Genomic DNA, 144,179 nt, shown 5'->3' on the forward strand with positions numbered 1-144,179 from the left:
AATATGTAGTCATGGCTGTGGTGATATTTTATTTGTGCTGAAATGTGGTGATATTTTATTTGTGCTTTAATAAGTAAAGTTTGCCTGGAGATCAGAGGAAAAAGGTCAGCCAGAAAGTGACAGAGCTGGGCAGGAAGAGGAAGTGAGGAAGCTGGACAGAGAGCAAATCAGATGGCTGAACAGCAAGGCATATAGACATGGGTAGACAGGAAGCAACTCGAATTTGGAAGCTGTGGAGTTGGTGAGGTAAGGCTGACTGGTGGCTTTCCCTATTTCCCTGATCTCTCTAAGGCTTTCACCCCTATATTTGGCTCCATGTTTTTTATTTAATAAGACCATTTAGAAATTCATCTACACATGGTAATTATTTTTCTGATCATAAGATGTTCACCAGTCTTGAATAGTTATTGTGTTCACAAGGTGATACACTTCCAGTATCTCACTGGAGACTGGATTTGATGGTCCAGTTCAGAGGGGTCCATATTCACATCAGCAATTGGAAGTCAGCTAGGAAGCATAAAACTTGGGGTACACATGGTAGAAAAATGTCAAATTCTCCATATTCCTTTGTTTCTCCTTTTACAAGGACAGGATTACAGGAAGTTAGTTAAGATCTCAGTTGGCTTAATCTTGGGTTCTAAAAATCAGACATAAACTAGAATTGGTCATTTCAAAGTATTTTTTTTTTGTTTGTCTGGGTTTTTTGTTTTGTTTTGTTTTCTGATAATCTGGGCACAAGGGACATGAACAATAGGAAAATACTGACAGTTAGTGTCAAGTCACTTCTCTGTGTGCAGAAGAATTCAAACTAAGAATTTGCACATTGGGTATGGTGGTACACACCTTTAGTCCCAGTACTTGGAAGCAAAGGCAGGCAGACATCTAGGAGTTCCAGGATAGCCTGGTCTACCTGAGTTCCATGCCAGCCAAGGTTACATAGTAAGAACTATGTCAAAAAAACAAACAAAACAAAAGAAATGTTAACTCCACATGGTGGGCTCACACCTTTAATTCTAGCACTTGGGTGGCAGAGGTAAGAGGATCTCTGTGAGTTCAAGGCCAGCCTGGTCTACACAGTAAAACCCTGTCTTACAAAAAAAAAAAAAAAAAAAACCAGCACAAAAGCACAAAAGAAACTACGGGATCATGCCAACTGAAAAATGAGCCTGGGCAGTCAGGAAGCAATGCAGATGAATCTCTGAGTTCGAGGCCAGCCTGGTCTACAGAATAAGCTCCAGAACAGCTAAGGCTACGCTAAGAAACCCTGTGTCAAAAAACCAACCCCCCCACCTCAAAAAAAAAATGGTCTTTTGAGGAAATTGGATAGCTGGCTTCTCTGCTCCTGGTTTCTCTGAAGGACAGATAAACAGCTCAGTTTCAGCTTGGCGGAGCTTTTGAGGCAGTGATTCCATTTGGACTTTTAGCCTCATGGGCTGGGGTCTATTTGGAAGAGCTTAGCACACAACAATGGCCTTCTGTGATTTTTCCTGTGTCAACCAAAGCTAGAAAAGCAAAGATTGGTTCATCATGCCCATGAGTCATTTTCCATATGACCGAAGGTGCCAAAACTGATAAAATTCACATTGAGTAAATACCAAAAGTGATAAACAAAATAATAATAATAATAGTAGTAGTAAAAGCCAAAACAAACAGCGTAAAGTGTGTTATTTGGAGGGGGGGCAGTGTTACCTTCAGAAAATGTGTTTTGCTAGTAATTTATATATTGAATGTGAGTAAGTAGCCTATCTTAATATGGGATTTCACCCATTTTATCTGTAGTTTAAATGGTAAGTTCTAAGAAACTTATAGGAAAGAATACTATCCCATTATCATTGTCCTTGTACCCTTGGGGTAGAAATAAAAATATTTCCTGATCCTTTCAGAGCATGGAGATGGCCTCAGGTTTATAACAATAAGTTCTTCTTGTGACTAAAGAAATGAAGCCATCATTTCGGCTGCAAATGACTTTTATAACAGTTTTAATAAGTTGTCATTTTAATCAAGCCTTTGTTTGTCTTGCTGAAGAAGAAAGCAGAGCTTCCTGACAAGACAAAGAATTGATGGGTCTGAAGGGCCAAGGCTGTTTGAGTAGAAATTGTCCTCATGTATTGGTGACTCTTTTGCCAAGAGCCTGATTGGACTATGAGGGCTCTGGCTTTTCAATGGATCAGTCCTTTGATAGCTTTGTGATATGACAGTATTGTTGACAGTAAAGAACAGATAGTGGGGCCACTCTGAAGGAAGTAGGTCACTAGGGTGTGTGTCCTGGAGGTTGTCACCTCTCTGCTTCCTCCACTGCCACACGTCTCTACAGTCACGATGTTCTGTCCGACGCAGGGGTCTGAGCGACCACAGATCGATCCCTCCACAACCACAAGGAAAGCTTATCTTTACTCTCTTTAAGTTGATGTTTTTCAGGTAGTTGTCACAGCAACACGGAGTGTAATGAATAAAGAGGGAAGGAGGCGCCATTTATTGAAATAAGAAAGATAGGGAAGCAGGTTGGGGTGCTAAAAAAACACCTTTAATCCCAGCACTCGGGAGGCAGAGCCAGCGGATCTCTGTGAGTTCAAGGCTAGCCTGGTCTACAGAGTGAGTTCCAGGAAAGGCACAAAGCTACACAGAGAAACCCTGTCTCGAAAAACCAAAAAAAAAAAAAAAAAAAAAAAAAAAAAAAAGCAAGAGTTCCCTGCGGCTGCCTGGTATTTCTTATAACATAATTCAACATTGGCCTGGGTCCCAGCATCGGTCTGCCTTGGCCCCGGCTCTCATTCTTTCCAGGAGAGAAAGAGAGTTTGCCTGGACTAGGAGCCTGGGTGCTTCGTTCTCTCAAGTCCATGACATCCTTCCAGACCAAGCCTCTATGTGCTCAGATTAGAGATCATCAGTCACCTCTTCCTGACTTCTCATCTTGTAAATATTTGGCTTTGTCCCAGAGAGCCTGAAAGGACCAGTTGTTCAAGTTGAGAGGACAAAGTTTTCACACTATTCATTTAAGGAGAGGAAATGAGGTGCTAGGAAACAAATAATCACGAAACTAAAAGCACTCAGCAGATTCCTTAAGAGCACACCGAGCAAGAGGCGATACGTCAGTTTCAGTGGTTTTTCAAATTCTGAAAACAAAGTTTCCTAAATTTTAAGGAGCATAATCCCAAACTTGACACAGGCTACCTTTTTAATATATGCCTTGAAATTATGAAGTATGGAGTTAGCTGTCACATTTATTTGAATCATACAGTTAACCACTATAGGCAGATTTTTCTGTCCCACCTGCCAGCTTCCAAATAGCCACATGGAGATTTGTTATTGACTATGAAAGCTTGGCCCATAGCTTAGATTTGTTTCTAACTAGCTCTTATAACTTAAATTAACCCATATCTTTCAATCTATGTTCTTTTACTTGGCTTGGTTACCTTTACTTTATAAAGCCCATGCTGCTTGCTCTGCATCCCCTGGTGTCTCTGCCCTTCTACTTCCCAGCCTCCCCTCTGCCTGGAAATCCTGTCTAGCTATTGGCCATTCAGCTTCTTATTAAACCAGTCAGAATGACACATCTTCACAGTGTACAAAAAGATTATTCCACAACAACCACTGTGATCATTCAATCTAATTGACTCCTTAACACTTCAGTTATCTTGGTAGTTAAAAAAAAAAAAAAGAATGCCTTTGTCCTGAATTACACCGGTAATTATGATTGTATTCCCAGGCTCTTGTCTTTTCATCATAAACGATGTTTTAATTTGGATTGTCACTCTCTTTGATAACATCCTAAAGTTCAACTTCTTTCCTGGGAGACAGAGAAAAGTTAAGGAAGATTTCTGGGACTTGGGGGGTATGTGTGGCTCAGTGGGTAAACCTTTTACTGTGCAAGCATGAGGATCTAAGTTTGGAGCCTCAGAACCTAAGTCAAAGCTAAGTATGGTTGTGTATTGATGGCCCTAGAGCTGAGGGAATACAGACAGGAGGATCCCAGAAATGCACTCCCCAACCAGCCTAGCCAAATTAGGTACAATGAAAGAGCTTGCCTCATAAAATACAACAGAGAGTGATAAAGGAAGATGTTTGACATCAGTCTCTGGCTTTTTCATGCACATAGGCAGGTGCATGTTTCATGCACCTGAACACATACATACATAACCCCCCCCCACACACACACATCTTGTATTATAATATCTGAAAATAAATCAGAAACCAATTCCATGTCCATAAACACAGAATTTTAAAGTAATCTCTATTCTCCTGTATGTCAACAGAATTCTAGTTCTCTAAAACGAAATAGCATAATCAAATGAAGATGTGACTGGTTTTAAAATAATCTAATCATGTATTTAGTTGGAAACTGACATCACTTATGATAAATATTTCCCAGGGTTGTCAAACTAGTTCTTTCTCTTGCATTCTGCCAGCTGGTTTGCAAGCTAGCTGGATGCTGACTGTATTTGTATTCAAGTCTACTGAAGGATCAGTAAAAAGTTCTCAGCTCTGGAATTCACTTCCTTGGTGGTCCCACCCACTAATTATGAATTTACTATTCTTCAGGGAATGGCATTAAATGTTGTCTTCTTTGGTCTAATCAGTCTCAGAATTCAAATCGGAATGAGATTTCCACATCAAATAACTAACTAAAGTATGTTTTAAATCAATTTTATGGGTTAAGGAAGTAGCATAATAAAGTACTTGCCTACCCAGCTCTAGTTCAACAAAATGCAACAGAAAAAAAAACCTTGGCATTTTTGTGAGAAACATATAGCATGTAACTTTGGCAATTAGTAAATAATTTTAATGCATTCACACATACTTCTTGCGTATTTGTCTAGCAATTACTACTTCAAAAGGGAAAATTACATTATACTACATTATGTGTTTATATTCCAACACATTCATACATCTCAGACATTTTTTTTTTATCTCAAGTAATTGTTTGCCCAAACAGTAAATCAATCTGGGTATGTTGTCTCATACATCCAATCTCCACACTTGGGAGGAACAAGCAGGAGGATTGCCACAAGTTTAAGGCCTGTATCGGGTACATAATGAGTTCAAGGCTAGGCCTGGTGTACAGAACGAAACCCTGTCTGTCTGGGGAAAAAAATCAACGAAACAAACAACAGAAAACCTCATATTATCAAATTAGGCAAAAGACAGTATAGGCAATTTATATACTTCAAGGAAGTACATCCCTGCTGTAAGCAATACAACCTCATATCCAAACTATGTAAGTTGGTTTGAGACTCTATCACACATACCATAAACTAGGTAGCTCATAAAAAATGTAGAACTATTTCTCAAAGCTCTGGATGTTGGAAGTCCAAGATGAGGTATCAACACAGTGAGGGGCCTCTTCTGAGTTGCAGACAGACACTTTTTAGATCTTCACATGGTGAAAAGAAGACTATCTGGCTTTTTGGCCTCTTCTTGTGAGCTCACTAAACCCTTCATGAAGAATTGACCTCCCAAAGGCTTGATTTTTGAATACCAGTGCTAAAAATTGATGTTTCAACATATGAATTGTGCAAGGACTGAAGCATGCAGTCAATCACACAAATCTTCTGACCCATCTTTACCATATTAAGATTTTGTTTGTTCTGTTCCTCTACAGAAACATGAAGAAGACCCAGCACTATCAAATTGCAAAACTGTGATGTATGTTGACAAGATGCATTTTTCCCACTGACCCCTAGTGCCCCGCTGAATGCCAAGCATTTATAAATGACTGGTACTGAGGGAATTGCAGATGCAGACAGAACTCTCTGTTTCTCCTCTAATGGTTAAGAAGCCAAATGAAGCAAAGACGATGTAGGTAAAAAAACAAATAACCAAGCCTTGAATGACATACCCCAGATTGTTATTCGCGAGAAGACAGATGGAAACTAGGAAAGGTAAAGAATAAATCTTAACAGATGTTAAGATTTGTAATTGTGATTGTCCTCAAATTATCAAGGACAGCTATGATGGATTATAAGTCTGTAATAAATTGGTTGGGATGAGTTAGACTGAGAATATAACTGAGCATGAGTAAACGGTGATGACCCAGCAAGGCATGAAAAGATGTGTATCCAGTACGAGGCAGGCTGGCTGACATCTAGTATGTTGGTCAACGTTAGATCAAAAATTCGCCATAACTTCTCATCTGCGATTGGTGTCAATGAAGAAAGGCCAGTGTCCAAGAATCAAAAATGAAAGCAAGTATTTATGGGGCCTTGAGCTCAGAGCACAGCTAGGTGACCTTAGTTATCTTATATCAGCCTATGCATTTTCTCATGGTACTCCAGATTGACACATAGATTAAACTTCAGACACTTGAGATTCAACAGACGCAGAACAACTTCTTCTGAGGTCCTCCCTTATCTGACTAGAGGCACAAACTTCTGGAAGTAAGGCTGCCATAAATCTTGTTGGTGAAAATGTTACTGACCAGGAAGCAGAAAAGACCATTGACACCTGTAAAAACAAACACCATCCCAAATTTTGCCTCTCCTTTGTTCTCCCTCCCTCTTCTATCAAATTGTGTATAGAAATCTCCATCCTTTGCTAATTGGAGACTCCTAGTTTTCTCTGTGTTCCTACACAGGAAAACAAGCAAACATTTTAATTATTGTCTTATCTTTTTCCCATTTAAAGTATAACCTTGGGGCTAGGGAACTGGCTAATGTCAGTAATGTGTGAATCAAGGCTGCACAGCTGGAGGACCTGAATTCAGAGCGCCAGCTTCCCAGGAAAGTGAGTGGTACCTGCCTGTGATCCCAGTGCTGAAGAAGTGGCTCCTTGACTCCTTGGAGCTCATAGACAAGCCAAAGCTCATCAAATTGATAAACCACAGGCTTAATGAGAGACCCTGTCTCAAAAAATAAGGCGGAGAACAAAAGGAAAAAAATATCTGATGTTGACCTCTCGCCTCTACATCATGTGCTCATGTGTGTACACACACATACAAACCTGTAAATTCCCACCTGGACAATGTTACACAATAAATACTTTAATTAATTAAATCACAACTCCTAAGTAGTGAACCAGAGGGTGGAGGAAAAATATTTTCCTCCCTTACAAACCCTCTGAGGGAAGTAATCTAATCTCCAATACCGACATAAGAAAAGTTAGAGTCAAATTCAGGAAACTTGCCCACTTCACTGAAGCAGTGTGAGGATTCACATGTAAGACTATGCTGCCCTAGAGTCTATGCTACACTACTCCAGTAAATCATTCATACTGGGTCTAGAAGCTGCAGTCGCTCAAGTAAACTGTCAGATAATTCAGGCATGCCAATATTTATTTCTTGTGGTGCTGGGGATGAACCAGGGACCAGTATGATAGGCAGTCACTCTTCCACTGAGTCCCACACCACCTCCAGTCTCAAATTTCAGATCATTTTGCTCTTTGGATTTTTTTTTTTTTTTTTTGAGACAGGGTCTCTCTGTGTAGTCCTGGCTGTCCTGGAACTCACAGAGATTTACCTGCCTCTGCCTCCTGAGTGCTGGAATTAAAATTGTACATCACCCTGCCCAATCCAAACTTCAGATTTTAAAGGTAATCTCTACAGAGCAGGGGTTGTAACTTAGCAATACAGTATATACATGCTTAGCATGCAAGAGTTTCTGGATTTAATCCCGGTGCCATACCCCCCCCACCCCTGGGGAAAACACACACACACACACACACACACACACACACACACACACACACACACACAACCATAACATAACATAAACAAAAACAAGCAATCCTTGCACTTACCATCAGATGTCTCAATTCTGAATGCTTTTGCTCATACTAGGGAGGGCCACTACTTATTTGGGTGACTGCAAAGTTCGCCCGAATTATTTAGCTAAAAAAAGCAAAGATAAATGAAGCATTTAACTTTATTTCACTTCCTGCAAAAACCGGTTTCTAAGGTTGACATGTGTTCTCACTGGGAAAAAATTCTTTACATACAACTGAAAAGCTGACTCAAGATGAAAGAATTCACCATGAGTAAGATTCACAGTTTATCTCAAGCCAGTGATGAGGAAGTTTAAGTGAAGATAGACAAGACTGAGAACAAACTGAGGCCATTGCCTCCTTTGTACCTCCAAGCATCTCTGTGGAGAGAGAAGCAGCCTGGGTGTGCCTATTCTTAGCAGCTCTGAGGAGGGGAACTAGCCAGGGTTGTGCAGAATCAACTGTGGCAAAGAGAAGGATTAACGAGGAAGGTCCTGGGGGTAGAAAGTGTGTGTGTGAGTGGGTGTGTATATGAACACAAGAACTACGTTGTCTTTAAAAGCCCACAAAATAGGACTGAAGGTACAGAATAGTAGTAGAGTACTTGTCTAATATAAGTGAGACCCTGAGTTCCATTCCCAGTACTGAAAAAGAAAGTGAAAAAAAAATCCACAAAATGATATACATACTTCCAAATGGTAACGTATGGATGTCTATTTGAATATGTTTAGGAAAAAAAAAGGGCTGGAGGGATGCAGTTTTTTGTCAACTGGACACAAGCTAAAGGTCATCTGGGAAGAGGAATCTTCACTTGAGAAAACACCTCCATTGGATTGGCCTGTAGACAAACCTGTGGGGTATTTTTTTTATGAATACTTGATGTTCGAGGGCCCAGCCATTGTGGGGAGCACCACTCCCAGGCAGGTGGACCTCGGTTGTATAAGAAAGCAGGCTGAGCAAGCCGTGGGGAGCAAGCCAATAAGCAGCATTCCTCCATGGCCTCTGCTTTGGTTCCTGTCTCCAGGTTTCTGCTTGAGTCCCTGCCCTGACTTCTCTTCATGATGGACTATACGCTGTAAAGATGAATAAAGCCTTTCCTCTCCAAGTTGCTTTTGGTCATGATGCTTCTCACAACAACAGAAAGCAAACCAGAGCAGATATCACGGAAATAAAGACCACCCAAATGAGAATAACCAGAGGCTATTTCTCTCAGGCTTGTCTTACAAGGGAATCAGGAATCATTACTTATGCTTGGCAGAGACTCAAAAGCATGCAAAGGAAGGTTCCATGTCAGGAGGCTTTATAATAAAAGAAGAAAAGTTTGAGTATGCTCCAATTGGAAGTCATTTGCTTGAGAAGCCAGGGGTGGGCTAACTAGAAGTGGGACTTCTCTTGTGATTAAATGGGAGTTCATATTTGACTTTCTTATTTTGGTCCTGAGTTTGAAACTGACAGTCACTGACAGAGCACTGACACTCTTCAGGATCAGTTGCTTCAGGGCCTCTCACTTGGCTTACTGGGTCGGCTCTACAGAGGCTGTGTCAGCATTCTGTTTGTTTGTGAGGTTCGTGTCTTGTCCATTTGTGTTGCGGGATATTGGTTTAAGATGTCTTCATTAGCCGGGCGGTGGTGGCGCACGCCTTTAATCCCAGCACTCGGGAGGCAGAGCCAGGCGGATCTCTGTGAGTTCGAGGCCAGCCTGGGCTACCAAGTGAGTTCCAGGAGAGGCGCAAAGCTACACAGAGAAACCCTGTCTCGAAAAAAAAACCAAAAAAAAAAAAAAAAAAAAAAGATGTCTTCATTCATTTATGCCGTGGAATACTTGTTTAATGATGCAAAGATGTGTTGCATTCTTTTATGTTGCATGTGTTTGACTCTTCAAAGCTGTATTACTTTGCCTACCTAAAACATCTGATTGGTCTAATACAGAGCTGAATGGTCAATAGCTAGGCAGGAGAAAGGATAGGTAGGGCTGTCATGCAGATAGAATAAATAGGAGGAGAAATCTAGAGCAAAAAGAGAGAGGAGCAAGAAAAGGAGAAGGAGAGAAGAATTCTAGGGGCTGGCCACCCAGCCACCCAGACAGCCACAGAGTAAGACACTCATAAAAAAGTATAGACAATCAGAAAAAAGCAAATGGTTTATAAATAATAAAGTCCTTAAAGAGAAAAGTAAAGTAATATAAAAAAAGAATAAGCCTGTAGATGTAACCAACCATCTTATTAAATAAGAAACACAGAACCAATGCAAAGAAGAAAGCCAAGAGGTCAGAGCTAAGAGCTAAAACCTTACCCTTCCTCCTGCAGTGGTCCTACCTCTCTGAAAGAGAGCTACTTCCTATGTTAAAGTCTTTATATAGACTTTCTGTCCTGCCTTCTCATTGGTTGTAAACCCAACCACATGACCGCCTCGTCACTGCCTTTCTGTATAGACTTCCAGGTCTTCTATGGTTGGTATTGAGATTAAAGGCATGTGTATCCAATGCTGGCTGTATCCCTGAACACACAGAGATCTACCTAGCTCTGCCTACCAAATGCTGGGATTACAAGCGTACGCCACCACCGCCCGGCTTTCCTATGTTTTGCTAATAGCTCTGACCCCCGGGCAACTTTATTTATTAACATACAAATAACATTTTAATACAAATAAAATATCACCATATAAGCCAAAAAGAGATGGAAAGTATGCAGGGTGTCTGGGTCCTGTATATTGTTATGCTAATTTTGAAGTTTTTGAATGTTGGTAACAAAACATAGCTGCTGACAGACATGGGATTGTGAACAGGACTGCTAAATCGAACCAACCAAGACATATTAGGGATATCTTAACTTTAAAAAAGAAGTAAAAAAAACACAACTTGTTGGGTTAGGTATGTTTTCAAGGTCAAATAGATGTATTTTAGATAGATAGGCCATCTTCACACACTTCAGAGATCTACAGAGTATGGCATTTAAGATGTTTTAATAACATAGATCCTTTTTTTTTTTTTTGACAATGAGACATGTGTGCTCCTGGCAGCACCAGTCTATTTTAGAGAAGATGATGGGCATCGAAGAAACTCCATATGGAGTTTATTTTCTTTGTGGCAAAAGTTAGCCACTGGGCAAGAAAATGCCTTACTTTGACTGCTAACAGTATACTCTCCAAAATAGACAAGCAGGACACAAAAGAAAGGATTGCCAAACTTTGATAAAACAAAGTAGCACAGCCCTTCAGAATATCTCATTTCACAGATGAGTCTGTCAGATATGCTAGGACTGTAGGCCGAAGATAGATGCTCCAATGTTGCAGAGGAACCTTGGGTGACTGTCCAGGCAGCTAGCTGTTTCTGTCATTTCTCACATATTTTGGAAGTCACTTGTTTGCACTTCCTGCTTACTCAGTTAATATTATTTCCTTGTTGGGTCTCTGAGGGAGTTGAAGCCTAGATAGTTATAGTTTTCCTTTTTAACAAATTCAGAAATTCAGAAAAGAAACTCCCTAAAGAGGTGTAAAGTGTATAAGTTTGAAAGACTTCAAAAGACAGCTTTCAGTTGGTAATACAAGTTAGAATAAAATGTGAATTAGGCACAACACTTTGGATTCACCAAAATAGGATAGATAATGGAGTATTTTCTCTGAATTTGTCAAATGTTTATGGACTGGACATTGTTAATGTAATTCTTGACTATATATATTGTATATACTTATTGTATGTTTTTTATATTAGTTATAACCTTCTTTTATTATTTTAGACAACAAAGGGAAAATGTGGTGATATATTGTTTACCCTAATAAAATTTGCCCAAAGATCAGACAACAGAACAAGTCACTAGATTAAACTTAGAGACCAGGCAGTGGTGGCATACACCTTTAATCCTTGCACTCAGAAAACAGAGATCCATCTGGATCTCTGTGAGTTCAAAACCACCCTGGACTACATGAGATCGACTCAGTCTAGGAGAGAAAGCAGAGCCAGGTAATGGTGGCACACACCTTTAATCCCAGGAAGTGATGGGGGGGGGGGGGGGAAGAAAGGTATATAAGGCATGAGGAGACAGGAACTAAAGGCTTTTCAGCTAGAAGCTCTTTCAGCAGGAGCTCTTTCAGGCTGAGGAGTTGGTGAGGTAAGAGGTGGTGGCTGTGGCTTGTTCTGCTTTTTTGATCTTTCAGCTTTTATCCCAATATCTGGCTCCAGGTTTTTATTATAAGACCATTTAGCAATTCATGTTACCATCTGGCACTCAATGTAACATGAATCTTAAAAGGTCTTTTAATAAAAGAAACCCCTAAACCAGATATTGTGGTAAATGCTGAAAGATCAGAGAAACAAAGGAACAAGCCATAGCCACCACCTCTTACATCACTAACTCCTCAGCTTGAAAAACCCTCTAACCAAAAGGGGTTCCTCACCTGAAAAGACTTTAGTTCCTGTTTTCTCATGCCTTATATACTTTCTCCACCCTGCCATATTACTTCCTGGGATTAAAGTTGTGTGTGCTTCCCAAACAAAGGCATGAGGTCTTAAGTGGTACGATTAAAGATATGTGCCACTACAGCCTGGCTCTGTTTCTCTCCTAGACTCATGTAGTCCAGGGTGGCTTTAAACCTAGACAGATCTCTGCCTCCTGAGTGCTGGGATTAAAGGTATGTGCCACCACTGTATGGCCTCTATGTTTAATTTAGTGGCTTGTTCTGTTCTCTGATCTTCAGGTAAATTTTATTAGAGTACACAATATATCACCACAGTTACATTGGGGAAGAGGTCATGCTTTTGTTTCCACAGGAAACAAAAGGTTGTGAATTTGTTCTAGGTTAACATGGATCAGGTTTGATTGGGGGAGATCTCCTGAATCTTGACAGATGATATATATCAACAAAGGTTACAGCTGGTCTTCCCAAGACTTGGCCATTATCTCAAATTTTCTCTCTGGGACCCTAAAGATACCTTCACCCACAGACAACAGGAAGAAGTCTAGAGAACATGACTCCCACATTCCCAAGAGGTGGCATGGGTAGTCTTTGGTTATTTGGTGGGTTATGGATGTTTGCTATCATTTAGGGGAAATAGAAAAAAAGACAACTATTAATCTCAGATGTTTTGCATTTCATGGATTTTGGTATGATGATACAAATTTAAAGTTATTTTTGTTAGACTGCATACATATTTCTGCTCTTGTTTGGGGTATTGTGTTTATGCAGGTCATTTAAAAATGCAATGTATAATTAAAAATGAGGTTAGTGGTTAATCTATAATAATCAAACTTGTAGTCATGTTTGGTATGTTTTCAAGGTTAAACAGGTACATTTTCGATAGATGATATTCAAGTACTTCAAAGATACATAGAATATGACATTTAAGATGTTTAATAACCTAAGGTTTATCATGACCATGAGACACAGCTGCTCCTGGCAGCACCAATCTACTTCATAAAAAGATGATGGGCATCAAAGAACCTCCATATGGAGTTTACTTTCAATGTGGCAAGGCTAGGCATTTGGGCAAGAAACTATTCTTGCCTTTACTGTTGACAGTATCCTGTACAGACTGGACAAGTGGGACACAGGAAAAAGACTGTTGAACTTTGCCAAAACAAGGTAGGGAAGTCCTTTGAGATTCTTGTTTCACAAAAGAGTCTGCCAGATATTCTCCATGGCACAGAGGAAAGAGACTAACAAACTTTGACAATACAAGGCAAGACAGTCCTTCAAATTTCCTGCTTCACTGAAAAGTCTGCCAGATATTCTAGGCCTGTAGGCCAAAGATCAATGCCCCAATGTTGCAGAAGATGTCTCTGTTGTTAGGAAATATTACATCCTTCTGGGGTCTTTGATGGAGTTAAAGACTAAATAGTTAAAGTTATGGTTTTCCTTAGTTATGATAGACAGGAAATTAGGTATAAAACTTTGGAATCACTAAGATAATGTAGATAATGGAGTATTTTCTCTGAATTTGCTAAATATAAATGGACTGAATACTGTAAATGTAATTCTTACTTGATAACTGTTTTTGTTGTTTATAGTTTTACTATGTTAAAGTTAAAATCTTTCATTTTTATTTAGACAAAAGGGGGGATGTTGTGGAATATTAGTTTAAGATTTGTTACATTTGTATATGCTGTAGAAAATTTGTTTAGATGCAAAGATGTGTTACAGTCTTTTATGTTGCATTTGTTAAACTCTGTAAAGCTACGTTACTTTGCCCGCCTAAAACACCTGATTGTTCTAATAAAGAGCTGAATGGCCAATGGCTAAGCAGGAGAAAGGATAGGCAGGGGCTGGCAGGTAGAGAGAATAAATAGGAGGAGAAATCTAGGGAAGAGGGCAAGGAGTGAAAAAAGAGAAGGATGCCAGGAGCCAGCTACCCAGCCAGCCATGGAGTAAGAAGAAAAGAAAGGTATATAGAAAAGAAAGAAAGGTTAAAAGCACAGAGGCAAAATGTAGTTAAAGATAAACATGATAATTTAAGTTAGAAAAGCTGGCTAGGAACAAGACAAGCTAAGACCAGGCATTCATAAGTAAGAATAAGTCTCCATGTGTTTATTTGGGAGCTGGGTGGTGGGCCCCCAAAGAGTTAATAAAAAAAAAAAAAGAAACTACACATTTGTATATCTCAGTATGCACCAAAATGATCTTAGTGGTTACCAATGACTAGGTAGGAAGGTGTAAGATCCACAAAGGCTAAATTCATGATTTTTCATTCTTAATGTTTTATTTACATAATATTATGAGGTTCTTGAATAGTGTGGCGAAAAAAATGGTAGTTGCCTTTTCTATGGTCAACATGGTTGTGTCCTTATTTTACAGTTAGAGAAACTAAGGCACCAAGAAGGTGACCTGTCCAGACACCACTGATAAACAGTAGGCAGAGCTGCTACTCAACCTGCCATGTTATGGCCTACAGAAATACAGTCATGCCAACCATGAAAAAGAGGATGCCATTTGGACTACACAGAACGTTGAGCAGAAGCCATGCTGGGCTACCACACTATCAACATCTGCCTGTTGGTAAGTTAGAGTGTAGAAATGGTTGCTGCCCTGGGCAAACTGATTTACCCAAAGTTGTATGGAAATCCTGCATGAATGAGAGGGAGTCAGAGTTTTTGAATTCCCCACAGGGGAGCTTTGGCTTTTGAAAGAGAGCCTTTCTTCTTTAACTATGTGTGTGTGTGTGTGTGTGTGTGTGTGTGTGTGTGTGTGTGTGTGTGTGTGTACAGTGCTGGAACCTTGTGCATACTAAGGATGCACTCTATCACTGGGCTCTATCTACCCTGACCACAAGGCATAGCATCACAGATAAAGTTACAGGTAATAACAACGTAAGAGAGTGGGGAACTTCTGGACATCTTTTAGAGAATTCCTTTCAGGGTATCATCCATCACCCATATTGCTGATGACATGCTGTTTTCAGTTTCAAATCTGGGAAATGCAGAAAAAAACCTATACCCTGGGTATTTGAAGAAGTTATAAACAGGCTGACTCTCTTCATGTGTTCACGCAACTAGCCTAAATTATTTACTTTGCAAATTAAGAGCCTCTTAAAGTACTGTGTTTGTCTATGGCTTAAGGAGTAGAAAACAGTAGGGCTATCCTCTTTTATTTTTAAAAATCTTTAATTGGAATATGGCATTGTGATGATGTTTGTTCTTGAGACAGGGTCTTTTCTCTTAGACCAAGCTGATGTGGAACTCAAAATGTTCTTGAACAGGAGGAATGCTGAGGGTTACAAGTGTGTGCACCTGCACAATGCTAAATGCGCAACTTTTATTTGAAACTTCTAAGTTGTTGGTGGTCACACACACACACACACACACACACACACAAGCACACATACATTTTAAAATATGCTTGTTCTTGAACAGAGATGATGTTGCTGCACAAATTTAGTTTTTGTTTCTTTTGATGCTATATGGATATGGTCAGGGTTCAGAATAACCTCCTAAATATGGTTGTTTGGGTCACAATGAGTGATCTGTTGTAGAAACAGCATTGCTCTGTAGTTCTCATATCTGTATTAAGAACAGACTGAGAAAGGAAATGAAATTGCTTCCTTTCCCACCACAAATCCCACTTCCCATCTCCTTCGGAAATCTCGTTGTCTAGCTCCGGATAATCCCTATCTCAAGCTAATGCCTGTGTCCCAGGTTCAGATTCCAATCCTTTTACAAACTTCTAATTCCTCTCAGTGTCTATTTACAGTCCCTCCAAACTCTCTACATTCTCTACAGGCACCTTACCTTCCATACAAAAAGATAAGTGAGTTTTTGAATGATGTTGACTACATGCTAATCACATCCCTGTGATTTTCCTCTTCTTGTAAACCAATAAATATGCTAACCTCCCCCCTCCAATGTGTGGTGGTGAGGGACTAGGAGTTAGATTCCCTGATGGACAGACAGACAGACAGACAGAGAGGGACAATGACTGGGTAATAAAGACGGTGGACTTCCAAGATGGCTTCTTCCTCACCCTCCTGAACTGAGACAAAAGCCTGGAGTTTTAAAACAAAGGCCCTGTGGGCTTTCTCTCCTGCCTGTGGAGCCTCTACTGATGGAATGGGGCAACAAGGTCGAGGCCAGATCATGACATGCGTACACAAGAATTGTGAGTCAACCATCCATTCTGTTTTGCTTCAAACTGACTAACCCTAAACAAGGGGGGAAAGAGGCTTCAGAGAGCCTGGCCTTAGACTCTCTGTATTGGGGAGGGTCTTTTGATCTTGTGTGCTGGCAGACACTGAGATGCTATAAAGCTGATAACAGTGCCTAAGGGGCTTCTCCTTTGCCTCTAAACTGTAACCCTTGGGTCACTGTGTTCAAAGTTAGATGCGTAGTTCATCCTGGCTCTTGACTGATAGGTCCTAGACTCTACCTGTACTTTTAACCATTCTGGCAGGCAGGAAACCCTGGGCCATGCTCTTCCGTTGTGTTCCAAGGGGAAAAGCAGCCCAGCTTCCCAGGTTTTCTGAGTTCACTTTGAGATACTCGCTCACGTTTTTTTTTCCCAACAGGGACTCACTATATAGCTTAAAGCTCACTATAGGCTGGCCTCAAGTTTACAGACATCCATCTCGCCTCTGCCTCCTGAGTGCTAGGGTTAGAAGTGTGAGCAACCACACCCAGTCAACCCTCACACTTTCAAAACACATCTTAAGTGTTTTCAGAAGGAAAGTTGATTAAAAACAGTTTAACCCAACAATACTATTGACCCAATGTTTATTGTCTGAGAAATTCTGTTCACACAAACTATAAGAATCTCACAGATGAAAATGTGACCTTGTTCTGAGAAAACTTTTATATTGAGATAAACTCTCCAATAAAACTCAGTGTCAGTTACTATTGATAGTGTTATGTTACAGAGTGGATATAACAAAGGCTGCCTGTAGCCTGAATCAGAGCTATCTGCTCCACAGGTTAATTGATTTCCAGGACTCATAGCTGGAAGAAAATTTGGGAAGATGTGGTGGTTTCTGTTCATAATCTAGTTCTTAGATTATAGTCACATTCTACTTCCAAGAAGGTGGATAGCTGTGCTGGATTCATTGTATTATATTGAGTCACGGGAAATATGTGTTGAATCATAGGAAAATCGTTTTTGAAGAAGAAAACCAAAAAGGAGAGGATATGGAAGTAGGAAGGAGACATATTAGGGTGTGTCTGAGAGGAGTGGGTATGGGGAGTTGGGGTGGACATGATCAATGCAAACATGTGTGAAATTGTCGAAGAACAAATAAAAGATTTTTTTAAGAGAAAAGAAGCTATTGTGACTGAGAGCTCTGGGAAATACCTGGGACAGCAGAACAGCCCTCTGGCCAGGGGATCTACAGTAGAGGCCAGTAACAGACAGCCCATGCGTCAAATCTGGCCCCCAAACTGCTTTTGTGGGGCCTGCAAGCTCAGAATGGGTCTTACATTTTCAAGGGCTATAACAACAAAAAACAAAGATGCTCACCTAAGAGGCCACCTATTATCTGTCTGTCTCTCTGCAGAAGAATGTCATGCCTGCTCCCTGTCATTTGATCGAAAGTCCTGAGATGTTATCTTACAAGCTAACGAGATACGTCGCTGCAGTTTCATGGGTCTAGCAGGAGAGAGAAGACTCCAGGGTCAGCAACTATGGACTAGTTTCCAGCCAGAGCAGCCATCTGCTGCAGTTACTTACAAGCAGATTCCCAAAGAGGGACATGGAGAGATCCATGGGACAGACACCTGCTTGCACAGAAGGAAAGGAATCCTGAGCTCAGAGACTCTGAAGCAGTCATAAAGGGCAGTCAACACACCTGCTTTGTACCAGCAGGGAGATATTATCTCAGTCTCCTGGGGCTTTGGGCTATACATTTAAGAACAGATAGTTTGGACTACCAGTCAGGTCTCTGTTTGTGAGACATACAAAAGGCCATGAGGAGATGGAGAAATGTAGCGATCTTAGTTTCTTTTCCGGGTGCTGTGATTAAAATATCATGATATAAGCACCTGAAGGGAGAAAGAGTTTATTTCAGTTCACAGTTTAAGAGTTATGCCAGAGAAGTCGAAGTGGCAACAGCTTGAAGCCGCTGGTCACGTGGCATCCACCATCAAGGATGAGATAGTGATGGATGCTGTGCTCAGTTCATAGTCTCCATTTTCAGAAGAAATAATGAAAAATTCCTAGGTTGGAGAAAGAGGGTTAAACACTGTAAGCATAATTCTTAATATACTGTCTTAAGAAGTGTTATTATTATCATCTAATTTCTAGAAGCAGAACGGGATAAGCCGTTTTCTCAAAGCATTATAAATGAAAGAGTATCTGTAAAAATTGAGACAGTTTTTAAAATTCTATAGTTTTTCAACTCTATATATAGCATTTAATTAAATGTTTAATGAGTTTTCTTTTATTGAAAACAATAAGCATTGTAAATGTAGATCATCTTTTGACATAAAATAGGAGGTGGGCACCAGAATTCTCTTATTCTAACATGAAAGGATCCCGTCCAAATGTCCTCATGCTGCTACCCGTACAACGCTGGAGAGGCCAGGTCACTTCGATGGTGACAGCTAACCAAGTCTGCTCCGTACTTTTCCGTTCCCAGCCCGCTGAAGCAGAGCTGCAGAAATGGTTTGATGTTTCATTAGTTAATCTTACTTGGTCATTTGTAAACAGCTTCACAACGTATAGGAAACAAGACCATATTAATAAACTAAGAAGGATTCGCATGGTTGGCTGCTCGCTATGATCCCTTAGTGTTACTATTTTGATTTGTCCAGTGTGTTTTGGTGGGTTAAACTTGAAGTCGTTTTTGCCAAGAACTAAGTAGGAGCCAGGTGCACATGGACTGTGTCAGGCAGATTATTTTTATATATTAAAATACCAACTCATTTAAACACCTTAGTGTTTTGTTTATAGTTCAAGTATTCTATAAAACTAATGATATAGGCTTTTTGTTTGTTTTAAGGCAAAACCTCAATAGCCTGGCCCCAAACTTGCTGCAATCCATCGGCCTCTGCCTCTCAAGAGCTGGGATCACAGGTTTGAGCCACCAAAGCCAAACCATAGACAGGTCCAGATGAATCTGCTTAATTTCATTCCTGCAAGCCAATAGTTAGCCGTGGATAAAGTGAGTACTTCTGGCCCGTGAGACGATGTCTTCAGTAAGGTGAGGGCTGTTGGTTAGAAGGGAAGCTGGAGACAGGGTATTCTTATTTTGACCAGATAATGTTTGATAATATTTTTTTTGTAATAAAATTTTGCTATCTATTGGCTTTTCTGGTGCTTAAAGGAAGGAGGCAGAAGTAGCTTAAATGTTGAATATATTTTTGTTTTGACGACTCGAACTCAACAATACTCATGCATCTGCAGGGTTTCTTTCTAGGAATGTTCTCACATACCTTGAAAAAGTTGGAGGACTAATTTATAATTCAATTCACGTCATTATTACATGACGACTCATAAAATTGGCTTCTAAGCAATTTGAATGTTATATGTAACTTAAATAATAAAAAGAATATTAACAAGTACAAAAAGGTTACAAAATGAAATGTAGAAAAATTAACTTCGCAATTAGAAAAATATTTGCCATAAAAAAGCAAACTTAAAAAGCTAGTTTCTTTAATCTACCAGTTTTACAAATCACTAAGAGAGAAAAATAGAACAATATAATGTTCTGAGGAGAAGCAAGAAGCACACAGTACAAATGCATTCATGGTATCTGAGGATCATGACAGTAAAACTGAGAAAATGATTGTCCTCTGGGAGTAAAGGAAAGGTATGATCTTGAAGGGACACACTTGGGACTTTGGGGCACCTGGAAATATGTCTCAAGACTATATGGTGACTAACATAGGGGTTTGTTTTATAATATTAATCAAAATGCACATTCATGTTGAAACACTTCTCTTTTTATATGTTTTGCATGTCATAAAAAATAGCCCAGTGCAGTGGAACATACCGTAACCTGCACACCAGGGAGAAAAGGTAAGACAATCCAGAGTTCAAGGTTGTCTGGGCTACATAGTGAAACCATATTGCAAGAACATAAACAAAACCAAGATAAAATAGGGGAGAGAATATGGTTCAACAGCGGCGTATGGGTCTAGCATGTTCAATCTCCAACAGCACTAAACAGCTTCCCCAATAATGTCAAAACAAAAACCCAACAAAATACAAAAGTAAAATAAAAAACAAACGACAAACAAAAACCTAAACCAACCACTCAATGAACATACTATAATCAAAGGCTTGTAGACTAGTAGTCTACAATTCCAAGAACTGTCTTATGCTGGTGTACAGAGTCACGCATAAGCTTGCAGGAAGAATCCCAAGGTTTACACATTAATAATCCAAAAATAAAGCATAGAGAGGCTAAATATGGAACCATGTGCAAATCACCACAGCAAAGGCACACTCTAGTCCCAAGAAGAAGTGTTATATTTAGATTAGAAGATAGAATTTCTAATTCCTCTTTCAGGACTAGATTTCTAATATTCATTCCTAAATTAGACACAGAACAATCTTTTTCAAGGACATTACATTTCATGATAAATTTATCTCATAAATTGTCAGGTTCTCTAATTAATCATACTAATATAGTCTATCATGATAATTATGTTGAACAATGAACTGAAAATATATTTATAACTGTAAAGTGAAAATATGCAACTAACATTTTATAATAATTTGTCCTGATGGAATGTGTGTGTGTGTGTGTGTGTGTGTGTGTGTGTGTGTGTGTGTGTGTGTGTGTGTGTGTTGTGTGTATGAGTGAATTGTAAACTTTCCTTCCTTCTCCTTTTCTACCACCAGGACCATGTATCTAGCCTGCACCTGAAGGACCTGGAAGTTGAAAAGTATAAGCACATGGATCTGGTAGTATAAGCCTGTGATCCCAGCTACTTATAAGGCCAAAATAGGAAAATCATAAGTTCAAGGCCATCTGTGCTGTATGAGAAGTTCAAGGGCAACCTAGACAACATGGAGATCCTATCTTAAACTAAAACAAGGCAAGCAAATAAAGGACTAGGGACTTAGCTGAGCGGCAGAAACCTTCCTAGCTAGTGTGCTCATAGGCTCAACCCCCAGAACACAGAGGAAAAGGAAAAGGCACAAATATGTGAAGTAGCCATCAGCATATGAAAAAACGCCTCTAAAATCATGCTCCTTATGCAAAGGTGTAAAGAACTGTATATAGTACTCCTGATAGAAAAGGAGAGGAACAAAATGTTTAGAATTCTTACCCCTCCACCCCCCACCCCACCCCACCCCACCCCCACACACAGGCGCACACATTTTTCAAGTCTTGGGGAGAAGCCTTAGAAAATGTTAGCTACATCTTTTTCACTTTACAGTTGTAAGCACATTTTCAATTCCATATTCATCATAATTATCATTTTGATAATAACATTTAAACATTAACAAATGTGTTCTAACCCCTTAAAACAGGTTTTTACCAGCAGGACTCCTCATTGTAGAAGGATTCCAGAAATCTGTGTGCTTTGCTGGCCATACGATTGCCAGGTAACCTCTAATGCATGTGTGCTCACATAAACACCTCAACAACAACAAAATGAAAATCCCATTTTCTCAATCTGCTGTGTAAAAAGTTGAGACAAGTGGGGGCTGTGCTGGGGGTGGGGACTGGGGTCGGGGTGGGGGCGATTGTTCTCTACTCCGTAGTTCTCCCGGGTTGGAAAATAGCAATAGAGTCTCCTGGTGAAAAGGAGGCCTGGCCTCCTTCAGAGAGCCGGTTCTGGATTGACTGTTGTCTGAGGAGAATGTGAGCACTGAAATCTGAGCTGAGACTACTCTTACAGCAAAACATAAAAGTCTAAAGACTCAAAATATGCCCTGTGGATTGTTACATTATTGCTGTGTATTAAAATAAAAATCACTCCAATAATAGGGGGTAAAGAGCAAAACTTTATATATACACACACACACACACACACATATATATTTACTTATTTATAATTATATGCTCTTGTGACTCATTTTATTCATATGATTTTTGAGAGCAAAGGAGTTTCCAAGCATTCAAAAGCAGCCAAACCCTACGAATCTCACTAATAACTGAAGGTTAACAGCGTGATAAGTAAAAACTACAATGTAAGAAACAAACTAGAGGAAACCAATTTAGTGTAAGGTTTGTAGCCAGAATCCATAAAAATCAAAAGCACTGCATATATGCTGATTCTTGGTTGCAAGCCAACAGTGTTTAATTAAAACGGGTTAAATGGCTAGATGAATATTGCTGCAGGAAAGCTAAAAAGAAAGAGCCAGGTGCGAAAAAGACAAGAGAAGCCGTTCCAGAAGGTCTTGCAGGGACAACCGTGCAGTCCTCTGAGTGCTGTCCCCAGAACCAGATGGGCAGTCCCTGGAAGCAGACTGAGACAGAGAGGGGAGGAGAGAGGGAGGGAGAGAGCTTGTTGTATCTCAAAAGAAAATAGCAAGGCAGGATTTGCAGAGGGTCAGTCTAAAAGCAGGAGGGTGCTGAGGCCTCAGCCACTCCCATCCGGTGCTCTTTGCTGGATCCTTTTACAGTTGTCCCCTGCAGCCGAGGCTTTTGTATCCTCAGCCAGCCTGTCAGTCACTCACAGTGGACTGCCCCAGGCACAGCAGTTCCCTAATGAGGAGGCAGGGAGTTAGGACGAGGTAACAGTTATAGTAAATTGACTTATTTTCTTATTTTGCATCATACCACCTGGACTTCAAAACCTGAAAGAGCCAGGCTGGCACATTTTGGTGATGTGCTCACAATTTGGCTGGAGCAGGCAAGGTCCTAATTTTGTTTTTCCAAAACTGTACACAGAGGTAATCATCCACCCTAATAAATAAGTGTGTGAGTATGTGGAGGAGTGGGGGGGGGGGGGCGCAAATAAACAAGAATAAGAATCAAAAAGCATTTCTATGTCCACATCAAGACAGGATGGAAGCCAGACTTTCAGAACCCAGCAAATGTCTACTCCAGGTGTCAGCAGGCGACTCAAAAGTAAAGACAGACAAATGATTACTAAAGGCTGTTCTTTGGGGAAGGGGTGGCTCCTGAGACCAAGTCTCACTCTGTTGTTCTGAATGGCCATGAACTCTGAAGACCCCACCTCACTTGAGTAGCTGGAACTCAGGTATGCACCACTTCAGGGTGGGAGTGAGGCTAATAAACTTTTAAAAGTATGTCTTTAGACTACCAAGTCTGAAAATTAAATTATCTTTTGGTGATGAGGTTGCCATGGGCTGAGGAGGGGGTCATCCTCAGACATTGTAAAGTATCGGAAAGCAGGAGACAGACACAACACCAACAAAATAACTTTTCTGATGATTCGTTTTTTGTACTGGGTGTCAAGTTTTAGAATATACACATGCTGTAATTTTATTTCTAGAAATTTATCCTTAGGAAAAATCAATCAGGGAGAAAGTGGAATCTGCCTGAGGCAGAAGGATCACTTGAACCCAGGACTTTGAGAGACACCTGGCCAAAAAAGGCAGGCATAAAGAAATGGGGCAGGCAGGGCATGCACACAAAGGCATTAAATGCAACTTTTCTTCATATTATTTACAAAGGAAATAAGTGTTCAAACACGACAGATTTAGTGGATTGTGGTAAATCCAAATGATGCAATATTATGAAGCCGGCAGAAAGCATGCAATTGTAAGCCATTCAGCTTTCCACATGGAAAAGTGACCATTTCATTCGTAAATTTTAAAAACTAGAAAAATGTACAAGAAGTTTTTTTTTTATATACCAAAGCCAAAAGGTGTTACATTTAGGTGACATTATTGCAAGTATTATTTTCATTTTGTTTTCCTATGTCTATTTTGTAACTATATTATGCGCTAAAGAAAGATTTTAGCGGTAGAGTATGTGCCTACCACATATGAAGCCGTGGGTTCAACTCCCAGTACTGCAAAGCACAAAATGTCACTCTATATCATGTTTATAATTGTAAAATGATAAGTTACAAATGCCTAATTACTTGGGATCTTAAATGAAATGCTATATATATACATATACATGTATATTCTATAATTTCATATTTTAGAAACTGATTATAATAAAGGTGAATTTTTTAAATTTTATTTTAGTGCGTTGGTGTTTTGCCTGCATGTATGTCTGTATGAGGGTGTCGGATCCCCTAGAATCGAAGTTACAGACATCTGTGAGCTGCCATGTGGGTGCTGGGTGTTAGCATTTCAGGCAAATGCCTAACCAGCACCCAGGGTTTTATGGCAGTATGTCATGTAATCGATGCGCATGTGCTGCATGTCTGCATAAGCCTCTATACACATGCGCATGCTTTAGGATTTGGCCCCCCTACACACACACACCTTTAAAGGCAAGCTCCACCCATTCCTCGCTCTCTTTCCCACCACTCCTCCCAGAGGCGGGCAGGCAGGCCCTTGCACCTCTCCCTTCTAATCCCTCCCTCTCTTTCTCCCTTCTTCTCTCCTCAACTGTTGTCTTCCCCTTTCATAAACCTTCCGCGTGAGCCCTGTCACATGGTGTGTCTCTCTGCTCTCGCCCGCCCGCTGTTTTTAACAACATTGGGAATTGAACCTGAGAATAATATCCTGCTCCGCAGTCTGAGAGAGAATTGACACAGGGCCTGGATTGGGCTTTTGAGACCTCAGAGCCCACTTCCAGTGAGAACACATTTGCTCCAACAAGGTCACACCCCCTAGTCCTTCTCAGCCTATCAACGAGTTCCACTCCCTGGTGACTAAGCATTCAAATCTATGAGCCTATGGGGAGCATTCTTGTTCCAACTGCTACACTCAGACTCACCTAAAACTTACCATCCTTCAGTGTCAGCCTCCTGAACAACTAGGATTTTACCCATGTGCCAACACTCCACACACACTCCACTTGCGGTGGATGTTTTTGTGGTTTTCTTTGAGACAGGCTCTCATGCCATAGCTAGCTGAGACTGTCCTGGAACTGCTTAGTACAAGCTAGCCTGGTGCTTGTGGCAGTTCACTTCAGCTTCCCAAGTGGTAGAGTTAGATGTGATCCTTCATGGTGAGCTTGCAAGGTTTTTGACCGATTGAAGAGTTGATACTCAGGGACATACTGGAAGTCAGCTGATAGCTCAGTATAATTTAAAGTTCTGGTTGTTTTGTTTCCCGCTTCCCATTTTTCCATGTAGCCGATTGACTCTTTACCACCAAGCTACAACATCAACCTGAGAGCCCACTAATGGAATTTTTTGCGTGTGTGTGTGTGTGTGTGTGTGTGTGTGTGTGTGTCCACATATATGCCACAGTGCACGTATGTAGGCCAGAGAACAAATTGCAGGAGTCAGTGTTCTTTTCCGACTTGATGGGTTTTAGGGCTTGATCAGGTCATTAAGGTTGGTGACAAACTGTCTCTATGCACTGTGCCGTCGTCTCCCTGTCCAAGAGAGTTTAATTTTAAATGAAAATAATTACTTGAACTATAAAAGCTTTATAATCATTAGTGGGTTTTTTGGTGTTTTTTGGCTTGTATTTTAAAAACTGGAATATCAAACCTAATAGTTTTGCCTTATGTTTAATGAAACATTAAATTACTTGGAAAATACAGAAGCAAATGATAAAAAAAAAAAAAAATCACTTGCTTAGAAACTGTGCTCCATAAGGACACACAGGAGATATTCAGAAAATAAAACTGGAAATGAGGGGGTTGTTTACCATAATATTTGAATGAGAAAGAAAAATTATGAACTGTTTGTTCTAATAACTTGGGTTAGCCATGGGGAAGAAGACCCTATTAAAGATATACTGAAGTGACTTACATATTCAATGGTTAAAAAACCCAAGGTGTTTTAGCGTGTTACTACAGAAAAAAGTCATCCCTTTGAAGTATTAAATGTAGAATTTTTGTTTTGTTTCAAGACAGGGTCTTACTATGTAGCTGTCCCGGAACTCACTCCGTAGACAAGGCTGGCTTGGACCTCAAAGGAATCCACCTGTCTCTGCCTCCTGAGTGCTGGGATTAAAAGCATGTGCCACTACGTCAAGCTAAAAATCGTGTTTATTATTTTTGAACATTTTATTCATTTATTATTTTTATATGCATAGGTGTTTTGCCTGTATATATGTCTGTGTACCACATGCATGAAATGCAGAGCGGAGACTAGAAGAGTAAATCTGATCTCCTGGGACTGGAAAAACAGACAGTCGTGAGCTGCCCTGTGGGTGCTGGGAATTGAACCCGGGTCCTCTGGAAGAGCATCCCAGGTGCTCTTAATTGTGGAGCCATCTCTCCAAGTCAAATTCTTCTTTTCTTTTTATTTATTTATTTTTACTTATTCATTCATTTATTTAGACAGGGTCTCTCTCTACATAGCCCTGACTATCTTGGAACTCACTGTGTAGAGAGGATTGACTTCTAACTCAACAGAGGCGTGCCTGCCTCTGCCTCCCAGTGCTGGGATTAAAGGATTGTGCCTTCATGCCCAGCTTTTATATGTGTGTGTGTGTGTGTGTGTGTGTGTGTGTGTGTGTTTACTCATACCCATTTAAGATCCTTTCCAAGGTCTGGAGTTGTAACTCAGTGATAGAACGCTAGTCTAGCATAGGTCAGGACCTGTGCTTGAGCTCCAGCATTTTTTTTTTCCCCTCGAGACAGGGTTTCTCTGTGTCACTTTGTGCCTTTCCTGGAACTCACTCTGTAGCCCAGGCTGGCCTCGAACTCACAGAGATCCGCCTGCCTCTGCCTCCCGAGTGCTGGGATTAAAGGCGTGCACCGCCGCCGCCGCCCAGCTGAGCTCCAGCATGTAAAAGAAAAATACTTTCCACATCTTAAAACATTTATAAAAATATATTTGAATTGTATTTATGGCTTTTTGAAAGTGACAAATGGATTAATCATTAAGGAATGCACTAGAAGATTAAACTATTAAGGATTTTTCTCATTAATGTTGAAAGACATGGAGGTATGCAACTCAGTGAGGGAATGGATTGCATTATTCAGTCCATAAAGCATGGGAAAGGGTAAAGTAGTCATTAAGAGGTGTGTGTTTTGGAGAAGGCTGGCCGAACTAGAGGCTTTACCTCCACTGATTAGCTTTCATTGTACTATAAGGTACTCTGCATACGAGAGGAGAAAGGCAATCACCTACAATTGTGACTTGCTTAAGAGCACAAACATTGTGAAAGTAACCAACCACTCTCTGACTGGATTCAAGGCCCACTCCATGAGACAGAATCCATGCTGGGGTAAACAAGAATCAGAGCCTGGATAGGCCATGGGCCTAGGGGAAAAACTAAAAACTATCGTTCTGCTCAGGGAACATAGTAACATGATGACTCCTAATGACATTCTGCTATACACGTAGATCAGGCCTCACTGAGCCATTACCAGAGAAACTTCTTCAGTAGACAGGAACTCTACAGAGACCTGCCACTGGACAATGTGCAGAGAGTGAGAGACTTTGGAGCACTCAGATCTTATGGGATGTCTCTGTCAAATCCCTCCCCTCAAGGATCATGAAACACTACAAAAGAGGAGGCAGAAAGACTGAAAGACCCAGTGGGTATGGAAGACACTAAGGAAACAGTGCCTTCCAGACATAACAGGACCGAAACACATGAACTCATAGAGACCATGGCAGCATGCACAGGTTCCAGCTAGATGGGGTCCCAGTACTGAGAGGGAGAAGTTGCCATGAGCTCCCATCCCTAGCCCAGAAGCTATCTGCAACTGATACCCACTGACAAATTAGTTTTCTCCAATGGAGTCTCAATGAGTATATTAACCACTCTTGGGAGCAGGCACCATGTATAGGAGTATTCGGCCAACACAAAAAGAAGTCAATGGTATTTTTGTAGACTTTTTTTTTCTTCTCATTTTGCTTTGTTTAGGCTTTTTTTTTTCCAGTCATGTGGTATTTGGTCTTTTGTTTATATATTTTGGTTTCTGGTTTTGTGTGGTTGTGTGTGTGTGCTTCTTTTTTTTTTTTTTTAAAGAGAGAGGAGAGAAAGGGTGTGGAGTTGGGTGGATGGAGATGTGGGGAAGATCTGGGAGGAATTGGGCTGGGGAGAAGCATGATCAGAATATATTGTGTGAGAATTTTTTTAATTATAATACATTAAAGATATACTCATTTTATCATTTTAAAAAAGAGGTTCGTGTTTGCACTGTGAAAGAAGGGAACCAACTCCCACAAGTTGTCCTCTGACCCCATAATGCATGCATGCACACCCCACATATACATACATACATACATACCCACACACCCATGAAAAATAAATGCAATTTAAAATTTATTACAGGTGTTGTGTCAATGTATGTATTATAACTCTGTCTTTGAAACTCTAGTGCAATTCAGGGAATGCGGTTTATTCTGCAGTCCATTAGATTCTATAGTATAGTGCAATTACATATTAGGCCTCTGTAAGTGTACTAGCACCCGTTAAGCTCTGCTTTGTTTTAAGTCAAGGTCTCACTGTGTTTGCCAGGTCGTCCTTGAACTCATAACCCTTTGGCCTCAGAGTAAGCACCTATCAGTCTTAAAGAGAACAGTGAAAAAATTTAAAAATGGTCTGAAAGAAAATGAAGAATCACGTACAATGTGGATGCTGCTTGAACTGCCACATGAAGTAGCTGAATAATGACAGTTAAGAACTGCTTTTAAAAATTCATTACCAAAAAAAAGATTCATTACCGGAAAACACGAACAAAAAATGCATCAAAACAGCATTTATGGTGTAATAAAAAATGCTTAAATACCCCTGAAAAGCAAAAGGAAAAAAATTAAAGAGACCCCCCCCCTCCCTGACCATGTTGTGAGATATTTGAATACACTGGGTAAAGATATGTCACTGTGATTGGTTTAATAAAAAGCTAAACAGCCAATAGCTACGCAGGGAGACTAGGTGGGACTTCCAGACAGAGAAGAAGAAAAGGAATCTACGAGAGAGAGAGAGAGAGAGAGAGAGAGAGAGAGAGAGAGAGAGAGAGAGAGAGAGAGAGAGAGAGAGAGCAGGAGACACAGAAGAAGCAGGATGGGCTGTGTGTGACAGAATGTAGATTAATATAAATGGATTAATTTAAGTTATAAGAGCTAGTGGGACAAGCCTAAGCTAAAGCCAAGTTTTCATAATTAATAATAAGTCTCCATGTCACTCTTTGGGAGCTGGCTGGTGGGACAGAGAAAGCCTCATTATACCCTCACACACAGAGAGATCAAAGACATCACTTAAAAGACTTACTTCATGGCCATTTCTCTGATTAAACTATCAACTAATTTTTGTTGTTGTTTTGTTTTGTTCTGTTTTGTGTGTATCTCTGGCTGTCCTGGAACTCTCTTTGTAGACCAGGCTGGCCTTGAGCTCACAGAGACCTGCCTACCTCTGCCTCCTGGGTACTGGGATTAAAGGTGTGGGCCACTAGGCCTAGCTTTGAATTTACAATTTGGATAAGAGCAACATAAAATTTTTAAATAAATAAAAAAAACCCATGGGGCTGGGAAGATAGATCAGTACAGTATGTACCGCATAAGCGTAAAGGCCTGAGTTTGATCCCTAGTACCCATGTAAAAGGCCAGGCATGATGGAGTGATTTGTTATCCCAGTTGGGTGGGGTGGGGTGGAGACAGGCAAATCCCTGGGGCCTGCTGGCCAGCCAGCATGGTCTAATCAATGAACCCAAGGGCCCAGTTAAGAGACTATCTCAAAAAACAAGTTAGACCGCTCCTGAGAAAGAACAGCTGAGGTTGTACCATTTTACACACACACACACACACACACACACACACACACACACACACACACACACACGAGACAGAGACAGACAGAGAGACAGAGAGAGAGAGAGACACACACACACACACAGAGGCACATAGATAGATAGTTAATACATGATAGATAGACAGACAGACAGACAGACAGACAGATGGATAGGGTTGGGTTATCCATTATATATTTTAAAAGGGATAACTTATAAACATGAATTTAAATATTGCGCTTTGAGAATGGATAATAAGGTTTGGATTAATGTTGAATACTGACTTGAAAATATTTCCAATATTTTTAAAGAAAGAAGCATGTGAATAGGACTTAGGAAAGAAAACAAAATAACAAGTACAGCATGAACAAGCTTCTCTAGGGCAACTGCTTGCTTTTTTCCATGATAGGATAATCACTTTCTTTCTCAAGGGAAATACTGTTGACTTCATCGGCGTGCTTCATGCCAGCTAGTGAAAACAGAGAACCACAACCAGGTAGAATGGCAGTTTGTCTAACTGAACTCACTGGCTTGGGGGGTGTGTGTGCATGTGCATGTGTGTTTGTGTGTGTGGGTGCATCCTTTTGTGTGTGTGTGTGTGTGTGTGTGTGATTTTAAAGGTTCCACATGAAGTCAGGTGGCAGCTCATGCTTGTAACCCTAGCACTTAGGAGGCTGAGGCAGGAGAACTGATGTACCTCTGAGGACAACTTGACCTACGGAGTGAGTTCCAGGCCAGCCTGGGCTCCCGTGAAACCCAGGCTCAAGACCAGACCATTGACAGGTTCCACGTGGTTTTGAATCTCACTTATTCTCACACTGCAGATACAGAGCTAGAGAGTCTAACCAGAATTTATGCCTCCAGTTAGAGTACCTTACTGCTCTAGCTTCCTTTCCTCGGCTGGGATAAAAACAGTCTCACCAAAAGCGACTTAGGGAGCAAAGGTTTCATTTGATTTAGACTTTCCAGTCATAATCCACTGAGAGAAGTCAGGGCAAGGAACTCAAGCCAGGAGCAAGACAGCAAGGCTGCTTGTTATTTCGTGCAGCATTACCTCCCACCAGGGAAGGTAATGCTCAGCTAAGTGTTCTTAGACAGCCAAGCACCATACTGCTCACAGTGGGCTGGACCCTCCTATATCAATTAGGCATCAAGACAATGCCCTGCAGACATGCCTATACCCTAATCTGATCGAGGTAATTCGTCAGGTGTGGTTCTTTCTTTCCAGGCGACTCTAGGTTGTAGCAAGTTGACAATAAAAACTAACCAGGACACTTAACATTTGTAAAGTGAGAAGTTTGATATAACAACCTAAGACCTATCTAGCCTCCAAGTCTATGTGCATTTGGTAGAAACTGCTAAATTTGTTGATACTACATTGGCCTGGGGCTGGGCTATTAGCAAAAGGTGGATAAATGAACAAAATAGTGCAGGGTCCTCCTCTATGTCACTGAAGATGAATCTGTTTTTATGGCCAGTCCCTTAGTTGGCACCTGGCAAATCTGACAGCCACATGACTGACAGTTAACTAAGGAAGACCCCCCCCACACACACACACACACATGTGGAGGCCCAAATTATTCAGGGTCAGAGAATCTGAGCTTGCTTTACCCAGCAGGCCTGCATAAGGGGATGATTTGACCACGGGTGTGGTTGCCAGGTGTTTGGAAGGGTCTGCACTTGGCTGTACAGTGTGCTTTGATCTAGAAAGGGGGAGGTCTTTTGCCCCTCCACTTGGCATTATTATAAAAAGCCCTTTTGAATAAACTTCTGGGCCGGTAGATTTTGATCCAGGTCCTCCCGAAGCTATCCCGTGTTTCTGTCTGTCTCATCTCCACTGTCCTTCTATCTAAAAGGTTCTTATTCCTCTCTCCTCATAGGAACCCTTGAAAAGGTGGGAGCTGCCCCCACACACACACACACAGTGTTTCTACATGTTTCATGTGCATATTTCGATTGTTTCTCCCGGAACTATACCAACTCCCATTCCCCTGGCCAATACTGTTACATAATTCAATATATTCAACTCTTCTCTGTCCTGCTTCCAAATGACTTTAGCTGGTTTTCTTCTCATCTTTTAGGTCCCTTATTCCTCCTGCCTTTCTGTCCTTAGTCACTGAGTTTTGGAATTACTCATTTCCCTACTGAACTAAGCTTTTCACATACAACATGAAGGTAATGGCATTTTATTCCTCACAGTATTGTGCCATTAAGATTATGATGTAAAGAATGTAGTCCGGTATCCCAGACATACATTCTTCTAAAGTTGCAGCTGCTCCTCCTCAAGTAAGTTGATGAAGTCCTGCGTTCTGTTGTTGATTCTTCCTTCTCCACTCTGTTGAGAGTCTTGTCATATGCCCTTGTATATCTCTGGAAACCCAGTCATGGTTTCATGGGGCTTTTAGAAAAAAGACAGTCTCATCCTCTGCCACTCTTGCCTCTCTCTCTGATGCTTTTCATCAAACAGACGTCAAGGTTCTTGGGCCACGTTCACTCCAGGAGGGCTCTGGTCCACACTGTTTCTTTCCCTTGTTTGAAATACTCTGAGTTAGTTGACTTCTGGGCAACTTTCAGATTTCTTCTGAAAAGTCACTTCCTCCCAAGTCTGGCCTCTCTATTTTGCATTCTCTGTTAGCACTTCAGTGCGCAGCACAGGCTTGCACAAGTGATTATTTACAATTCCTATATATTTATTTTTGACATCCCTAAGCTCCTGTTACATGTCTCACTCAAACCTATTCCTTTCCTTCTGTTCTCATCTCAGAAACTCCATTATTGTTTCAGTTGCTCGGGCCGAGAGCCTTGGGTTCTCACTCCACACTCACTGTTTCTAGCTGCAAATGCTACTGCTTCCCCGACCAACCACTTACTGCCCCACCCCACCACTTACCCCACCTTCTACTACTAACCCCCATGGCCAAAGCCACACTGTCCACTTGGGGATTGTTCTAGTCCACTTTCACACATCTTCATCTTTCTCTGCCACTGACTTCCTTGCCTACAGAGCGATTACATTGGTCCTCTGTGTTGGTTACCTAGAGCGACAAATGTGTTGTTTGGTAATTTTGACTGATCATTGTAGAATGTATGTACTCAAACCTACACGGTATATAGTTTACACCATACATGCACAATGCAGCATAGCCAATTTCCCTTAGGCAACAAAACTTGCACAACATTAGCGATCTGAACACTGCATGCTTAATATAATGCTGCGTGTGTATCCAAACAGAAAAAAGTACACTAACGTAGGGATATGGATTTTTCAGCTCCATCATGACATTAAGTGACAGGTTTCCTGAACCATCACTAAGCTGGAAATGATTCTATATGTAAGATGTTCTTCCTTCCTGGATCTCTTCAGTGATTCCACAGCTGCTATGGACTAAACACTGTGCAGCCCAAACATTTGTAGTTGAAGTTAACCCCCCCCCACCCCCCACCCCCGTCCCCCGCCCCACCCCATATGACTGAATTGGAAAGGAGGTTTTTCAACAGTTACCTTAAGGCTAAATGAGCTCATGGGGATGAAGCTGGGGTCAATACCATTGTGCCTTTATGAGAACAGTGAAGTTAAAAATTGTCTTCCACACTCCACTGTGTAAGGCCGCAGTGAGGAGGCAGCTGTCTGTAATCAGAGTCCTCACCTGAACCTAAGCATGCCAGGACCCCGATCTCAGACTCAGAGAGCCCCGGAACTATGAACAAAAGGTATTTTCTGTTGCTTAAGCCATCCAGTCTATGGTATTTTACTACAGAAGTCTGAACTGCCATTCCACTCAGAGTAAAAGCCAAAGTATATCCAACAGCCAAAGGCTTGACACATTTCCCATGTCCTCAAACACTGACCTCCATTGCCTTTGATTCTTCCCGCGGCCTCTTAAGTTCCAGTCAGAGTGCCCTGCATGCAATTCCATGTCAGGCCTATTCCCACTTAGGGGGACTTTGCTTTCTCTCTTTAGAGCGTTCCAAAATATTTGCATAATATACTTTCTCCCTCAAAGGTCACCTCGATGATGTCATCCTAAGGAAGATTTACCATCCCAATCCCACCCCCGGACCCCATTCCCTTAGCATTTGCTTCTGATAGGCAGGCTCTGCATCTTATCTCTTTACCTTAACCATCCTCATAATACCCACGAGATGGATGTAGCTCTTTTTCATGGATTTTCCCGAGAGCACAGGGAAGCTCACAGCAGGTGTTTCAACATTTGTTCAACAAATTAATGTTGCATTCTAACAGCCATAAATTAGCTTTAGGCTGAAAGGCTCAAGACAGAGCTGTTACTAGGACAGCGTTCCCTAGCTGAAAATTATACTGCTTGAAAGAACACGTGATTTCTCTGGTCTCTTCTGGTTTTCCGTTAATACTAGGAAAGTTCAAGGGGGTTTTTAGAAGCCCCGAGTGCAAGACCCAAAATCTGTACTTTTTGATTTCCATCTTCAAAATACAGAGCGAGATCCAGGAAAGGCGCAAAGCTACACAGAGAAACCCTGTCTCGAAAAAACCAAAAAAAAACAAAACAAAACAAAAAACAAAATACAGATAACGGTAATAAGATGATAAATTGTCAAGGGCGATTAAGATCGCAGCTGAAGGTTTTTAAATTTTTGACCGGCTGCTTTTTTCACACCTTTTCATTTTTGCAAACTTAGGCTCTGAGGTCTTTGATACTTTGATCTTGCTTAAAGTATTCGGCAAGAGGCGGTGTTTATTCCTACAATTCTCTAAGTATGGAGCAAACACATACATAGCAGACAATGAGCCCAGGAAACTACTTGCAGTGACTCACTTTCTCTTAGGGCTTTGGAGAGGTGATAAGTTAAAGGCGAATACTGCGACTATGCTGGGAAACAGGTGTTGCTCCTCTCCATTTTCGGAGAAAACAAGCCTGCAGAGCAGGAGTGGCTTTTTGTGTTCAACATGAGGAATTCTTCACTACCGCAGCCAAACCGAAAACCCCTTGAAACTGTAGCATCGGTTGCTGCCGTCACTTTATTCCGAGAGCTGCCAGTTTCCTAACAGTGAAGTTAAAAATTGTCTTCCAACCTCGCAACGAGGTTCCCTGGCCCCCTTCAAACCCCGGCTTTAAAAAAAAAAAAAACAAAAAAACAAAAACCCAAGGTGTCACCCCAGCGCGGACACACCCACCGCATCGCGGCTGGAATTACTCTCTGGGTATGCAAATCGAAAACGCTGGCGCGGGGGTACCCGAGACCAGCTGCGCGCTCGCCCGCTCCGAATGCACGCGCGCGCGCGCACTCGCGCGCAGGCCCTGCCGGGAGCGCGCATGGCCAGCGCCTCCGGAAGCGCGCGCGGGTCCAACAGGAAAGCCCCCCAGCATCACCGGCAGCCAAGAGCGCCGCGGGCCTGGGTACCACGCGCCCTAAGGGAAACCGCCCACAGGCCCGGCGGCAGCCTCTCGCGAGATCTCGCCGGCTCGCCCCAAGTACTGCGAGTTTAGAACTTAAAAAAAAAAAAAAAGCGAAAGGAGTCCGCAGAGCCGGTGCTGCCGGGGGGCGGGGGGCGGGCATCAGAGGCGGCGGCGGCGGCTGGCACCAGGGCCCGGGCGGGCGGGCGAGCGGGCGCCGGCAGCGGCGGCGGCGGCGGAAGGGGCGGCGGTGCGCAGGTCGGCGGCGCGGGGGCGCGTGCGGCCGCGCCTGCTCGCTGCGCGGCTGCGGAGGCCGGCGCTCTCCCAGGCTCGTCGGCGCGCGCGCGGCTGGCCGGCGCAGAGCTCGGGGCGGGCCGAGGGGGCGGGCTGAGCGGCCCCGCCTCCCGCGTGCTGCACCGAGCGCCGCGGCGGCCCCGCCGCGCCTTTAAACCGCGGGCCGGCCGCGCTCGCGGGCACTCGGCGGCTGGCGGCGAGCGTGCCGCGCGCGGGCTAGTGGCAGCAGCGGCGGCAGCGGCAGCGGCAGCGGCAGCGGCGCTGCGACCCTCGCATCCGGCTCCTTAGCGGGATCGCGGGGCCAGAGGACCCGAGCCGCGCTGTTGGCAAGCGTTCACCGGCTCGCTCCGCAGGTTTCCCCGAGCGTCGGGCGGCGATGGAGCCCCGGCCCGCGGCGCCCTCGTCTGGCGCACCGAGGCCCGCCCGGGATGGGGACGCGCCGCTGACTGCCGCCGCCGCCGTCGCCGGGGTGGACCTGCCCGGCACTGCCGTGCCCTCCGGTCGAGAGGATGCTCCGGCTGGGAGTCACGCCGGCGGGGTGCGCGGAGAGGGAGCCGCGGCGGGGGGCGATGGGCTGGGCAGACCTCTGGGGCCCACCCCCAGCCAGAGCCGCTTCCAGGTGGACCTGGTTTCCGAGAACGCCGGGCGGGCCGCGGCGGCGGCGGCGGCGGCAGCGGCAGCGGCAGCGGCTGCGGGTGCAGCCGGGGCGGCGGGCAAGGAGACCCCGGCGGCCGGGAAAGCCGGGGGTGAGAGCGGCACGGCCAAGGGCAGCGAGGAAGCCAAGGGCCGCTTCCGCGTGAACTTCGTGGACCCGGCTGCCTCGTCGTCCGCGGACGACAGCCTGTCGGATGCGGCGGGGGTCGGAGGCGACGGGCCCAACGTGAGCTTCCAGAACGGCGGGGACACGGTGCTGAGCGAAGGCAGCAGCTTGCACTCGGGCGGCGGCAGTGGACACCATCAGCAGTACTACTATGACACCCACACCAACACCTACTACCTGCGCACCTTCGGCCACAACACCATGGACGCGGTGCCCAGGATCGACCACTATCGACACACGGCCGCGCAGCTGGGCGAGAAGCTGCTCCGGCCCAGCCTGGCAGAGCTCCACGATGAGCTGGAAAAGGTGAGCTCGCCCAGACCCTCCTCCCTTTCCATGCCCTGGTGCGTGCTGGCCTCAGGATGCAGCCGCTGACTCTCCCTGGTGAGGTGGCAGCACAGGACCCGAGGAACGACTCGCTGGCATCTCTGGATTCAGCTGTCAAGTGTGGAATTGCAGCGGAATGTAACTTAATCCTTCAAAAGTTTGCAGCGGGTTAGGCTGGTTACGCGATACAGCAGAGGCAGCACTTAGCAGCCTTTTTCATCCAGTTATATATCTTGTGGTGTCCTGTCTTTTTTCACCCTGTCTTGACAGTGTGTCACCTCTCTGAGTTACGCATGTGTTTAGAGCCCAGAGAAAGGAGTGTGGAGGAGGTTTAGAAGAGGTTCTCTCTTGGGACAGGGTGGAGAGAACCTACTACCATCTGGGTCCTTTTTAGATTGTAGTGTATGGCTTATGTATATCCATTAGGGATCCAGAGTGGAAAGGTTGGTGTTTGAAGGAAAATCTTAATAGCATGTGTTTGTAGTCTATTAATTATTAAAGCCCAATTTTTGCAATCATGAGTATGCAGAGGACTATAGAAATCTTTTGTTCTTTTCTTCCTTCTTTCTTTCTTTTCTTTTTTTCTTTTTTTTCAAAGATAGGGTCTCTGTGTATAGCCCTAACTGTCCCAGAGCTTGCTATATAGCTAGGCTGGCCTTGAACTCACAGAGATCCACCTGCTTCTGCTTTCCAGCGCTAGGATTAATTTGCCAACACGCCTGGAGACTATAGAAATCTCAAATCTTGGGAAAAGTTGTGCCTGATAACAGCATGATCTTGTTTGTTTGTAATGTAAACTTTTTGAAAGAGGGCTCCGTCATTGCTGGGCAGTGATAGAGAGATGGCTCAGAAGTTAAGAACACTTGTTGCTCTTGGGGCAAACAGGGAGGGTTCAGTTTCCAGCACCCACATCCTGTAACTCCACTTCCAGGGAAATTCTATGCCTTCTGACCTTGATAGGCACCAAGCATGCATGTGGTGTATGTCCATGCATGCAGGCAAAACATTCATATACATAAAATATTTGCAAGAGGGTTGTATTTCTAAAAAATGGCATGGATGAGTCTTTAGAGAAAAAAGGAAACACAAGAATTTTATTTTATTTTCTCCCCCTGGAGGATGTCCAGAAAAATAGTATGGAGTTTTTTTTTGTGCAAGCCCTTTTACTTTGTAAACAGAAAACGCTTCTCATACATTCTTATTGACTTTTCCTTCTGTTTTTTTTTTTTTTTTTTTTTTTTTTTTTTTTTATGGCCTCATAAGGCTTTTATTTCCTCGGGGTTCAGATAATTATTTGAAGATAACATTGATGCTTTTGAGACCTGATTAATATTTAACTTTTTTATGAGTCGAATTACTTGACATCTGCCTCAGCAAGTCTATAATGGAATTTTATGACTTCAGAGTTGGTACCACACAGGTGGAGATGATCAGTGTGAAGAAGTTTATGTGATTTGTTTTGACTGTGATGGTTTGATCTCCTACATTCGTGTCTTACAAGATTTCTCTTGTCCCAGTGTTTGATAAAGTGACAATCACGGTTTGAAGTAAGTGCGTAGGTCCCAACCCTTACAAGCTATGGACTGTTTAAAAGATTGGCATCATTTAGCCTTATATAATACCACTTCTGTTCTAGTGCTGTATTTTGTCATATCAGAAGCTAAACACTTCCTGAAACATTTATTCACAGTTAGGTTTTTTTTCATATCCATTCTTTTTTTCTTTATAGGCTCAAGTAGAAATGGAGTTGATAAACAATATTTTATTGGAGCATTTTTAGTATTCATAATTTTTATACAAACACATTTCAGATTTATTTCAGTAAAGCCAAATTTAGCAGTATACCTATAAGTTGTAGAATTTAAGTTGAAAAGTGTCATATGTCTGTTGAAAATTTTTGTTTTTCACATTTTGTGAGTAATAGTACACTTCAAGTCCCCTAAGGCTGAGTTTGGTTTGTGTATGGCTTGTGGCTTGGGTTCTGGTGTTTTTGTCCAGTTTAGAGCATCTAAAAAATAGGCAGATTATCAGTTACGTGGTAGTTGAAAAAGTCACCTAATCCCTCAACCTCAGCTTCCTCAGCTTTCAAGATTATTGTAAAAATTAAAGAAGAAACGCAACAGATATAATGGACCATGGCCGTGCTAAGTTCTTAGAATATTGCTATTGTGGTTCTTATTTTGTCTTGCATTGACTCCTCAAGGTACAAGGCTAAACTCCTAAGATTTCAATTTTAGACTCTCTTAATTACATCACTAGATGCATAAGTTTATAAAATGCTCGATTCAGAGTCCCAGTTGTGCAATGAGTAGCATAATGAATTCTTCAGTTTTATCTTCCATAGCACGCGCTAGAGAGATGCTATTCATTGAGGTGGGCCCTCAGCCTCTACTCAAATTCCGTATAGCGACCAGAAGTCCTTGATGGTGTTAACTAACTAATAAGCAAATATTGAAGAGAATTGCAGCAAATGGGTTAAATACCTGCCATGCTGAATAGTACAGAAACGCTGCTCAGTGCTGTGGGAGGTGCAGGCAAAGGTGTAACACATGACAATGGGGTTCTCTGACCGGATCTCCAGAAGTTGTTCCTCATCCATAGAGATTGACAGAAACTGGAGTGCTGTTAGCCCTTAGTTAATAATGATACCTAGAATTTCTGTGATGCTCTCGTATTTGATTGTCATGTACTGTGCTCTGGTGGCTGAGTGCTGTGCTATCCATGAAGTGTCTAAGGCAGGTCTAAGGATGATGGAAGGTGAGAGGAAGATGAGAGGGGAGATGCTCTGCAAACTTACTGGGAAAAGGACGAGGCTGTCTTTTGGTCACTGGCCTTTTCAGACTATTTCCCCAAATATCCACCTGCAGGGGAATAGATAATACCCTTGCTGTGCTAGGGGCCGTTCTAGAAAGAAGGTTGGTGGCTTGGCTTTCCAGTTAGGAACTGTTGGCGGGTCAGGGTGACTGTTGTCCACAGCACTCTGGAACTCTGGGATGATGGATGATAAGTGAGTGTGGCAAGTCGGATGCTGTGTCTGCTTGCACAGACATAAAACAAATGAAAGTTATTACTAACATAACAAATAATAGTTTGTTTGTTTTTTTTTTTCCAGTGCAATGAAAGGAAACATCACCAATCAGGATATAAAAACCCAATTTTAACTGGGCTTTGGGAGGAAATAAATGTGGCATTGAGGCTGAGACCTGAAGGATAAGTCGATGGGTAGAATGACATTCCAGAACAAAGACTGTATTTATAAAGGTAGTGAGGAGAAAAGTGCTATGTTCATGTAGCAAACATAGAAGGCCAGAATATTTTGCCGTAAATGTAGTGGGAAGCTGTTGAGGGAATCTGTGCGATAGAGTACACGGTCTATTTTATTTGAACATCTTTGCTGGCCCTAGAATGTGTTCTAAGGTGTGACTGGAAATGAAATCTTAAACTGTTGGCCTGATCTAGAGATTCTAAGGATTTGTACAGAACAGATTAGATGTGAGAAAGGCCGACTCCCAGGTTTTGGACTTGAGTAATTGAATAGTGGGCTGGGGTTCTGCTCCCTGACTTGGAAAAGACTGGAAGTGGAATGGATTTGGTGGGATGAAGAGATTTCTAATTGTATTCTTTGTGAGACACTTTATTCTAAGAGTCACGGAGTGTGGCAGGAAGTTTGTATGCGTGCGTGCGTGCGTGCGTGCGTACGTGCATGTAAATGGGCGAAGTATCTTAGTTATGAGTGAAAGGTTGAGTTGATAAAGGAACAGAAAGCATGGTCCAGGATTGGGCCTGGAGATCTAAAGTTGTGTTGGGGACTTTTAATAGCTTGAAAAGCAGTTTCCCAGAAGGGCAGAAAAGAGTTTTAAAGAAGGCAGACACTAAACTAAGCCAGGCATAGTGGCGCGTGCCTGCAGCTCTGGGAGACTGAGGCAGGAGCTTTTGCGTAGAGGTCAGCCATGGCTATTTAGATGGTTCCAGGTCAGACTGAGTTAAATAGTGAAACTCTCTCAAAGGGGTAGAAGCTCTAAAAATTGATGGTAGGAGTTGATTTTAAAAAACTTGCCCCCCTCCCCCAATCAAAGTATTGATTTCTCCTATGGGAAGAAATAGAAAGTGGAGTATGAAAAACGAGATGGACACCTTTAACACGTGCAATTGGGAGCACAGTTAGCAAGTGTGGGGTGGTAAACAGTCTGCTGCTGCTGGACTCAGCATCAGCATCAGCATCCTCATCCTCCTCAATCACCATATTTTGTAATTACAGTTAGAACCGTAGGAAAATGTTTGAGTGGAGCTGTGCTACCACTGTGATGGGACACATTGTAGTTTGCAAGTGTGTGTCAACCTCAGGTATTGGTCATCGGAAGCCATTTACCTGGACTGACCTAGGCTCACAGATTAGGCTCTAGGCTTGCTGGCCACTGAGCCCTTGCTCTGGGATTACAAGCATAGGCTTGCACACTTAACTGTTTTACTGACTAAGCCAGACTTCACCCCACCTGTCCTTTTCCTCTTTTAAAAATAACGTCCCCTTTGCAGTTGTTTTTAGACCCAGGTTTAGAATCATTTTGCTAATGTTATCAAGTCATAGGATGCCATTGCCTTTCTCATTAAAAAAGAGGAAGGGAGTAAGGAGGCAACAGGATTTTATCACTGAGCTTTTTTTTTTTTTCATTTAATTCCTAAAAAGTCTTTTACACATTTACTAGTAATAAAATGGCCTCATAGAAACTGAAAATGGTTTACTAGCCATTTAAACTACAGAGCTAGACTTTATACTTGCTTCCCTGTCTGATGCTAGAATATTTTCCAGGGTCTTTCTCTGTATCACATATCTCGGCTATCTCTCAGACCTGCTGTAAGATGCTTGAGCTGCTGGAGAGGGAGACTTTGCCGTCATGACTTGAGCCTGTTGACATCCTGAGAATGAGGAGGGAGGGCGCTTTAGATGATGCAGTTGTTAATTAATCCTTCACCAGAATCAGAGCTTTTTGTCTCATTAATTTTCATACAGTGATTAGGTACTTAGAACAGATCTGTTCACTGGATGTATCAGGGCTGGCAGTTCCTGTCACTTAACAAGGGCTTTAAGTAAAACACTGAACAATTGCCGTATTGCCTCTAACACTGAGCTGCTTCTATGCCCTGGTAATTATTTCAGGATATAGCTTGGTTCCTTGAAAGTCAACCTGAAAGAACAAGAATAGGTCACAGCTTGGGTGGTATCTGTGAATAGTTTCCAAATGTGAGTAAAAGTGTGACCCTAATAAACATTTGCATGTAGCAAAGTCAGATTTCAGTTTTGCTGGGGCCCCAGCTTGCTAAATCCATGTTACTGGCTACTGTAGTCTGGCTTTCGTATTCATTCTCCAAGTAGATGTAGCTAACAACTGACTACCTGGGTAAAAACAAAGATAAATTTGGGAATCTAAAATGAGGCAAAGGAAAAAAATCTGTACATTACTAGTCAAATTTGATGCATTATCTATGTACATTTATGGTCATGCCTATCCTGTGAAACTGGAACCTGAGAGATACAAGTTGAATTTCTTGGTTCTCAGGTTTGGTATTTTTGCTTACAGTGACTTTTCCTTGTAGTTGGCATATGTTTGGGAAGTTCATAATACCAGTTGAGTTAGTTCCTTGCTGAGTGACATGGGTATACATTCAGTTACCCGCCAAATCCTTACTGAACATCAACAGCATCACTGTTGCAAGTGTGGGGGATATAGCAGCCAGTAAGCAAAATAAAGTCACAGGACTTCTAGTTGCAGGAGACAATATGCAAATAGGTCAGATGTACTACTGTGAAGAAACTAAAGCAAGAAGAGAAATTGGTGGCCTAGTTGCCATTTTAGAGTAGTTGGGGGAAGGTCTTAATTAATAAGACACTAGCCAAGAGGAAAGGGATCACCCCATGCAAATACCAGGATGACTACTCTAGACTCAGAAATGGCGGGCGTCTGAGACTGAGGTGGGAATGTGACTGGTGTGATTTAGAGACCAGGGAGGTCAAGATTGACTCAAGAAGACAGTGACAGAAGAAGTTAGAGATTGGTGTTGAACCTTGCAGATCGTGACAAAGACTTGGGGTTTTACTCTGAGTAGCATAGCGGAGACATTGGGAGGGCTTTGAGCTCAGATTTGATGGGATTACACTTATGACTTAATATGACTGGTTACCATGTGGAGAATATACTGTAGGGTTTAAGGGAGGGAGTCAGGACAGCAGAAGCCGAACATGATTTTTACAAAGGTGAGCTGTTTGGTAGAACAGAGGTTCAGATGCAAGTGTTTTTAAAGGGAGGATTGTAGGGCCTTTGCTGGAGTTTGGATGAAATGTATATGGAAAGAGAAACATTACGGTTTTTAAAATGGAATTACTATTTATGGAGGTAGGAAGAACTGGGAAGAGCAGGGTTAGGTGGATTCAGTGGGATATGATTCTGTAAATCTGTTTTGCAGTGGGGCAAATCCTAGAAAATGGCAGCTACTAATTAATTAGAACTTGAGCAGTTTCACATTGTAGCTGTTTGTAAGACTTTCCCCTCTGAAGAAGAGGCACTGAGGTTCTAAGACGTGTACTATGCATGGGGCTAGCAGTACTTGCTCTACTAGGTATATTGAATTTATTCAGCAGAAATAGAGAAATCTAGAGAGAATACTTCTCTAGTGCCTTTGTCATAGTCAGATAAATAGTAAACCCAACAATGCATTGCTGCACTCTTCTTTTTAACATACAGCTTTATAAAAACTAAGACCAGAATAACTCCATTTAGAAATGCGTTCTTCCATCTAATGTTACGTTCCTTCCTTGAGAACTTCGTGTCATAGAAGCAGGCTACCAACACATACTGTTTTCATTTAAGATGGCTTTCATATACCCTTGATAGTTTTGCAGATGTAGCCTTGGTGGAGAGGTTCTCACTTAGCCCTTTGAGGATACTGTTCCAGTGTCTCTGGCCTCCATTGTTGCTGGGAAGAAGTCAGCCAACAATAGAGGATGGGTAACATCTCTAGGACTGAAGGTTTTCTCATTACCTTTAACCTCCCGAAGTTTGTAGCTACGGGTACTTTCCTCTTTTCTAGGTTTTTTAGTTTCTTGCATCTGTAAATTAGTTATTTTATCTATTTCTGTCTTCTGTCATCTCCACTCTGACCTGAAGTCCATTCAGTGAATTTATCATTTCAAATATTGTGCTTTTCTTTAAAATATACCAACATCTAGGATTTCTAAAGTTTCCAATGAAGCTTTCATTTCTCTTTTGGATGCTGTTGGTAATCAGATTTACCTTTGACTTCTTTTATAGTCATTTTGAAGTGTTTGTGTCCTGAAAAGAACATTTGGTCCCTGCCACAAACACTTGAATGGGGAACATTTTCTCATTTGTTTGTACATCTACTAATTTGAGGGGGGGAGAAATTAATGTGTAGATATTACATTGTGGTGACCTTGAATTGTTATTTTTAATATTCTGGGATCGATTTCCCTTTTCTTTGTTGAGACAGTGTCTCACTGTGTATTTTACACTGACCTGGGATGCATTATGCCGCACAGGCTAGGCTTACAGGTGTGTTCCGCCTTGCTGGGCTCAGACAGTGTGCAGTAGCTGCTGTCTCTGTTCTGTACCTGCCTCTGCCAACAGCTGTTTGGCCCCTGGCCAGCTCAGATATGGGGACCTACCCTTACTGTTATTCTTCTTTTTCTAGAAATTCAAGTGAATTTCCCAGTTCCTCTGCTGATTTGGGGCTCTGTTCTGTTATTTCAGACTGGTGTGGCTTCTGTTACCAGTGTAAGCCACAGCCAGTTTGAGAAGATCAGTGGAAAAGAAGCAGACTCCTGCTTTCACCAGTGCGGGTCCATAGGTCTGTTTCCGTCTGGTCTGTACTGTCTTCCTCTTTCCCTGGGTTCCTGTCCGTGAACAAATAGTTGGGCTGTCAGTGGGCAGTTCTTGACCATTGGTTAAGTCTGGAGCATCCCACTTAATACATCTTCAGAAAAAGGATACATCATCTCTGACTCTGAGTTCCTGAACTGAAAATGGGAGAGATGACAGAAGATAGCATCCAATCCTCTGAGAATCCCATGAAACACCCAGTGCAGTCTGCCCACTCCTGGGTTTCCATGCAGATTGCTTTTCAGTGTTGACTTGGTTCTGATGCTGCTTGTTAGGTTTCTTCAGGTTCTTCTTAATTTTGGGCTTTAGAAATAAAAGTTGCACAGGGCTACTGCTTCTTGTTAACAGAAGGTGTGTGTTTCCTGGGAATTTTATCTAAAAATGTTTCAAGCTCTTTGTTGACATTAGCCAGTTGTGTGGGATTTGAAGTAATGCCTGTGTTATTATTTGTGAAACATTCTTTTGTAACCCAGTCTTGAAGTTTTGGTAAAGAACATGCAGAGCTAGTTCTAGTACTGAATTCTTTGACTTGGATCAGCAGTTCTGACTTGGTTCATTGTGAAGTCACATGGTCACACTGACCACTTTTATCTGTGGCACTTGAGTTTTGAGCTTGCATTAATGCCACTGGATATTAATAGAGCATTGTTAACCGAAGCAAATTGGATTTGTGTAAAACAATACTTTGTTTTGAAAGCGTAGTCTGTGTGGGGAGCATTACACTGAATACACCAATCACCGACGGCACGGATAGGAAGTCTTGGTGGCTTTGGGATGATACAATTAGCTAGTACTTGCTAAAAAAATCAGAACAATGATTAGATAAGCCCCTCACTTTGGCATCTAAGTTTGCATATATATAATATATGCTACATATACATGCATATATACAATATTTTATATTTTAAATGCTAAGTAAGCTGTTTTAATGTAACATTTTGGCTTAGACTTAGCAGCTGCTATTAAATGGCATGAGAACTATTGCTGTTTTAAGGATTTTTATCAGTATTTTAACTCAGAATTATTTTTAAGATGTAAATAACTTTTTTATGAACATTCACATTTTTAATATATTAGTTTGGATTTATTTAAAGCAATAATAACCCAGTACTCAGAGGCTGTGAGTTCAAGGCCAGCCCAAGCTTTCATAATGAAATCCTGAGACATGACTTGAAAATAATAACAGCTTTTCCCTTTTGAAGTTATTTTTTTAGCTGGGATGAGAGCTTTTATGTTGCATAAAATCATCACATTTTTTTCATTTTGTCTTTTCAAACAACATGTGATAGGTATCCCATCTCACAGGAGTTGAAACCAAACTTAGGGGTTAATTCTATAGGTCTTGAGTAGCAGGGCTAGGATTTGAATAGAGCTGACTTGAGAGTTAACCCTTTCCCTTCAGTGTATTATTTCAAGGTATTATTTAGAACAGATTTACCATAAAAGCTTAATGTTAGTTTAACTCTATTTTAGTTAAAATGACAGGAAAAGTGTCTGTTTCAGACATTCTGGAAGAGTTGAGGTGAGTGCGTGCATTATAAAATCTGAATACTGTCCATAAAGAGGACTGCCGCATATGATGTATGCCATGAAGAAACTACAAAAGCATCTGTAGGGGGTGTGACTAACCCAGTCAGTGAGGCTGGATTTACTCTAGGGTTTGGGTTGAGAAAGTGCTAGGTCCCTTTAAGATAAATTGTAAGCAGAGGAAGTTCAAGCTGAAAGTCCCTTAGGAGAAATAGTTTAAAACCAACTTTTCAGGTTGGGAGTGGTGGCATGTGCCTTTAATCCCTACACTCCAGACACGGACACATGCAAACCTTGGAGTTCAAGGCCAGCCCACTCTACCTAGTGAGACCACTTCTTGTTAAACAAACAAAAACCTAACTTTTCAGCTAAAGTAAAATTGCATCAGTTAAATATTTGATTTGAACTTGCAATAATTTTCTAATTTGAAACATAAGAATTGGCAGGGGAGGAGTTTTCAAAGAAAATTAGTAGAATTAGAGCTGCCTTGGGTTAGAAAAATATGAGGACTTTCTTTGCTTTGTAAATGTTGTGTGTGTGTGATTTTATGTTCATTTCTGCTTGTCTCACTGGGCAGTAAACTCTGAAGACATTGAAAAAAATTCAAAGTCATGGTTTTGTAGACTTGACTAGAGAAAGTCTCAAAGTTAATATTGCCCTTCATTCCTAAAAAGAAAGTGTGCTCAACAGAAAAAGTGAGAATTTCCCTCCTGTTAGCAGTCTAATGTTTATCTTTAATCATGTCAGATATTATTTATTAAAAACAATTGACAAATTCAAAGAATTCAGTGTGGATACTTTATTTTCCCAGCCTTCTGGAAAAGGCACGGACACTTTGGGCCCAGGGGCCAGGCTTATGATAGGAAAGTGTGCGAGGGAATAAGAAAACAGTGTGACTAGGAACAGTGATTGAAAGGAGGTAGCAAGTTTGAGTGGCTCATTACAACCCAGACACTGAATGATTGGTCAGTTGGACTGACCTCCACCTACCAAAATAGCCTCCAAATAAATTTGGAAAGTTAGCACACACGCCTGTTTCCTGCTCCACATTTGATGTCCCTTCCTGAATGGAGTACATCTGGACAGATAACAGTTCCATTTCTGAAGGTGCTGTGATGCAGCTGTCTGCAGTCATTGTGTCTTGTTGCTTAGTGGTAAAAAAAACAAAAAACAACAACGACAAAAAACTGTGTCTTGCTGTGTTAGGCACAGAAGGATCTAGTGTTTACCACAGGAAACCTGAGGTGCTTAGGGTTGGAGTCTCTGCCAGGGTCTGCTCCCCAGATTTGGAAGAGCCAGATTATTCCTCAGCCTAGAAACCAGCTCTTACCACTGCTGAGCTCTTGTGACACTAATGGAGAAAGCTGCTGATTCCCACTGTCCTTTCCAGGAGCTTGGTGGTTGGAGGCTGTAGTGGAGGACTTGAGAAACTGATGGGGTTGTGTAGAGCTGGGAAGCCAGCATGGTTCACTACTTTGGCTTTTCCATCTTGTTCTTATTTAGTGCACGTGTTTTAACTTGTGATATCATTTAAAGCTTAACTCAAGAAAGGATCATTTTGGTTTTTTTATGTGTATTCCTCTTTACTGTTAGAGTTTTGTTTTTTTGGTTTTTTTTTTTTTTTTGGTGATTTACAGTTGCCTGAAGTGTTTAGCATTCAGATAGTGTGACCGCCAGAATAATCTGCAAAGGGATAACCTGAATAAGGGTATGGTTTTGACTTTGAAATTTCTTTTTTCCTCCATTATAGGTACTATCCTGTATTCATCCATCTCCTGAGTGTTCTGTTCTCCATTTTTGTCTCTGTTCAAGTTTCTTTGCTGTCCCTTTAGGTTACTGTTTATAAGCTTTGATTTACCATATAAAAGGGGCATCAATAAAATTGTGACCATAATCGAGACTTATTTCATGGATAAAGTATGAGAAAGGCGTTTAGTGTAATAATTCCCTTGTCATCTTTAAGGGGGTATTGAATATATCTTGTCATGTCAGGACAATGCACTATATGCTTTCCAGTACATATAATTTTGACTTAGTGAAAAACTAAAAACCTTCTATATCCAACTTCCTTACCAGCATTTTTCGTCTCTAATAAATAGCCATCCTTGTGTATTTGCTAAATGAGTGCCTTTATGACCTCCCTACTCACCATGGAAAGAAATACATTAGTTTACGGTTCATTTTTCATAGAGGATACTGAAAGGAAAATTTATTCCTCTTACGTATCTCTTTGCCTAAAAGCAGGCTTGTTATTGTCCACAAAACCGATCAAGGTTTGATCATTGTGTATTTCAGCTGTGGTCATCTGCGAGCGGAGTGGAGAGTACTGGGTGTCCTGCTTTTGATCCTCCTTATTGAGATGAGCCAGAACTTCTAAGCAGGCATAGCATGAGCAGAATTGACCAGCGCCAGTACCTGGAGTCCAGGGAAGCTGCTTCCCTCGCTCACATAGGGTCAGCTGGGTAAACTTTCTCCTTCTGAAGAGTTGCCAGGGATTGAAAAGGCAGGTCACCTAAGGACAATTCTCCTGTTAATTGCTGACTAAAAAAAATACCTGCAAAGTCTAGCTATAGATTTGACTTAAAACTGTCACACATGAAATGTGACATTGACACTTCAATTATGGTTTTATAATCATGGTGTGTCAGCTCAATAGCCAAAATAGACAACTCACCTGCTTTATATATGTCTGTATATTATCTAGAGAGCCCAAAGCCTTCCAGGATATGGTATTGGTGGACAGGAATTATTATCTCCATTTAGACGAGGAAACCAGTTCTCAGAGAGGGGTTGTAACATGAAAAGTAAAGTGAGGGTATTATTGAAAAAAGGTATGTAGCTTTTTGTTGTTGACAGAGCTAAATATTTACTGGAGGCTACATTGACTATGGAAAGGGTCCTAGTGAGTAGAAGGGTTACCTTTTTCACTAGTCTTTATTGAAAAAAAAAAAATCACACTTTTTTTTTTTTTTTTTTTGGTTTTTCAAGACAGGCTTTCTCTGTGTAGCTTTATACCTTTCCTGGAACTTGCTTTGGAGACCAGGCTGGCCTTGAACTCAGAGATCCGCCTGCCTCTGCCTCCCGAGTGCTGAGATTAAAGGTGTGTGCCACCACCGTCCAGCAAAAATCACACTTTTAAGTGGGCTGGGAAGTACCTAGCATGGTGACTGATAGTGTGTTAATATCTGTGTGCCCAATGAATGAGTGAAAGGATATGGTTGTTATTTATGCCTAGAAACTACTCTTGCAAGTGCAAAATCTGCACAGGGTAGAAGAACCTGAGTTACTTGGGACTCTTGTTGCACATTGGCACCATTAAGGGACTGGCCCATTTCCCTACTTAAAAGGTATTGATATTTGGGTGGCTTTAAATTACTCTAGTGACAATGCTGTGGTAGCTTCCCGAGCCCTAAAGAGACACTTTGATAGAACTTCGCCCCACTGTTCTTTAAGACAACCCAAACAGCCTCTTCCCAAGTTAAAGTATATAGTTTATTATCTTTGCCTGAAGTCACCAAGTAAAGATACTTTGTACAAAAAGCACAATAAACTTGTACTAAAAATGAATCTATGCTAATAAACATTGCCTGAAATCTGATTTGATAGTGTTCCCACTGTACTACAGGGCTGTACTCCTCAGTCTTAATGCCTTCCCTGGTGCAGGGAGTGGGCATGTGACAGAAAGAGTTTTGGTGGATGAACGTGGTTACACATTTCTATAATCCAGCACATGGGAGGCTTCAGTAGAAGGATGGTTGAGTTTGACCATTTGAACTTGAGTACCAGAGTCCCCGTCCAGCCAGGCGTGGTGACGTGTCTGTGATACCCGTGCTCCTTAAATAGGTGAGATGGGAGGCAAAGACAGTCCCTGGAGGCTTGTGAGCCAGCTAGCTGCTTCCTGTGAAGTAGCAAACAAAGAGACCCTGTCTCAAACAAGGCAGAAGCCAGGGACCAGCATCCAGATACCCCAGTTTGTCCTCTGACTTTTGTCCATGGTTGAAGGGGAGCTTTGAATCCTCAAGAAAAACAAAAGACAGCACCCAGTCTATAAAACATTCTTCCTTTTTCTACTTCCTGCAAAGAAATAATAACCATGGGAGCTAGAATTTCTTCCATTCTCGTATTTTTTCTGTCCTTAGAAAAACATTCACCTGCCCATGTTTTCTATGTTTCGCTTTGTTTCCATACAGTTACCCACTGACGTCCCTGGCCCCTCTTCTAAGTGCCATTCATGAATTTGAAGCTGTCTGATGGACTCTCTTGTCTCCTGGTCCCTCCTTCTACACACTACATTTGTATCTTTTCCAATTTCCTTTTAGACAGAATCTTGCTTTGTAGCCCAGGCTGGACTTCAATTAATAATCTTCCTGTAACCCAAATACTAGAATTACAGGCATGCTGACATATTTCTTTTTTAGTTTTTAGTTTAATATGATTCACTAGTAGGTCTGTTTCTTTTATGAGGAATCCTTCCTGTTACAGTAGGTGTAACTTACATATGTCTTCCATTATTTCCTGTCTCTCCCTCTCTTCTGAGTTTATTTCCATTGCAACCCCAAACTCAGAATCACAGTGCTACTTCTTTGAGAGCTTTATTTTCTAGAATAATGCTAAGTTAATTTTATCTGCCTCATTAATATTCCACTAAATAGTTTTTACTTTCCACCTACTATTGTGGAAAAGGTAGTAAGTATTGAAAATTGTTATTTTTTGTACCTTTGTCTTGGCCTAACTTACATAAGTTTGTATTTGAATTTTTATTTGTGAGGTTTTTTTATGTAAATTTTTTGTTTTTTTTTGTTTTGTTTTGTTTTGGTTGGTTGGTTGTTTTTCGAGACAGGGTTTCTCTGTGTAGTTTTGGTGCTTTTCCTGGAACTCACTCTGTAGCCCAGGCTGGCCTCGAACTCACAGAGATCCACCTGGCTCTGCCTCTCGAGTGCTGGGATTAAAGGCGTGCGCCACCACCGCCTGGCTGTAAATTTTTTTTGAGGTGGATAGAGTTTCATTCCTGAGAGTTTCTTTGTTCCTTGGAAGCCCCTACATTAGAAAACTGAAAGCTGAGGATGTTGCTCAGTAGTAGAGCCTTGAGTTGGATACCGAACATCACCAAAATAAAGAAACTCTGATTTCTTTTTATTTCAGGAAATTTAGTTCCAACCCCAGTTTTATTACACTTAAGTCCATTTATTCAGCCACAAATATCACACTTATTTGATTAACTTTTGATGTTTGGTTGGTTGGTCGGTTTGGGGTCTGTCTTCCAGCCTTGGTTGGCCTGGAGCTCACTGTACATGCCTCAGACTCATAGCAACCCTCCCATGTCATCCTCGTGAATGCTGAGGGTATAGGTGTGCACCATTGCACCAACCAAGCTTTAGATATATTTTGGAGATTAATACTAAAACTTTTTAAAGGAGATTTGCTGGAGGATGATTGCAAAGGTGATTTTTTTTTGTTTTCTGTGATCAAATCATTAGTTTTCTAAAGTAATATTTCATATAAGCCAGAAAATACTTGTTTCTTGAACAGTCATTCACACTGTTCACACTATGGTAGAAACAAGCATAATTGCCAGATCTTCAGCTTTGATCTGAAATTCTGATTAGCACCCACGGCAAAAATTTCAGGATGCCTGCATACTTTTGCATTGTTCAAAAGACACCCACATTGCTGTTTAGCCTTGGGAAAAAAGTAGCTGGTTATGGACATACATATTCAGTTTCTTGTAACAGAGATGGAATGTGATGCCTTTTCTGTGTATATTATAGACTTTGTATTGCAGTGTGAAAACTAAGGACTTTTTGCTTAAAGGTTAATAAGTTGACAGGCTCGTTTCTCCTTGTGGGTTTATCTGACTAATTGAGCAGCTGAGGGGATTGGTGAAATCTGGATGAAGAGTCTCTGTTTACTGTTTGGAGTCAGCATTGACCCTCTGCTGTGTGGGAAACATTGAACAATGGGGTGAAGCCTGACTGGGGTTGTGATGCCCTGACATCTGGTCACGTTGAAGAAAAAGCTATTTCTACACATTTCTGTTAAGGTTAATGACTGCTTGTTGCCATGTTTACACCAGATTCTACATAAAGAGAAGAACAATAATAGGCTAGAGACAAGGGAAGATTGGATGAGTGTATCAGTTTGGCTCCGGTTACACATCACTTTCCATAACTCTTTTCTTTTAATTATAATATTCAGAAGTTCAGATGTTGAAGCACTAAAATCAGTTTTAAAAAATTCGACTTTGTACATATAAAGATTCAGTGCTCAAAATATAGCTGTGCTTTATTCTCTGGTGGTGAGAATATGGATTAAGAACCATGGTGATGGTGTGAAGGTCATATCTTTAGACTTAAAGCATCTATCTTCCAAACCATTTCCTTTTATCCTTCATGTTTTCATTAAGTCTTTGTAATACTAGTTTGGAGATGTCATGCCTTGTGTCCCAATAAGGACTGAACAGGTAGTGAGAACCATTGAGAACAGAAAGTAGAGAATAAAAAAATAGAGCTACAGAATTAGACATGAAACTTTACCTAAGAAAGACAGACTAATATGGAGAAAGCACTGTGTGGTCTGTGCAAAAGTCAATAGAACTGAATGACTAAGAGCATGTAGAGTCGGTATAGAGATGGGGTTCTGAATGTATCTTAGGAAACTTGGGAATCTTCTATATTGGTTGATGTGGTGGTATACATCTTTAATCCCAGCACTCAGGAGACAGAAGCAGATGAACCTCTGAGTTCAAGGCCAGCCTGGTCTACAGAGCTAGTTCCAGGAAATCCAGGGCTACACAGAAACCCTGTCTTGACAAAAAAACAAAAAAGGAATTTTAAATTGTTAATGTTGATATTTCAGATGTGGGAAAGAGTATAGTAGCTAGATGATATAAATTTGTGCTAAAGAGCCAAGGCCTGACTGCCTGACTGCCATCTATCTGTCTGTCTGTCTGTCTGTCTGTCTATCTATCTATCTATCTATCTATCTATCTATCTATCTATCTATGTATCTTTGATGTGATCTTACTAAGATTACTTGAAACTGGGACAGGCTGGCCTTGAACTCAGTCCTTCTGCCTTAGTGTCCTGAGAGTGTTGGGATTACAGGCCCATCTTACCATATGCCTAGCAGCAGCTCTGAATTTATTGACCCAACTAGATTAACCCTGGCAGGCAGCAGTCACTACATGCTTCAGATACCACCAAAGTATAAAAACATTATTCTTTTCATTATTAGTTCAGACTGGATTGTGCTGTGTTGCCTTATTGGTGTCCAGATTTTGAACTCAAACAATCAGTCTCTGCCTTCTGAGTCTGAGAATATAAGTTTGTACCACTAGGCCCATTTAAAAAGTTGGGATCATTAAAATGGGTTTATATCAGAGTGACACCTAATTTTAGGTTTCCTTTTACTTTATTGCTTTGATTTTTTTTCCCTAAGGAAAAATATTAAGGGACCTATTTTTATATTGAAATACTTAAGTCAGGCTATTTAGGAAGAAAGGCTTATTTGGCTCACAGTTGTGAGTGCTGAAATCTCAGACGGCATGTTGTAGGCCTTGGTAAGGGCTTCCCCTCGACTGTGTTACCTTGTAGTGTGCAGTCCAGTCGAAGAGCATGTACAGATGAGAGCATTGTATCACCCGCATCCAGGAGACATATGCTTGCAGGGTGGCTTCCCTGGTGATGCAGAGACCTTGAACTAGGCCTCTCTTTTTATGGTTTCACACCTCCAGTACCACTATACTGGGGACCAAACTCCCAATTCATGAAGCTATATAGGAAATAAACTGTGTAAATTATTGCATTTCATTCTTGGAAGTTTTTGTCATCCTAAGTATGGTTAACCATCTTTAGTTATGTATGTTTTAATCAAGTGATTTAAGATGATCTAATTCTTAATTTGCATTTATATTTCTTTCTGTAACCAGGAGCCTTTTGAGGATGGCTTTGCAAATGGAGAAGAAAGTACTCCAACCAGAGATGCTGTGGTTACCTATACTGCCGAAAGTAAAGGAGTTGTGAAGTTTGGATGGATCAAGGGCGTATTAGTATGTATGCTTAGATTCTACATGATGGTTATAGTCCTGATTAGAAAACCTAGCTGATGTTCTCAAAATAATTACTGTTTTTCTGCTTTCAACTGTTTGTGAGTATTATGGAAGACCCAGTTAATGATTTGTATGTTCTTTCTTTTGTGACATTATGTTCATTAGGGGAGAAATGTTTATTATTTATACACATCATCTTGATAAAATTGGAAACTCACAAATTTTTATTTTTGGTAGAGAGGTACTTTCTATATAGCCCCGGTTGGCCTAGAACTTCCAAAGTACACCTGGCTGGCCTTGATCTTGTCATTGTTTTACATCTGCCTCCCAAGTGCTGAATCAGTTGTAACAACACACAAAGAGGAACACAGAATAAAGAATTAATATATGCCCTAGTTGTAGGAGTATCATATTTAGTTTAAAGTTTTCAAAAATGTTGTGATCCATTGACATTTGTGTTGGTGTACACACAATATTTAACTCTGCCTTAACCATTCATGACAGATGTTATGAATGCATAGGCAAAACTTACATGATAAAGACAGATTGTAACTTTGTTTAGAAGTCTTAGCCAAGTGGTGGCACAGGCTTTTAGTTCCAGCACTCAGGAGGCAGAGGCAGGTGGATCTCCGAGTTCAAGGCCAGCCTACTCTCTGTAGTGAGTTCCAGAATAGCCTGGGCTACACAGAAAAACCCTGTCTTCAAAAACCAAAAGGAGTCAAAGTCTTAAAAATAATCTGCTCTTGTGTTTCTGACACTCCTGGTGAGCACATTTACTTTCAAACATACTTATATGGCACTTATTTACATCAGATAGCATAAGCTCCCAGTAAGCCCCTTTGACAAACTTCAAGAAAAGGAGATAGATTGCAAAATGCTTCCGTAGTTTCAAGCACATTTTATCTTTTGGCTTGTTTAATTTTTATTGCTGTATCATTTTAATTACATTTCTTGATCTGTGATGTGACCTCTTTTTCCCTCCTAGGTACGTTGTATGTTGAACATTTGGGGTGTGATGCTCTTTATTAGATTGTCGTGGATTGTGGGTCAAGCTGGAATAGGTAAGTGACGTTTTACAACCCTTGACCTGTGTGTTAGAATACCTGTGTCTTTCTGCAGCTGCTGACTAAACTGTGCTGCCTTCATTATATAGATTGCTACTGTAATTGACTTCCATAATTTTGACTTTATTTCTCAAAAATGAGATTAGCATTAGGTAATTTATGGCCTATATCTTAGTTACTTAACCTATTTCTGTAAAGAAATGCCATGACCAAAGCAACTGATAAAAGAAAGCATTTAATTGAGGGCTTGCCTACAGTTTCAGAGAGAGCCTGTGGCCGTCATAGTGGGCAGCATGGCAGCAGGCAGGCGGCCATGACACTGGAGCAGTAGCTGAGAATTTACCTCTGACCCACAAGCAGGAGGCAGAGAGAGTGAGAGTGGGCCTGGTGTGGGCTTTTGGAACCTCAGAGCCCTTCCCCAGCAACACACCTCCTCTAAGAAGCCCACACTTCTAACCCTTCCCTAACAGTTCACCAACTAGAAACCAAACATTCAACTACGTGAGCATAGTGGTGGGGGGTGTAACATTCTCATTCAAAACACCCCAGTCCAGTTCAGTGCTGAGCCCTGCTAGTTCTAGGTAATGGCAGGTTTAGGAGGATAAGGTTCTTAGCTTCTTTTTCCTCCTTCAAGGTCTCTCGGTCCTTGTAATAGCGATGGCCACTGTCGTGACGACTATCACGGGACTGTCTACTTCAGCAATAGCTACCAATGGCTTCGTAAGAGGAGGTGAGCCCAGCTGGCACAGGCCCTGTGTGAAAGACACAGTCATGCCTTTTAAGTTCCTGTAGCTTCTTCTGCCTAGAACCTTTTCCTGTCTATAAAGTGGAATCTGTGTTCCTGAGAGCTTGAGTCCTGTTGATTGTGCCCTTAGATAATCTGTGTCTCAGTCCCATCACTCAGACCTGCATTCCTGCATTGCACAGACCAGTCTCTTCCCGTCTACAGCTGAATACAGTAGACAACCATCACAGGCACCTTTAAAAGATGAACACTGTAGATTTTATTTGGGCTTACCTCTGAAATGAGTGTGCATTTGCCTATTCTGTGGTTCAGTGAAGTGTATTTGACTTGTACTTCATTCAGTCAGAAAATTGTTGATCACCTTGTGGCACATGCTGGGTTTGCAACAGTGTCAGGCAGGGTCCAGTTTTCTAAGGACGTAAGATCATACAAGAACAGTAGTCATTGCTGGAAATCTAGGGGCTGGGAGTGATACCGTGGTTTTGATATACATTATCTTGATGAATGCAACATTGCTGTTTATTACTTTCATCTTTTGTATGACTAATGAGACCAGAAATGAAACAATCATAGTCATGTTTTATTAAAAATTTAAACTTGATGGAGATTATGCAGCTTGGTCTCAACTGTCTAAAAAAAATTTTTTTTTCTGAAATAATTGAAAGCCTCCTCATTTTTGTATTGGTAAAGCCAAAACACTGAAATTGAGGAAAACTTAACATTTTCCTATATGTGACTAAAAACACTCTTAGTAAAATCAGGTTATCATTGGAGGTCAAGTTTTTTGTCTTTAAATCCATTAACTGTGGATCACTAGTATTACCAAACAAGAAACTCCATAGTGCTTTCCTGTGATAGATAAATTCCTTCAAATTGTAACTTTCGGATCAATGAAATATTTGTAGAAGCTAAAAAGGCAGTTCTGAAATTCCTGTTTTATTAATGCAGTTTTTGCTACAATACTTCCCGTAAACATGAGCAGCTCAGATACGCGTCTTGGGGGTATTTCTTTCTGAAAATACACTCACCCACTTGGCTGAACCTGCTTTGTGAATTCCTTGGTGTCATGAACAGAGTTGTTGCCATTTCAAAGCCTAACCTTCCATTCTTTCTCTTAGGGGGAGCATATTACTTGATCTCTAGAAGTCTAGGGCCCGAGTTCGGCGGCGCCATTGGCTTGATCTTTGCCTTTGCCAACGCAGTGGCAGTTGCTATGTATGTGGTTGGCTTCGCAGAAACGGTGGTGGAGCTGCTTAAGGTAATGGACATCGTCATTCACTTGTCAAGTCTTCATGACAGGATACACATACACACACACACACACACACACACACACACCTTGACCTGTATGTGCACTTCAAAAATGCTACAACATGATTAAATCTTACAAGTAATGTTGCTTATGGAGTAGGAACTGTGTGGTTTTGATAATAGCATGGAGGTTTGTTCTTTTTCCCTTTTGTATCATAAAAGACCATTAAAACGAGTTCACTAATCACACCAAACACAGAATATATTTCTGTTGTGCCACTTTATAAAACCCAACAGTACCAGTCAGATTATAATTTGCTTGGTTAGTAATTCTTATTTTTGATTTATTGGGTCCATATCAGATATACCAGTATTTGTAATTTAATAAGACATTAGATATATAAGGTAACTGAATGACAATTAATAGTAATTAGTTTTTTTTTTCCTTGATTTTGAGACAGAGTCTTGCATGTGACTGGCTGGGAACTTATAGTATAAATTTTGAAATTTTGATAGTCCTTCTGCCTCTGACTCCCAAGTTCTGGAAACACAGGCATGCACCACCATACTTATCTCTGTCCATTCCTTTAATAAGCATTGATTGAATATCTAGATCTAAGGAGCTGTTCATTGTATTTCTCTTGTGTAGGAACATTCCATACTTATGATAGATGAAATCAATGACATCCGAATTATTGGAGCCATTACAGTAGTGATTCTTCTGGGTATCTCAGTGGCTGGAATGGAGTGGGAAGCAAAGGTAAGTCGTGACAGAGCATCTACAATGTTTAGTCCACAAACCCAATCTTAGGGGAAACTTCAACGGACTTTCAGAATCTAGTGGAAAAGTGGCCATTTTTTATAGAAGTTTATGATATATAGGTTGTTTGGCATTTAAAATGATATATTTGAAGATAATCCATTTTAAATCCAGTAGAAGACTACTTTCCTCATTATATGCTGTTTTTGAGTGCTTAAGAATTGAGCCTAAGGCCCTCTGCATAGTAGGCTTTATGTCTCCCACTGAGTACATCCCGTCCTTCATTCATGTACATATGCAACACATTGATTTTATTGAGAAGATTATAATTGCATCCTACTTGGGCCATAGTTAATGTATAAGAATTCCTGCTGGGCCAGCAAGACAGCTGAGTGGGTAAAGGTGCTTGATACAGATGCCCTGTGGCCTGATTGGATTCCTGGAAGCCACAGAAAGGTGGAAAGAGAGACCCAACACCCTAAAGTTGTCCCCTGAGATCCACACATCACTGTAGTACATATGGCTCCCCTTCCCGTAGGAATCCTTTTTAAAAATGCTTTGTAAACATTTTGTCTGCACATAGTATTTACCCAGTTGTTTTGAGCAGCTGAAGTTGGAGAAGGGTTGGTGATCTCTTGGGCTTGTGTCGTTGCCCCTGAGTGCCCACTTGGTACATAGAGCAGTTGCAGGTATACACACCTTGGTGTTTGGAACTGATCTGAAACTTGATTGGGCACAGGCGTAGTCTCCCTTCAAGACGGTAGTCTCGGCAGACAGGTTGGGGAGAGATGTATAGAATGGAAAGCCTGTGGCGTGGGTGGGGATGGATAGACCCATCTTTAGGACTTATTTTAGAAATGTGTAGCATGATTCTACCCATAATTGAACATTCTCAGATAGTTTTGGTTGAGGCAGGGTCTTACTAACTCAGAGCTCAGAATAGTCTCAGACTTGTGGTCCTTCTGCCTCAGCTTCCTGACAAGCAGGAACTTCAGGCTTTAAGACAGGTCTTTAAGAGTTGTTATTCATGTTAACAGCATTTATTGAGTACCTGCTGAATGCTTTAAGACATTTGATAGAAAGGCAAAATGAGACAGACTGTCTATAATGGAGGAGGGTGTGGAGACAGACTGTCTGTAATGGAGGAGAGTGTGGAGACAGATTGTCTGTAATGGAGGAGAGTGTGGAGACAGACTGTCTGTAATGGAGGAGAGTGTGGAGACAGACTGTCTGTAATGGAGGAGAGTGTGGAGACAGACTGTCTGTAATGGAGGAGACTGGAGACTGTCTGTAATGGAGGAGAGTGTGGAGACAGACTGTCTATAATAGAGGAGAGTGTGGAGACAGACTGTGACTTTCAGGGTTTGAACCATAGGCTCAGATCGTCCTCCTGGTGATTCTTCTTCTGGCTATCGCTGACTTCGTCATAGGAACGTTCATCTCACTGGAGAGCAAGAAGCCCAAGGGGTTCTTTGGCTATAAATGTAAGTACAAAGAATGGAATACTTTAAGAATGCAAATTACAACACTCTGCTGTTAACTATATTTAGCACATTTTAGGTATTTTAATTGTAATTAAGTTTAGTCTGGTGATTCACACTAATTCATAATTCAGTTTTTGTCTTCTTTATGTAGGCTGTACAACTAGAGTAAAATTGCTTTCATTTCCATCTTCTGTTTTTCAATGACAGCAAGAATAGGTGGGTGAGTGTAGGGAAGCCAGTTTACTAAGGAGAAGAAGGTGCCTGCATGGCTCTCATTATATGTCCAGTTATGTGTTGGGAAGGTGAGAGATGGGCCTTTAGGTGATTTTATTCTTGTGCAAACATCTGAGGGGATACTTACCCAGACTATGATGTCTATGACGTCATCAGAACTTACAACCCATTATGTATATTGCCCATCATTGACTAAAATGCTACTTGGCATGTGACTTTTTAAACATAACAATTTTAAAGTACTATGGATTGTGAAAGCAGATTGAAGTTGCAAAAATCATGACTTTTTACCTCTAAATACTTCAGCTCATATTTTACCTCTAAATACTAAGAAAGAGGGCACCAGGAAATTTATCTTTGGCACAATGCACAGATGATGCATAGATGTTTTTCAGGTCTTCATGAGGATCCTAATAGCAGCTTCAGGTTTCCTTGTCCAGGATAAGTCATATTAAGTTGTTCACTTTCCTTTTTAAAACATGACTCATGTAATCTTCAGTCTCATAAGGCTTTTTTGTCTTCTGTGATGCTGACAGTTTTTAGAATTACAGATATATGTGTGTGTGTGTGTGTATTGGGATCATCTCTAGCTGGGTTGTTTGCATTATAACCAATGTGTCTCAGCACCCGGAATTGAGGGTCCAAGTGATCTCAGCTTTCCCCACTTGGATGATGTGAGTTTTTATCTCTTTATTAAGGTAATGACTAAGGCTTCTCTGTTGGGAAGTTGCCATTCATTGTCAGTTAATAAGTGACACTTGGAGACAGTGCACAGCCATGCCTCCATATGACTTCCAAATGGTTTTATTAGTAGTCCTTCGGCAGCTTCTGTCAAGTCACAATGACGTGGACCAGCATAGATGGTTTTGTCTTCCTTCGTTACAGTCTTCTCCGTTTTGGAAGGCTCTCCTTGTTGGCCGACCAGTTGATGTTCTGCCTGACTCAGTGCTTACTGTGTCTCTTACTCCTCTTACTTGTCGGTCTCAGTCAGGGTTACTGTTGCTGCAGTGAAACACCATGACCAAAAGCAAGTTGGGGAAGAAAGGGTTTATTTGGCTTACACTTCCATATCACTGTTTATCACTGAAGGAAGTCAGGGCAAGAACTCAAACAAGGCAGGAACCTGGAGGCTGGAGCTGATACAGAGGCCATAGAGGGGTGCTGCTTACTGACTTGCGCCCCCTGGCTTGCTCAGTCTGCTTTCTTATAGACCCAGGATCACCAGTCCAGGGAAGGTACCACCTACAATGGGCTGGGTCCTTCCCCATCAATCACTGATTAAGAAAATGCCCTATGGGCTTGCATACAGCCCAGTCTTATAAAGGCATTTTCTTAATTGAGGTTTCCTTCTCTCAGATGACTTCAGCTTATGTCAGGTTAACAAAACTATCCTGCACACACTTTTTTTTTGTATTTTTTCTTTTTTATTTATTTTTTCTTTATTAAGAAAATTTCTACTCCTCATGCTATCCACAGACCCCCCCTCCTCCCTCCTCCTACCCCCAGCCCTCTTTCCCAAGCCACTCCGCATCCCCACATCCCCCAAATCGAGGTCTCCCATGAGGAGTCAGCAGAGCCCAGCACACTGAGCCTAGACGGGTCCAAGCCCCTTCCCACTGCACCAAGGCTGTTTGTGGTGGCACACTCTTTTGTTCTCATGCACACAGTTGTATTCACCATGGTCCTGGCCCTCCCAATTGCATTCTTTATTTTGGTGTTATCTAGCTTATAGTTCAAAGTAACTTCAGGAGATTATCTTGTTTTTATTTTTTAATTGCTCCTTTAGACCATTTCTTTTAGTCTTTAGCTAGCTAAAATTATCTGGCTCAGGAACTAAGGAAAGCTATTTTAAAAGCCTAAATAGGTAGTAATGGAAGTGGGTATTGGAGAGTAGGGTAGAGGTTGGCTCCAGATCAGTGTGTTTCTTTTATTTCCCTACCTCCTTTCTGTGTTTTTTACTTTGATGTGGGGAAAGTGTGGTCAGTAATCTATACTTGTGATTTTTGTTTGAGTTAGTGATAATTAAGTTTGGAGATTCTTAAACAATTACTGGTAAGAGGTACCAAAAGGTAGGATATATCCTAGATTAGATCACCATTTTGATAGCAAACCATTCCTTCATGCATAGATACTGAATTAGCATTACATAAGAATGACCAATTGGCCGGGCGGTGGTGGCGCACGCCTTTAATCCCAGCACTCGGGAGGCAGAGCCAGGCGGATCTCTGTGAGTTCGAGGCCAGCCTGGGCTACCAAGTGAGTTCCAGGACAGGCGCAAAGCTACACAGAGAAACCCTGTCTCGAAAAACCAAAAAAAAAAAAAAAAAAAAAAAAGAATGACCAATTGTGTAGAGACTATATATACTAATTACTCTTGACTTAAATTGTTTTGGTCTCATTTGCTATCCAGTAATTGCCAAAATATTTTGTCTTCTGTAGCTGAAATATTTAATGAAAACTTTGGACCAGATTTTCGAGAGGAAGAGACTTTCTTTTCTGTATTTGCCATTTTTTTCCCTGCTGCAACTGGTATTCTAGCTGGAGCAAATATCTCAGGTGATCTTGCAGTAAGTATTATAAAGTACTGTATTGATTACTGATGTGTTAAAAATGCTATTTGTGCATTTATTTTTATAGACTAAAAAAACCTTCTTGTCTTCTAGGATCCTCAGTCAGCCATACCCAAAGGAACACTCTTAGCCATTTTAATTACTACAGTGGTTTACATAGGAATTGCAGTGTCCGTAGGTAAAGAGCCTTCATTTCTTCAATGCCTTAGAAATTTTGTGATGTTCATAGCATAAGTAGTAGTATAGCATTTTCTGACTTTAACATTCCAAAATACTTTAGGTAAAAAGGCATAGAGTTAGTTGCCTGTTTTAATCCAAAATTAGTTGAGGAAAATTAGTGGTGACTTACAGAGAGACATAAAACTACCAAGTGCTTTGTTGGTTCATATCTAGCATTTATTTATTATAGTAAATTAGAAATATATGGAAAACCTATAAACTCACACTTTATTTGGATATATGATATATATTCACACATGCAAGTAAATTTTACTCTTAAAGTTATAAAGATTTGGGAGGCCCAGGCAATCCTTGCACACTGTTATGCGTGCACCTGTTCATTCGCATACAAAATTATAAGCTCTGGATTTATTCCTTTCATAGTAAGAGGTTTCCATGTATATGAACACTTCAGTTTTACCACATTTTTTCTTTGTTTTGTTCAGAAATACTGACAGAACTCTATTTCCAAATTTTGTAGCTATTTCTCAGGGTAATTTTGAAATTTGACTGAACAAAAGTTAGAAATGCTGATTGTATCATGATGGGCCAAATTGCCTTTTTAAAATGGTTTTGGATTTAATTTTTTTAATACATAATAATGAAATTCATTTGAGAAAACCAAGTGTTTTTTCCTAAAACTTTCAAATATGCTTATATAACATATAGCCTAGCTAAATAAAATTTGTTTTTAATTTAACTTATGGCATAACTGATTATGTTCCAACTTTTAAAATTTTTTGTTGCCATTGATAGATTTCTGCTTTGGTCTGACCCTCTGGTGTTGCTAGACCTTGTATTGACTTCATTCTGTTTGTCCTCAGTGAGCAGTGGGACTGCCCCTTTCTTTCTGTGTTCAGGAGTGGGCTGGGAAATTCAAAGCAATGGACCCTTTATCCCCCAAACTGTCTGGTACAGCACACAAGTGTGATCCTGGTGCTCAGGGTTTTCCTTGTCAATGTGCCCAGGCCGCACTGCACAGTGACTGACAGGACATGAAACGTGGCCGCTTTCAGGCTGATTGCAGTCCTAAGTGTTCTTTCCTCTCTCTCCGGTCCGCTAAGAGTTCAGAGGTGCATTTAGAGGGAGAGATGCTTTTGGAAACAGTCAAAAGGTAGAGAAAAAAAAAGTAACCAGCAAAGTACTATGTAGTCTGTCTAATCTTTGAAATATTTATACAAGGTTTTCCAGTATTTATGTAATGCTGGAAATGTAACACTTTTTTAAAATAGAAGGTTCAGTTTCGTAGCTTAAATTTTAGTGACCACAAAGCTTCTCATACTTCATTGAGAGTAAAGTTCAGTATATACATGCAGTGTGTGCTATTATGAATGTGCACCTAGACAACACTGATTTCTTTATGAATGGATTGTAAGAGGAATGCATGGTTGAGTTACACTGATTGTTGCTTGTGCTTCAGGTTCTTGCGTGGTTCGGGATGCCACTGGGAATGTGAATGACACCATCACAACAGAGCTCACAAACTGCACTTCTGCAGCCTGCAAATTGAACTTTGACTTTTCCTACTGTGAAAGCAATCCTTGTTCTTATGGGCTAATGAACAACTTTCAGGTGAGCATTGCGTTCATATTATGTAGACATTCTGTATTTACCTAATAGTAAACCACTATGAAATCTGGCCCTTCAGAATATAGCTGTACGTTAGAGGGGAGGACAGTTGATACTTTGTGCCCCTCCTACTAAACTGTATCATCACTAAGTAGGCAAATGGAAAGCATGAAAGAGAGAATAAACTCTGAGATGATTCATGAAGAAAACAAAGCCTTTGAGAGTTACACTTTTCTAATAGAGGGCATAGTGTATATACATGTAGAGTATGGATATACTATTTCAGAAAACCAGGGAACAAGCATCTTTTGTATAAGTCACTTGTGGTGGTCTGTTTCTGGGTTCTGTCTGCTTTGTTCCATTGAGCTTTGGGTTTGTCTGTTCATGAGTATCAGTCCTGATTCACATAGCTATTATATAATAAGTCTTAAAGTCAGATTAACTCTCTCTTCTAAAAAAGTTCTATCAATTTTAGCTTCTTAGTAATTAGTGGTACCCTCCTTGCTACTTTATGGATGAATGAACTATTAATATATACCAAATGATAGAGCTGAGTTTGTGGCTTAGTTGGTAGGTGCTTTTGCCCAGCATGTGCAAACCCTGGCTCAGTCCTCAGACCACACACACAGGGTGAAGTGGCACATTCCTGTAATCCCCAACTTTTGAGAGGTAGAGCAGGAGGGTCAGCTTCAGGTCATCCTTAACTATGTTGCAAGTTTGAGATCAACTTGAACTACATGATACCTTTTTCAACATCTATATTGATTGATATGAATAGTAATGCTAGTTAATTAGGTATGGTCTGTGTAGGTTTGTTCCTTACCAAACCACCATTAACAAGAGCATTAAATTATGAATAGATGCTTAAAAGTTAGAAAATGTTTAAAACATGTGAACTGTATAAAGATCAGTATTAGTTCTTAGATTTTTGGAGACTTAATTCTTTGTTGTTTATTATTTACCTCTGTTAAGATTTTAAATGCAAGTGGCTGAGGAAACAGCTTAGTTGGAGCACATGGACATGAGTTTGGTCCCCATAAGCCATGTGAAAAAAACTGGGTGTAGTGGTATGTGCTTGCCATCCCAGAGCCAAGGAGGTGGAGATGACTAAATGCTCAGCTCACTGGCAGAAAGCCCAGGCCTCCTGGTGCAAATTTAGGCCAGTTTTGAGATTGTCTCAGGAAAAGCTGGGCAGTACCTGAGGAGTGGCACCCACGGCTGTCCTTTCCCCTTCCTATGAGCACGCTCACATGTTCATGCACATCCGCACGCATAACAAAGAGATGGTGGCAATGAAGTGAGCTTTTAGTGTGTCAGAATTGCAAAGATGACCAAAACAAAAACATACACATGTGGACTTCGGAGGTCAATACAAAATAGTAATTTTATAGAATATGAGTTTTTGTTGATCCCAAGTAGGAAAATAGAATTTTTGTTACCAAAACATAATTAACAGAGTAGTGAAAATCTGAATATTTTTGGAGCTCACTATTGCTAGTTACAATATGTAAATATTTCATGATACACCTTGTTGGTATTTTTTGCTCTTTTGAGGGGCCCGCTACCCAGCTCCCAAATCATGCATGAAGGTTTATTCTTAATTATAAATGCCTGGCCTTATCTTGACTTGTTTCTAGCCAGCTTTTCTTAAATTATCCTGTCTACCTTTTGCCTTGGGGCTTTTATCTTTCTCTATTCCTGTATAACTTTTCTTTCCTTCTTACTCTGTGTCTGGCCAGGTGGCTGGGTGGCTAGCCACTGAAGTCCTCCTCCTCCATCTCTTGTTCTTTGATCTTTCTTCTTTTCCTCCCAGATTTCTTCTATTTATTCTCTCACCTGCCAGCCCAGCCTATCCTTTCTCCTGTCTCACTATTGGGGCCGTTCAGCTCTTTATTAGACCAATCAGGTATTTTAGACAGGCAAAGTAACAGCTTCATAGATTTAAACAAATGCAACATAAAGGAACGCAACACATCTTTGCATCATTAAACAGATATTCCACAGCATAAGCAAATGTAACACATTTTTTTTTTTTTTTTTGGTTTTTCGAGACAGGGTTTCTCTGTGTAGCTTTGCGCCTTTCCTGGAACTCGCTTTGGAGACCAGGCTGGCCTCGAACTCACAGAGATCCGCCTGGCTCTGCCTCCCGAGTGCTGGGATTAAAGGCGTGCGCCACCACCGCCCGGCAAATGTAACACATTTTAAAATAATATTCTACAACAAATTTCTGAACAAAAATTTTAATGGCATTTTATTTTCCATTGTATAGTTTCAAGCAGTTTATTTGTAGTAATTGTGTTAGATTCAATTATGTGAAACACGTTTGTGTTTTCTAGTCACCGGATTAGGCAAAATTGTAGAAATGACAGTATTTATGCTAAGCTAATGATTCACTCCAGTTCTGACATTGATATTGTGTATAAAAGGTACAAACATTGGTCTCTGCCCAGTGATGGAGAATGCTAGTCTGATTTTTGTGTGTTTCTGGAAATACGCTGTGTTCTTTATCATCTCTCTTATAGTCTCATTTGAGTATAGCTTTGTTTTAATTTAAATAAGTAAGACTTTTAATGCCATGGGAAGAAATACACAATGGTGGTAGTGGGGGAATCCTGTATGAATCATGTGTTATTTAGAGAAGAAAGCATGGTCAGTAGAATATAACTAAACAATATGTAAGTTACATACTGACTTAGTGCTCTGCTGCTGTGAAGAGACACTGATCAAGACAACTCTTATACAGGAAAGCGTTCAACTTGGGGCTTGCTTACAGTTTCAGAGGCTTAGTCCATTGTCATTGTGGTGAAGAGCATGGTGGCGTGCAGGCAGACGTGTTTCTAGAGAAGTAGATGAGAGCTTTAATTTCTGATCCTCCGACTGCAGGTGGAGAGAGAAACAGACACTGGTATAGCAAGCTTTCTTGGACTTCCAGCCAACAAATCATGACACGGAGTCTTACTATTAATTTTGAATGCTCAGTCTTAGCTTAGGCTTGTTTCTAGCCAGCTTTTTTTTTTTAAACTTATCTCATTTCTATTCATCTATGTGCTGCCCCAAGGTTCATTTACCTTATTTATGTACTGTCCATTCTGCTTTCCTGCTTCCTCCGCATCTGGCTGCCTGGCTCCTCTTTTTTTCTCTATCAGCCCTGCCTATCCCTCTTCTGCCCAGCTATTGGCTGTTCAGCTTTTTATTAGATCAGTCAGGTGCCTTAGACAAGGTGCTACAGCAGCATATCTTTACATAGTTAAACAAATACTCTATTCCACAACACATTGGGCCTGGTGTGGGCTTTTGAAACCTCAGAACTCACCTCCAGTAATTCACCTCTTCCAACAAGGACATACCTCCTAATCTTTCCACACAGTTTATTAACTGGGGACTAAGCATGCAAATATTTAAGCTTATGGGGTCCATTCTCATTTAAACCACAAAAGATGACTATTATAAAATCCATACAGGCCCTACTTTAAAATGCTCTTTTACATATATAAATGGCTTTATGCTTAAGAGAGTAGAGGCATTTAGGATGTCTTACTGGTTTTAAAATTTGAATTATATATGTGTTTTGTCTCATTACATTATTTTGATATTCTCTGAAACTTTTGACTTAGCGCATTGCATGATGTACAAAATGTGAGGGTTTTTTGTTTTTGCCAGCCAAAGCTCCTCATACCTGATCTGTCACAGCCCTCTGTTTGTCCTGTGCTGGGTCACTGTGTTTTTGCAAGTGTGTGCACACATGCTACCATTCCTTACCTCCACTCAGTGCTTCCTTTGGAGCGCCGTCTTGCCTTTCGTCTTGGCTGCTGTATGTCATGGACCGCACTGATGTCGGCACTGTTTTCATTCAGTGTCACTCTGTCCAAATACTCCTGGTTCACTATTAAATTTTAAGACATGCTGAAGTTTGGGTAAATATTTAACTGGAAAGCCGGAAGTCTAGTTGGCTTTCCCTGCAGTATTCCCATTACTAAGCATAGGACGTGATGCTGATCTGTGCAAAGAACAGTGCAACCAGAGAATGTGTCTGAGGTTTTGATGTTTATTCTGGGAGGAGTGCACGTGCACACACGCTCATGGGCCCTCATAGTCAATGTTTGGACACAATGAACTTCTTATCAATTTATCAGTGTGTGGTTAATTGTGTTTTGTTTATAACTTCTTATATCACAGGTTTTTTAGAAACAAAAGTAGAATTTGTATCACAACCTTTTGGCTAGATGTATTTTTACTTAAGAAAACTCCATACCCACAATCCTATTGCAACCCCATAAAAAGCAACTATCTTAATGTGGTACACTTTGACAGGAACTTCAACCTCAGTCTGACTCTTTGGCTAGATCTAATAATCAGTTTTCTAGAAACTAGGATGAGAGGAGTGGGTTTTACATAATAGAGATTCAGTCAGCACATTGCAGGATATAGGATAAAAGCTTCAGAGAATGTCAGGAAAAAATTAAATAAATTGAAAAAATATGAAACTATATATTAAAAATATTGAAAAACTGAATCAACCAAATATAATAATCACTTTTGAGAGCTGGTTGAAGAAAAACCCAAGAACCTGTTTTAAAATGACCAAGAAAACGGGGCAGTTGAAGCTGTTTGGTTGCTGACTAGATGTGTGATACTGTGAAGGGATGGCCAGATCATGGAGCTGGGCCAGGGCCTTTGTCTACAGCTTCCAAATGTCTGCCTGTTCACAGACACACACTGAACCTTTGCATTAAAAATCTAGGCTTGGAAATGACGTGAGAGTGGCCGAAGTTGTCCATGGTTGAAACCTAGTGACAGGTAGTTGGTGGTTCATTATCATCTTTTTTCTGCCATATGTTCATTTGGAAATTTACAAGAGAAAAGCATTTTTTTAGTGGTAAATCTGTTTTAATAATTTGTAATTTTCTTATCATTGCTATTTACCAAATTCCTGTCAGATTATTCCAGTGTTAGTTTCCTTTATTAGAATCATCAAATTGTGACTGTTCAATACTTTACTCTTTTTCAAACCATTTTTATGACTTTCCAATTTTGTCACTTCATTTAAGGTGATGAGCATGGTGTCAGGGTTCGCACCCTTAATCTCGGCAGGTATCTTTTCAGCCACACTTTCGTCAGCGCTAGCCTCTCTCGTGAGTGCCCCCAAAATATTTCAGGTAAATGTTTTCATCTTATAATTTGTATTGAGGGGGATATTAAGATATTTCAAATTTTGGATTGTCGTTTTATATTCAAATAGGTTAACTTTATCAACCTCACATGTTTGATATGCTTGCATATACATATATCAAAATTGGTATAAATTTTATGTACATAAATGCTATGCAGATCCATACAAACATTTGTGCATTTTTCTAATGTCAAGGTACATGCTTAGAAAGGATGATTTGGGGGTCTAGAAAGATGGCTCAGCTGTATTGGGCTCATGTAGAGGATCCAAATTCAGTTCCCAGCATGTACATTGGGTGGCTCCTAACTATGTGTGACTCTAGACACATACATAATTAAAAATGACAAACACAAATATTTTAGGGGTAAAAATGATGGGTTTTGCTTCTTGATATACTTAGCATAAAAGTCTAGGGTTCTTTTCTTTTCAGGTATTAAGAGTGTGATCTAAGACTAAGCAGAAGTATGAATAATGGTTTCAGTTAGCAGGCCGCCAACTTCAGTAGTTTATGTGGCTAGCATTACATTAATCGTAGTAGGCGCAGTGATAACGAGAATGAACATTAACTTCCTGTAGTGACCATTAAGCAGATAATAATGATTAGGATATCATTTTTAATTACCAAGTCAGATAAATTATTGGTTTTCTGCCTTATTCTTAATATTGGTAGCCAAAAAGAATAGTAATGGTGTAGAATATGATTTTTAAGGCAGCATTTATTAAGATTTGAAGAAAAGTGGTTATTTGGGGCTTTTAATCTGCTTGTAAGTTGCAGATTTGAACTTAGTTTTCTTAAAGCCATGGGTATATCATACTTACTAACTTCCAAGTTTCTTTTTTATTGTATTATTATTTGAATGTCTGCTTCACTGCTTCTTCATAAGTGGAGTTTCAACATGGGTGGTATAAGACAAATAAAACCTTAAACAGTGTTATAAACCAACCACCCTTCTGCTACTTGAACTGTTTATATATCCTTTATAGTCTGTAGGTGAAGTACTGTGAGGTAGAAAACAAAGAAGATCAGAAATGAGAGACTCAGGCTTCATTCTTTATTAACCGGCTTCAACTGTTAGATTTGTGTATTTTAATTTTCATGTATTTCATTTTAATGTTTGTTTTTTTTTTTTTTTGATTAGGCTCTATGTAAGGACAATATCTACCCAGCTTTCCAGATGTTTGCCAAAGGTTATGGGAAAAATAATGAGCCTCTCCGTGGTTACATCTTAACATTCTTAATTGCACTTGGATTCATCTTAATTGGTTAGTTCTATGAATGATCTGTCATGTAGGTTTTGGTATGTTTATAGCATTAACTATAATCATGAATATTAAATTATTAACAAAATGTGCCTTGCTTTAGTATACTAAATTAACTTCTAATCAAACAAAGGAGTAAATAAAATACTACAAATAATAGTGTCGGATATAATTTATTAAAATTATTGCTATTACATAAAATTAGGGATAGAAGAGATTACATTTTTTAAAGACTCATGTAGCCCCGGCTGGCCTCTTATTATTCATAATTGTATCCAGAGATAATCCTGAATTCCTGATGGTCCTGCCTCTATTTCTCAAGGACTAGGATTATAGGCATGTACTACCATGCCCTTTTCCTAAAATATATATGATGTAAGGAAAAGGACATTAGTGTATCCCAGGAAGGAGATACCTCTATCTGATCATATGTAAAGCTGTGGATTCTTCACTGCTAAAGATAACTTTAGACTTTCTAAAGAGTTTTGTCTAGATCCTCAAATTAGTTGACTGAAAGTCTCATTATACCATCAATTGTAATGGCAATATATAAATATCAGTCTGTGGTAGATTTATGGGTATTTATTATGCTATTCAAAAATTAGGAATATTTCAAAATTTGAAGTTTTAAGTACCATTAAACTTATTTCTTTTTTCTTTTGCAGCTGAATTGAATGTTATTGCTCCAATTATCTCTAATTTCTTCCTTGCATCGTATGCATTAATCAATTTTTCAGTATTCCATGCATCACTTGCAAAATCTCCAGGTGATATACATTTTAAAAATTTATATGTACTAATGGCTTTGATTTCAGAGGAAACAAAATTTCCACTTTTCTAAAATATGTTTGTGAGTTTATTTCATTAAAGTTATTTTCTTTTATAGTTATGTCAAATTCAGTGCTCAAAGAGCTCTTTATTATGAAGTACACTGATAATAAGCTGTTTCTTTTCAAAACATTAAAAATAGCATTTGTCATATTAAAGTGTTATTTCTTATTTTTAAAATTTCTTTACCATTTGCTTACCTAATTCAGTTCTCATAACATTGTCATTATTTAATAAGCTTTCCTATTTGTTCTTTTTGGTGCTGAGAATTGAATCTGGTGCTTCAAACATGATAAGCACACATTTTCCTATGGAGCCTAAGTGCCAGCCCCCAGCGTGGTTTTTACACAATGAGTTCGTGGAGTTCTAACATGCGGGACTCTATCAACTGAAGAAGTACCATGGGGCTTTTGTTAAAAGTGGACGAGGGGTTGAAAATCAGGAAAAGAATGGAAAGTACAGAGGAATTCAATTTTCTCAGAACAGGACAAATAACATGTGGGTTTTCAAAGGAAAAGGACATATGAACACATATGTTTTCGCTTCAGTTTTACTTTCAAAACAAACTTTTATTGAAGTAATTAAAAACTATTTTTGGTTATTAGTGACAAGTTTAAAACATGGTCTTTTTAGTATTTTATGAGTAGTTTTAATTCATACCTACTAATGGAAAAGTATGAATTTCTTGATTTCACACCAGGATTTTGTTACATGGGTAGGTTGCTTGAAGTGTTTTATATAGTCATTAGAACATGGATGTGTCTCATGCTGAAGACTGGAGGGCAAAGCTGTCTCACTGAGGAGAAAATCTGAAGCCTTTCTGTTGTGTGATGCTTATCTGTTTTCACTCTGTTGGGTTGATTTAAAATTTAAAGGATTGTATTGACTGAAAGTCTGAGAAGATGCAGTAATAGGAAAATATTATCTTCACAGTCATTAAGAATTATCAAAACTAATTGTGATCAATAACAGCCATTGACTTTACTGTTAGATATTAACCTTGTACTTTATATTTTAAGTCATCTGAGTGTGGAAGCTATAGTGAAAGTTGTTTTATATGTAATTACATACCACTGTATACAGCAGATGGAAGTCTGAGTGGCGTTTCTGTGTGTCCTTGTTAGGATGGCGTCCTGCGTTCAAATACTACAACATGTGGATATCCCTTATTGGAGCAATTCTGTGTTGCATAGTGATGTTTGTCATTAACTGGTGGGCTGCCTTGCTCACGTACGTGATAGTTCTTGGACTGTACATTTATGTTACCTACAAAAAACCAGGTCAGTGGCCTTTTCTGTTTAGTATTTCAAGTTAGAAAATGTTGACAAATTTTTGTTACTTTTTATTCAAACATCTTTTGTATATTTGGAAAGGTGTCACATGTAAAACTTTCAATACCTTCTTTCCAAATAAGTTTCTTTTTGTTGTCTTTGAAGTACATTTAGTTTCAGTGAACTATTTTAAAATATTTTATTCCTGTAAAATTTCATTTTCACCCATACATTAAATTTGACTAATGTTATTTGTAGAAAAATAATAAACTAACATTCTGTTGTATTTTAATGTTTTAAATTTGCAGCACTATAGTAACTACTAGCCAAATATGTGTGTATATTGTCTCTTGTCATCATCTTAGAACTGCTGTAGAGCAGGGGATTCAAGCACTGGAAAGATGTATCTTTCCCAAAATATGCAACTATAATTTGTTTGTTTGTTTTGAGACAGGATTTCTCTGTATAGTCCTAGCTGTCCTGGGACTCACTTTGTAGATCAGGTCTCAAACTCACAGAGATCTGCCTGCCTCTTATCTCTTGAGTGCTGGCATTAAAGGCGTGTGCCACCACCACCCAGCTAATATAAATGTTCTTAACTGAGAAATGATTAGTGATTATCATCTTCCACATTGATGTTGTCTACGTAGGTCTCCATGTAAGTGATGAGGGTAATGATGAAACATTTTTGATCTGGATGTGATGATGAGCTTTTGGATTCAGATGGTGTTTTTAGAAATGAATGGACACAAGAGCTGTATTTTTAACTTTTAGGAGCAATTCTTCTAATATACCTATTAAGCATATATTAATGTGTTTAAAATCACTCAGGACCCATCCTTTTTAATTCAATGGTAGAGGACATTTTCATGATTAAATAGCTTGAATGTATTTGCTGTATTTATAATGTGCCCTTCAGGTCTTTGGCTATAGAACAAATAATTTTAAATGTTTTATTGTTGAGAGATTGTTTCGAGTTATGTGAACATGTGTGCAGTGCCATCAATATGCCTGTGTTAAGTCAGGCCTTTTTTTAAGGGCAGTGACAGACATGATGATAGTCTCAATGTGCTTCTATATACTGGAACTGTGCAAAGTTACAGAATAGTAGTTTATTTTATTACTTGACTTACAAACATAAAAATTCTGCCCAATTTGCTATCAGTCTCAGTGGTTTGAATCGGCTGCAATTGGTGTTATACTGCATGATCCTGTTTTCCTACAGATGTGAACTGGGGATCCTCTACACAAGCCCTGACTTACCTGAGTGCACTACAGCATTCAATTCGTCTTTCTGGGGTAGAAGACCATGTGAAAAACTTCAGGTAAGAGACGAGGCACCATAGAGGGAGGCATCCTCTGTTTGCTAGTCAGTCAATTCTAAACCATTCATTCTTCAGTAACATTCTATATGGAATAGTACAAAACATGCTGTTTTGTTTGGCTGGTCTTGGACAGTTAATCATTCAAAACCAAATCATAAAAAAAAAATTACCTCCCTTCAAAAAAAGATTATGAAAGTTTTGGAACTGTCATTTGAAGAGAAATATTTTTTTTCTCTTTATAACCATTAATGTTGTATAGAGCTATTTATAAGTTTTTAAACAATTTTTATGTGTGTGGATGTTTTGCCTGCATCTGTCTGCACCACTTTCTTGCCTGGTGCCTGCAGAGGCCAGAGAAGAGCATTAGACTCCTGGAACTGGAGTTACACACAGTGGTGAACTGGTGTGTGAGGTGTTGGGAATTGACCCACAGAAGAGGTATTTTGTTTATTTGTTTGAGACAGGGTTTCACTGTATAGCTCCAGCTGGCTGGGGACTCCCTTTGTGTAGACCATGCTATCCTTGAACTCACAGATCTGCCTACCTCTCCTGCTTGTGTGGGCAAGCACAACCATGCCTGACATAGGCTTGTTTGGATACACCTATTTCTGTAATTTTACTATTGATATTGAGTTATTCACATTTTTTAGCAGCTAACTGGAAACCACTTGCAGTGATAAGACTCTGCTTTAGGCTAAGGAGTGCTTGCATTGTACTTCCCTCAGCAAACGACTTCATCATTGGTCTAATAGTCATCAGTGAGACTTCTGCAATATACTGCTAATAATGGAGTAGATCCAGTTACTAAAGCACTTTTGAAAGATGACTTTTTTACAGTCAGAAATATTATTTATGTATATAAAATCCAGGAAATTTTAGCTTATTTATACTTAATATTTCCATAAAATAATATTTTTTAAATTGATCAAATTGTTTAGCTGTGAAGAGGTGATTTCCTTTGGTAATGAGTCATCCCCTTTCATTGGCTTCTGTAACACAGACAGAGTTGTTCCAGAAAACATCTTTGAAGAGAGATGTTTCAGGAGAGAATTGCTCTCCGTAGGAGGAGGATTTGTGTGTGTTCTTTATGCTGCTCCTTTGGGCACCTGCCCACCCGCTATCCCTTTTCTACAGAATGAAAAGTTCCCAGAGACCACACTTTGCAAGTGTGTGTGGGGGTGTGGGGTGTGGGGGGAGGGGAATGGGAGCTCTGGTAGAAAAACTTAAATTTTTAGCATAGTTTGGGTCGTTGATATTAAGTATGACAGAAATTGTAAATTATTCTTTTGTGGGTTGTGTGACATAAATGAAGATATGAACAAGTCACAGTTAATTTTAAATCAGCAAAAACTTGCTTGGACTTACTATTTTTATAATTGGAAGGATTTTTTTTTTAAAGTTCTTTTTATCCCAGTTTGGTTTATTGCTGTTTACTAATTTATCGGTATAGCCCAACTATTCTGTAACTCAGGGTACTCCTACCTCTGCCCCGCAACCAAGTCCTGAGATTATAGGCATGTGTGTTTTAATTTTTTATGAAAATTAAAATAAACATAGCATAAAGAGGAGAGTTTGTAGAATTTTGCATGAAAACCGATGTTTGCCTATCCTCTGTGTTCTTTTCCTGTACCACAGGCAGCAGGTTCTGCATTTGGCTGCCTTGTTACCTGTTTGTTTTGACTTCATGAAGCCATGCTTGTCTTGCTGTGCATTCTGATTTTTGCTTGGCCTCTTTCTGGCTACAGTGCATGGATGTGCTCTTTCCATACTTCCAATACATTTTATGATGTTACTTTGTTTAATTCATATTTAATATTTATATTTTATGATGTTAAACAGGGTCGGCAGAGTGTAAATTTCTTTTTCTTGGCTTTTTTTTGTTGTTGTTTTATTGAAACTAGTAATTCTTTTTTCCATATTTAATTTTTGTATTTATCTCAGCCTTCATCAGAGTTGCCAAAAGTTAGAGTTACTTGAAGTTTCTTTCTCATTGTTTCCTTCTTCTTTAGTTTGGGCTCTTGAATTTAACTCCATCTAAAGTGCAGTATCTATGCTCCTTGGCAAGGAAGTTCTGCATTGGTGGTCAAGTCCTTCCTTGCCAGTCAAGTCCTTAATATAGATTAATGTGGCTTTGCCATTCTTCAGGGAATTTAAGTCATCTTAAAGGCTTTCTTTTTGATCTGATTAGATTTTTCAGAAAGGAATAGTTTAAGCTGTTTGTATGTCCTTGTTACCAGAATTCTGAGAGCAAGGTAGGGAAGAAGGTGGAGGTTTCAGCCCATCAGCAATCTTCTAGGCTCTCTATTTTAGATTGCCAACTTCTGCCCCTAGCTATTTTCAGTGTCTGGACCACAGAGATCTCTTTAGCAAGCAGCCCTAGTGCTGGAAATGACTTGGCTCTTCCTATTGCTTCTTATGTGCAGTGAGACCCATGTCTTGATTCAGGCTTCTCTAATGGCATCACTGCTGCCTCCAGATCCGTGAACTCAACGTTGTTGCTGCGCTTGAGGTAGAGAATCACGAGTTCCACAGCATTCCTGTTCATTTACTTTCCCGATGGCCAGCGCCTTCGCCCTACTGCTTGCCTAGAGCTTTCAGTAGTTTAGTGCTGTTACTGTCCTGTGGATTTTGTGGCTTTATAACTTTTAAACATGGAAGGTGTTGGGAGATGTTCAGACCTGGATGGTTCAGGGCAGGTGGGCAGATTTCGTCATTTGGCTCTTTATTCCATTCTGCTGTAAGCTTACAGGAAGGAAAGGAACACTTTTAAGTAGCATGGCCTGGAAAAGGAACACCTTCAGCAGTGTAAGATACCCACAGTTACTTTATTCTAGGAAGGTGGATAGGATGTTCTATAGCTGGAGAATCATGCCACCTGCAGAAGCTGAAAAGCGACAAGATAGTCAGAAGAGGGCACTAAATAGTCTGTGCCCTGGGCCATAACGTTACATTTGATTGCTCCAAAGCAACTCTCTCTCAATCAGTAGAATTTAGCTACTTCACTAAAATTCTGAATAAGTCAATATTTTGAAAAGTCTTTGTTAATATTTTTATTATTTTAGGAACTAGTCTAAAAGTGTTTAAGTTAGAATTAAAGAAAAATTAAAGATTTACTTAGTTTTATTTTATGTATATGTGTGTCTTTGCCTACATGTATGTCTGTGAATCAGAAAAGAGGGCATCTGGTCCTCTGAAATGAGTTATAGACTGTTGTTGCTATGTGGGTGCTGGAAACCCTGCCCTGGTCCTCTGCAAGAACAGGAAGTGTTCTTACCTACTGAGCATCTCTCCAGTCCTTATCTTAGGAATCCAGTCAGCTCTTTGCTTTGGTTTAATTATAGATGTTGCTAATTTAAGGAACTTTGCTAATCTGTTTTGATCAGTAAAATGGATACTTGGATATTATATAAATAAGACTGATTTCCTCTTACAGTTAGTGAAAATCAATTTTTATTTTTCAAGACAGGGTCTCTCTCTCTACTCCTGGGTGTCTTGGAACTTGCTGTGTAGCTCAGGTTGGTCTCAAACTCACAGAGATCTGCCTGCCTCTGCCTCCCATGTGCTGGAATTAAAGGTGTGTGCCACTGAGGCCAACCGAGTGTCAATAGTTTAAAACAGCTAAATATTTTGTCATCTTCTCATGTTTACAGAGATACTTGAGTGTGGTTTTGGCATTCATCATTATTAACTAGAATTAAAAGATTTTAGTCCAATAGAACATGTAGTTCAAACTGCTGTATTTGGTTTTACTTACATCACAACAGTCTTAGGTAAGCTATATTAGACAGGGTTGATATGTGAAGTAGATGTCATTGTGGTGAGATGGAACTCACCTGTTTATATTATGGATTAGCTGTGCTCAGTAAGTTTTTTAGGATCTATGAAATGACTGGAACATTTATTACCTTTGAAGATAAAAAAAAAAATGGTTACGTCGTTCTTAAACAAGGTGGTGATTTCTTTAGCATCCCAGAAACTCAGTGTTTAGAATTGCCTGTTCTTTGAGAGGGGCATCTGTTATGGTATTTGTTACTTTTAAACATTTGGTGTAATTTACATGTATTTGTCTGTACAAATGTCCCTGTGTCTGTGGGGGCCCTTGATGGCCACCTGGGGTTACGAGCAGTCTGGAACTGCCTCACATGGCTGCTGAGCACTGACTTGGGTCCCCTGGACGAGCAGCAAGCACTGTTCACTGCTGAGCTGTCTCTCCAGCCCCAAGTAACCCTCATCTTCTTAGAGTTCTTCTGTAGCTTTGTTTTTAGAGAAACCACATACAGATTTCAAACTGTTCTAATTTTATTTTATTTTTTTAATCTTAAATTAGGCCACAGTGTCTTGTTATGACAGGTTCTCCAAACTCACGCCCTGCTTTACTTCATCTTGTTCATGACTTCACGAAAAATGTTGGTTTGATGATCTGTGGCCATGTGCATATGGTATGTATCAGTTTCGTTTTCTATAGTAAAACATTTTTTCACTCATCAGACGGATTGTGAGTTACAGACTTTATAGATTGGAAATCATTGGAAAAATTTGTAGGATTTTTTTTTTTGAGATGTTTTCTTCAAAATACTTTTTTCTTTAGACAGTTGCAAAGTAACATTTTTTAAAAAATATCTAGATATTTTGAACTGTTGTGATTTTAACCAGGAGTAAGAAAAATACCTAAACTAATAAAAATAAGTTTTCACCCAAAAAGTAATGCTTTTTAAAAACATTTTGGATCTTGAAGATAATTGTGAAATGATGTCTTACCTGTTCTGCATAAGAAATTAAGGTGGCCCTTTTTTGTGGCCTGGCACCTCTTGGCCAGCCATGTCCAGATGAAGCTGAACATCTCCTTCCCAGCCAGTGGCTGTTGGAAACTCATTGACATGGACAACAAACTTAGTACTTTGTGTGAGGGGCACATGGTCACCAAAGCAGTTGCTGATGTTCCAGAAGAGTTTTGTGGTCCAAGTCGTTGGGATTGATAGAATTTTCCCATTATGCAAGATATTTTGATCCACAGCAGAGTGTGCCTGCTACTGAGTGAGCGCATTCCTGTTATAGATCAAGGAGGATTTTGGAGAGAAGCACAAGTCTGTTTGAGATGTATCATGGATGCCAGCCGGGGTTCTCAGCTTGGTTACTGTAAAAAAGAGAGAGGAAGATATTCCTGGACACTAACTACTGTGCCTCAGCAGCTGGGGCCCGAAAGAGCTAGCAGGACCCGAAAACTTTTCTGTCTCTCTAAAGATGATGTCTGCTAGCATGTTGTCAAAAAGTCCTTTAAAAGGTAGGAAGCCAAGGACCAAAGCAGCCAAGATTCAGCATCACGTTACTCCACGCATCCTGCAACACAGATGCCAATGCATTGCTCTGAAGAAACAATACCATGAGAAAATGAGGAGGCTGCAGAATATGCTAAACATTTGGCCAAGAAAATGAAGGGACGCCAAAGAAAAATGCCAGGAACAGATTGCCAAGAGATGTAGGCTGTCCTCACTGAGAATTTCTACTTATAAATCTGAATCCAGTTAAAAATAAGTTTTAAGCGTAACAAATAAATGATAGGCCCTGAGGGGAGGGTAAAAAAGAAAACCTAGAGTGTCATATTTGTTTTTCCTCAAACCCTGCTCTATTATTTAGGTGCCAGAGTGTGTGCTGTGCATTGTATTGGAACTCTTGTGACAGTTGCTCTTCCCGTATGGTTGCAAAGTCAAGGCTACAAATACCCATGTGCACACACGTGGGCCTGTGTGTGGAGGGCTTGTCAGCATTGACCCCACTTAGGGTACATGGAGCCTTTCAGTTTGTCTCTAGCTGATCCCCTGAAGTCAATGTCTTGAGCACAAGATGCTAGAAAGAAGGCAATTGCCATTCTTAGGAAAGATATTTTTCTCTACATACTTATTTTTTTTATAACTTATTTATTTTTATTTTATGTGCATTGGTGTTTTGCCTCCATGTATGTCTGTATAAAGATGTCAGACCCCCTGGAACTACACACAGTTGTGAGCTGCCACATGGCTGCTGGGAATTGAACCCAGGTCCTCTGGAAGAGCAGCCAGTGCTCTTAACCACTGAGCCATCTCTTCAGCCCCCGGCATACTTATTTTTAAGATACGTTGCATAAAGGTATCAAAATGGAATTTTGAGTTAGCAAAGCTTGTTTCCTTCATCTTACAGCAGAAATACATTTCTTACTTTGATTTTCACTGATATTCTCAGGTTACTGTGACTTAATAACCCAGATACTTAGACCCAACAGAAAGCAAAGTAGGGAACTTTCTGTAGAGGAATAGAAGGCTTTATTTTGCATTGTGTAATCTCTTTTCCATTTTCAGTAATTGCAAATTTCTCTCATTAATTTAGGATTGAAATACTTTGTTTTAAAATCTTTTTTCCTCCCTTCTCCAGGCCCAGCAATGCTCTGCCTGTTTGTGTAATCTTAAGTATTAGAGAGAACTCACTCAGGGAGAATGAAAGACTGTTATTGCACCTCTCCCACATCAGCATTTAAGCACATTCTTTCAAACCAGTGTAAGAGGACACCTCTTCTAAGAGTAAAAGGTTGTGCTTCAAATAACAATTTTGATACTATTTTATTTTAAAGGGCCCTCGAAGACAAGCTATGAAAGAGATGTCCATTGATCAAGCCAAATACCAGCGATGGCTTATTAAAAACAAAATGAAGGCTTTCTATGCTCCAGTTCATGCCGATGACTTGAGGGAAGGGGCACAGTACTTGATGCAGGTGACGAGTCCTTCAATGGCTGCATTTGATTGAAGCTTTTGCTCTCTATTGAATTATTATGACAGTATATATGTATATTATTTCTAGTACCTTTAAGCAAACCCCTAACTTTGGTGGTTTAGAATGCTGCAGACATTTTGTGCTTTCAGGTGACCCAGAGGCCCATTGGAGCATCACCTCAGCCTCTGTTAGCTGTTTCTCACTTCCTCTACCCACTAGGTTTGTTTTTAAAACGCTGAGTCAGAGCCATCTTTAGTTTGGCTTTTCAGAAAGTCTTGTCTTTTGTGTTCCTGTTTATTTGCTAGTTCTAAGTTTGGGCTTTATGTATTTTAGAGGCACCACATAGGAAATCTGGAATCAGTCCCAGGCTTAAATGGTAGTGCTGTTGCTGTCTTATGGATTTTGGACCAGACTATTTACTTAACTTCTGAACTCTACCCTCCCTGTCCTGAAGGCAATAGGGAGATATAAATTGAGACAGTGTTTACCAGCTTAATCTTCAAAACCAATCAAACACACATTAAAAGTAAAAACGGCCCTGACTGGAGCTGTCTGTTAAAGGGGAGGTGAGGCTCCTAGCACTGTCCTGAGCCCATCCTGCCGCGTGCTTCTTAGAACTTTTGAATAATCCACACAGTCTGTAGGAAGGGCAAGCAGTGAGTAGGTTGCTAAGTAATTATGACGTTATTCTATGAAACGGCGTGATTCAATGATGACAGCAAATGGAAGGAATAGAGGCCACTCACAGACAGTTTACTGTCTAAGTGGCTTTGAGGAGGTTGGTCAGTAAAAACGGCCATCAATGGAGACGGAGTGAAATAAATCCTTACAAAGACTATGCAGAGATCATTTGGAAGCAAGGTTTGGTGTATGCCTATATAATCCCAGCGCAGAAGGCTGATGCTTGCCGTTAGTTGAAGACCAGCTTGGGATACATGCTAAGATCAGGCCTTCCATGGCTGCAAAACAGAAAGAGCCAGATGTGGCGGTGCACAGCTGCAGTCTCAGGACTTTGGAGGCTGGGGACTATCCCATGCTTTTGGCCAGCTTGGTCTACAGAGTGTGTTTCAGGCCAGCCAGGTTTACATAGTGAGACCTTGTCTTAAGTAAAATCGAAACAAAACCATTATTTTTAACATAGATTAAAGGCCTAGAGATAAAATGCAAATTTTAAAAAGTAGGAGAAAATATAAAATATTCAGAGAATAATTTCCTAAGTGAAGCCCAGAAAACAGAACTATGAAGAATGTCAGTATTCTTTTGGAAGTTGAAAGCTTTGAGATTTTAAAGGAAACATAAAAATGAAAAAAAACAGTCCCAGATTCTGGGAACATAATAATCCTGAAGTGCAGAGTGTGTCCTGAAATACTGTTAAGTCAGTAACAGAGATGAAGAAGGGTGAAAGACAATTCACAGAGGAAAGCTAGGTGCCAGGAATAAGTGAAAACCAGTTCTGCGCCCATGGTGTCCAGGGTCACTTCTGTCAGATAAAGAGAAGTCGGGCAGTCCGTGCCATAGTCGCTAATAGACAAGAGCCTGGCAATTTGAAGGGCTTTTTTCCGGTAACCCTGGAGAACAAGACTAGACTTCATGCAGACCCCTCTTCATGTGTAAAGAAGACTGTGCAGTTTTAAGTTCCAGGCACAAGAAACCTCCTTTTGAGTGGTTTTTCAGGCTGTCTAAGCAGTTCCCCAAACAGAACATTGATGGAGCCCTTGGCTGTCTCTCAGGGATTGAGGGTGGGCCTTTATTCCTGATGACACCATACACTTAGGACATGTGAGACTTAGATGATTAGATCTGGGTCTGACCCCAAAGCCTCTTTTCCTGCAGTCCACCTTCCATGGTTCCAGAAAATACTATGTCAGATGCTAAGGGAGGGAAGCTATTAAATGGTTCAACACAACTACAACATCTGTGAAACATGACGGTTTACCAGCATGGCAAGGTGTGCGTAAGTGGCAGGCACGTGTTGGATATTAGATAGAAGGTCTACTCATCAGGAGGGAAATCATCCCTGGTACTGGAAACCTAGCTGGCTTATCCAGGCTAGTGAGGTCATGGACCTTAGGAAAGAATCCATTATTGCCACTTGGCAGCATCATTTGCAATAGCTAAACACAATTATAATTAATTTCAGCAACCATCAGATAATTTAAATGTGACATGTATCATTGTATAGAATTTTGCATACAGGTGAAAAGAACTGCACATACCCATGTGGGTAAATCTCAGAGTTAAAAATAGCAACTCTTAAAAAGTGTATGAAAAATGGAGGTTGAATTTTTAAAAATTGCAAAATGTTCCCTGGATATGTCCCTAAATAATAGAATTGCTATTAAATGTGATAAGTGCACGTGAAGACACGTGCAGTCTTCATGTGTGTTTCTGGTGTCTGTCTGAACTGTGTGCTTGTTGCTGTGTGCTGTATAGCTTTTGTAGTTTATAACATTTTAGTACTTCAGGTGTCATGTGCCTTTTGCCAGGTTGTTTGTGATGAGTTAATCCTGCTGGCCTTTGTGAAACTTACAGAAACACTTTGATAACCACTTACATATGTAATCATTTTTATGAAAGAAAACTCACTAGAGCAGATTTTTGTTTTCCTCTCTCAGTGAAGCAGGTTTGTGGTAAGGCCCAAGAGTCTCCCTTTCTCCTGAAAGTGCAGACCATGCTCCTGCCACTAGTCCCTCTGTGGAACTGCCCCGCCTCGGGAGCCAGAGACCCGCTGCCCTAGACAGTTCGTGCGGTGTACAGCTTGGAGTCTGGCAAGACTCCGACTAATCTAGTGCTCCTCATCATGCGAGTTGATAGCTGTTGTTAGAGTGCTGCCGACTGCTTCTGTAGAGTTCGGAAGTCAGAGTATTGTCACTGCGAGTGTTGGTTCCCTTTCCGTGTGGAAGCCTGTCACTTAAGTGATAGGTTTATCTTGGTTTTTTTTTAAATCATTGTCAGGAAGTGTTAAGTACTTGTTTTTCTTCACCACCTTGTATTCTAGCAGTGCGGTTTTAAATAATTGATTCTTTCAGTAGAAATTACACTTTACACTTCTGATTTCTCTCCTTCCTTTCTGTCTAGCTAGTCTTGACCATCATAATTGATCATTAAACCAGCATAAGGATATCAGCCTTCATTACAGAGTTTTAATCTCTAGTTTGCTAATGAGAACTTTAACAGTGAGACATTAGCATGGTTCATTTCTTCATGTATGTTTTGGATTTTCTTTTTCTTTTTTTTTTTTTTTTTTTTTGGTTTTTCGAGACAGGGTTTCTCTGTGTAGTTTTGCGCCTTTCCTGGAACTCACTTGGTAGTCCAGGCTGGCCTCGAACTCACAGAGATCCGCCTGGCTCTGCCTCCCGAGTGCTGGGATTAAAGGCGTGCGCCACCACCGCCCGGCTTCTTTTTCTTTTTAAAAAGGCAGTAGACATCTGATTCTCAAACCATTTTTAAATCTTTATTTTATATAGCAAAATGATATTGTTCTTAATGAACATTCCAAATTACATCATGTTGGCTCTTCACATCAATTGCTTGCTTAGAATTTCAGCCTAGAATTATCTTGTGTGATGTCTGCTAAAAGTTCTTTTTTTTTTTTTGGTTTTTCCAGACAGGGTTTCTCTGTGTAGCTTTGCGCCTTTCCTGGAACTCGCTTTGGAGACCAGGCTGGCCTCCAACTCACAGAGATCCGCCTGGCTCTGCCTCCCGAGTGCTGGGATTAAAGGCATGCGCCACCACTGCCCGGCTTGCTAAAAGTTATTATGCTTCCTTGGTCATGTGCTGAAACAGTGGGGTAATGGCGGTGGCAGTTTTTGTTACGTCACTATCTGTCCTGGACCTCACTGTGTTGACCTGTCTGGCCTTGAGTCACGGTACGTGATCCTCTTGTGTCTGAATCCGCAGATTGGTTTTTTGTCAAACACTAATGTGGTGTTTTCTGGAAAAGATTTTTTTTTTTTGAGTAGTAAACTGTCCTCTTAAATGCATACTGCTTCATGGAATGTTGAAATAATACCTCTTTTGTAATAACTACACTGAGTAGAGGCTTTAAAGGTGAAAGAGATACATGTGGAAATTTTAAAAAATTGAGTAATCCTAGGGAGAGTTTCTGCAGTAATGCCATTGAAAGCCTGAGTACGCAGAGTGTCTCACAGCTGTTTATTCCTTATTTTATAAAATTGGAGCTAAGTGGTAGCATGCATTCTTAGTTTGTGTGAGACCCTGAGCTTAATCCCTTGCACCAAAACAAACAAGCCATTTTAATTATAGTAGGATTATGACATGATAGTTTTTTCTCCCAAGAAAATGACCTTGATAGTATTTTGTACCATCAACAAGTTACTGGCTGTTTTTTGAGTTAACTCTGTTAAACAGCTGTTGTACTTTAAGATAATGCTTGGTTCTGTTCAACACCCTTGCCTCCACCTCCACCCTGAAAAAAAAAAGTGGGACTGTTGTGGTTACACCACCCAGCAAATAGTTTTGCTTTTAGAAGAAGGTGGGATATTCTTTGTTGTTCTTTAAGGAAAGGATGTTTTAAATCCCGAGTAAAATCTTGATCTCTTAAATTTGTACATGAGAGTAATAAATACACGCTTGCAGGGTAGCTTACTTCCTACTCCTTAATTACTGAAATGCGTAGGGCAGTGGCACATGGCCAGGCCTCTGATAAATATTTGAATTCATGTTTTGAAAAAAAAAATGATTTAAAAATGTCACTTAGACAAAAGCAAATTAGAATGTATCTCCAACATAAATGAGAGCTAAAGCCATAAAACTTAAAGAAAACAGAGCTCAGTTTTCCATGACCTTGGATCTGGCAGTGGAGTCAGTTATGACACCAAAAGCATGAACCTTAAACAGAAGTAAATTGGACATTTCCAGAATTAAGATGCCCTCTGCAGAGGACTTTATACGGAAAGTGAAAGCAACTTACTGAATGGGAGAATATGTCAATGAATCCGATAAAGGGTTTTGTCTTAGTGACTAAATAACTTAGTAACTGTTGTTGTGATGAGACACTATGATTAAGGTAATTTATAGAAGAAAGAGTTTATTGTGGGTTTATAGTTTTAGAGGGTGAGTCCATGACCATCATGGCAGTGAGTATGGTGGCCGGCGGCAGGCAGGCAGGGAGATGTAGTAGTAGCCAAGACCTCATATCCTGACCCACAAGCACAAGGCAGAGAAAGCGCTTACTGGGTCTGGTGGGCCATCCCCCAGTGACACACCTTAACAAAGCCACCCCTCTTAATCCTTCCCAAACAGTTCACCTATTGAGGATAAAACATTCATATACATGAGCCTGTGGAGGCCATTCTCATTCAAACCACCACAGGTTTTGATATCTATAATATATATTTTAAAACATCTGAAAGTAATAACCAAAACAACAGAATTGTTACACTTGGGTAAAGAAAAAAATTATATATGTCTCCAGTAAACATGAAAAGATTTTCGACATCATTAATTATAGAGGAATTGTAAATAAGAAAAAAAACACAATGAGATACTAGGTCAATATTGGGATAGCTATAATTTTAGAAATAGAAAGTGTTAGTGGGATTGTAGAAAAATGAGAGCCCGTGCTTTGCTGATTGTGAATATAAAGTGATATAGATGTTATAAAATTAAGTTATTGTTCCTCAAAAAAGGTATAAATTTAAAGTGACTTTGTGACTATCAGTTGTGCCACACTCTTTGACATTTATCCCTAAAAACTGAAGGAACAGAGTTAGTTTTTTATGCAGATACTCGACACTGCACCATCATGCACAGTAGCCACAAGGTACAAAGTGTAAACAGCTGAAGTGTTCGTCATCAAATAGACGGATAAGCAGCTGTGACACATGGAGATGTAAATACAATAAAAGGCTGTTTGTCTGTGGAAAGGAATAAAGCTGTACTCATTTCTGCATTAACCTAGGAGACGGCCTGCTAAGTGAAGTAAGCTAAACACCAGAGTTCTGGGGTTTTGTTCATGAAATAACTAGGTAGAAGTATATTAAATGTCATAAGGGAGAGCATGAATAGCTATGAATAGCTACTACATAGCAGTTGTGGAATTTTTGATTGGAGTGATGAAAAAGTTTTGGAAATAGTGGGTTATTACTTGGCAGTATTATGGACATAATAAATACTACTTGACATGGTAACTTTCTTAACCTTATACCATAATTCATTTATGTGTGTGTGTGTGTGTGTGTGTGTGTGTGTGTGTGTGTGTGTGTGTGTGTGTGTGTTCATGTGTGTGGACTTGTATGTCTAGGCCAGAGGTGTGGTGATATATTGTGAACCCTAATAAACTTGCCTGAGGATCAGAGCCAGCCACTAGATTAGACATAGAGGTCAGGCAGTGGTGGCACATACCTTTAATCCCAGCACTTGAGATCTCATGCCTTTACTTGGGAAGCACACATGCCTTTAATCCCAGGAAGTAATATGGCAGGGCAGAGAAAGGTATATAAAGGCATGAGGAAACAGGAACTCACTCTCTTTAGTCTGAGGATTTCATAGAGGTAAGAACTAGTGGCTGGCTGCTCTGCTTCTCTGATCTTTCAGCTTTCACCCTGATATCTGGCTCTGGGATTTTACTAAAAGACCATCTAAGATTTGAACAACACAGAGGCCACCCTCAGTTGCCATTCTTGTGGATGTCATCCACCTCTTGTTTTGTTGTTTTGAGACAGGTCTTTGACTCCCTACCTGGAACCAACCAGTTTGTCTAGCTTGGCTGGCCAGTGAGCCCCAGTGATCTGCCTGTCTCTAGCTCTGTCACTGGTATTACAAGTTTGTGCTCTAAAAACAAGGCCTGGGTTTTTACCTGGGTTCTAGGATTGAACTAAGGTCTTCATGTAAACTGTCTCCTCAGCCCTTATCACAATTTTTAAAAAGTCACAGCCTCCTCCCCAAACTTAGGTGTTGTTGCAGTCCCAGGATATAATTTCTCAGTGTACTTAAAGAAACAAACAAAACCTTAGAAAAGAGATTGTATTGGACTTTGAGGGATAATTGTTAGTTACGTTCAATTGCAAATGTCTGTGTCTGTTATGTGTGTTTTAAGACAGGATCTTCCTATCTGCCTCCGATATTATGTAGCCCGTGACACTCACTATATATAGACGAGGCTGGCTTCAAACGCTTGGCAGTCCTGGCTCTGCCTCCTGAGGGCTGGGATTATGGGCATGCACCACTGTACTTGCCTGCATTGTAGCTCTTGGTGAGATTCAGAATACTTGAACTATTGTGGGATCCCACACAGATTTCAAAAAGAACATTAGCGTGGTTAAAAGAATTCAGTTTCCTGTTGGTGGAATTCAGAACTCCGGACATCAGACTTACATCTAGGCATTAGTGACTATTATTAAAATACATCATGGAGGTGGAGAATACAACTTTTTAAATTAAATACGTTATTTTGGTTAGTAAAAGTACAAAATTGTTGTGTCATCAAGATATAATAATGAATTGAGGTAGTTTTCAAGTATTTCATTGTAACATTTTTATTTGTGTTTAGTAAAAATAATTTGGGGTGAATTTCATATATATAATCTACAAAAAAACCTATCAATTTGGAAATACATCATCTTTTAAAAAATTCTTTTATTAAATAGTCTGTATTCTTTGTTTTTTTGTTTTTTTTTTTTCATTTTTCTTTATTAAGAATTTTTCTCCTCACTCCACATACCATCCACAAATCCCCCCTCCTTCCTCCTCCCTCTTCCCACCCCCTAGCCCTCTTTCCCAAGCCACTCCACATCCCCTCATCCCCCAAATCGAGGTCTCCCATGGGGAGTTAGCAGAGCCCAGCACACTGAGCCTAGGCAGGTCCAAGCCCCTTCCCACTGCACCAAGGCTGTGCAAGGCATCACACCACAGGCACCGGATTCCCAGAAGCCTGCCTATAGACCAGGGACAGATTCCGATCCCCCTGCCTGGGTGCCCCCCAAACAGTTAGAGCCAAACACCCGTCTTCCGTATGCAGAGGGCCTGGTCCAGTCCCATGGGGGCTCCGCAGCCACCAGTCCACAGTTAATGGGCTTCACCTTGGTCTGCTGGCAGTGGTCCAGAGGGTGCCTGGACTGGTCTACTCTGGTGACTGGCCTAGCAAATAGCCTAGTTGTCATCATAGAGCCTTTGTCCAGTGACTGAGTGAAGCAGATGCAGAGATCCATGGCCAGACACCAGGCTGAGTTCCGGAAATAGTCTGTATTCTAAGTTGTGTTTATATATTTTAGGCTGCTGGTCTTGGTCGAATGAAACCGAACACGCTTGTCCTTGGATTTAAGAAAGACTGGTTACAAGCAGATATGAGGGATGTGGATATGTATATAAACTTATTTCAGTAAGTATGCTCTAAATTGTTATGTACTTGGCAGAAAAAATGCTAATTTTGAAAGTATTCCTTCATTTTTTTACCTTGGTTTTTTTATGTAGTCTTTCCTTAATAGGTGCATAAAAATTAAAAAGAACCCCATGATTTGTCTGGGTTTTAAAATAATGATCTATTAGCAAAATACTGATCTCTTTTTACACAAAACATATATACAAGTACTTCTGTATATGTAAAGATGCAAATACATCTACAAAATAGCTTATATATGTGTAAAATAGTTTGTTGACCTTACCTTTTTATTGTATTTTTATTAATTCTTTAATAAGTTCAGTGTATCTGGGACATATTCACCCCCTTAAACGCTTCACTTTCTATTGTCCTTTCTCACTCACCTTTGAGATTACTCCTTTTTCCCATGCCCAGCTGATGTGTAGCCAGCCTACCAGGGTCCCATTAAGAAATACTTGCTCTCTTGCCTGCCCCCAGGTGCCAGTAGCTCCTCTGCTAATGGTAGGGTTGCAAGTCCACCATCCTCCCTCTGGCTGGAGCTTGTGCATGGTGTCATTTCACTGTGAGGTCATATGTGGGTCTTTCCTGTTTTCTCTAGAAGACTTCCTTGAAGTTGTCCACCACCATTAGCTCTTACAGTCTTTCATCCTCTCTTTGGTGAGGATTGCTGAGCCTCAGGGTAAAGGGTATGGTATGAATGTCTGACTTCGAGCTAAGCATTCTAGTTTTTTGTTCTCTGTTCATTCACCAGTTTGGAGTCTGTTAATTGCCATCTACTGCCAGGAGAGGCTTCTGATGGTGGGTTAAAAGATGCTCTAATCTGTGGGTGCAGCAATCAGTCATTAGAGGTAGTTTTAATACTCAGTTCTCTGTCCGTTTAACAGACTAGTATTGGGTTCGCCCCTGGGGCCTATGATCTATCAAGCTAAGATTCCTTAGTCCTTTTAATAGTGCCATGTATGAGTTCTGTCTCATAGATAAAGCCTTAAATCCAGCCAGAAAGTGGTTGGTTACTCCCATAACATCTGTGCCGCTCTTACACCAGTGGGCATTATCCTGTCATTATTCTAGCTTGCAAGGTTTCATAGCTGGGTGAGATTGAGGCTTACTGTTTCTCCTCTAGCACTGGGCATAGAACCTTCCAGCACCATGATCACTGGCCAGTAAGGATGAAGCTAGCAGGTGAATACCCACTTGATGTCTCCATATCTGTAATTCAAGTATGTGGTATCTTCAGCAGGTTTTTTAGCATCAAATCAAGGAGGTTAGCTTGTAATAGTTGGAGGTCTATGTGTCCCCATTGGCCAACAACTCAAAAAATGGTACCCCATTCTTGGTACTGGGGTAATGTGTTAGATAGAATGGGATATCTAGTTGAGATATCCCTCCCCCATTGTAGGGTAACACCATTATACCTCTTTATATATGTCCATATTTTGTGAAGCATCTACAGTCAGTAGGTTTCCAATTTTTTTTTTTTAAAAAGGACTTTAATATTAGTTACCCCTCCTCCCCATATTCTCTCCTCTACCCTGCCTCCCATCTTCCATCTGTTTAATCTGTCTTATTCCATTGTTCCCCTTTAATATTTTATACTACTGTGCCCTATCTCTACATTCTTGAAGGCCACTTCTCCCCAGTGCCCCCTTAATAAATTCCTGACTTTTGTGGGTATTACACATGGAACACATGTATCTGAATACTCAAAGGTAACATCCGGAAATGAGAGCAAACATACGCTGTTTATCTTTCTGGATTTAGGTTACCTTATTCAGTATGAATGTTTCCAACTCCATCAGTTTACCTGTGAATTTCAGAATTTCATTTTTCTTAAGAGCTGAATAATCTTTCATAGATCCTTGCGTTAGATGTGAACAAGGATGGTGTGTACAGACCCTGCTTCCTGTGTAAGCTGGCCGGCTTCTTCCTGTGCTTTTGCTGTGGCTGAACAGTCAGATGGCGGAGTATCGCTTTGTAAGGTCTTCATGTGTCCTGCACTGAGCGACTGCAGAGATGGATTTGGTCCCCATGCTGGTCTCTGGTTCATCCCTTCAGTTACTTGTTTGCCTTTTCCACGTGACGTTCTGAGCTGCTGGTTGGTTCTCATTTCCTCTGTCTTGGTGGTTTCACATCACTCTAACTTCTTACAGCTTGTCTGCTGAGTTCCTTTTATTCTCTTGCTACTTTGTCGTTCTGGTTCGCAGACTTTTGCGTATATATTTAATCTTACCAGTGCTTTGTAGAACTGAATTATTTAATTAAAGAATTTTTTTGTTTTTGCCAGATACACTTGTTAAAACTTGAAAAGTACTTCCTTTTCCTAGTATTATGGGATTTGTTCAACAAATCTAATTTACACTAACAATTCTCACTGTGCCATTATCGTACAATATTATCTTGCATATAAACAATTGTCTTTCAAAACAAACATCAGTGAGAAAATCCTGTCTTTAGCAAAGTGGTTCTCAGATGGAATTCACAGGCCCATTTTCCTGTGAATTCTGATAGGGGGTTACTTGGAACTCATTGGAGTCATCTCCTTTACTGATTTCCTGCTACGTCTGTCTAATAGCTTTTTTTCATAGCTTATTTGAAAAGTTTCCGGAAATGACCAGAGGTCATAGTTGCTCTTTGAAAAGGTCCATGTTGACTAGTAATACACACAGGTGACACACACGAACCCTTCCTCCCATTGTTAGGTGGTTTCAGGAAGGTCTAAGGCTGGGGAGCTTGTGCCTTCTGACCTTCTGGGGGCAGACTCCCACTGTAGCTGTCTGGTTCTCTACTTTGTATATGTGGTGCCTCAGAAAAGCAGAACAGTACACACACAGATTAAATCATGAGCTATCAGAGTGGGTGGGTTATGCTCTTTCCTCTCGTGGATCAAGAGCAGTGAGATGGAGTAATTACCCTAGAAAATAGAGAAGCGGCACTTGGAAAATGGTTATTACACACCAACTACATTAGTAGTAGTTGTAGTTGGTCATGATGGCCCTGACAGGGGTCTGTCTTAATGCTTTGGAAGTTAGCATTGCTCTGTATGTTGTGCATCATTTGGCCACTTGCAGACAGATAGGGAAGGATATTCTCTAGCTTTCAAAGCCATTAGAAGTTAATGGCCTTGTTGTTAATGTTACTACACTTACTTACATGTGTACATTCATGGGCATGCCTGGTATTCATGTGGCAGTCTGAGGACAACTTGTAGGAATCAGTTCTCTTCTCTTACTAGGTGAGTCCCAGGGATTGAATTAGGGTTGTTGGGTTTGGCAGCTAGTGCCCACACCTACTGAGCAAGCCATCTTACCGGCTCTCAATGTTATTTTTATGTTTTGTTGTGTAGTACTGGAAATTGAAGCTAGGATTTTGCACATGCTAGGGATGCATGATATGCCATTGAGCTATGAGGGTTGTACCCTCATCCCTACAAAACCATCCAGGCTGGTTTCGAACTCACTCTGTCACTGAGGCTGATCAGTCCTCACCACCCAAATGCTGGAGTTACAAATGGTGTTTACTACCCCACCCAACCCTTTCATTTTTTTTAGGGGGGCGGGGAGAAAGGGTCTCCCACTAAGTTGCTTAGGCTGCTTTTAAACTCAGCAGCCCAGTCTCACCTGACTTTGTGATCCTCAGCTTCTCCAGTAACGAGGATTGCAGGTCTGTATTACCAGACCCAGCTAATGGTAGCTTTAAAGCATGTTACTGCTCAATCTTTGTCTTAGATAATTATCCCTTAATGATTTCTGTGCAGTTTTAAATATTTGTGTAATTGAGTATGCTTTATACATTTATTAGCAATATGTACGGCCTGAAACAAAACATTTCCTATAATTTATAGCAAAAACATACAGGTGTTTTATCTATGGTAAGTTTGAAGTTTATTTCCTGACATTCTCTAAAGAAAATTGGCAGTTGATTTTATTGATTTACTATATACTTAAAATAATTGGTTACTTCTTTAGAATTAGATCCTTCAAGATATAATTGATAAAGTAATCTCTATTAAATTTCTTTTTACAATGACTCTTTGACCTTAGTTAACTAATTACAAGAACAAAGCCAAATAATCTCTACCCCCATAGATAAATAGATAGATATGTAGATACATAGACAGACTGACTGACTCACTGACTGACTTTGTTATACCCTAAACAGTCTTCATTTTGTTTGTAACAGCAGCAAGTGCTCTTAACAGCTGAGCTATCTCTTCAGCCCCAGTTTTCAGTTTTAAAAGTTTTAAGTATGGGCTTAGAGGAACCTTCAAGATTTTGGTGTATATAAATACATCCTTGCAATGCCTTTTTTATTTTTGATTAAAACTTTTTGATAAACTATATTTTGATCATATTCTCCCACCTCCCCCAACTCCTCCCAAGTCTTCCTGCCTCCCTTCCCACCCAGCTTCATGTTCTTTCTTCCTATGCTGGCTAGTTCTGTGTCATCATGACAGAAGCCATAGTCATCTGAGAGGAAGGAACCTCAATTAAGAAAATGCCTCCATAAGATCAGGCTCTACTTAAGACTATGGGACATTGTCTTAATTGGTGTTGGGGAGGGCCCAGCCCATGGTGGATGGTGCCGTCCCTGGGCTGATGTTCCTGGGTTCTATAAGAAAGCAGGCTGAGCCGGGCAGGTGGCACATACCTTTAATCTCAGCACTGGCAGGCAGAAGTAGGCAGATCTCTGAGAGTTTGAGGACAGTCAGGGCTATTAACACAGAGAAACCCTGTCTCAGAAGAAAAACAAAACAAAACAACAAAGGCATGTGGAGCAATCCAGTAAGCAGCACCCCTCCATGGCCTCTGCGTTAGCTCCTGCCTCCAGGTTCCGGCCCTGCTTGAGTTCCTGCCCTGCTTGAGTTCCTGCCCTGACTTCTTCAGTGATGGACTGTCACCTGGAAGTGACAAAGCATAAGCTAAAATAAACCCTTCTGGGTCATGTTGTTTTCATCACAGCAGTAGTAACTCTAAGACACTCCCTCTCTCTCAAAAAGGAAAAGAAAAGAAAAGCCAGAACACCCAACCAGACACAGATTGCACAAAAATAATACAACAAAACCATGGAATCCATTTTTGTGTTGGCCAGCCAACCCTGGGCATGGTAGAAAACCTTAGACTAGAGAGGTCCTGGGCCCTAGGGGAAAGCCTGCCACTAATGTTCTGCTAAAGAAACGTGGCCATAAAATGACTGCTGATGGTGTACTGCTATACCAGAAACCAGTGCTTTGCGCCACCCTCACTAGAAAGTTATTCTTGCAGTAGGTGGTAGTTAACAGACTCACCACTGTAGAGCATGCTGACAGTGAGACTTGGAGCACGAAGCCCTAAAGAAGTCGTTGTCAAACCCTCCCCTCAAGGCTCAGGGATCTGTGTGAAAGCAGAGGCAGAAAGAGTGTAAGAGCCATGGTGGTGGGTGACTCCAAGGAAGCAGCATCTTCCAGACACAGCAGGCAGGACTAGGCCGCAGAGAGACTGACAGACAGCACACCCCAAACCGCACAGATTCAATCAGACACCAGACTAGCTTCTAAAAAGTAAAAAGTATTTTTAAATACTACCCTTAGGGTGTGGAGATGGCCCAGCTGGTGAAGTGCTTTGCTAAGAAGGCGTAGGGACCCGAGTTTGATCTCTAGCACTCATGTGAAAACCTGGGCTTGGCAGCGCAGCCTTGGAGACTGAAGGTAGGAGAGTGCCTGGGCTGTGTGGGCCAGCCTGAGCTGACGTGACAGGCTCCAGGCTCAGACAGTTGTAGTGATTGAGGAAGACACTTGATGGGGACTTTGTGGATTCCGCAAATGTGCACAAGTACCTGTGCACACATACATTAACACACTCACAGATACTGTCCTTTCAGAAATGTCTTCGTACCCTAAAAGCTGTTCTCATTCTCAGTAAGATCCATTTCTTCCTCTTCAGGTGTTTCTCTTAGCTTCAAAAGGAATACACCTAAATTTAAGTGCAGTAGGATTACTGTAATGGTTGTTTTCTGTCATGTTGCCTTGCAAGATCAAAATACTGTTGGATGGGGCTAGATGGTACAGTGGTTAAGACCACTCAGCTCTTCCAGAGGACCCAAGTTCCATTCCCAGAACCCACTCCAGGTGCCTGTAACTTCAGCTAGAGGGAGATCCAGTCCTTCTGGCCTCTGTTCTCATAGACACTTAAGTGTGCATGCCTCCACACTGACACATAAAGAAAAATAAAATAAAATCTAAAAATAAATAAATAGCCAAACAGCAACAGTTACCAAACAAATCTGCTCCTGCTCTAAAAAGCTGATCCATGAGTCAGTTGTAGTGCTTGATGATGCTGTGAATTCTGGGAAGTACATTGTGAGCTGGCTTTGTTGAGAGTAGGTACAGAACACTAGGCTACACCGAGGCTATATGGCATGTGAAGGCATGCATATGGTATGTTCATGACCAGAGCATCATGTGGCACATTACTGTAATATAAACTTGCATAGTTTCAAGGGTATAGTAGAAAAAAAGTGTGAGATTAGGAACTAAGGTGATTTCATTTCTCTCTGATTTTCAAAACATATTAAAGAAAACAGACATTTAGAGCAGAAAGTCATTTTAGAGATCCGTGGGTCCTTTCGCTTTTTATAGAACATAAACAATTTTGTGATTCTCCCTTCCTCTGTTGTAGTGATGCTTTCGACATCCAGTATGGAGTTGTGGTTATCCGCCTAAAGGAAGGATTGGACATATCACACCTCCAAGGACAAGGTCAGTGTTCCTCAGATGAGGTTTTATTCTAAAAGTATCAATTACTTTGTTAAAAAATTCTGCCTATTGTTACATTGCCATCTTCATGCTTCCCATCTTAGGATCAGATGCGCTGGGAAGCCACCAATGTCTGCATCTTAAAGGATGGCTGATGATTATTAATGGAGGATAAAATTTAGTATAAGTCATCGCCTTAAGAAAGGCAGACATTAGTTATGATTGTAAATTGGCCAGCCAAATTTTTTTAAAAAAAAAAACAGGATGAAAAAAATATTTAAACCACTACTAAGATACTTAAATCACTACTTAGGCTGTTAGTTAAATAATACGATGTATACATTTAAAGTATTTTTAAAGTGATGGTTAGGACCCAATTTAAGGTATAACTTTCTTGCTGATTTTATGAAAATGGAAATTTCCATAGCCTTCAAAAAGGTTTGCTAATTTAAAAATGTTGAATAGCTACCATTTCCCCTTATCAGTTAATAAATGAAATCATCAGATTAGCTGAGGTTAGATAGACAAGAAGCATATAAAAACTTGTAATCTGTTCATATTTAAACTCTTGAAACAAAGAAGCTTAGCTCGCTGAAAGTGTACTTTCTTTTTCTGGAGTGACTGTGGCAGCACCTCATTTGAAGTCTTGAGACCGTGTTTAGAGAGCCTGACTCATGCCCATTGACACTGCATGATTAGAAGTGGTGCCCTGTCACCCAAGAGAATGATGGATTATTCCGTTCTGTTATATACTGGGTTTGAATGGGACTGAAGCATTTAAAAGTACTATGTATTTATGATTATTATGAAGTGCTTTTTTGAAGGCTTTGCCCATTGCTAAGATCTGGTCTTAGGCCCAGGTAGATGTCTTCTAAAACTTGCAGCCTTTACCCGTAATTTTGTAGCCTGGGCAAGTTGGGTGGCTTCTGGGCCTGTTTACTTGTCTGTTAATGCCTAGTGATGAACCTCATAGGGTTGTCCTGATGGTAAAGAGGTCACCTCTTTTAACCCCTTAGTTTAGTGCTGGAATTTGGCTCCCCTAGCTTCTGTTGTCTCTCTCCATCCATACAAAGTAGTGATGAGGATTATGGACAGATTGTCAATTTTGTATTGTATTGTCTTTATATGTTTTACAGTTGAAGTTCAGTATTTACTAAGTATTTGCCAAATCTGAAAATGCTTTAAGAGGAATTGGTACCTTCCCTGGACTTGTTAGGAAAAGGTTGTACCTCTGTAGTTATGACTACAGACTTTGTAGTTATGAAATAATTTTCTAGGGTTACTTGTCCTTTATGTGAATGTGAACATTTGTCACATTTACATATTTTTATATTGAAACTACCTTTGAGAGTAGAGTTTCTTTACAGCCTACATATCATTTTTTGCCTACTGTATTCTGTCTTTATGTGGATTTCTCATTAGTTACTTACTCCCCAGAACCCAGCTTAGCACCTAGCAGCTGACATATTTACATGGATAATCATTTTAAACAGTATGGTTGTTTCTTAAATCATTTATCAAAAAAAGAAAAAGAAAAGAAAGAAGAGAAAGAAAAGAAAGAAATCCTCACACTTTACTACTTCACAAGGGATACTGGTTACCTTTTTACTATTAAACCATGATACCTTGAATAGTTAAACTATGGTTTTGATACAGTTTTAAATACTTTCCCTTTCATATCTACAGAAGAATTATTATCTTCACAAGAAAAATCACCTGGTACCAAGGATGTGGTAGTAAATGTGGACTACAGTAAAAAGTCAGATCAAGACACTTGCAAATCGTCTGGTGAAAAATCTATTACACATAAAGGTAATTTTCATTCAAACAAGATTTTTTTAACAGTTTGTTTTAATTTGGAGGGGGTTGGCTTTTGAATATAATACACATTACAAAGTTCCTTTTCTTAAGCTAGACATTGTTTGCAATTTTAAAGTGTTTGCTTTCCTTAAAACAGAAGTCATGTCAATTATTTAGTGACTAACATAGTTTTAAGTAGTTTGCTTCAAAATATTTTTCTATAAACTTGGGAAGAACATGTACTTTTTCATGAGGCTTACAGATAATTTCATCCACAAACTTGTGTGTCATGTTGTAGGAAGAAAAGGGATGACTTCCAAATCTTACTCTCCCACCCTCACTCTCCAACCTCTGTTCAGACTCGTATCTCCATCTGTCCTGTTCCAACTGATAACGCAACAAGAAAGAAATCTGCACTGTAAATCACCCTGCCGTAGTGTACTTTTGATTTCTCCAAGATGACTACCATCTTTTGTATGAAACTGATAGCCTTGGACAAACCCTGTCTCTGCACAATTTATCTTTTAGATTATTTGAAAGCATTGATGTTGCTCTTTATTCTCTCCTTTCCTGTGTAACTTGCCTAGTGTAGTAGTAGAGAGTGTGGCTTCACACAGTTCTCCTCTCGGGCCTTGGTGGCTTTATTATTCTGTGTTTGTGTTGTCCATACACTTCATACGCTGATTCTGTTCATTTGTTTTTGCATTTATTTTATTTCTACATTCTTTTGCCCTTTCCCATTTTCTTGCCTGAAACAGACCCTTTCTGTCTAGTCTATGAGGAATCCATGCATGCAGTAGTATTGATCCTTTTCTAGAAGCTACTCTGCACTCACATCTAAGTAGATGCAAACACGTACATTAACTCAGTGATGTGTGCTACAACTTCATAGTTTTAAAGAATAGGAAACTAGATTAGTATATTTCTACTCAGTTGTAAAATTATAAATGCATTTAGCCTAATTTAAAGAGTCATTTTGGTGGGTAAGAAGGCTCTGTTGGAAAAAGGCATTTACTGCTAAGTCTTAGGACTTGAATTTGATTCCTGGGACCTACAGAGTGGAAGGAGAGAACTGACTCCTATGAGTTGTCCTCTGACTTTCATATACCTGCAAAGATAGGTAATATTATAAATAATTTTAAATGCCACTGTGTCTTTGACATTTAAACTCCTTTAAATGAGTATAAACTACCAATCACTATATGTTCAAAAGCAGATATTAAGTATTACTTTATAACAGTAGTATTTAAATTTTAATTATTTTTCCAAAACATGCATAAAAAGTAACAATTGTATAGCTTGATTTTTCTGTCTGTTTTCTATTTGGCAAATTCTCAAAATCAGCACAGATACTATAAGAGAAATGGATACTTCATATAAAAAAAAAAACCCTTCAGGATTAGGAACATTCTAATACAGTTATATAGTCACAGTATTTGGTTTTATCTGTCTTGCTTACTGAGGCATATAATATACAAGGGGACAAAGAGAGAATGCTCTGTAAGTACTTGGTTTGCACCAGCCTAAACTCATTTCAGCAATGCCTGCAATTTCAGAGCCTTAAGAGGTAGGTGCATTTCTACCAGTGAGGAAGCAAGGCATCAACTAACGTGGTCTAGCTCATCGAGGATAGTGTTAAGAGATGCTGTGAAAGCCTGGGAGTCTTACTTAGGACCCTACTGCAGAATGTTCTTTTTAAATCTCGAGTTCACTTGCCTTAAGTAAATTTACATCTATGGGGAAAAAGAGTTAGAAAAACTGCTTACCCCAGAAAACAAATTGGTGAATATTTAAACATAGCTGGTGAATATATGCACACATATGGATGTGTACATAAACTTTATTTGAAGAAAATGATTCTTTTATAAACTGGCATTTTACTCTGATCAAATTCCCTAATATTTCCAGTTCTGATTGACTTGTGCAGCTACCGGGTGCCTGTGGTCACTTGGGTGTGATGTAGTGGCGTGTTTAAAGCTTTGTGTTACCTGCAAAGATGGCTGCTCAAAGGGCCATGCTTCCACTCTGCACGCTGTAGTGTGACATTCTCACCTGATTTCAAGTCTGAAAGCTTAACGTTTACAAAATCTGTTGGCTCTTTTGAATAATTTTAAAGAAATAAAATTTCAGTGTGGGTGTTCATCATTCACTCTGTATGGTCTTTATAAAAAAAAATGTGATTTTTAAAAATATTAAACACTCAGTATAGAAAATATTAATTTTCAGTATTAATCATTTCTCATGGGCTGTTTCTTCACACTGTCTTGTTTATAATGTGCTCTATTTACATTTCCATTACTTTATGATTATAAAGGCAATTAACTTCATATTTTGTGTTTTTTAAACATAATCTAGATGAGGAAGAGGATGGCAAGACTCCAACTCAGCCACTGTTGAAAAAAGGCAGGCATTGTTCATCATTTTATTTTAATCCCCCTTTCCATACTGTTATCTCTTTAATTCCAACCCTATTATTTTCCTTTTATTTTAATTTAGTTTTTATTTCCATGGTGAGGTGATATTACAGTTATCTATTAAATGCAGATTAGCAAAATTAATTTTATTTCAACTAAGCATTATGTCTCACTGGGACAAGCTATTGTTTCACAGCCTTTTGAATCGTCATGGTGTTTCTGAAGTACACAAACCTGGAAAGGCAGGTGTTCTGTTTTTTGGGTTTTTTTCTTAATTTAAACTGCATGGTTTAGATGATAAGTAGGGACACTGAAACAGGTGATTCTACAGTGTCGCTTACACTCTTTACCATCAGTTGTACCCAGCCAAATTCTCGATTTTGATACTAATATATTTTTCGTTTCAAAAATTGCAATATTTCTCACAGTCGTGCTGCGTTTGGGAGATACACAGTCATGTCAGCGTACATGAATTTTATGAGAAGGAGATAGAGGTGAGAGTTATGGAGCAGTGTGGTTTGGTAGCCATATTATTTCATCATGCAAAATCATTTGTCATGTTTGCTTACATCATGGCAGCATGGAAAGTGAATGATGGACCTCTGGAAAAATGACCAGAGATCCTCCTGTGAATTTCTGTTTTTAAAATTGTGATAGTGGAGTTTCATAATAGCCATTTGCTTGCTCACAGAGTCAATGCTGATTTTTTTTTTAATTCCTAGAAATGTAAATGAGAACTCCTTTCAGACATGCAGCATATTCATACCCTTTCCAAGGAGTTCCTACCATCTTTCTATGATTCAGAGAAAGATGTGGTTATGTGGCTTTACAATTGGGCATCACATATTGAGGGGACAGTGATCAATGAGCACATTTCCCTGGTAATGACAAGAGTATATTGCTGTTAATCCAATCATCTTGCAAATATGGCTTTTTATTTAATACCTTTGAACTCTAAATCATTGAGATACCAGATAATAAAAGAAATCTCACAGAACAAGTGTAAAGCTTGATTTGTTAGCCTAAAATAGCTCTCCAGGAAAATTAAACTCTATCAGTAAATGTTCAGTATTTAGGATTCCTGTGCATTCACCAGAATACTTCAGAATACTAGACACTAGGGTAATTTGGATGAGTTTACCTATTGTAAAACAAAAAGTACTTTTTTTGTACTCAAATTATATCTGTTATAAGCTACTACAGGCTTATAATGGAAGCCATATACAGCTATCTGCATATAAATATCTGAATTTACAAATGCTAGGAAATTCTAGGAATACAGTAAAAGGAGATTTAACATTTACTTCCTTTATGTCATAATTTTTTGCTTAATCCTTCAGAATCCAAAGGCCCCGTTGCACCTTTAAATGTAGCTGACCAAAAGCTTCTCGAAGCTAGTACACAGTTTCAGAAAAAACAAGGAAAGAATACTATTGATGTCTGGTGGCTTTTTGATGATGGAGGTAAGGCCCTTAATGTATTTTTTAAATAATTAGAAATTTACTGACATGTAAGACTAGTGCTAAGAAATGGCATACAGTTTACCACATTCAGGTTTTACCAGCATGCTCAAACAGCACAAGAATCAGTGTGAGAGTCATACATAGTGATGTCCTTTCAGGAGTCTTCTTGTAGAAGCTGCTTTAGTCCTTTCTTGAACTTTGTGACAATGCCATTATATTAGCTATGACTAGTTTATGTAATGTGACTCAATTTGGAATGCAGTCATATTGGTCACAATCAGTTTCACGTTATAAATCTTTGGCAAAAATAGCACAGAAGTGGCACTGTGCTCTTCTGTCTATATCTCACTAAGAGTGGCATATTGGTGTAAAGTAAGCTGTTGAGTAACGTGTATTTTTTTCAGACTTTTGCCTGAAAAGTTGCTTTCCCCTCTTTATGATTATAGATGTGGTGGTGGGGTTCTTGGCGGCTCTGCAGATTAAACTCTTCTTCCTCAACTATTTCACTTGGGTTAACATTCACTCACTCATGTTTCTTAGTTGGCTGTTGTGGTCCTGGATGGTGCATTTTCACCCCCATCATTCCTTCCTCAATGATTGGCTGGCATTTTATTAAAAGAAGAGCTTGTCTCTTCATTTTAAGGCATTGCTTCTTAGTTTATCCAAAGGATCCAAAGGATCTCACTTATTACTGTCATCATTTGTTTCGTTTTCAGATTGTCCACATCTAGCACCAGGGTCTTCCCTAGGGAGACTTAATGTGTTCATTTGATGGAGGGAACTCATTTTGGAAGTTGCTTCCTAAAATAAGATGATCTCCTAGACTTATCTCTTCCTTGCTATGAAAAGGACTTTCTACCCAAGGTCTCCTTGTCCTTCTGGTCAAGAGTAGTACTTAGAAGCACTATGCTTGTGGCTTATTAGATAGTTCTTGGTTACCAGGTCCCCTCAGTGGACGAAGCTAGGGAATATATAATATGTATGTGTGCATGTGTGTACTATGTAGAACCTGAAAGCCAGTGCCAATCAGCCTTTTCCCTCTCATCTCTCCCATTTCAGTGTGAAATTTGCTCCTATTAGGCTACATTCATTTCCTTCCCCTTTCTGTCTGCAACACATTTTCTACTGCCTAGGCCACCATCCAATTTTGTTGCTTAAAGAACTGCAATTCTGGGACTGAACCACAACTCTTGGACCTCCCTCCTTGATGGAATTTTCAAGGGAGGACAAATTTTACTTTACATTGAGTTATAATAAATGTGTTTTTTGAGACCAAGTTGAAAATAATTTTTTTGTTTGAGATATTAGCATTTTAAAAAGGACTTTATATTTTTATAATTCAGGTTTGACCTTGTTGATACCCTACCTTCTGACAACCAAGAAAAAGTGGAAAGATTGTAAGATCCGAGTATTCATTGGTGGAAAAATAAACAGAATAGACCATGACCGGAGAGCGTAAGTTTGTTTTAAGTTGGAGAGCATTAATTAAATAGTCCTTTCATGACAGAGATTTGATAAAATAAAAACCATATAGACCCTGAAGTATTAACCATACTGCAAAAGCCTCATTAAATAGAACCTTATCCTCTTTAATTTTTTGACATCCATATTTAAATTATAAATGCATAATTTTCTTAGATGTGGTAGTTTAACACGGCATTTTAGAAAGTCTTTATTAATACCTGTACCATCAGGTGTTAGAAGCAGATCTTTAATCTTTTGAAAGAAAGTGCATAGAAATGGCCTTTTCGTATATAGAGAAATTGTGTGGACTTGGAGACATCAGCATACTATTGTCTGCACTGCCATGAGTCTGGTTTCTGGTGCTTCTCTCCTGGCCTTGTCCCTGAAGGGTACTGTACACATTGCTTCCAGTTTCCTGTAGAAAGTCTGAGAGTTTTGACTGATGCTCCCACAGTCCTATTGTAGACAGTGTAGACAGTGTGAGTGCTGCAGTGTGGCATCAAGTTTCTGGTTGTTGTCTTGTCCCCTTCCATCTTGTCTCCACTCCAGATATGTCCTGCATGCTGTCCGCATTTTGGGGACTTCAGGCATTTTTGGTCTACCTGTTTTATCTCTTGTGTACATAGTTCTTCATTTGCCTCATTCCTCTATGTAAATGTGTTATGTGGCAAGACTTTTCCTGGGGAGATGAGCACACACATCTACTCACCCCAGATAGGGAACCTATGACAAGACCACATGGATACTACCAAAGTCCAGCTTAGTGAACCAGTGAGTTTTACTGGGGTTACTTGCAGGAGTGTGGCTGAGGAGTTACTTAAGGAGCAGAATAGACTCAAAGACTGCTGCCTCACAAAGGCCCACCCCAGCATGGTGTCAGCTCACCAACGCTGGAAACCTGGAGCTCACTGCACTGCCTGCAGGCGGCTCAACCGGTTGGAGAGTGCCTGTGCACTTCGCCAGTGACTCTGGTCTAATCCTGTCTGGCAGCTTGACTGGCTTCTGCTTACAGGCAGCTGGTCTGGTCTGAATCTTCTTTGCAGTTTGGCTTCTCTGAGAGTGACTCTCTGCAGCCTTATTGCTTACTCTGGGAGGGAGGAGCCAGGTGAATATGGTCAGTTTCAGGAACTTCCTGATGCTGTTGTGTGTTGTTTACCTTCCTGCTTAAGTAGCTTCTTTGCAGGGTGGAGTATATCAAACTTGGAGGGAACTGTTATACAACGAAATGCTGCATTCTTTTGAACCCAGCTCAGTTCTCACAGTGCTGGGTCCCCCTATACTCCCCTTTCCCCTCTCCAGCACATTTCCTTCCTGGATAGTTAGCATTTGAGTCCACTCACATCACTTTCTTAAATTTTAGCAGGGATAGAGAGGGTTAGATGATAGTCATCTCTACCCAGGCAATTTCAGTGTTTACTTTTTTAATGGAGAGTATGGGCCAATTCAGGAAATTTGTGTAGCAACTGGTAGACTTTCCCTTTAGGTCATCTTATCACATATGTAGTAAATAAAAATACTTAACATCCTTTCCATGTCTGAATGCTGTTTGTTCTTTTTGTCATAGGATGGCTACTTTACTTAGTAAATTCCGAATAGATTTCTCTGATATCATGGTCCTAGGAGATATCAACACCAAACCAAAAAAAGAAAAGTAAGTTGCTGGATAAATTACTCTGTATAAATTTCCAACTCTTTTGGCCTGTGCAGACACAGATAATTTAACTTTAAATGATTACCAGAGCTTTTTCTTAGCGCCGAGTTAAAAACCACATGGTAATCGGCTTGCCAGTGTGATACTGAAGTAAGCTTAAAGAATTCTCAGTTTTCAGAAGGGATTTCACTCTTTAGACATGCTTTCTGGAAATTGTTAGTGCCACAGAAATTGCAGATAGGTTTTAAATTCCAGATATTTCCTATCCACAGTCACTAAAAGATCCTAACTTTACATACATATTACTTCCATTGTTTACTTTTTTTTTTTTTAAAGTTTTTTTTTTTGTTTTTGTTTTTTGTTTTTTCGAGACAGGGTTTCTCTGTGTAGCTTTGTGCCTGTCCTGGAACTCACTCGGTAGCCCAGGCTGGCCTCGAACTCACAGAGATCCGCCTGGCTCTGCCTCCCGAGTGCTGGGATTAAAGGCGTGCGCCACCACCGCCCGGCTCCATTGTTTACTTTTATAGTGAAAATCTGAATTTCCCTATAATAGTTGCAGTCAAGAGTCTCTTACCACAGTTTCTATTTTTGGAATAGTCTTCTTGAAAATGGCACAGAGAGGCAGTTACTGTCTGTGTGTATTTTGTCAGGAATAACTAATTATTTTTAGGCATGTGTCAAGTGAGTTAGAGAGCTGGGATAAAGATTGTTTTACATTGAGTTGGAAAAGATTTGCTATTTGAGCAAAGTTGTATTTTACTCATCACTCAGGAATTATTTCGGCTAATGTGATACTCTTTAGTTTGAGAGTTGACACAGGTAAGGGCAGATTACAGTGTGACAGGTTTAGCTCCAACTTTGTTATCATCTGTGCAGTTCGAGAGACTGGAAATTACTGTTTTCTAACTAAATTATAAAAATGATTACAAGTTTATAACAAGTTATAATTTCTACTTAAGGATGTTCCTAATACATAATTCAAAATAAGATTGTCAGTATTCTTTCTGTTCTTTAAAGTATTGTCGCTTTTGATGACATGATTGAGCCATACAGACTTCATGAGGATGATAAAGAACAGGACATTGCAGACAAAATGAAGGAAGACGAGCCTTGGCGAATAACAGATAATGAGCTTGAACTTTATAAGACTAAGGTACTCTTCCCTTCTCTCCTTTTCAGTAGTCTTACATGTGGTTTAATAGAATTACTGATACTGTAAGTACCAAGCACAGTGATTTGATACAGGGGGAAATGGTTATGTAAATTAAACTTCCCTTAAGGGTCATTTTATATTTGAATGGTGGGAAGCAGCTGTCTAATATTTTTCTAAATGATATTTTATTATACAAAATTTGTTTTTGCTACTTGTTTTAAAAACCATGGTAGTTTCCACTTCATCTTCTTGTTCTTCTTCTTCCTCCTATTCTTCCTCCTTCCCCCTCCTCCTTTTTCTTTGGTAGTGCTGAAGATCTAGTGCATGGCTGCATGGGCTTACACACTGTATACTGGGCTACAATCTGCCTTACAATTCTAATTCTGTCCTTTTCCATTTCAGACATACCGGCAGATCAGGTTAAATGAATTATTAAAGGAGCACTCGAGCACAGCTAATATTATTGTCATGTAAGTATTATTGGAAGAAGGTTTGGGCTATTTTCATGAAGGTTCCTATAGCCAGAGGTTTTTCTGCATCCTGTCTGCTTATAAAATAATCACTCAGAGGCTTAAACTAATTATAAATGTTTGGCCGATGGCCCAGGCTTATTACTAACTAGCTCTTACAATTTAAATTAACCCATAGTTCTTATCTATGTTGAGCCATGTGGCTTGGCACCTTTTCTCAGTCTGGCATTCTCATCTTGCTTTCTCTGCATCTGTCTGGCGACTGTGACTCCACCCCTCTCTTTCCCAGCATCCCTGGCTCTTACCATGTTTATGTCCCCTCTTCCTCAGTGCTCTCTGAGCCTTGGTTGGGAGTGGATGGCACATGTGTGATAAGAGATGCCCATTCATAACCAAGAACTCAGTCACATACTCAATATTTTGATAAGTTATGAGTCTCTCCATTAACCACTGCCCTCTGCCATAAGCTCCTCTGAGCAACGTTGAGGGCGAGCACTTGTAAACACGGGTGTGAACATTTAGAAGGCAGTCTGAGTCCATGACCATCTAACAAAACCATAGAAGTAGGTTACCCCTAGGACCACTGCCATCCCAGCCATGAGCTTTTGACCCTGTTTACAGTAGCAGCCATAATTTCCTTCCTGCAGAGCAGGCCTGCCTCCGATGCAGTCAGAATGCAGGGGTTCCACTGTAACAGTCAAACCACCATTGGGTTGCTTTTTTGTTTTGTTTTTAATCGATAGCCCAGGCTGATCTTAAACTTGGAGCAGTTCTCTGCTTCTGTCTGCCAAGTGCTGGAATTTCAGTCCTGTACTACAAGGCCTGGCTAATAAGTGCTTAAAAAGTTTATCAAAAAGACATCTATAAAAAGGAAAACTCACACTAAAATATAGTTGCCTTCAACATGTGGAGCTAGCATTTAGGCATGAACAAGAGATACACTATACCCTTGTATCTCTCTAAGTAATTTCTTTTGATAAGTTATTCTGAACTTTTATGTTCATATTCTTTAATTCCCTTTTCACCTTTTCAAAAGTTTCTAGCAGGGCCACAGGTGTGTGAGGCATAGGGGGGTTTACAGTAGAATTTGGATTCCAGACAACTTTCTCATAAAGCTAAGTGTAAAGGCTGTATAGAATATTGACCTGGTCCAGCAGTTCCTGTCTGAACCCACCCCGTTTCCCCTGTGGCTGTGTTCCATGGGAACATGCTGTCTTTGAATTAGATGTAGTTCTATGCAAACATGCTGTCTTCGAATTAGACACAGTTACTGGTCCCACTTGAGCCTCTCCTCTGTGAGCCATGTTATTAGAGATATGTGAACCTGGATGTTTTTAGTTCTGAATTCTGTGTCCCTAACAGATAAAAGCTCAGGCACCCAGAAACCAAGACAGATGAGGGACATAAAGAACTGTCAGGGTAACACCAAACATAGCGTTTTCAGTTTGTGCTGATGGTGGGCAAACTTCTAGAATGAAAGACACTCAGCCATAGAAATTTAGAATGACTCCTTAGAGGTCAAGAGGTCACTACCATGCTCTATAAATAGAAACTAAAATTCACAAGAGAAGGTAAAATTAATACAGTTAATTATACTTTATTTTCCATCTATAACTTCTACTGTCTGGGTTCTAATACAAATACATTTTTCTTCTAAAGAATCCTATCCTTATTGAAGGGCTAGTTTGACTAAATATTAATATTATTAATAATAAATATGAATTATATGTATTGAAGTTCACAGGAATACTTTTATGGACAAATGTTTGAAAATTGGTTGAAACCTAAAAATCTGGGGATAATGAAATGAGAGTATATCTAGTAGTTATTGTTGTATCTATGTAGAATTTCCCTCCATTCAGGTTTTATCATGGGAATTGGGACCTAATTAATAGTTGCTGTTTCATTTTCTTCTCCAAAGCATTGCTCAGTGTCTTCTCATTCTGATCCTAGGAGTCTCCCAGTTGCACGGAAAGGTGCTGTGTCCAGTGCTTTGTATATGGCTTGGTTAGATGCTCTATCTAAGGACCTGCCACCAATCCTCCTAGTTCGTGGGAATCATCAGAGCGTCCTTACCTTCTATTCTTAATTATTCTGCACCATGGACTGCCCTCCAGGAATGGTACTTCAGTGCCTAGTGAAAGCGACTGAAATCGTCAGTAACACCAGATATCACGGTGGTGAACTGGGACTTTGTTTCAGTACTTCATTTATTTGAAAGCACATGGAAAAGTTGCTCCATTGATAGATAGATGGAGACTTCAGTTTTAGTCAACTCCATATCAGTGACTGGTAATTCTTTCTTGTTGGACTGAAGTTCATGAGAGTAAAGTTGTCCTTTGCTACTTGGAAGCAATAAGAGTGCGTTATTTTTTGATTGATGAGAGGAGTACAAAAGCCTTTAGCCTTGAGGTGCCTTCTGAAATTAACCAAATTTCATCCATACAGCTGTTGTCTTTTGTAAATTTATAGAATGGTAAACTTTGCCTTCAGATGTTTTTATTTCTAATCTTTCACCTTCAGTGGACACCCCTTTTCATCTTCCATTGACCAGTCAGTCTGGAGAACTGTGTGTTTTGTATTCCTTTTGTAAAAGTATCTGTTAGATACTCAAGATGATTAGGACAAACTAATAAAATATATGGGGAAAATACCAAAAAATGGAGCCCAAGGTTAGGTTTATGTAAGTATGTGTACATGTAGAGCAAGGAAATAGAGGCCCAAACACCATTTTTAACTCTCAATTGAAATTATGTATTATTTCTTATAAATCTTAGAAAAGGGTGAAGATCTACCTAGCACTTCCTATATGATGCTGAAAAATCACATGTCCTTTTCAAGCAAAACCCGAGATCATTTGTATTATTTCTAAAAGATCTGTTCTAATTTAGAATTCCTCTCAAATGTGAAGGACTTTTAAGACATGCTAACAGGTGGTTTTGGAGGAAATTTAGACAAAGAAATGCCATTTAATAGAAGATTTCAATAAACACTATGGGACTTTCACTATCCTACGCCATACTTTATTTAAAAAAAAATCATTAAAATTTTATCAATGGTTAAATGGACCACTGTTTTCTTAGTGGAAATGGTTTTAGGCTTAATTTATTCAAGTATCAAGTACATTTAGTCTTAATACACTCAGGTTTGAACAGATTATTCTGAACATTGAAATTTAATCCATTCTTAATACTTTAAAACTTTTGTGTTAAAGAAAACTGCCAGTTTGTGCGTTTGACCTTGTCGTCTACCCATGCACTTGACAGTGCGGATGTGCTGTCCTGAAAGCTTTATATGCAGTTTTTAATGTGAAGTTTCTCATTTTTCAAGGAAGGACTTCCTAAACACATTTCAAGGGATTCGTGTCTACATGTCTGTATGTGTGTATGTTATGCATACACAGGTGCATATGTGTATATGTAAAGAAATTTCTGTTGCTGGTGTTTCAGATTTTAAAGTGGTCACAGTTGAGTTGATTACATTTTTTTGTTTTGTTTTGTTTCAATAAACATTCAAGTCAGATCAAGAGGTTACAGGTTTCATGGAGGACAAAGTCAATTTGAAGATCATAGTGAAACTTGATCCAGTTATCCAGTTAGGTACAGTGCTGTTGAGCAGATGATCAGTAAGTTTCAGTGGTGGAGAACAGACACAGACTTCCATCATCTTAGGGAAATGTTAAAAATGCATTTTCAGTGATGCAATATTTCTGCATGAATATGACTTAAATTAATACCAGCTGGATATCTGGTCGTTTCCATTCAGAATATTAAGAAAATGAAGTTAAATGATTTTTCTAAGTTTTTCCTACATTATAATTCAATATTGTTCCATTTACTTTAAATTCTGCAGAGTTTGGAGGCAATATAGAAATGCCATATTCAATAAACCATATCATGCTTGAGTTTTCTGAAGGGATAATAGGGCATGGGCTGAATGCTGCTATCTTGACATGCGCACAGGTACACTTGCCTTTTATTTCTAAAGGTTTTTTCCCCCATTCAGGAAAACTTCATTGTGACCTGTACTACAGAAACTAAATGTCATACACCATACATTTGTGTATAAAGTACATACAATGGATCTCAATACACATACTAGGGAGGGTAATATTGTTTGTGAAATAATGTAAGAAGCTTTCCACTTTTAAAAACATGACGTTCACTTAACACTAGATACCAGGTCAGACATTTTCAAGGTTGCAATAGTACTCTAAACTGAAAATTTTCAACAATTCTTAGAGATGCTAGCTAGTATTAAAGCTATTTTTATTTTATGCTGAATTTTGATTATCTTGATGCCAAATTATTTTTAGTCCTAATCATTGATAACAACTTGAAAATAATTATGCAGTGGCATTTGAATTCATTGTTATGATAGGTAAAAAATTCAGTGGGTTCAGAGAGAATGTTGGTGTTGATTATTAACAGTTACTAAATCAAATATTTATTTGTTGCAATGTTTCCTTTGTGCTTTAGGTTTTCCTTTACACTCTTTTCATATTGCTTTCTGACATATGTGTTTTTTTAAGACTATGAAAATAATTGAAAGAGTTGAACTCTGGTGGGTGATTATCTGCTCAGTTTGAAAATGTAATATTTTGATAATACTGTACTGTACCTGTCACAAATGCTTTTGTAATGTTTTAACCCTGAGTATTGCAGTTGCTGCTTTGTACGGAAGTTACTGCAATAAAGGAAGTGGAGTCATTCAAACTTTACTATCTACTCTTAATTTTACCTATTTTGTGCCATCTTTGCACTCTCATCTCACGTCAGTGGTGAATACTCCTAGCGCCCGTGGCTTTGAAGTGGCTTTGGGGAAGCTGAGTGAATTGTTCCCCACCTCTAGTCTCCCCCCGAGTGACTGTTGGTACTGACTTGACTGAACTGTATAAAGGACAGCACAGTTGGGTCGTTTTTAAACTGATTTAGATTTTCTAATTCTTAATTTCGGGCCAGACTTCTCAGGGGAAACTAAAAGATTAAAAAGGATTCATATGCCCTGAACGTAGGTTGATCCTTGGCTCCTGGGGTTGGTTTGTTTTTGTTTTGACAAGCTGATTTGCAGTTTTACAAACATTTTCCCTTTCTCGTTTGGAGTCTTTGCTGGGTGTGTTTCATGTGCTGGACTGTTACTTACATTGCGTTTACTCTTGAGAAAGCAGCTTCGAGAGGTTAGGAAGTTTGCTAAAGGTCATGGAAATTGCTGAGGACATTGGCCAAAGCCAGCATTTGTCTTGTGTGCACAGTGCTGCCCTGCAGGGCCGCTGAGGTAGAGCAGGCATTTGCACTCCCTCCCACCCTGCTCTGCCAGTCTGCCCAATGTTCATATTACAGCTGCGAATAAATACTTACTCCAGATTGACATCATAGATCCGAAACCAAATCCACTTGTGATCTTTGTTTTTATTCTCAAATAAGCCGCTGTTCATGCCACTTTACTCTTTGGGAGCTTAGTAAGGAATTCAAAAGTTACTATGACATTTTAAACAGAAACCAGTAGGGTTTTGTTAATCATTTCAGCTGAGGGAAAAGTTACAGTTGATAGGCAGTTGTTAATATGTACCAACAAGGTAATTATAGAGCCTGAAGAAACCCATGGTGAAGATAGTGCAGTCCTTGGAGGCACTCTGTAGAAAATTCTATCTTGCTGAGGTAGTTCACATAGTAAATACATAAGATGTGTTGATGGGCTAAGCATTGGGGGTGTTATATGAATCAGTTTCATTGTTTTTATAAATATGGTGGCAAGATAAGAATTAAGAGTCATCATTCTAGAGTAAATGTGACTTGCCACCTCCTGGTGAATAGATTTACCTTTGCAGCTGTACTCACAGACCAGGGACCCATATCCCAGTCCAGTCAACACACAGCATCTGTCCTGCTGTTTGCATATGAAGACAATTGTCTAGTATGTTCTGCCCACAATTAAAAGCTAAACTTCTTTTGATCCATGAAGTAGGGTGAATGATCCTTGGATTTTGGATTAAGAGCCTGACTCATTTCTTGGTAAAATTGTATCAAAATATTGCTGAAGCATTTGTTAGAAAACGGTTAAGATTTTGCCCTAGAAGAAGATATAATTTAGTCTAAAGAAAAACATCTCATAGGCTAGCTTCGATTCACCTTTCTCATCTCTAGTAACAGAAATACACAAAGATAATATTAAAGTTAAGAAGGCAGTATTTCATATTTACAGAGCTACATGGAAAAAGATAAAATGAAGCCGGGCGGTGGTGGCGCACGCCTTTAATCCCAGCACTCGGGAGGCAGAGCCAGGCGGATCTCTGTGAGTTCGAGGCCAGCCTGGACTACCAAGTGAGTCCCAGGAAAGGCGCAAAGCTACACAGAGAAACCCTGTCTCGAAAAACCAAAAAAAAAAAAAAAAAAAAAAAAGATAAAATGAACAGGGTATGCTTGCCTATCTACATTTTAAATCCAATGAAACCAATTGTAAAGGCAGGAATTCTGTTTTGAAAACAAGCAATGTTTAGGACAGTGGTTCTCAACTATGGAAGAATGGCCCTTTCATGGAGGGTCACACATCAGATATTTACATTATGATTTATAACAGTAGCAAAATGAGGAAGTAACAATGAAAATAGTGTTATGGTTGGGGGAATCCCCACATGAGGAACTCTATTACAGGGTTGTAGCATTAGGAAGGTTGAGAACCTAAGTTCTTTTTTTAAAATTGTTTTCACACAGTATATTTTGATGTTTTTACCCTCCTCCAACTCCTAGATTCTCCACACATTTCTATCCACCCAACTTTATATTCTTTTCCTGTTTCAAAACAAAAATAACCCCATAAAGACAAGCAACAGACCAATAAGACAAATAGTTGAATAAATAAAACAAAAAATCCAAAATGTGTGTTTTGTGTCTACAACTCATAGACATGGGGCCTGCCCTAGAGTGTGGTTGGTATATCATACAGTGATCCTCCAGTGGAGGAAACTGTTCTCTTTGCAGAAAGGTATCAATTGCAAATAGCTGCTTTGTTAGGGATGGGACCCTAATGTCTGCTTCTCCCTTTCAGCGCTGAGATCTCCTCTGGCTTGAACCTGTACAGGGCTTGTGTGCGCCACCACAGGCTCTATAAATTCATAAGCACACCAGTCCCATTGTGTTTGGAAGATGCTATTTCTTTGGAGTCACCCATCACCTCTGGCGTTAAAATCTTTCCATCTTCTCTTCTGCATAGACCCCTGACTCCTGAGGGGTAGGGTTTGATAAAGACATCTCATTTAGGGTTGAGTGCTCCAAAGTCTCCCATTCTCTGCACATGGTCCAGTTAGAGGTCTCTGTGTTTTTTCTATCTACTGTAAAAAGACACTTCACTGATGAGGCTTGAGGGCAGATAATTGACTTGTGGGCAAGGCAGTATGTCATTAGGAGTCATTTTATTGCTTTATTCCTTTAGCAGAGTTAAAGTTTTCCCCTAGGCTCATGACCTATGTGGTCTCAGGTTCTTGGCCACTTTACCAGTGTCATATATGGATTTTGTCTCAGGGAGTGGGCCTTAAGTCCAACTGATGGATCATTCCCATAATATTTGGGCCACTATTACACCAGTATATCTTGCAGGTAGGTTGCTTATATAGGTCTCAGGATCTATCAGCTGGGTGATACTGGTAATCATTCTCCAGTAGTGGGAAGAGTACCTTCCAACACCATGAGTGCTGGTCAGTAGTGGGAAGAGTACCTTCTAACACCATGAGTGCTGGTCAGTAGGGGTGGAGCTTTTTTTAGGCACCAGTTTTGTGTTTGATGATATAGTGTTGTTTTCAGCAATAGGCCCTTACCATCAGGTTCTGGAGGGCAACTAATAGCTTTGATAGTAACGTGATGTTTGGGGGTTCCTTGGGATCCCTTTGGTCAACTACTCAACAAGATGTAACTCGTTCCTTGCACAGTAGTTGTTACTTGATGGCATAAGAGAGTTGAGGCGTTGCCTCCCCTATTATTTGGTGACTCCTTCATATATGTATGTATTTTAACAAGCATCTGTAGTACTAGGTTTCCATATGGTGTTTCAAATGAGATTTGTTAGCTGTCCCTCCCCGTGTTCACTCTTTTACCCTTCCATTCCCCTCCCCATTTAATCCACCTGTTCCAGTTTCCTCCTTATATCTTTATAACACTATGTTGTATTTTCTCTTACCCTTCCATTCCCCTCCCCATTTAATCCACCTATTCTAGTTTCCTCCTTATATCTTTATAACACTATATTGTATTTCCTCTTATCCTTCCATTCCCCTCCCCATTTAATCCACCTATTCTAGTTTCCTCCTTATATCTTTATAACACTATATTCTATTTCCCCTTCCTTGGAAGACTCTTCCCCACCTCCCTTGTCCCTTACTGGGGGTACCTAGTATCTGTGGCTATTCAGATTATAGCACACATATGGAAAACTTAAAAGCCAACATCCACATATAAGAGAAACTGTGCAATAATTATCTTTGGGGATCTGGATTACCCCCCTCAGGATGATTTTTTTCTAGCTTCATCCTCTTGTAAATTTTAATTTTCTTAGGAGCAGATTTGTGTAAAGTGCCATATTTTTAATATCCATTTCAACAGTTGATGGACATCTTGGCTGTTTCTAATTTCTGTGAACATGGTTGAGCAAGTGCCTCTGTAGTAAGATGTAGAATCTTCAGGTATATGCTTATGAATGGTACAGCTGGATCTTGAGGTAGATTCATTGTCAGCTTCCAGAGGAAAGACCATACCGATTTCCATAGTGGCTGTATCACTTTACACTCCCACCGACAATGAGTAAGCATCCCCCTTTCCCCACATCCTTGCCAGCATGTGCTGTCATTTGTTTTATTGATCTTGGCCATTCTGACTGGGCAGGATGAAATCTCAAAGTAGTTTTGATTGGCATTTCCATGATCATCAAGGGTGTTGAACATTTCCTGAAGTGTTTTTCAACTATTTGTGTTTTATCTTTTGAGAACTCTGTGTAGTCCTATACCTCATTTTTTAATTGGGTTCTCTTGATATCCAGATATTTTAGTTCTCTATATAGTTTAGATACTAACCTTCTACCAGCTGTATAATTGGTAGAGATCTTTTCCCATTCTGTAGGCTGCTGCTTTGCCCAAATAATAGTGTCCTTAGCCATGTAGATGCTTTTCAGATTCGTGAAGTCTCATTTATTAATTGTTGATCTTAGTGCCTGTGTTACTGGTGTTCTGTTCAGAAAGTCCTTTCCTGTGCCAGTGAGTTCAAGCCTACTCCATACTTTCTCTTCTCTCAGGTTCAGGGCACCTGTCCTTACTGTTGAGGCTCTTGATTAATTTGGAGTTTTGTTCAGGGTGATAGATGCAGATCTATTTCCATTATTTGACATGAAGCCATCCAGTTTGGCGGACACCATTTGTTAAAGATGCTGTCTTTCCCTCCATGCCTTTTAATCAGTTGGTAAGGCTTATCTCTGAGGTTTTTGTTTGACATCCTGAGTTTTTCTAGTTTTATTTCAGTGTGGGTTTTCTTTCGTGATTCTACTTCTTTGTTAAATCTCACTTTCATGTCTTCAGTTGTTTTCATTATTTCCCTCAGCTGTGTTTTTGTGGTCTTCATTAAGGCATCTATTCATATCCTTTTTAAGGTTCTTGAATGTATTAATAATCAACTCTTTTCGAGTGATTGTCTTATGCTTCAGCTGAATTACTTTCCTCCGGCCTATTACTGCAGTAGGGTTGCTGGCTTCCAGAGGATGCATATTGTCTCAGCTGTTCGTGTTTGTGCTTTTGCACTGGGATCTAGGCATCTAGAGTTACAGTGTTTGAATTATTTCTCCATGTAGATAGCTGATCTTCTCTTTATTGGGTGGGTGTTTGTCTGCGTTGCTGTTGCCCACTCTGGATCTAGGCAGGTGTGGTGGTTGTGAAGTCCCTGGTAGAGAGTATTTGTGTGGGTCAGCAGGTGAGACGAAGGAATGGAGCTGGGCTTGCAGGAAAGGCTGAGAAGGGCAGCGGAGAATAGAGAGGGAGATCGTAGGTCTGCACCGAGAGGCCAAGTCCCCGGAGAAAAAAGGCGAGGTGAGAGGAGGGCTCCTGCAAGCAGCTGTAGCAGGACTGTGGCAAGATGAGAATGCCTCCAGGAAGGATAGTGTAAATCACTTGCCTCATTGCCAAGGATGGGGACTGGGGCTTCCCTGGTAGAAAGTGTTGCTGAGCCTTGGTGGATGACCCAAAGAAAGAGATGCGCTGGCAGGGAAGGCTGAGACAGGCTGCCAACAGGAGCTCCAGTGCCCCTGAATCTGGGTGGAATCCCCGGCCGGAAGTGACACTGAGAACTTGCCAGTCTACAATTTGTTCTGCTTAAGCCATGAGTTCACCTTGAGTTCCTAAGATGCTCTACTCAGATATTTAGAAGATGATAAGGATGATTTGAGAATGGGGAAGGACACCGATGGCCGTGGATGGGAAGTCGTGCCCTAAGAAGTTCATGGACTCAAAGATTTGCCTTTAAAAAATTTTTAAACTTTCAGAATTCTATTTTCCTTTGGAAAATAGTAAATTGTAAAGAATGGAGGTCATTTTATTCCCTGAATTTTTTTGAAAGAAATGTTGATCATTTCCTATTAGTGACTTGATCCCAGTCTCATAATGATAACCCATATTATGCCAGTGGCCTGCTCCCTGGATGCATCCGTGAAAGTAAGCTTTGCTTATGTTCATACACCTGGGAGGTGAGTGTTGTTGACATAAACTTCACAGTTGACTTTTTCCCCTCAGAAAACTGATCGTGGTAAAGCACAGGTGTGTTATGTTTTGAAATACTGATGATGAGTGGTTCTCAAGCTGTCACCACTTAGCTTACACCAGAATCTACCAGAGGGCTCAGGAAAGTTCGCTTAAGCTACCAGCCTAGCATGGGCAAAGTAGTTTATGCCCAGCACCACACATAATCATACTTCATTCCTGGTGCGTCATGGCTATCTAAAACAAAGGTCTCCGCATTCTTCCTTCATAGAGCTGGCCCTCTCGTGGAATTGTCTTTGTCACTTTTTCTATGGGATACAGTCATTCCGACGTTACCCCCCCCCTCCTTTTTTTTTGTTTTCTGAGACAGGGTTTCTCTGTGTAGCTTCAGAGCCTGTCCTGGAACTCGCTCTGTAGACCAGGCTGGCCTCGAACTCACAGAGATCCACCTGTCTCTGTCTCCTGAGTGCTGGGAATAAAGGCATGCACCACCGCCACCTGGACTCCGAGTATCTCCCTTTTAATAGCAGCTGTGTATTAAATTATTGAAACTTTTCTTAGTTTTTTTGTCTGTGGCCAGGTCAGAAACTAAAAGTTGCTAATGGGAAAGGAAGTCCAGGAAGGCAGCCAAGTTATTCGCTACATTATGTGAGATGGCTTCTGGGGAAAAGCCCCACTGAGCCCCGGCTGCTTAGCCAGGCCTGCAGTGAGAGGATGAGAGAAGAGCATCATGAGTTCTGCTTAGCAAGGGTGGTCCCTCTGACTTGGTCATGGCATTGGGTAGACATGAATCGTACACCTGCCTGACCTGCAGCGGGTTCTCTATAATAAAGTGAGGAAGGAGAGGGACTGGAAAGATTAAACAGTAGATCCTGTGGCCTGTGACCTGTTGGGACTGCTTTAAATCATAATGGCCCTGCTTCAGCCGAGTATGAGAGAACCTGAGTCACCAACTGTTTTAGAGTCTAGTTACCAGGACTTATCTGAATGTAGAGTATTTATGATGTTCACTTCTGAATGTGGCTCATTATAACAGAGCAAACTGAATAGCTAAATGATACTTTCCCTCTAATGGGCCTGATGGGGGCTGACGGTGATGACGTGTTTTTCCTCATTTAGTCTTTAATAACCGTGATCTGATTTTGAGTCTTGGTCGTGGGTAAAGTACCCTAGAACCCAGATAAAGGCAGTGTAGCTGAACCCTGTGCTCTTAACCCTCACCCACCCTGCTCCTAGCTTACATGCTATTGTGAAGTTATGGTAAAAAAACAAAACAAAAAAAAAAAAACGAGGAAAAATTGCCTTTCAAATGAGTCCATGGCCGGCTGTGCCTGTTCGTTCCACCCTCTCTTTCTTGTCTTCCATATCTGTGTGAACGTGGGTTCCCTGTGGCTGCTCCTGTGAGTGGAGGTGAGCCAGGGGTAGAGGACGGCTCTGAGGAAGTCCCAGCTGCTCAGTCCCAGGCCAGTCGTTTTTCTGGTCAGCAATGCTCTTGACTTTTCCAGACTCTAGCCTTTGGGAATTGCAGGGCAACACCAACAACTGAAGCCAGACCCTTTCTAATTTTATTGCTTAAATTGTGTGTGTGTGTGTGTGTGTGTGTGTGTGTGTGTGTGTGTGTGTGTGTGTGTGTGTGTCTGCCCAAGCACAGGTGTCCTTGCAGGCCTGAGGACTTGGATCCCTGGAGTTGAAATTACAGGTGGTTGTGAGCTGCTTGATGTGGGTGCTGGGCATTGGACTCTAGTCCTCTGGAAGAGCAGTGTATGCTCTTAACCATTGAGCCATCTCTCCAGCCCCTGAAGTCAAGAGTCTTGATTTAACATTTCTCTAACATCTAATGAGGCAGGAGCTCAATGTATGAACTGGATGAACTGGCCACAAAAATGTGAGAACAAAGGACATAGTTTCACAATTGGCGAGACACTTGCAGGGTCAACAGTAGCAACCCTGGCCAGCACCAGTGGCTAGCAGATAGTCAGTCAGCAGCTAACAGAAGCTGGAGGTGGGCAGGGTGAGCAGGGCACTGACAGCATACCATCACCTCCATGGCTGAGCCGGAAGAGCCTGCACAGGCTGTCTAGTTGGCACACCCTGTGATGAGTCCAGACCCAATAGAACTTACTCAGTCTTCGGCCAGTTTCGGACTTGAGTTTTATAAAAAGTCCCAGGGACATGCAGCTTATGTCCTTCTTCTTGGATTTTTGTTCTTTCCTTGGTTTCTCACTTCTCCTTTCATAGCTTTGCTTTCACTCCGCATTCTCCCTCAAGTCCATGTGTTTCATTATCACTGGCATGAGACACCAAACCCCAGAGCCACACTGACTCACATTGACACCTTGAGTCCTTTGGTCACATCTGGGCAGATCTGGAAGATCTCCCGATCCACATTGCCAATAGCATTTAACATGTCTATAACATCTTAAACACTGCCTTTAACACAGCCCTGGACAATGCTATGAGGAAATTATACCTGTTGTATTAAGTCAATTTTTCACTTCAGAAAATGCCCTTATATATGTACCTTGCCTATCAACCAGAAAGTATTTTAGGGCCTCTATACCATAAATATAACTTTTTTTTTTTTTGGTTTTTTGAGACAGGGTTTCTCTGTGTAGTTTTGGAGCCTGTCCTGGATCTCACTCTGTAGACCAGGCTGACCTTGAACTCACAGAGATCTACCTGGCTCTGCCTTCCAAATACTAGGATTAAAGGCATGTGCCACCACCACCTGGCTTATAACTTAGTAAGTCTTTAGATTGCAAATCTAACAGAAGCTTAAAGTTTCTTATTTACTGAGAAAGTATGTAATAACTGTTAATTAATGTTTCCATATTTATTAACCTGTCTTTTTCTAATTTTCCAAGGAAAGAAACAATCCATTGGGTTTAGGAACCCAAACCTTGGTATTGTTCAAAATAAAAGCAATAACCATACTTCTTTCCTACTGTTTATTCTAACATTGCCTATCATAGTAACCATTAGTAACTTACATAGCAATTCCTTATTTTCACTGCCTGAGACCCTCCATCTAATACATTTCTGCCTTTAATGTGATTCCAGTCTAGTCCCCAGTCAGGCCATGAAATCATTACTTCTAACTGGCAGTGACTAGCCACCCAGACTCAGTTTAGCTCTGTGTCAAGCTAGACTAGTTTTCAGTAACATTTATACCCATTGCTCACAAGTCATTTGATCAATCTTAGTTTTGTGTGACACATACACTTCAAAAATTTACCAATTCATTAAATATTTATATTCGTTATCTTTATACTGATCCTAGTACTGAGAACAAACTATTTCAACTTTTTTTTTCTAGATAAAAGATACTGGTTGGTTGACAATGTGGCCACACTCATGGCAAACAGACACTTCTATAGCAATTTAGACAACTGCATTACAGACACTGATGGAGTTCATGGACCCAGAGAGAACCTATTACTGCTACTTTCCTAAAGCAGCATAATTTCTAAATGCATCCCAAACACCCATTTGCCCACAAATGCTTGTCACCCTCACTCTTCACCAAAGGAGCCTCTTCTTACAGCAGATGGAGACCATTACAGAAATCCAAACTGGTCAAAAGGCAGAGAACAACTGACCATGGGATTCCCCAACCCCATCTGATAACCCTACACCACTGCTCTCAGACCTAAGGCTAAGTAGCATCATGGAAAGGGGGCAGACAGATTCTAACAGCCAGAGAAGCAGTGTGTTTGCTGTGAGATCCTGTAGGACAGGGAAGCTCTACCCATGAAATCTCAAAGCTATGGTCGCCTAAACAAGACCGACCCAGTGACAACACCTGTTGACTGGCTAGAGGCACTGTTTCTAGTTAACATTCTCTACTTCCTGCTTGAGGTTCAAGATAGGAGCTCTAAGGTTGCTATTACAGCTGCCATACCTGCTGGTTCCTGTCATGATGATGACCACTCTGGGACCAGGAACCCAAATAAATTCTTCTCTAAGTTGCCTTGGTCATGGTGTTCTATCATAGTAATGGAAATGTAACTAGTAGAGCCCAAGTTTGGTAATGCTAATACTGTGGTATTATTAACCAAAATGGAGAAATAACTTCTGTAGGTCAGCCAAGGAGGAAGCCCACAGCCTCTCCAAAACTTAAATGCATCTTCAGGTATTCATGAGTCTTCTACTTGAAGCACGTGAGTTGTTTTCACGTACTATGTGAGTATTACCACATTATAACATAAATTTCAACACACTCTGTAAATGTCTTCCATTACGTACCTTACCTCATGAATGGTGTATGTGTGCAGATAATCATACATCCATGTTTAATTGAATTTAGGATCTACTCCCAATTCATATAAGCATGTACACAGTCCTGTATAAAGTATATATAATCCATAAATTATGTAACCATGTCTTACTTCTTGGGTGACTATTACAGTCTTGTTTTTTCTTGTTTTTGCTTTTTTGAGATAAGGTCTCATTCTGAATCCCAAGCTAACCTGGAACTCAGTATGTAGCCCAGGCTGGCCTCAAACTTGTGGATGATCCTTTTGTCACAGCCTCCAAAAGTTGAGATTGAGGCAGGAGCCACTGTGGCCAGCTTAATTATTAGTCTTACATAGGACATGATATTATTACTTGTACACATTAAGTCTAATAAATTCTTATCACCATGTGGTGATATTTTATTTGTGCTGAAATGTGGTATTTTATTTGTATGTTAATAAATAAAGTTGCCTGGAGATCAGAGGTCAAATAGCCATAAACAGAAGTCAGGTGGTGGTAGCACATGCCCTTAATCCAATCACATGGCAGGCAGAGTCTCTGTGTAGTCAAGGACACAGCCAAGCAGCGTGGTGACACATGCCTTTAATCCTAGTACCAACTGTAGAGCCCTGGAGGTCTGTATAGACCAGCAGTGATGAGGAAGTCATGTGGCTGGGCTTAGAGCCAATGAGAAGACAGAACAGGAAGGCAAAAAAAGCACAGGTTAGGCAGGAAGACGCTCTCTCTCTGTGGAAGCTACTGCGTGGTGGTAAGCTGAAGCTAGTCGTGGCTATTCACTCTGATCTCTTCGGCTATTACCCCTGTATTTGGCTCTGTGTTTCTTATTTAATAAGACTGTTTAGAAATTCGTCTACATCACCATCCTTATCACCTCCAATAGGAAGCTCAGGCAGCATCCTCCATGAAGCCAGCAGCCTGCTGTAGAAGGGCACTCCTCTCACACTGGGCGTAACCCCTGGGGGTTCTGTAATTCAAACGTGCATCTGCCTCTTATGTCAGGGCCATCATAACAAAGACACCTACTCACTGGACTGATGGCCATCAGCACATTATCATACATAAATGTGCTACTATGCATTTGATAGTTTTTAATTCGGGGGATGCTAGGATCCAGCATCATTATCAAGGTTTTGATGCTGTCAATTACCCTGTAGCTGAACTTGTAGTTGAATATTCAAGAAGTTACATGTAAATCATAAGGTGCTAATCCATCCATGCTTGACAGACAACACAGTTTTACAAGGCACACCATCTGCACAATACTACATACATGCAATGTGCACACACACACACATACATCTTCAGACACAGATGCATTAGGTTTTACAAACCAGCTCTACACTCCCCACCACATCTCCTCACATCTTTAAATGCATCACTAATAAATTTGTATATTACTATAATACATAGGCTTTTATTCTTGCTAAACCCCTAAGACCAGAAAAACATATCCATTAGTTGAGGAAAGTTCCATAAATAGGAAATTAAATTACAACATCAATCAGCAAAGATTTCAGTCTAACTTGTAATTAAACCATCTTTGAAAACTCAAAAGCTTTATTTATCTCCGAGCTTGTCAGGCTAAAACTTTTTATTTTTCCTTGAGAAGTTACTGAAAAGATTCCCCAACACTAACACAGTACTTAAACATAGCATCTTTTTTTTTTTCTCCCAAGGGTGTTTTCTCTAGATTTGATTTTTTTTTTTAAACTTAATTACAACTTCAATTTGAAGCAGGTTTTATCCTAACTCCCACAAAGTATATTTAACTTTCCCCACATAGCTAACATAGCTGAGTATATAAAAGTAGGCATGGGAAAGGCCTAGGTGTTTTTTGTTTGTTTGTTTTTAATAATTTCATTAGTTATAGATTTGGTCCTGGCATTTTGACTAATTTCTAGTACGATTATACATTCAAACTGCCATATGCCAGAAAGGATGCCTCAGAGCTCTTGAAGGTCAGAAGGAGGGAGCAGGTATCAGAGTATTCCCTGGTAGATCAAACACTGCCCTCAGCCCCTCACCAGCAGCATGAGGAAGAAGCAGTTAAGTGGAAGTTGGCTTAGTATGTACCACCATTGGGGTTGGTAAACAGAATAAACCCATGTCAATAAAACCCAGCGTAAAGTGTCTTTAAGGACACTCACAAATAGTAGCACACACCTTTAATCCCAGCACTCAGGAGGCAGAGGCAGGTGGCTCTATGAGAATTCAAAGTCAGCCTGGTCTGCATAGTGAGTTCTAGGACAACCAATACCAAACCAAACCAAACCAACCAACCAAAACAAAACACCAGCCAAAATGTAATGTTAAAAAGGAACCTGTTGAAGTTTACAGATAAAATAAAAATCAACTACAAAAGTAATTTTAATATATCTGACAATATAATAGCTAAAACCCCAACTGCTATGCTTAGCGCCAAAGTAAATGTCTAGCAGAATTAGTTGGTGAAGGGCACACAGTAGTAGCTCAGAGCTCCAAGGACTTAGCTGTGTTCTCTGTCCTCCACAAGAGACCTGTTCTGCAGTGCCTCGCCTCAGAAACTGAGCTGCATTCCTGGTAACGGAATGCCACGGGCAATTCGGCAACAGTAAACCATTTCTGAACAAGCAACAACTGAAGACTAGCTCCTCGCACACACAAGACTCCAAGGAGTCTCTAGCAGTACCAGGGTTGTGTCTCACTGCCCTGCAGTCTTGGTTCTGAACACACAGCATGCACTTTGCATTGTGCATGCCATCATACTGCATGATGCCAGGAAATACTGCCAGAAGCAGTGTAGCTCAGATTCAAGACTATTGAGCGTTAAAAATTTACTGTGTTTAGTGTACATACAAAGTTTTCTGTTCAGTAGAAATATGGTGGTTGTATAATGGGAAAAGAGGACTTTTAATATTTTCTGATCATACACACACTAATTTAAAATTTTTTATAACATATCTGATGTCCTCTTTTGGAGGCACATACCCATACATGCTCATACACACACATACACACACACACACACACACACACACACACACACACACACACACACTCACACAATTTTAAAATTATGGGTGGTGGTTTTTGTGCCTATCAGTGTGGGTGTCCTTAGAGGTCAGAGGAAGGTGTTGGATCTGCTGGAGATGGAGTTACAGATGGATGTGAACCATCACGTGGGTGCTGAGAACAGAGCCCATGTTCCAGCCCTGGTCATTCATATTTGGCTCTAGAATAAACCATCTGTTATTCCTCTTGAGATAAGAGTGATGTTTTTGCCTGTATGCTTACTTTGGGAGCCTATTGTTCAAATGACACATAAACCCTGACATTCCACTGTGAGAATCCCACACCCCTGGAGGATTTGAAGGCTTGGCTCTTCCCATCTCTTCCTTCGGGACAATGGAATCTCTACAGAGTTTCTGCTGCCATTTTCTTCTTGGCCTTGTGCCCATCACCAACATCACCATTGTCTTCCAGCAGAACATCTGTGCTTCAATCCAGTCCACACTTGTTACAACCGGACTGCACTGCTTTGGTCAGAGGGGCTTGCAGAACAGGACACACTGAGGGAGAGATGGCCAGGAGTCCTAGGCCTTAGGCACCTCCTGATTCTGCCTGTGTTTTGAATTTCCACTCTTTACTTCTCTGGCTCACAACTGACCACTGGGGTTTTAAATACCGAAAACCTTTTGTTTGATATCATCTAATTATGTTTGCTGGCTGGAGAGCTCTTGGCAAAACCACATCTTGCCCTTTGCACTTCACAAAAGCCAATATTCACCTGTGCTTACAGAAAACTGCTAGGATCACCAGAATAGCCCAAAGTATGCTGTTACCATGGAGAAGCCAACTACCCAAGCTGCCACGGTAGAAATAACTTTCTCACTAAGAGCAGGTCCTTGAAGGGAGTGTAGTTCAAAGAGGGCCATCTCTCCCAGGCTGAATCCAATAGCTTATACAGGACAGGATGACTGCAGTCTGCTCAGCATTTTCTCATAGGTAGAGGTTTGTGGTCAAATGATGCATCTCTATGCAGGGCTCCTCTGGACACTGGTGAGTTACCCTCCTGTAGTTCCTGACATACCACACACACAGGTGAGGGAGGCATTGGGCCAGAGGCCCTTGTGTTGATCACCAAACTTTTGATAAGGAAAGAAAACAGGATTAGTGGTAGAGTAGACTGTTGTGGAGTTGGGAGGAACTAGAAAAAGGAAGACAAAAGAAAACATCACCTGATTATCACTGGATTATAGAAGAAAAGGCTCTGGTGAGGTTAGTCGGGATGTGAAGGAGTAAGAGCACTGGTTCAATGCTTAGCTTCAGTGTCAAAATGGAATTTTCCAAAAGTTAAAACATGAAGCAATTGAGCAGAGCATGCTGTCATAGACACTGTGGTTTCATGTTTCTGCATACCTGATGCCTATTCATCTCCCCATGTTTACATTTATTAGTTAGATTTGTTTCTGTTTTCTGAAAGAGATGATTTTGTATTGAACTCTGCTTTTCTCAGTCGTGATGGCTGATGAAATTGACAGAGTCTTTCAACTGTAGTTCCCCACTTATTAGAAATTATGCAAATTACACGGGATATTTTTATTCAACTTGATCCCAGAAAATGTCCATGCCTGAACATTAGGAGAGGTCTCTGGAGATAACCATGGCTTTCTCCAAGTCCCCACTGTCTTGCACATCATGATCTGTGGTAACAGTGGAGCTGACCTTACATCTTAAACAGGCTTAACTATTTCACAACATTAAAGTAAGTCTATTTCTAAAAGGATGGGACAAGTTAGCTGCTAGGCTCAGATCACACTGAGAGTTCACATGTTCTGTTGGATGCACTTGACCCAGACGAGCTAATGATCGGTTTTCTCCTAAACATTTAAAGAGTGAGGAGACAGAATGCACAGCCTAGATCTGTGTGAGAATGCAGCATTACTTTCTTCTGAAACCCAAGGCCATTCACCTTCCTCTGAAGACAGTAAGAGGTGGGGCATTAAAATACCCCAAACCCCACCTGGGAGAGAAGAGAGAAGCTTTACGGGAAGCTGACCTCAGTCTCATGCTGACCTCACTAGTCCCCATGGCCAGGGGCATGTTCCTTGGCCTTTGTGAACTCTTCAAGTCTAGCATGAGGATGCTATCTCCCCATCAGAGGGATTCTAAGAGGTTTCAATAGGCCAACAGGGCTGGCACAGTCAGTAGTAATTTCTATGAACTCTCCCTGCTTCCCATGTCTCTGGAATCTTAGGGAATCAGTGGAGTTCTTTATGGTGATATTTTATTTGTATTAAAATGTTATTTGTATGTTAATAAATAAAGTTGCCCGGGGGTCAGAGCTATTAGCAAGCCATAGGAAAGCAGGGCAGTGGTAGCGTATGCTTGTAATTCCAGCACTTAGTAGGCAGAGCTGGGTAAGTCTCTGTGTGTTCAGGGATACAGCCATTATTGGATACACATGCCTTTAATCTTAATACCAATCATGGAAAACCTGGAGGCCTATACAGACAGGCTGTGAGGAGGCGGTCATGTGGTTGGGTTTACAACCAATGAGAAGGCAGGACAGGAACTCTATATAAAGACTTTAACACAGGGGTAGCTCTGGTTCGGAGAGGTAGGACCACTGCAGGAGGAAGGGTAAGGTTTTGGCTCTTGGCTCTGACCTCTTGGCTTTCTTCTTTGCATTGGTTCTGTGTTTATTGTTTGATGGGAAGGTTGGATACATCTACATTTGGCGCCCAACGTGACAAGAATTCATTAAAAACCGATTGGCTTGGCTTGGCGGCAGGTCCGGTTTCCAGCCTGGGCGGCCCGGCTGCCTAGCTTGGGCCCAGGCCTGACTGACCCGCAACTCAGACCTGCCCTGCTGAACTCGGCTCAAGCGGCTACACTTTCTCTCTCTCTCTCTCTCTCTCTCTCTCTCTCTCTCTCTCTCTCTCTCTCTCTCTCTCTCGCTGGATTCACACCTCGAACACCAGGTGGCTGTGAAATTCCCTGGGATTCTACTGTTCTACCCAGACTTGGTAAGTCAATTAACATATCTATTTAAAAGAGAATTTTTTTCTACATTAAAAAAAAAAAATGGGCTTTATGTGTACATTGGAAGAAAATTGGGCTTTGTTTGAAATTTTAGGCACTCTGACAATGGAACAACTATATGAAAAGATTAATATTGATCGAATTATTCAGTTTATTACTTTTCTTATCCTCATTTTACTATTTAAAAAGATCGTCAACTTAAGTGCCAGGATAACAGTCTTAGAAAAACTTGTTAAACCGGTAAAAATGAATTATAGAGAAATTCAAATTCAGACAGAAGAAATAAATAGTGAAGTTGTTTCAAAATTGGATCGTAAGGTTACAGAAAGAAAGCCAGTTTTCACACAATCACCCTTAATTTATCCAGTAGCCGTACAGCAGCTACCTGATGAAGAGAATGAACAAAATACTTGGGTTCCAGTTGAAATGTTAGACTTACGAAGATTTAAGGAGGCAATAGCATCTTATGGCATGCACTCCCCATATGTAAAGCAAATGTTAAACACCTGGTCAACTTGTAATAGGATTATACCAAAGGACTGGCGGGAATTGGCACAGGCTGTTCTTGAACCCGGACAAAATCTCCAGTGGAAAATGTGGTTCAGTAATGAGGCTAAAAATATAGAAAGACATTGGGGCTGGAGAGATGGCTCAGCGGTTAAGAGTACTGGCTGTTCTTCCAAAGGTCCTGAGTTCAATACCCAGCAACCACATGGTGGCTCACAACCATCTGTAATGAGATCTGGTGCCCTCTTCTGGCCTGCAGCCATATATGCAGGCAGAACACTGTATACACAATAAATAAATAAATCTTAAAAAAAAAAAAAAGAATGTTACAGGAATTATAAAAAAAAAAAAAAAAAAAAAAAAAAAAAAAGCCGGGCGGTGGTGGCGCACGCCTTTAATCCCAGCACTCGGGAGGCAGAGCCAGGTGGATCTCTGTGAGTTCGAGGCCAGCCTGGGCTACCAAGTGAGTTCCAGGACAGGCGCAAAGCTACACAGAGAAACCCTGTCTCGAAAAACCAAAAAAAAAAAAAAAAAAAAAAAAAAAAAAAAAAAAAAATATAGAAAGACAATGGAGGGATAGCGGAATACAAGTCTGCCAGGATCAGCTTATTGGCGAAGGCCAATATGCTTCAGTACAATTGGAATAAATCATGTTAGTCGAGATGATGAAACAGAGAAAATAGGAAATACAGGAAAAAACATAAAGAAAATTTTTTGGCAAACTTCTATTAATGAACAAAGACCAAAACTAACAATAAAAATAAATGGTGTTTTGTTGTCTGGTCTGGTAGACACAGGTGCTGACATTACCATAATTGCACCAGAATTTTGGCATCCAACTTGGCCTCTTCAGGAGGTAAACATTCAACTCTTAGGAATTGGGACATTATCTAGAGTGAAACAAAGTGTAAGATGGCTTGAATGTATAGTTCCAGAAGGACAGAAAGGAAAATTAAAACCATATATGGCTAACATAGCTATGAACCTGTGGGGTCGAGACTTGTTACAACAGTGGAATACTCAGATTAATATCCCTCCAATCTCAGAAACAAATCATAAATTAGTACATGTTTCTGAGAGAAATATTAAAAGATATTATTCTAATGAGTGCTCACCAGCCATCCATGTCATACAAGAACAGGGCACAACAACTGATAATCTTCCAAAAACATTAACAGCTCTACCTTTAAAATGGTCAACAGACAAGCCTGTATGGGTTCAGCAATGGCCTTTAACAACAGAGAAACTCCAGGCTTTACAAGAGCTGGTGGAAGAACAGTTAAATGCTCATCATATTGAAGAATCAACCAGCCCTTGGAATTCTCCTGTATTTGTTATAAAAAAAAAATCTGGTAAATGGAGAATGGTAACAGACCTTAGAGCAATTAACAAAGTAATTCAGCCAATGGGCTCTTTACAATCTGGAATTCCTTTACCTACTCTGTTACCAAAAGGCTGGCCTCTCATAGTTATTGATTTAAAAGACTGTTTCTTTTCAATACCCTTACAAGAAAAAGACAGAGAAAGATTTGCTTTCACAGTGCCTACTTATAATAATTCTCAACCGGTTAAAAGATTTCAATGGAGGGTTCTCCCACAGGGAATGTTGAATAGCCCAACTTTGTGCCAATATTTTGTAAAACAGCCATTAGAAGTGGTACGTAAAAAATTTCCTAAATCTATAATTTATCATTATATGGATGACATTTTATTAGCTGATTCAAATGCAGATACTTTAGAAAGAATGTTTGAAAAAGTAAAGAAAATTTTGCCTTGCTGGGGATTACAAATTGCTTTAGAAAAGGTACAAAGAGGAGATTCTATTAATTATTTAGGATATAAAATAGAACTTCAAAAAATTAGACCTCAAAAAGTGCAAATTAGGAGAGATCGACTACAGACTCTTAATGACTTTCAAAGATTATTTGGAGACATTTCTCATCTAAGAACTATTGTTGGGGTAAAAAATGATGAACTGAATAATTTGTTTAAAACCTTAGAAGGTGATAAGGACTTAAATAGTCCAAGAGAATTATCACCTGAAGCTGAGAAAGAATTGGCCTTGGTAGAAAAGAAAGTACATGAAGGGCACGTAGATCGTATTGATCCAAAGCTGGATTGCATTTTGGTTATTTTACCTTCTAGGCATTCCCCAACAGGAATATTAATGCAAAGGGAAGATATTATATTGGAATGGATATTTTTACCAAATAAACCAAATAAAAAATTAAAAACTTATGTGGAAAAAATCTCTGACTTGATTTGGAAAGGAAAATTGAGACTTCGTCAATTAGCAGGAATAGACCCAGCAGAAATTGTCGTACCTTTAACTAAGGAGGACATTGAAAAATTATGGATAGAAAATGAAGCTTGGCAAAAAGCTTGTAGTAATTTTTTGGGAGAAATTAACAGCAAATATCCCAAAAGCAATAGAATTGATCTTATAAAGAGAGCTGATTGGATCTTGCCTCAAATTGTGAGGAAAAAACCCATATCTGGAGTTCGTACATTTTATACAGATGCCAACAAACAAGGAAAGGCAGGTTACAAATCAGAAAATTTAAGTAAAGTGGTTCAAAGTCCTTATAATTCAGTTCAAAAATCAGAATTGTATGCTATTCTGTTGGTATTAATGGATTTTTCAGAACCTCTCAATATAGTAACTGACTCTCAGTATGCTGAAAGAGTAGTATTACATATTGAGACTGCAGAATTTATCCACGATGCTTCAGAATTAACTTCATTATTTATTCAATTACAAGATACAATCAGAAAACGGAGTCATCCTTTATATATAACTCACATCCGATCCCATACTGGTCTGCCAGGCCCTCTAGCACAAGGCAATGATGAGATTGATAAATTATTGATAGGAAATGTGCTGGAGGCCTCAGAATTTCATAAAAAACATCATGTAAATAGTAAAGGTTTAAAAAAGGATTTTTCCATAACCTGGCAACAAGCCAAAGAAATAGTAAAGAAATGTCCTACTTGTTCCTTCTACAATCAAACACCATTACCAGCAGGATGTAACCCAAAGGGTACTCAGAGGAATGAAATCTGGCAGATGGACGTGTTTCACTTTGCAGAATTTGGAAAACTGAAATATGTACACCACACTATCGATACTTATTCAGGATTTCAATGGGCAACTGCTTTGAGTTCTGAAAAAGCTGATTCTGTAATCACTCATTTGCTAGAAGTTATGGCCATTATGGGTATACCTGCACAAATCAAAACTGATAATGCTCCATCATATGTCTCTGTTAAAATGAAACAGTTTTTTGCTTATTATAATATAAACCATGTTACAGGTATACCACATAATCCTACAGGTCAAGCAGTTATAGAAAGATCAAACAGAACTCTAAAGGATATGCTAAATAAACAAAAAGGAGTAACAAAAACCCCCAGAAATAGACTACATAATGCTCTATTAACTTTGAATTTTCTCAATGCCAATGAGAAAGGAACAACAGCTGCAGAGAGACATTGGATAATAGAAAAAACTACAGAATTAAATCAACCTATATACTTTAAGGATGTGCTGACCTCAGAATGGAAACCAGGGTATGTGTTACGTTGGGGACGAGGTTTTGCTTTTATTTCTACAGGAGAAGATAAGCTGTGGGTACCATCAAAATTGATAAAGGTTCGATTTGAACAAGAGAGACCTCTTAATTAGAGGAGGTGATAGTTCATCAACTATCGTAAACATCCAATTTAAACTAACTTACACCAGTAACACATGCCTTTTCATTTAATCAGATAACTTGTCAAAAAGGAACATCCCCAAAAAACCTTGGGGAAAGGTTTTTGTTTTTGTCTTTTAGGAGAATGAAGGTTAACGAATTTGAAGAACACTGGACAAATGAGACAACTGAAGAAAAGGAACAAATCATCTATCCTAAGAAACAGAGTGAAATGGCGTATGGGTATGTTATCTAAAAAAAATTTTATGTCTTCCTAAATGTTTGTTTCTGCTTTTCTTTAAAGATTTAACACTATTTAACTTCTAATAGTCCCAGTTCAATTAAAATTTAAAGCTGACTTTGGAGTTGGAGAATGGCTCTCTCCTTCTTTAAACTCAAGCATGTTGTTAAAAGGAAAATGCAGACTCCCTGTATCATGCCAGAGGAAAAGAGCCATCTTCTGCTATGGGACAGGAGAAAAGCCAAATTAATTAAGGGACTATTCTATTACGAATCTCAACTCTTTGATTCTATTCTGATTCTTTAAACTTTTCTTAAAGTATGAATTTTATATCAAAATTTACAAGATCAATATATATAGATATATATACATTTTAAACTTTGTTAAGATATAAATGGTCATATAGAGTACTAACTAATTCTAAAAAGTCGCATATATAGTCTTTGTGTTCGAGTCTCTTATCAGTTTTTTGCAGGAAATCACGGTTAGGCCTAACATCAACTGAAGTCTCCAGGAAGAAGATGGGGCCCCACAACAACAACAATTCCACGTGGACAATAATAACATCACTAAGCTGACAAACATCATCTACAGATCAGCTTTGAACTACAAAGTGCTCAGAGCAATTTTGAGAAGAGCTAGCTGAGATGATCCAGTCTCAAAGACTACTTGAATAAGGATTTGAGATAAACCCTGAATTTTGGCATTATACACAGACTGGATAACGAAGGATATATTTACCTTTCCTAGAATTTGACAATTAACCTAAAATTTTTCTTTCAGGATAAAGATACCTTCGCCCATACCCAGCAGGAAGCAATTTCAAGAATACGACGCCCACATTCCCAAAGAGGTGGTGTGGGGCGGTTGGTTTTTTTGGTCTTTTAATGGGTTTTGGGTGTGGGATAATTTTCATTGATTAGGGGGGTTGGTTACAAGTTGTTGTCAAGGGTTAGGAAAAAGGCTAAGCAAAGGAGATTAGATTTAAGGTTCTTATTAAAAAAAAAAAAGAAAGAAAAGAAAAATGTAAATACTTTACATTGGATTGGATTGTTTTATATTGTATACAAATTATATATATTGAAATTGATATTGTTAGAAAATGTTATATATATTTTTCTAATTGTACCGTTCATCTAACAATGTAATGCAATTTTCTGATCCTTGAATGTTATTACCAACTATTAGGATATAAAGAAATGAAAGTTAGTAGTTAGATATTATAATAGAACTTGTAGTTATATTAGGTATGTTTTCAAGATTGAGTAGATATATTTTAGATAGACAGGTTATCTTCAAACCCTTCAGAGATCTACAGAATATGGCATTTAAAATGTTTTAATAACTTAGAAAATTTTTCTTTTTTGTTATGACTATGAGACATGTCGACTCCTGGCAGTACCAATCTACTTCAGAGAAAATATGGGCATTGAAGAAACTGCATATGGAGTTAACTTTCATTGTGGCAAAAGTTAGCCACTGGACAACAAAGTATCCTCGAATCAACAGGACAAAATGGACAAACAGGACATAAAACAAAGGATTACTGATTCTTGCCAAAACAAGTGTGGTTATGGCTTTATCAAAAGGCATCTTCAGAGGCCAGGACAATATGGCACCATCTCTGAAGTGGCCTTCGCAATTCGAAAAAGGTACAGTGCCCTTTTCTTCGAAGGCAGCTGAACAGGCAGTGGGCCGATGGCCTCTGATGTGCAATGGAACAGCAGCTGAAACAGTTATTCTTGAAGAGTAACTAAGCTCACGCCTCTCAATAGTAGACTGGCATTTGATGGAGGGATATGGAGAAGAATGGGATGCTGAGATGAAGCCATATATACACAGCCAGGAAGAATGGACAGCTGAGTTGGAAAACCATCAGCAATTTCCAGAATTTGAAATCCTGAATCATGACATGACACTGGTGGAATTCAGGTGTTTCTGGTACATGGACTACTCTCACTCAATGTGAGGTTGAACTGTTGACCTTGTGTACATCCTGCTTCACAAATGAGTCTGTCGGATATGCTGGGCCTATAGGCTGAAGATGATGCCCCAGCACTTCGGAGAAACCTCAGGTGACTGTCCAGACAGCTGTCTGTTTCTGTCAACTCACAAATTTTTTGGAGGTTGCTTATGTGCACTTCCTGTTTTTATTTTTGTTAGCTAATATTATTTCCTTCTTGGGTCTCTGAGGGAGTTGAAGATTAGTTAGTTATAGTTGAAGGTTAGTTAGTTATAGTTGAAGATTAATTAGGATACATTTTGAACTTACCAAAATAGGATAGATAATGAAATTATTTTCTCTGAATTTGTCAAATACAAATGGACTAGACATTGTTTAGGTATTTATTACTTGTATATATTGTATATAGTTATTATCCTTTTGTATATAGTTTTTCTTATATTAGTTATAAGCTTTTTCTTTTTTTTCCTTTTTATTAAAATAGAAAAGGGGAAATATGGTGATATTTTATTTGTATTAAAATGTTATTTGTATGTTAATAAATAAAGTTGCCCGGGGGTCAGAGCTATTAGCAAGCCATAGGAAAGCAGGGCAGTGGTAGCGTATGCTTGTAATTCCAGCACTTAGTAGGCAGAGCTGGGTAAGTCTCTGTGTGTTCAGGGATACAGCCATTATTGGATACACATGCCTTTAATCTTAATACCAATCATGGAAAACCTGGAGGCCTATACAGACAGGCTGTGAGGAGGCGGTCATGTGGTTGGGTTTACAACCAATGAGAAGGCAGGACAGGAACTCTATATAAAGACTTTAACACAGGGGTAGCTCTGGTTCGGAGAGGTAGGACCACTGCAGGAGGAAGGGTAAGGTTTTGGCTCTTGGCTCTGACCTCTTGGCTTTCTTCTTTGCATTGGTTCTGTGTTTATTGTTTGATGGGAAGGTTGGATACATCTACAGTTCTTGACCACATTGGGTACTTCAGAGACTCTAACTTCTAGTTTACAGTCAAGAGTGGTCCCTTACCAGATCCTATTGTTTTCTTCTCCCTCCTTCCCTTTATCCATCCTTTTAGCTATGCCTTCATATCAGATATCCAGCCCAGGGACTGGCTAAGCCATGGCTCCTCTCTCCCTAGAGCCTTCCACCCATCTGCCTTGTCCACGGCAGTGCACCCAGGAGAATTCAGAGCTGTGTGCCAACCTGGTGTTATTCTGTGACTCCTCCTTAGTGCTCCTTTGCTGGTGTCTCAGCAAACTTAAGCACGGGTCTAAGAAACTAAGCATAAATCATTTTAGTACTCCAATTCTGATTGGGGATTTGTAGATAGACCAATTTCAATATTTTTCTCATGTGAGTAAAAAAGGTTTCTAATGAATCTGTTTCCTCCCCCTTCCCATTCGGAACTGTCGTACACTAAGTCAGGGTGAGGCTTCCAAGCACATGAGATTGGATTGCTCCCCCCATATTTCACCAGCGGTAATCGCCTGAATGGAAGGCAGGTACCTGCATGAACCCATTTGAATCAGGCTCTGGACTTCCCTTAGTTTGATTGAAAATCCATTTGTTTGTTCTGATCTGGTTAATTAAGGATCCTAATTTGATAGATGCCTTTATTGGCCTGCCTTCAAAGTATTTAGTTTAAAGTATCTAAGACAGCATGTGCCACTTATTTTAGCTTCTTGCTAGGATACTACTATTTCAAGAAGGGGTTACTTAATAAACTGTGATCTGATGAATATGTACTGGTCTTACATGCCTAACACTTAGGACAATATCTGCTACATACTAGGCACTCCATAAACATTTTTTTGAGCAAATAAACAAAATCAGCTCATTTAAAAATAGAAGCCGATTTACTACACTAGTCCACATGAGTCTGAACAAGAGCTAATACACCATCTAAGCCAGAAGCATCTCCTTTACCTCATTTCCCATCGGCTCCTGGCTTTTGGACAAGGAGCTCAAAGAGGTGGGGTGCTGGGCTAGGCACTGGCTGTCTGTCAGGGCTCATCATACTCCATTTGCAGTTTCTCATTCTGCTCATAGGGTACGTCACTATGTGTTGTAAATGGATTTTTCCTTGGGCTGCCAGCTCACAAATAATGAACAACACAGAGACAGTCTTAGTTTGGCTTTCAATTGCTGCAATGAAACTAAGGCTCCTTCCTCTGATGACTCTAACTTGTGTCAAGTTGACACACACAAAACCAGCCAGTATGCTGACCCCTTGTCAACTTGACACACAGACACATCACTATTAAGCCACAACCCTTCCTTCCTTATTCATGCCCAAGATCTGAAGTGGTGTTAAAAGGCTCACAGTCTTTACAAACTCAAACACATTAACACTTCAGTCTCTTAATAACCAATCTCCTTTAAAATCCAAAGTTTTTTTTAAAATTCAAAGTCTCTCAACTGTGGGATCCAGTAAATTACACTCTTACTTCAAAAGGGAAGATCAGGGCACCATCACAATCAAATCAAAGCAAAAACGAAATTCCAACCATCCAATGTCTGGGATCCATTTGCGATCTTCTGGGCTCCTCCAAAAGGCTTGGGTCACTTCTCCAGCTCTGCCCTCTGTAGCACACACAGCTTGTCTTCTAAGTTCAGGCAGGCTCCACTCCACTGCTGCTGCTGTTCTTGGTGGTCAGCCATGGCACTGGCATCTCCAAAGCGCTGGGGTCTTCAGCTGCAACTGGGCTGCACTTTCACCAATGGCCTCTCATAGGCTGTCTTCACGGTGCCAAGCCTTAACTTCTTTGCATGACTCCTTCAGTCCTGGCCCTTCAATGGCTACTGAGGCTGCACCTTCACCAATGGCCTCTCACAGTGCCAAGCCTCCGCTGCTCTCCATGACCCCTTCATGCCTTCAAAACCAGTACCACCTTGGTGACGCTTACACATTACCAAGTCCAGCTGCCAGCACGAGGTACAACCTTGGCCACCTCTGGAACACAGCTTCTCTGTGCTCTCAGGAAACACTTCCCAGAAGATTTCACCTCAGTGATGCTGGTCTCTTCTTAATCACCACTAAATTCTTAGCTCCAGCTGACCAACATCAGTTATCTCAGTAACATAAAGGTTTCACTGCAGTAGTTCTGGTATCTTGTTAATCACAGTCGATTCTTCAGCCCCAGCTAACTGGAACCACAGGATCTTAAATCTGTAGATGGAAAATTTCCTGTGTCCCACAGCTGTTTGGTCCCAAATAAACACACAGAGGCTTATATTAATGACAAGCTGTTTGGTCTATGGCCCAGCCTTATTACTAACAAGCTCACTCTTCTTAAATTAACCCATTTCTATTAATGTATGTATTGCCACATGTCTTATGACTTTACCTGAGTTCTACTACATCTTGTTTCTCAGGCAGTGGCTCATAGCATCTCCTCTGACCCTGCCTTTCTTCTCCCTGTATCTCTCTTGGATTTCCCACCTGGCTGTAACCTATCTTGCTATAGGCCAAGGCAGCTTCTTTATTAACCAATGGTAGCAATACATATTCACAGCATACAGAAAGACCATCCCATAGCAAATGGTCCTGATAGAGGGCTTTTTGTTTGTTTGTTTGTTTTTGTTTTTGTTGTTTTTTGGGTTTTTTTTCGAGACAGTTTCTCTGTGTAGTTTTGGTGCCTATCCTGGATCTCATTCTGTTGACCAGGCTGGCCTTGAACTCACAGAGATCCACCTGGCTCTGCCTCCCGAGTGCTGGGATTAAAGGCATGCGCCTGACAGAGTCTTTAAACTTCCCTCTGAACTTTCACAAGCCGGGCCTCCATCCTCTGCACTTCTCTCAATATTCTTATCTTCCAAGCTCTCATAGATCACCCCACTGAGGTTGTAACACTTAATGGCTTTTCTAGCCCAGTGTTCCAAAGTCCTTCCCCAATCTCCCCTAAAACATAGTCAGGTCTGTCACAGCAATACCCCACTCTGCCAGTACCAAATTTGTCTTCGTTAGGGTTTCCATTACTGTAACAAAACACCAAGACCAAAAGGCAAGTTGGGGAGGAAAGGGTTTGTTTTGCTTACACTTTGGCATTGTTTTTCCTTACTGAAGGAAGTCAGGACAGGAACTCAAACAGGGCAGGATCCTGGAGGCAGGAGCTGATGCAGAGGCCATGGAGGGTTGCTGTTTACTGGCTTGCTATGGCTTTAGCAGCCCACCTTCTTATAGAACCCAGGACCAGCAGCCCAGAAATGGCACCACCCACCATGGGCTGGGCCCTCCCCCATTGATCATTAATTGAGAAAATGCCCTACAGCTGGATCTCATGGAGGCATTTCCTCAGCTGAGGCTCCTTCCTATGATGTGTCTAAGTTGTGTCAAGATGATATATAAAACCAGCCAATATGGAGACTTATTAATCACCAAAGCACAGCTTTAGCTTAGGCTTGTTCCTAACTAGTTCTTATAACTTAAATTAACCCATATCTTTTAGTCTATGTTCTTTTACGTGGCTTGGTTACCTTTACTTCGTACCACCCATCCTGCTTCCTCTGCATCTGGCTAGTGACTCTGCCTTTCTTCCTCCCAGAATTCTCTTTCTGCCTGGAAGTACTGCCTATCTCTCCTGCCTAGCTATTGGCCATTCGTCTTTTTATTACACCAATCACAGCAATATGTCATCACAGTTGTTTTAAAAATATAGGGGTGCTGTTACTGGGCAAAATGGTCATGAGACATGACAAAACCCAGTATCAGAGCTTTATTAGGAGGAAATGGGGTGGGGGAGACAGAAGAGAGTAACCAGGCCTGGGGGAGACACATATGCAGAAAGAGAGATAGGTGGGGGGAAGGAGAGAACAGAGAGAAGAGAGGGTAGGAGTCTGTGTCCGGCTTTTTAGGGATTTTTTAAGGATTCCCCTGCACATGTGCAGGTGGTCTTACGGAGCTATGCCAAGCATGTGCTGATTGCATGACCATGCTGCATGCATTTGCACAATCACGAAGCACACTGATAATAGGACATAAGACTCCTTACTTAGCCGGGCGGTAGTGGCGCACACCTTTAATCCCAGCACTCAGGAGGCAGAGGCAGGCAGATCTTTGTGAGTTCAAGGCCAGCCTGGACTACAGATCGAGATCCAGGAAAGGCACAAAGCTACACAGAGAAACCCTGTCTCAAAAAACCAAAAAAAAAAAAAAAAAAAAAAAAAAAACCTTGCTTAGCTACTGAACTGTGCATGTGTGGACATACAGCTGGAGTGGCAAAATCCTAACAATCACAGTGTACGAATACCGCACAACAATGTATATGACCTATGTAAATAATCAATTAATATTGCAAAGATTTATTGAACCACCACATCACAAATGCCATTTCAGTTGCTACAGCATGGAAAGGAAGAGGCCACTGTCGTACCTTTGAGAAAGTCACAACCTCCTCCTATAAATAGCTGCATCTGATGTCAAGACCCAGGCACAGCAAAGCAAGGTTTTTGTAGAAAAACACTTGTTGGAGGAAAAGGTCAGAACTCTTGGCTTTAAGAGGCACGCACAGACCTCAGGAATTCAGGTTACCTTTTCTGTTTACAAACTGGGGACACAAAGTCCAGTGGGCTGCTAGACACAGACGCAAGGACCCAGGAACAGCCAACTACTGTGCCCATGTACTAGTTCACAGAAGCCCCTGACCTCCAAGTTCCCATTACTGTGTTACTGCCCAGTTTCACACAGGGAAAGCAGCTTCCAGAATCGGTGATGGCCCTTATTCCCATCTCAGGGGGAAATGAGGGTGGGATGCTTCTAGGCACCTCAGTTCTGGTGCCGCAGGCTCGGGAACACCTCTTGCAAGAGAGTGTTTGAGGATCTAGGTTTGAGGACAGGCTGGGACTGCCCAACCCTGAGACCAGTTGTGCCAGGGCAAAGTGCATAGTCTTCACATTGAGAGATAGGGATGGAGCCAAGAGTGTTGATGGATGGATGCCTTTAATCCCAACCATCATAAGGAGGCAGAGAAAGAAGGATCTCTGTGAGCTCAAGGCTAGCCTTGTCTTCACAGCAGATGAGAACAGTCAGAGCTACATAGTCTATCTTAAAAAAATTACAACGACAAAAAATCAAAACAAAACAAAAGATGGGGATGGCCTTGAACCTCTTTCCCTGTCCAGTCTCAAAGACTAGAAGAAAACTAGGGTAGAGAGGTGGACAGGCAGCGAGGGTGGGGAGAGCAGGCACAGAGCTGCCTGGGTAGGAGAAAGGAGAGGGGGGCAGTGGAGAGGAGCTGGTGGAGGGAACAGAGGAGGGGTAGAGGCCACAGGAACTGAGGGACAACAGGAAAGAGGCTCAGAAAATTGGGAAGAGGAGGCTGGGTGGGGGCATCTGGGGCAGGGAGCCAGGCCACAGGCTTCGTAAAGCCAACCTTTTTGAAGTTGTACTGGTCTAGGTGTCCCCAGGACCCCAAAGGACCCCAACAAGTGAAGGTGTAGATGTAACCACTCGGGCAGGAGACTAGATCTTCTAAAGAGTCACTCACAGCCCTTGATAGCCACCAGACTGTTGAAACAATGGACTCCAGACAACTAAACATTCCCCTGGAGTCCCTTGTTGAGGGGAAGGAAAAGCCTGAAGTTTTCAGTCAGAGGAGGCACTGTCCTCTGGGAAAGATTTAACATAGTTCTGACCACTTAAACTACTTTTCAGGAGCACCTGGGATTGAGACAATGGCTGCTCAGTGATTGGTAGGCCCTGAACCAGGACTGTTGAGATATGCATACCTCTTGCCCTCTAGTTAAACATAAAAACTTCCCGTTGGTACCCCAAAACAGACGTGGGGGGATCACTGGATCTCTTCGTTTCTCTTCCCAGTGTGTTCTCATTGTGTATATCTCCTTGTGCTTTTCAATATTTCTTTCTCTTTAATCGGTGCCTTCAGGCCTGAGCAGAGGGACCTTGTTTGTTGGGGTTGTCAAAGTCAGGGCTTTGCCTCCCCAAACTCCAGGAACACTGGAACTTGGTTTGAAATGCCTTAAGAAGGAAGGGAGGTAGTATTTAGCTAGGTGCCTGAGTGTTTGCTTAAGGAATTAGCTACCTGCTTGTCCAAGTTTGGGCACCTTCAAAGGCATCTTGGTGGCTTTTGTTCTTTGAGGATTATTGGATAATCCAGCCCTACAGGTGCCTACTGTTTTGAGAAAACTTTGCATTAAAAAGCAGTCGAATGGAAGCAAATCCTCAGTTGCTACTCAAACTGCCATCTTTTTTATTTATTATTATTATTGAAAACAGATTCTTCTCTCAACCACTGTTTCCCTTCCCTCTACTATTCCCAGCTTCCCCTCAGCTCTCCTCTCCCTCAGATTCCCCGCCTCCATTTTCTTTTCAGAAAAGAGCTTGTCCCCAAGAGACAGCAGGACAAACCAAGATACAACATGACAAGCCCTTCTGTCGAGGCGGGGCACCTGCTGTTTTTCAAGGGGTCCTCTGCTGAGGCAGCTGACACTGAGATGTGACAGAACCCCACAGTTCTAAGCAGAACTGGGACATTTTGCTGAAACTGCGGTTGCCCCCAACTAAGTTCACGTCAGTAAAATGTGCCCCCCCCCCCCCCCCCCCGCTTTGTTTCCTTCCTTTCTCTGTCCTCTCCTCTACCCTTCCCACTCTGTCCCCATTTCTCTTTTTGGGTTACTGTAGCTGCAATTCTAAATGATTCCCTTCTGTCTTCTGTTTGATATTTCATGGTTTGGGACACAGGAATGTGTTTTGAGGCATGGTGTGACTTGAAAAATGTTTAAAATTTTATTTTTTTTTATTTTTTTTTTTTTGGTTTTTTTTTTTTTTTTTTTTTGGTTTTTTTTTTTTTTTTTTTTTTGGTTTTTCGAGACAGGGTTTCTCTGTGTAGCTTTGCGCCTTTCCTGGGACTCGCTTTGGAGACCAGGCTGGCCTCGAACTCACAGAGATCCGCCTGGCTCTGCCTCCCGAGTGCTGGGATTAAAGGCGTGCGCCACCACCGCCCAGCTAAAATTTTATTTTTAATTACTTCTAAAAATTAGTTTTCCATTTTTAACTCTTCAGTATGTATGTATGATTACATGTGGGTATGGGCCTGTGAGTACTGATGCCTGCAGAGTCCAGAAGAGAGTATCAGATCCCTTGGAGCGGGAGTTCTAGAAAGCTGTGACCTGCTGGATGTGGGTGCTAGGTACTGAATTTCAGTCCTCTGGAAGAACGGGACTCACTATTAATCACTGAGGCAGCTTTTCAGCCCCTTATTTCAACTTTTTAAAGGCATCTTTATTTCCTATTTTGCCTTTAGTTTGACTGAATGCAGCTTGTGGAGAGAAGACTTGACCCGCAGGTTTCTAAAGCTCCCTGGAATGCGAATCTCTCGCTCACCAGTTTGGAAGACCAAGGGCTCAGAATCACTGCCAGGGGGCGCCCCCGTGTGGTGCCAGAGGATGTTAACTCTGCATCTTGGATGCTGACCAGGGGACCAAGGACATACATATCTCAGTACAAACAGAAGACATAATGGTTCAATCTCTTCCCTACCTTCCTTCCTCCATCCCTCCGTCTCTCTCTCCCTAGCTCTCTCCTACTCCTCTCTCTTTCTCCCTCTCATCCCTCCCTCTTTCTACACACCCCTCTTCTCTCTCTCTCTCTCTCTCTCTCTCTCTCTCTCTCTCTCTCTCTCTCTCTCTCTCCATTCTGCTCCTTACCCCCTCTCTCCTTCACCCCTTCCCTCCCTCTGTCTCTCCTCCTCTCTCTATTTCTGACCCCTCCCATTTTCCTCTCTCTCTGTCTTTCTTCTCTTCCTTCTTATGTCCCTTCTTGTCACCCCCCATTCCTCCCTAGCCCTGACGCCTCTGTCTTCCGGGAGTAGAAGAACTTTTCAGTTTTCTCTAACGTCACCTAACTTCAAGAGACATCCTCCTGCTTCGAAGACAGTTGGGGGCAGAAGTACCGTAGGATGCCTGGCTACTCTTCACCATTCAAGTGAGTGGAGGGGGAGAGATACAGAGGAGTGAACGCACACTAGGTGCCAAGCTGTACAGGCTTGAATATGAACACACACACACACACACACACACACACACACACACACACACACACACACACACACACAAGTGAGTATTTGTAGAACTAACCAATCTTCCTTTCCCTTAATTCTGCTGATTCAGGCTTTGGGGATTGAAAGAATGCTGAAGAATACTGGACTGTGTCATGAATAGCTTCATCCAAACTAAGAGTGGAGAAAAGCATCCAGTTGTGTTGACAAAGAGCTTTCACGTGGGAGATGTGCACAGTGAATATTTTATCTGTGTTTATATGTATTAATTTGTGTGAGGTGGGGTGGGGTGAGGCATGTGTGTGCCATGGCTGAGGGTGGACCTCTGAAGGAGCAGGTTCTCTTTTTCTACCATGTGGGCCTCAGAGACCAAACTCAGACTATCAGGCTTGGCAGCTAAGTCACCTCTGGGGCTGTTTTATTTTTCTTTAAGTTTTAGAATTTGTATTTAAACCATGAAGAAATAATGACCATGGCTAGAAGCTGAGGTGGTGAATAAAGCTTCCTCCTTTCCTGTCTCTGCGAATGGGAAGAGTTGGGGTCAGAAAGGGGACTGTGTTCTCAGGAGACAAAGAGGAAGAGCCCTGAGAATGAGGAAGTGTTAAGACAACTGAAAACCAGAGGAACAGAAAGGCAACACACAGGAAAATCTTAGGTAGTCCACAGCTCCAATTGTGATCCCCAAGAGAGCATGAATTGGAAGCCACAACCGCAAGGTAAGACAAGCAGCCATGATGATGATAGATTGGCAGCCCCAGGCCAGCTGAGAAGCCCACTTCGATATTGCTTTTTTTAAAAGTTATTTTTATTTTGATGTGCATTGGTGTCTTACCTGCACATATGTCTGTGTGAGGGTGTTGGATCCCCTGAAACTGTAGTTACAGACAGTTGTGAGCTGCCATCTGGGTGCTGGGAATTGAACCCAGATCCTCTGAGAGAGCAACCAGTGCTCTTACACACTGAGCAATCTCTCCAGGCCCCGGGATTGTAGTTTAAATATAATTATTTATATTATTTATACTTATATTCTGAGTCAAAGGAACCTGAGCACTTTTTGTGTGCCATCCTTGGCATATACCTAAGTTTGGGAGTTAAGGCCAGGGAGGGAGGTCTACTTATTTTTGGCTCAGAGTGTTGAAAAATTCCCTTGTAATTGCTCTCTGCTGTAGGTCATCATATCTTTGGACCTAAATACTGTCTCAGGCACGTTTTCACAGGACCGTCGGACTAGGACAATACGTTCAGTGTATGATGTAGCACCTGCTCGACTTCGAAGGAAGAGAGGTTGCAGTTTCTCCATCATGCGCACCAAGGAACCGGATTCCCTCAGCTCACCCTTGGAGGGCCGTTCTGTGGCAAGGAGCCCTACTGCTGAGTCGGGTTCAAGAACAACTGATAGCCACCAGCCACCCAAGGGAATTCATGCCTTCACCACTCCCAGGGGAGGCAACTAGCTACAGGTAGGTGAAAAGCTGTTGTTGTGCGGCACCCTTTTTCCCCCTGTCATCATTTGTCCTGTGGAACTGGGACACACCGGAAAGACTGTTTTAGACAGGTAATCCTCCATCTTTCCTGATGTAGCTCCAAGAGTGCAAGCTCCTTGCTTCCTGCATTCTTTTCTGATAGTTCTCAGTTAATTTCACTGCTGTGAAT

At 40.5% G+C, this 144,179-nt stretch overlaps 1 protein-coding gene across 2 annotated transcripts; it reads left to right on the forward strand.

The window, feature by feature from the left end:
• The first annotated feature begins 35,776 nt into the window (after positions 1-35,776).
• On the forward strand, positions 35,777-110,825 carry Slc12a2 (solute carrier family 12 member 2). Of its 2 annotated transcripts, XM_052742222.1 has the most exons (27): positions 35,777-36,640; positions 54,008-54,127; positions 55,113-55,188; positions 55,826-55,921; positions 57,055-57,194; positions 57,837-57,947; positions 59,323-59,431; positions 62,105-62,232; positions 62,329-62,413; positions 63,875-64,026; positions 69,072-69,179; positions 70,333-70,456; positions 71,119-71,220; positions 72,406-72,561; positions 73,778-73,877; positions 78,205-78,316; positions 80,479-80,619; positions 88,854-88,960; positions 95,614-95,693; positions 97,377-97,502; positions 99,846-99,893; positions 101,245-101,367; positions 102,711-102,822; positions 104,396-104,482; positions 105,500-105,635; positions 106,038-106,105; positions 108,059-110,825. In XM_052742222.1, exons 1-27 carry the CDS (start codon positions 35,891-35,893, stop codon positions 108,192-108,194), a joined length of 3,633 nt encoding a protein of 1,210 aa, XP_052598182.1. In that variant the 5' UTR covers positions 35,777-35,890; the 3' UTR covers positions 108,195-110,825. The 2 variants fall into 2 exon arrangements, with proteins under 2 accessions (XP_052598182.1, XP_052598184.1); XM_052742224.1 differs by lacking the exon at positions 99,846-99,893.
• Positions 110,826-144,179: the final 33,354 nt, after the last annotated feature.

This window comes from Peromyscus californicus, unplaced genomic scaffold (genome assembly GCF_007827085.1).
Source record: "Peromyscus californicus insignis strain IS unplaced genomic scaffold, ASM782708v3 Scaffold_17__1_contigs__length_78620276, whole genome shotgun sequence".
NCBI lineage: Eukaryota > Metazoa > Chordata > Mammalia > Rodentia > Cricetidae > Peromyscus > Peromyscus californicus.

Bases quoted from the DNA above. Each gene is read 5' to 3' on its own strand.
- Slc12a2 (XM_052742222.1), top strand. From the start codon at position 35,891: ATGGAGCCCCGGCCCGCGGCGCCCTCGTCTGGCGCACCGAGGCCCGCC. The intron at 69,180-70,332 runs GTAAATGTTTTC...TTTTTTGATTAG, and splicing joins GTGCCCCCAAAATATTTCAG to GCTCTATGTAAGGACAATAT. The intron at 101,368-102,710 runs GTAAGGCCCTTA...TTTATAATTCAG, and splicing joins GTGGCTTTTTGATGATGGAG to GTTTGACCTTGTTGATACCC.